At 52.0% G+C, this 142,648-nt stretch overlaps 2 protein-coding genes across 2 annotated transcripts; both read right to left on the reverse strand.

The window, feature by feature from the left end:
• Positions 1-7,084: 7,084 nt before the first annotated feature.
• On the reverse strand, positions 7,085-26,011 carry PMP22 (peripheral myelin protein 22). Its single transcript, XM_074160240.1, has 4 exons — positions 25,919-26,011; positions 24,619-24,709; positions 13,005-13,145; positions 7,085-8,358 (listed from the first exon to the last, which is right to left on the reverse strand). Exons 1-4 carry the CDS (start codon positions 25,994-25,996, stop codon positions 8,192-8,194), a joined length of 477 nt encoding a protein of 158 aa, XP_074016341.1. The 5' UTR covers positions 25,997-26,011; the 3' UTR covers positions 7,085-8,191.
• A 6,941-nt stretch (positions 26,012-32,952) lies between these two features.
• TEKT3 (tektin 3) lies at positions 32,953-120,745 on the reverse strand. The gene is made up of 9 exons (XM_074160183.1): positions 120,635-120,745; positions 42,814-42,896; positions 41,093-41,696; positions 40,455-40,538; positions 38,993-39,063; positions 38,592-38,735; positions 36,700-36,922; positions 34,876-35,030; positions 32,953-33,299 (listed from the first exon to the last, which is right to left on the reverse strand). The coding sequence occupies exons 3-9, from the start codon at positions 41,669-41,671 to the stop codon at positions 33,083-33,085; spliced, it is 1,473 nt and encodes a 490-aa protein (XP_074016284.1). The 5' UTR covers positions 41,672-41,696; positions 42,814-42,896; positions 120,635-120,745; the 3' UTR covers positions 32,953-33,082.
• Between the last annotated feature and the right edge of the window lie 21,903 nt (positions 120,746-142,648).

Here is a 142,648-nt window from a genome sequence, read left to right on the forward strand (position 1 = left end):
ACCCAGTGCCTGCAGAGGGGCAATAAAACCATCCTGCAAAGTGCTTGCTGAAGATTCCCCCAGGAAAGCATGCCCTTCAGGGAAAGTTAAAGATGTTGAATTATCCCCCAGGAAGTGGATAAACCAGGGACAACTTGATGCTTTTATCCTTTCATCAGCCTGGGAAGAAGTGGCTTGTTAATGCTGGAGGGCTTAGTGGGAATGTAAACCCAAGTGAACAGCCACAGGGCGGTGGGGCAGGGAGCAGGATGGCCCCTTGGCAGGTAAGGAGGAGGGTGGGAGGACTGAGTCCCCCGAGTCCCTCCTATGTTGTGGATGAGGTAGAGAGCAGAAACCAGGAGTTTTGTCACTCCCAGCCCAGCTCCAAGCATCTTTCTATAGCTTTGAGCAATCGCATCTGCCCTTTCTCCTCGTGGGAGGTGTCACTGCCAAGGGCAGGAGGGTTGGAACTAGATGACATCTAAGGTCCCTTCCAACCTAAACCATTTTACGATTCCATCCCACTCCAGGGAAGGGGCAGCACCTCCTTGCGTGGAGGCAATGCCAGTCACGGCGAGGGCGAAGGGGTGCGAAACCACACTGGGGACACCCCTGCAGGAGCATCCCACTTTCAGCCCCAGCGTAGGTCAGGCTGAAATCAGGGTTAGACTCACTAAACCCACTCTGGGTGTCTCCACAGCATCTCAGACACCTCCTGACTTCAAAGCAGGGGACGTCAGCGCTTGCTCACGCTGGCTCGGTGCTCAGCACTTGGGCTAAAGTGCCATCTCCTGACCACAGCCCCTGGTCGTCCCATCCCTGCAAGGGGAAAGGGGAGCTGCGGCCGAGGAAGCACTCCATAAATCACCGCACAAAGAGGTTGTGTTCAGGGAAGCATCAATAATCACGTTAAATAATTACGGGGGGAAAAGTTGACCAAGTGAGAATAGGAGGGCTGCGGGGTCAGTGCCGGAGGGCAGAGCCGGCAGGGAGAGGTTTGAGGGCAGGCTGGAGGGTGAGGGCGGCCGAGGGACGGGAGGGCTCAGGGGATGGGTAATGGGATGCAAAAAAAGAAGTGTTGCTAGACTCTGAAAGGAGGCTGAGACCACTCCAGGCAAGTCCTGAATGGATCTAAATATAATTCACTAATCACATCCCAGCTCCAACCCATTTGGGCACAATCCGGCCCTCAGCACCCCTGTGACTGGGCAAGTCTGGAGCGGCGGCTTTTATTCAAAGTCTGGTCGTGGTGGTGATGTTGCTATAACATTTATTTTAACTAACCTGATTATAAAGTAGCAATAAAACCTGCTCAAATCATGTGGGATTTGAGTCTCCTCTTCTGTTAGTTCTGAACAGGGCTGAAGTGGGCACCTTCCCGTCCGGGACAGGATATCTGACGTTCTTTGTGTCACATAAAAACAATGGGGAAAAATAATTACCATCTCAGCTCTCGCTGAATGGCAGCAATAAATGAGCGTGGATGTGGTTCATCGTATTTAGTTAATAAAAACAGACTAAGCAGCCAAGGTAGAAAAGAAAATGAAAGCAATGATTTGTATAAGGGCTGTTTGATTTACAGAGCCGGGGTCACTTGCCCATACTGCTTCCTCCATGCAAATCGAGTGAGATAATTAATTGCATGCTTCTAAGAAACTTTGCCACTTTGTTAATTGACTTGAGTTTTTCATGAGGCACATTTGGTGCTCTCTGCAAGGTGTTGGCCCTTGGCATGGACTTATAGTCAGAAATGCTGGATTTGCTTCAGGTGTCTTCCTTGTTCATTAACAAATTCTAGCTAAGAGGTAACGAGAAGGGACTGGAGCATCTTTACCTGACTTTGAGATGCCCCCGGGAGCCTGGGTCTCTGCAAAGAACCACACTCGCTCCCACTGGGTTCATCTTCATGTGTCTGATCACTCCCTGGTTGAGTTGCGGTTCATCTTCATGTGTCTACACCTGAGGACTCCCTGGTGGAGTCACTCTTGAGTGAACTGACTTGTTCATTTTCACAGAATCACAGAATTCACAGAATCAGAGAATCACCTAGGTTGGAAGGGACCCTTTAAGATCATCTAGTCCAACCAATGAAAAAAAAAAAAACAAAACAAAAAAATCCAAAAAAACCACACACACACAACACACAACCCACACACACACCACCACACCACCCAACACTAATCCATATCCCCGAGCACCATGTCAACTCCTCTCTTGAATACCTCCAGGGATGGTGCCTCAACCATCTCCCTGGGCAGCCCATTCTAATGCCTGATGACCCTTTCAGTAAAGAAATATTTCCTAATATCTAACCTGAACTTCCCCTGGCGTAACTTGAGGCCATTACCCCTTGTCCTATCATCTGTAACTTGGGAGAAGAGACTGACCCCCACCTCTCTACAGCCTCCTTTCAGGTAGTTGTAGAGAGCGAGAAGGTCTCCCCTCAGTCTCCTCTTCCCCAGACTGAACAACCCCAGCTCCCTCAGTCTCTCCTCACAAGACTTGTGCTCCAGACCCCTCACCAGCTTCGTTGCCCTTCTCTGGACCCGCTCCAGCACCTCAATGTCTTTTCTGTGGTAGGGGGCCCAAAACTGGACACAGTACTCAAGGTGGGGTCTCACCAGTGCCGAGTACAGGGGGACGATCACCTCTCGGATCCTACTCACCACACTGTTCTTGATACAGGCCAGGATGCTGTTGGCCTTTTTGGCCACCTGGGCACACTGCTGGCTCATGTTCAGCCGACAGTCGACCAACACCCCCAGGTCCTTTTCTGCCAGGCAGCTCCAGCCACTCTGCCCCAAGCCTGTAGCGCTGCCTGGGGTTGTTGTGACCCAAGTGCAGGACCTGGCACTTGGCCTTATTGAACCTCATCCCGTTGGTCTCAGCCCATCCAGCCAGCCTGTCGAGATCCCTCTGCAAAGCCTCTCTACCCTCCAGCAGATCAACACTCCCACCCAAATGTTAGTTTAGTTTGACAGACTAAAGCCTCTTGCTCCTTGTCAGCCACTAAGGTCTGATGGAAACCTTCCCATCATGAATTAATGCAACATTGACCAAAAAAGTCAAGCCAGAATTAACTAATTAGATGGCTCTTAACGATGGCCATAGCAGTTGGATTTCCCAGGTCAGCATGCTGGCACCTGCATTACTTATACGTGCAAAGACCATGTTGGTGCCAGAAGAAAGCAAGCTTCACCATGGCCAACGCGAAGGGAGTTTCTAAGAAGACCTGGCTGACTCTCCGGCCAAGGAGATCTGGTTGACACCATGGTCATTCCTACTTGAATCTGCAGCGTGGCCAAACCCAGACCAACCTCCCTCAGGTTGCTCAGGGCTGCGGGGAGACCCCTCCGCTGGGGGAAACGCGGCTCCGAGCTGCCACCGCCCGGCTGAGCGGGGAAAAGGGGGCTGCAAACAAAACAGCTGCTCCCAGGCACCGAGGGTTTTTTATTCTTACCATAATTTTTCAATTTACAAGGCAGTAAATGAAAGAGGAAGATGAGATTTGCTCAGCGCATTTTTTCAGAAGTATTTACTGCTGAGAGCACTAGAAAAGCCATTTAAACAATCGCTTTTATGATACAACACACGTTAAAGAAACTTCCCTAATATTTTTTTTTCACCCCTCTGCCGCTTCGTCCCGTGCTGCTGCTGCTCTCTGCAGCTGGCTGTTTTATGGGCTGCCTTGGTTTTAATTGGGCTCTAGCCCCAGGGTGCACTGAAATTTTTGAGTCTCGTTTAGCTCTGAGTGTGCTTACAGCTGATCAGGCAGAAAAGCCGGGTCCTCCCTTAATGTCTTCTGTCATCTCGTGAGCTGGAAGAGCCATGTGCGCGGGGAAGGGAGCACCCAACGTGGGTGATGAACCCTCAGCCTGGGTGCTGGTGGTCACCACATCCCTGGTGGAGATGGGTTCCTGGGCTGAGGTTTAGAGGTTGGTCATTTGAGGTAATGAGGGCCAAATTAAGGGCTGGTATTTAGGAAAGGCTTTTTCACTAGGAAGGGAGTGTCAGGGACTCTTCACACCTGCAGGTTTTCAAGGCTTGACTAAACAAAGCCCAGCCCAATCTAGGGTTGGTGATGGTCCCACCCCAAGCAGGAGACAGGAGTAGAGACCTTTGGAGCTCCTTGCATTTTTATTATTAATTATTTGCATTTTAACCCAGCCCTTCCCAGTAGGCAGTGAGTGATGCTGGGGATATGGAGGGTGGCAGCCCTCCATGCTGCTAGGGCAAGGGCTGGGACCTGCGTCCCATCGCCCACCAGCTGACCACGGGGATGGGTGACTCTCCCACCCCAGGGGACATCACTTCAGCCCTTGTCCCTATTGTCACCCAGTGGGACACCCTGACTGTGCGCCTTAAAAACCGCAGCGCCCCGCCAAGGGGAGAGCGGGTTGAGGCCCGGCTGTCAGGGTGCCCGGAATAGGGGGGGTCCCTGCTCCGTGTCCCGCCGTGTCCCGCCGTGTCCCGCCGTGTCCCGCCGTGCCGCCTGCAGCCACTGGGCGGCGGCCGCCGACCGCCATAGGGACCAGAGCCGCAGCCTGGGTGTCCCCCCCCCCCCCCGCTCCCCCCTCCGCCTCCCGGGTGACACCGGAGAGACCCAGGTTGATTGAATTAAGGCCAAAAAAGGTCAAAAGAGGCCAGCGCCGTGCTGAGCTCCTCAGTTCAAGAAAGACAAAGAACTACTGGAAAGAGTCCAGTGGAGGCTACGAAGATGATGAGGGACTGGAGCATCTCTATGAGGAAAGGCTGAGGGACCTGGGGCTGTTCAGCCTGGAGAAGACTAGAGGGGATCATCAGTGCTTATCAATATCTACAGGGCAAGCGGCAAGAGGATGGGGCCAGACTCTTCTCAGTGGTGCCCGGTGACAGGACAAGGGGCAACAGGCACAAACTGGAACATGGGAAATTCAGTCTCACTATGAGGAAAAACTTTCCTGTGGGGGTGGCAGAGCCCTGGGACAGACTGCCCAGAGAGGGTGTGGAGTCCCCTTCTCTGGAGACATTCAAAACCCACCTGGATGTGTTCCTGTCCAGCCTGCTCTGGGTGACCCTGCTCTGGCAGGGGGTTGAACTAAATGATCTCCAGAGGTCCCTTCCAACCCTGATCATCCTGTGATTCTGTGAAAGGGATCTTGGTGGAGTGACCAGGCACAGCTGCCAGGTCTTGCCCATCAGCTCCTGTCCCTACAGACCACTGAGGTGGGGACACATTTGCAACTATGGTTGAGAGCCAGGGTAACAGGATCTGGTGTTTTCCAACCCAAGGGAGTCATCCCAAATGAGGAAGTTGCAGGGGGACACACATGGATGTCGGCTTTAGTGCAAACTGGTCCCATTTCCCCTTTGGACCCTTTCCACTGGGTTTCAAACCTTCACATTGTTTCCACTTCGGAAGTCATACTTTCAAAAACGCATCCCTGAGACAAAGCAACTACGCAACACTGAGATGTTGATATGAAGTGATGCTGCTCAGTCTTTTACATCTTGGAACGGATGAGGAGCACTGTCCTGGGAGGCAAAAATGAAGCAGTGAGATTTTTTTCTGCCTTCTGAGATAGTGATCCAAAGTGAAAAAGAGCATCTTTAATTTTCCCATAGAAAAACCACCCGTGTTGCTACCTGCTCCTCAGAAAGGAAATTTGTGTCTGTGGTGCCAAGCCCAGCAGGACCCAGGATGACCATGTGGTCCAGTGCCACAGCTCATGGGGACATGAATGCTTCCTCAGCAAGAGAGATACCCTCCTGGGCTTAGTCAGAGCACAGCAAAATGAACACACAGGGAAACTCTCCCAGTGGGAAGACCACGACCAGGAGCCCCATTCGTCAAGCGAGATGCCGGGGTGGTCCCACTGTGCTGCCCAGGCTTTGCACTAGTCAGACAAGGAGGTGCGAGGCAGCTCCCACTACTTTCCTTTGGGATGTGGCTGGGCTGAGCGTTTGGGATCTGGCCTGATGTTAATAGCCGGCCTCAACACGCAGCCTCGCGAGAGCCATTGTGCTTCTGCCAGGACCAGTTGCTACATCAACTCGGATATTTAATTGCCAAATGAATGAGGGAATGGAAGTGTGACCACTTCCGTGCCAGCCATGAAGGCTGCCCATACTGCGCACAATGTGCTAATCCCCCCCCGGCCGTGATCGCACCCCCAGGCTCTGGGTGTTTCGGCACATGGGACTGAAAGGCTTCTGTGATTGGTGCCTGGTGGCAGAGCCGGATGGATCCCCCTGGGGCAGCTAGTGCTGACCTGAACCCTCCCTGCTCAGGAGACAGAGGGGATAAGTGTCCCGAGAAGCTGTGGCTGCCCTGTCCCTGGAGGTATTAAAGTCCAGGCTGGATGGGGCTTTGAGCAACCTGGTCTAGTGGAAGGTGACCCTGCCCATGGCAGGGGGGTTGAAATGAGATGATCTTTAAGGTCCCTTCTAATCCAAACCATTCTACGACTCTATAAAGATGATCCTGCCAGCTGCTGCCTGGCTGCTGTCTTTGGGGAGTTGGTGGTCACATCATAGGAGCATCTTGGGACGGAGGTGCAAAGGTCAGCACTATGGCACAGGTCCCTGGGCTCAGTTCCTGGCCCCAGCACAGGGGCCTACCCCTCCGGCACAGGTCCATCTCCCACACAGACAGCTCAGGGCCTCTCTCAGCGGCATAAATTACCCCACAAATCTGCTACACGGCATCATGGAAACCTTCCATGGGATGGGGTCCCATTCCATGGGATGGCCATGCAAGCAGACTGGTGGAGCACAGCCCACAAAAACACCAAAAAGCAGCAGCAACTGAGTTATTCTGACTTTTATTTCATTGCTTCTTAGTCCACACAGTCGGTATAAAATCAGAAAAGCAAAGCAAAAAAAAAAAAAAAAAAAGAACCAAAAAGAACCCCAAAATGAAACAAAAACAACAACAGCAAGGCAGTGTCTGGAGTCCTCAGAGGGCAGCCTGGGGTCTGCGCAGGCGCCCCTTCAATTCATGGCCAGACACGTCACGGACGCACAGACAGAGGACAGACATCTCGCTCCGGCAGCAAAGACCGACAGGGCTGCACCCAGAGCTGTTTCTGTTCCTCTTGACCACGGGGAGGGGGAAAAAAGGAACCTCGGTTATAAATGCTTTATTAAAAATAATAGTAAGAGCAAGTCTAAGTACAAAAGCAGTTATAGCTCATTTATATTACACAGAATTATTTCTCAATTCTAGCTTTGTTGTTTACCTCAAGATTGTTAACTGAATTTCCAGTGAATAAGGTTAAATGGCTAGCAATATAAGGAATGGTAAATAGATAGCACCATTTCATATATCTGATATTCGATTTCATAGATATACTGGGTTTGCTTCTTTCTCATCGGTAGTTTAGCTCCACGGCAAGGATAAAGCACGTTTCACGGTTGGGAGCATCAGTGCACGGCACGGCACAGCACGCACCCCAGCCCCGCCGGCACGGGGGCCGGGAGCACCCCCAGAGCCCACGTCGGATGGCAAGTCAACCTAAGTGATTTAAAAGCCCAAATTCCCAGCGGGTGTGGTGGCGAGGCAAGTGGGACTCAGGCATATAAGTCATTTAGGCACTTGGGGCAATCAAAGCCTTTGCTCCGAAATCCTTCAAACCTTTCGGAAGCGGCTCCCGTCAGATCTGGACATGCACTTCAGTCACCAGGATCACAGCATGTGGCAGGAGTGGGGACCAACCCTCCGGCTGGCGTAAAGGGGCGCAACTCCAGTTTACGCCAGCCTAAAACCAGTCAGAAGTGGGGTTTTCTGATGGTTCGATAAGGGCTGGGATGGGGAAGGAGAGTTCAGGTCAAAGAGGGTTTTGCATGAGAGAAAAAATCACCGCGCTCTTGTTACACTGTTAGGAGTAATAGTTCCTTAGGCACTTGCTTTAGGCTTTAAAACATAGCGCATGGTCAACAAAAGCAAACAATACTATGTACATATATGTAAAAAGTGTTATAAATAGGTTTTTTAAACCATAGATACTATATACATCTTCAATTAACAAGTAACCCTTTGAGTGTTTCCTTTTGGGGTCGGTTGGGTTTGGTTTTGGTGGGAGGGTTTTATTCCTTTTTTTTTTTTTTTCCTTTTTTTTTTTTCTTTGGTTAATTTTCTTTTCCGTTTTCTCGTCTATTTTCCCCCGCCTCCGTCTCCTCCGTGGACGTCATGAGTGCCCTTGTCACACCACGCCACCTCCCGCGGGCGGCATCACTCGCGCTTCCGTAGGATGACGTAGACGATGCCGCTGGCGAGGGCCAGGGGGAAGGCCAGCCACGCCAGGATATAGGCGAAGCCGTAGGAGGTGTTTTCCGAGGCTTGGTGCCAGTCCGTGTGCCTCACTGTGAAGATGGCCGCGCCGCTCATCACGCAGAGCCCTGCCGGGGAAGAGATCGGAAAGGGATTAGCGACGCCATGCGCGGAGCAGTTCCCTGCTGGAAACCCAGAGCTGGAGAGAATAATACCCAATGCCAGCACAGGAAACTGGTTTTATTATTGCCCCCTTGTATGCTGTCTCCTGGAAAACCACGGTGTAATTTTTTGAGGGGTATGATGCTGTGGGCTCTGCCCTGGCTGCAGGTGAGTGGGGATATCTTGGCCAGGCTCTGAGGAAGTGAAGCCAGAGCCCCTGGAGCAAGGAAAGCCAGAGCATTGCCTGGGCTAACCCATCACAGAATGGTTTAGATGGGAAGAGACCTTAAAGATCATCCAGTTCCACCCCCCTGCCCCAGACAGGGACACCTCCCACCAGAACAGGTTGCTCCAAGCCCCCTCCAACCTGGCCTTGAACCCCTCCAGGGATGGGGCAGCCACAGCTTCTCTGGGCAACCTGGGCCAGGGTCTCACCACCCTCACAGCAAAGAATTTCCTCCCGAGATTTCATCTCAATCTCCCCTCTAAACCCATCCCTGAGGCATCAGGCATCCCCCAGCTCTGGACCAGCCCCTCTCCCTTGGGTAGCTTATTTAAACCCCAGATTGTAGCTGGAACCACATAGCAAAGCTGCTGCAAGATCTCAGACACAAACCCTGCTTTTTTCTTTAAAGCACAACATTTTCTTTATCACCTGCCCCCAGGCAAGGACAGCCAGGGGACAAGGATGCTCTGGCCAGGCAGGTTTGTGCCCTACTATCTCCTGTCCTCCTGCAGGGCTGGGAGAGGAGCTCGACTGCAAACCCCACTCTCTGCAAACCCCACTGTGCCCGTGGCTTGTCCCTCATCCCTGGGCTCCCAGCATCAAATGCTTGCCAGCCACGGGCCAGGGCAGGTCCCCCAGGGCTGTCGGACCAGGCCCAGCTCCGGTAGTCAGCATTTTAGCTTTGTTGCAAAAAAAAACAAAAACCCACCCCATCAGCGTTGAGGACTGCCCAGAGCTAACACAAAGCCACCTCTATTTCTGCCCAAAAACAAGCTCTTTCAGTCAATCCCAGCAGTTCTATTATACAGTCGCAGGGCGGTTGTCGGAGCCGAGTTCCAAATCCCCTGCACGGACCTTGGGACCACCTACATTTAACCACCGTGATATTTGAGCTGTAATTCCTCTGGACACTGCTCCTTTGTTCTGGGAAAGTGCAGAAGTGGGAATAGGTCTCGTTAACGCGCCGCTGGTGCAGTTTCCATTCTCTAAGCACGAGAGCCAACTCCCACTGCCCCGGCCCATGCAAAGAGAGCACTGCCATTGTCTGCCGAGGCTGGTGGGACAGAGAACAGGCGAGCGGCCACGCCGGTCACCTACAGACAGCACAAAAAAACCCATACAGCGGCAATTGTCCGCGTGAGGAATTTGGCAAAACGGAGGCGATGGTTTCTGCAGCATCTGCACTGGTTTTGGCCCAGGGAACGCGCTCGGGAAGTGAAGGACAGCTGCATTCAGCTGCAAGCAATGATGCACCGCCACATTTGAGCTTGATTTTGAAGAGTTTTAGTCTTGCTTTGACAGGCCGGGAGGGCAAACACTACCTAAAGTCTGTTCCTGCAGGTCTGTGCATTCTGGCCCTGCAGACGAGCCAGGATGGGTGCTGGTGAGCGCTCGTTCTCGGCTCTTCTCTACAAAATGCTGTGGGATACCACAGAATCTGTGGAAGGCCCAGCCCTCGAGGCCGAGCCTGCCCTCCCACCCCGTGGGGACAGCAGCTCCAGGGTGGGAGGGATGAGAGAAAAGAGATAAAAGTGATGCTGAGGCTGGAGAAAGCGATGGAAAAGTTGGGTCAAACCCCAACAGGCCCAAACCAACGTCTCTCCCGTGCTGGGCTTACACAGCTAGGAGAAGTTACCATTCAAGTGGATGGGATGGACCCACCAAGGATGGAGGGGATCTGTCAAGGACCTTTTGATGCCTTTGTGATGGCTGAAATCCCTTCAGGGCAAATTCAGCTGGACTTTGGGGCATGTTTCCAAGCAGTGTGGAGAAGGTGCTGGGGATGCCTCCTGCCCTGCTACTGCACAACAGATTGACCTTGTGCATCTTCTCTTGCCCTTCCTTCCACTCCCCAGTTCTCCCAAGTCACAGCTAAAGTCGTAGCGGAGACCAGCCCCTGCCCTCCTCCCTGGCTTTCAGGGCACCACTGCCCAGGTCTGCCACCCAACAGCACCCACCAGGGTGTCCCTGGCATCTGCTGGTTCAGGTCCAGCATTGCTGTTGGTCAGGCTCCAAAGCTGGAGACCCTCAGCTTTGCCAAGCTGCATCACCCTGGGTGACAGAGGGCTTCAGGAAGGGCCTTCTCATCCCCCTCCAAGAAGGGGGAGGTCCTCTCCAGCTCTGCTGGAGCTGAGAACAAAGCACTCAAGCAGGTAAGACGACGTCCCTGGCAGACCTGCAGCAGGGCTTTGTGGTGCCAGGGCTCTGCAAGGCATGGATGAACACTTGCAAAGCCTGAAGGCCACAGGAATTTCCTCCGTTGGCTTTAGACAGTGGTGGCCTTCCACAGCAAGCTGCAAAGAGACTACATCAGGTTCATCTCCTTTGACCAGAGCCGCCCACTCCTCCAGGTGGGATCTCCTGCAGTGCTGGCACAGCCATGTCCTGTTTCCTACCAATAACCCTGAAATTTAGGGTCACACAGACCACAGATGCCCTGAGCCCCCTCCTCCAGCCCCGGCCAGGGAGAACAGCAAGAATGGTCACTAATGCCCACCTCCGCATGGTCCATCTGGGCTCAGACCTCTGCCTACGGGTCCCCCATGTCACACTTCTCTCCTTCATAGTTGCTGGGGACGGATTTGACCCATGCCTCAGGCCCAACAAGGATAGAGGCAGTAGTCTATGGCCTGACCCCGCATCCCTGTAGGACACCCAGCACAGCATGGACAGGAGGGTTGCAATCTGATTTTCTCTTCCTCTGAGAACGAGGATTTGCCAGCAACCACTCAGGAGAGAGAAGCCTTCTGCTTCCCAGACCTATTAGACAAGCTCTCAGGCAGGTAATTGCATTATTAATGCCCATTTCCTCTCCTTGTCCCTAATGGGTTTCTGCACATCTATCTTTCCAGAGATGGTGAACTGATATGAACTCACCACCTGCATTACAGCCAGATACACTTATAATAGATTTCATGCCACACTTGTTAATAAAGTTTAACTCTAAACTTTTCCAGGGTTTGCAAAGGCCATTTGCTTAGTGGGTGCTCAGAAACTCTTACCTAAAGTTCAGTGGAAATCAGAGTTTTTCCACTGATTTAGTGGCAGGACCCAGGGTGGCTTTTAGTTTAACTTCTAAAGCTCCAGAAAACAATTAGTTTCCGTCCCAGACAGTCTGCCATAATTTAGCCAGAATCTCGTTGCACAATCTAATTTTTCTAGTCTGAACACTTGAAAATCCTCTCCACCGGTTTCATACGTGGAGAAACAGAAGCGGAGCCAATGGCTTTACAGCATCTATATTTGGCGAACTGCAACGCAGGACACGAACCGCGGTTCATTTCCAGCGCCGAGTTTTTGAAGAGTTAAAAATAGTAGCTGACACTTCAGAGTCAGCTGGCTCAGCCCTCAGCTCTGCTCCAGCGGCCCTTTGCTGATGTGGAAAGCACCAGGCCCCCTTATGGCAAGCTTATAAATAATCATCGGATCCTCTTTGCCAAAAAGGGGATCGTCACTACTTCCCCCCACCCCGCCACCCATTGCGGAAACCTCGCCCACCCTGGCAGAGGTGGATCCCAGAGCCAGCGTGTCCACCCTGGACCCTCGGAGTCCCACCCTGAGCCGTGGGAAGAGTGGATGGAGCTGCAGGGCAACTCGCCCTCGGTCCAACAGCCCCCATGCCGTTTCTGCCCCACCACCCCATCACAGGCACAGCTCTGCCTCTGGCAGGTCTGGCACTGAAACCACCCTGCCTGGGCCAGTGACCTTCTTGAACCTTCCATGATACAAGGGCAGAAGAGCTTGGATGCACAATGTGCCCTCACAGCTGGACCCCATCCCATTCCATCCCTCCCACCTCAGTGTGCAAGACCTCAACAGACCCAAATTATTCAGCCCCCTTTCATAGAATCATAGAATGGTTTGAGTTGGAAGGGACCTTAAAAATCACTGAGTTCCAACCCCCTGCCCTGGGCAGGGACACCTCCCACCAGAACAGGTTGCTCACAGCCCCATCCAACCTGGCCTTGAACCCCTCCAGGGATGGGGCAGCCACAGCTTCCCTGGGCAACCTGGGCCAGGGTCTCACCACCCTCACAGCAAAGAAGTTCTTCCTGAGATCTCACCTATATCTCCCCTCTTTCAGTTTAAAACCGTTTCCCCTCGTCCTATGGCTCCCCTCCCTGATCAAGAGTCCCTTCCCATCTCTCCTGGAGCCCCTTTAGGGACTGGAAGTGGCTCTAAGGTCTTCCCGGAGCCTTCTCTGTCCTCACAGCAGAGGGGCTCCAGCCCTCACAGCATCTTCATCACCCTTTCCCTTCCCTGAGCCATGCAGGAGCCAGCTCGGTGGCCCTCCTGCTTCTGTACCCAAGACCGTGCTCGTTTCCACTTCTCCTCTGCTTGAAAGCCCTTTCCCCACCAGTGACAGTCCCATCAGCCTCCACTTACCGGCAAGGATCTGGAAGACTCCAGTAACGTAGAACCGCCCGCCCTTGGTGAGCGTGAACAGTTGGCAAAAGAACAGGAACAGGGACAAGACGCTGAAGATGATGGAGAGGATCATCATCGCTTGGACCGACTGCAGCCATTCTGGGGAAAGACAGATGGAGAGAAACCTCAGTGTGGGCACCACAGAGCGTGAGCCCTGACCACGGCATCATCCCCCATGGGCCATCCCACGTCCCCCGGCTACTCATTGGCCACATCCAACGCCTCTCCAGCTCCTCAGCACTGGCATGATGCTGCCTGGGCTTTAGGAGGACACCTGCATGGACCAACGTGCTGGGGTAAAATGAATCTCAGGGCCACACGCTTTCACAGGGAGCATTTATTACAAAATACGAGCAGAGATACCAGCCCCGATCCAAATCTTGCAGAAAATCAAGACAAAGCCTCTCCCCCAGCTTCACGTCAGGCCCCAGGAGTTCAGTGGGATTAGAAACACAAAAACCACGTGCAACACGCTGTGAGACACCGAGCCGGCCAAGCTCAGAGGTAAAATAAATAGCGAGTGAAAACACCCTCTTGCCCTTGTGGAGTCAAACCTTTCGGAAAGAGCCTTCCCCAGCTGCCAAGCGCAGCTGCCTCCCAGAGCAGACCAGTTAAACCAGCCCTGGTGTGAGTCACTGCCCAGCTATTTCAGGGCTTTGTGGGTGTGTAACTCCCAGCGTAAAAAAAAAAATAAAAAAAAATATATATATATATAAATAAATAAACAAGCAAAATGCTGCTCCATCCCCTGAGCTGCCGCGGCTTGACAGAGAGAGGCAGTGCCTCACAGCACCAGGACGGGGCTGTGCTCACAAATACCTCCGCCTTTCCCTTTCCTTATAAAGTTTGAGAGCAAAATGAGTATTCGCAGCTTTCCTGAAGGGGTCTTTAAGGATGCAGCATTGATTAATTCACCACAAAAGCCAGGCAGGACTCGGTATAGGTAAACTGAGGCACAAACCACCCAGGCAGAAAAATCATGCTTTGGGCTGGATCCTCAGACAGGGCAGGATTAGGCAGCACTGAAGTCTCGGTCCCAGCCCCATGTTCCTGCCACAGTTTTACTGCCACCAGCTTCGTTCCCCTGGCTGCAAGAAACGGGCTGAGGCAAATAGCTGAAACTGAGCAAAACTTCCAAATAAAGCTACGCTTCTGCTGAGAAACCTGCAGCAAATGAGGCCGTTTGGGAGTGCCCGGAGCAGCGTCTGCTCCCAGAAAAGCGATCGCTCTTCCTCGCCAAAGCCTCGCAAGGTGCATTCCTGGAGGTGAGAGCGGGATTTGAACAGCAAAGTGAGGTACAGCCCTCAGCCAGGATGGTGGTGATGATCCACGCCTGAGCCCTTCCGGGAATTCCATGCCTGCAGGGAATATCCTGTGGAATTCAGTAATATTTGGCGTGTTTGACTTTGGACCATCAATTCTACCTCGTAACTTTGCATCTTGCCTTGGGATGTTCATGCAATGGAGCCACTTCAGGCCCTGCTCACCAAAGCGGCCTGAAAGCACCCAGAGCGGCCTCTGCTCGTTGCAGACATAGAACCATAGAATCATCGGCTTTGGAAGGGACTTTTAAGATCACCAAGTCCAACCATCAACCCAACACTGACAAAACCACCACTAACCCACGTCCCTCAGCACCACGTCTGCCCGGCTTTTAAATCCCTCCAGGGATGGTGACTCCACCACTGCCCTGGGCAGCCTGTTCCAAGGCTTGACAACCCTTTCTGTGAAGAAATGTTTCCTATTTCCAATCTAAAACTCCCCTGGTGCAACTGGAGGCCATTTCCTTGGGAGAAGAGACCGACCCCCCCTGGCTACACCCTCCTTTCAGGGAGCTGGAGAGAGCGAGAAGGTCTCCCCTCAGCCTCCATTTCTCCAGGCTGAACACCCCCAGCTCCCTCAGCCGCTCCTCACAAGACTTGTGCTCCAGACCCCTCACCAGCTCCGTTGCCCATCTCTGGACACGCTCCAGCTCCTCAATGTCTTTCCTGGTGTGAGGGGCCCAAAACTGGACACAGAACTCCAGGTGGGGCCTCACCAGTGCCCAGTACAGGGGCATGATAGCTTTTTCCTTTCCCTCCTTTTCATGCTTCCAGTGCCAGACTCCTCCACAGCATTAACAAGCCCAGCCAAAGAGTTGCTGTACTTCACCCATTCCAGTGCCACCAGGTCTACATCCACATCCACCAGTTGCTGCCATTCCTTAGGGAGAAGTAGCTATCCCTGCTATCACTTCCAGGAAACCCCAGTCTGGCTTCCACACTGACCTCCACACAACATGTCCCATGTATTTCATCTATCATCTCAGCTGCCCAGGCAGGGAAACTCCCTGCCCCGACCACACTTGAACCCTTCAGCTCTGGCCACGCTAAACCAGTGGGCAACAGAGGGGATGAGGCAGCTCAAATGCTGTGAAAAATCAAGCCATAAATCATTGCTCATATGGGGACAGAGAAATATGGTTTGAAGACATCCAGCTGCTGAACTGAAATCTCCTTCCACCCTTTAGCACTTCCCATCCCAGCTCTGGGAATCTGAGCTCTCATCTCCCCCTCTCCCGAGCCCTAAAGCTGGGTCCAGCTCCATGCACCGGCTGAGCCAAAGCCTGCCCAGCCCCAAGCCCTGCCATTTGGTCCAGGACCTGGAAAACCAAGTCTTTTGTGATTTCAAAGGCCATGGGATCCGGCCCGGAGAGGAGCCCTTTCTGCTCGGAGGTGGATGCTCCAACTGCCGGTTATTTTAGGAGAAGGCTGTCTAGACGGAAAGCTGAGCCAAGCTGCCCTTTTAATTGCATCCGCCTCCCCGTGCCTCTTTTTTGGTTCTGAATGTGAATCATTTATATAGGTTTTTTCCAAATCCCATTGTAATAAAGAGCCATGTCAGAGGAATATAAAGGCAGGCACTGGGGGGGGGGGGGGGGGGGGGAAGAGCCCACCGTGGCCGGAGGGGTTTGGGCAGCCAGCCCTTCTGCAGCCAGGGAGCAGCAGTCACATGAGTTCACGAACAGGGAAATCAAGCAACACTCCCACAGACCAGAGCTGTGGGCCCGCTCACATCCAGCCCTTTGCTGGCTTTTATTGGCTTCCTTTGTAAAAACAAGGGGAAGAATCCCCAGCTCATGACTCACAGACCCACAGGCGCGAGCTCTACGCTCCCATTAAACCCAAGCCCAGCTGCCCACAGACTTCAGCTCTATTAGGCCGGCTAATTGCCTTTAATTCACTTGAAAACACCGCTCTAACTGCGGATAGGACTGCTACCTCCTCACCTCCATATGCTTTTACCTCCTTTGCTCTTAGCGCTGGATCCTGCCTACAGCCTTTTAAAAATAAAGCGAGTTTGCCACAGGGAGGTCCGGGCCCCGCGAGTGGAATGGGGGGGCTGTCAGCGCTGTTTACTCCAGGCTGTTATTTGTGGTTTCCCCTGGGCAGCGAGTCGGTTATTCCATTTTTCTGCTGCATCTCTTCAGCTCCGTGTTTATATCTTTGTTCTTCGGGAGGAGGAAGAAAAGGAAACCGAGTGGAAAGGACAGATAACACCCTGCCCGCCGCCTCCGGAGAGGACCCATCGGGAGCCTTGTTAGAGCCCTTCCAGGTCATCGGAAATGAAGTAAGAAGTTGGTTTTTTTTACAAGACAAATTTGAAAATTTCCCTGAGCTCTGCAAGCCCTGGTGTGCTCACACCACCAGTTATAACAGCAGGGAGAAGACCTCACCCCTGGGATTCTGAAGACCTCATTTCGTTGCCCTGAAGACTAACATGAATAAAAGAAACCCAGGGCAGAAACCGAAACTAGGAGCAGAAATTGAAACCTAGAGCAGAAATTGCAGCTGAACCACCCACCCCCCCCCCCCAAGAAAGACAGCAGCTACCCCAACTCCTTCCAGCCGAGCCTCAGCCCTGCTCGCAGGGAGGTTTTATACCTGGAAAAGGGGTGCAGCTGAGCAGGATGGATGGGGTTGGCAGAAACATGCCCTTGGCCAGGAGCAGAGGGCCTTAAAGGACAAGCAATGGCTCCCCAGGGTTTAATTCACTGCTCTGTCAGAGACACCCCAATCCTCTTTTGACCCAGCCAAGGAGAAAGAATAAAATGCAAACTGGAAAGAAACGTATCTGAGCAAATCGGCTTAAAGACTGGCTGTAAGACATCACTAAATTAGTGCCATGCATTACAAACACCGTTGTGCTGTGACCTGCAGATGATGGTAACACCTTGCACAACTAGTTTTCCCTTTGCAAACTGCATATGGACTGTACACTTTAAAAGCAACCACTTTTCGGGAAGAACAATTCCACTACGGAGGTAACTGTAGCGTATAGTACATACAAAAGCAGAGGGAGGGGAAATTCATGACCACATCTGCATGGTAAAACCTGCTCCTTCAGCGCCACACGCTAAATATCAGCAGGGGCAGAAACAGCTCATGCATCCACGGGCACAAACGTGCCAGCCCAGGTCTGCCAGGAAAAGATGTGTTTTCCAAGCAGAGTTTTTCCAAAGAGACTCTCAGGCTTCAAGGTCTGAGCAAGAACCTGGACCCAACTTGCATCCTCACCAAAGAAGAGGCCAGGTCACATCACAAGCGCTGGGGCTTGCAAAGGTTCAATATTCAAATACTGCTTAAGAGGGTTGAAAAAGGGTGAACTGAAGAAGCAGAAATCCTAGCTCAACTGCATCATTCTTCTGGGGCTGAACTTCAGACCGCTGCCCCATGGCAACTCGCTGTGGCAACCCCGAAAGGCAAAAAGGCTCCATACCTGAGCAGCACAGACACCCCCGTCACCCCCACAGCTCAAAGTCAACAGCTCTGCTGTTGAGGACAACAGCATCACGGCTCATCAACTGCATCCAGCGGAGCCGCTAAGCTCTCCCAGGGTAAAAGCAGCTCCATGACATTCCAACTTTCTTCTGCTTCGGCCTCAGACCTCCCACCAGCATGAGGTCAAACCTTCCCTGGCCACGTTCTGGGCTGCTGGACCCTCAAGCTGGGAAAAGCAGGTTTTTCACCCAACAGTTGGTCCTTTCCTGTCCTCCTATGTCCACTCCCTGGGGAGGACCACAGGGTGCTGGATGGAGGTATTACTGGAAATCCCACCAGAAAAAGGGGATTTTAAAGAGCTCCCGAGGTATTTGTAAAGGCCAGAGGGAAACACCAGGGCTGCAGGGAGGCAGTGAAGGAACACAGTGCTATAACTGCTGCCCAAGACTTCCTGGTCCTCTTCTGTAGCTCCCTTCAGAAGGAGATGAAGCCCTCAAATCCCTCTTTTCTCTTCTTGTCCTCTTTTCCTCTCAGCTGTCCTCCCTTTTGCCTTCTTCTCCAAGCTCCATCCAGGAAGCCCCTGAGGCCAGGAGGTCCATAGCTCTCCAGAGCTGCCACATTCAAACATGAGCAGTTTTTGGAGCATGGCCTGTCCTCTGTATCTCTGTGGTTCAGCCATGAGGTCACGGCAGCTGTCCCATTGACCATCCCGCAGAGGGAACCTTTGACGCTGCTGAGGCAGCAGAAAGCCGCTGGAACCTTCCAACACTTTCCAACAGCTCCACGATGCCCAAGCTGGCTCCTCTCCAAGATCCTCAGCATGGTGGCTCTGACCTCCTTCTGGCTTGTGTGTGAGAGCGAGCCGAGGTGGTAGATACATCATTTCAGGTCCTCCAAAGGTATCAACTCCCACGGATTTCCAGCCCAGGCAGCAGGAGCAGGGATGGGGAGCGGTGGTGCCCGGACCCACGCTGCTGGGGTGCACACTCAGCCTGTGGCTGCGGGGACACCCAAGAGTCTCGTCGAGGCAAAAAAAATGTTGGGTTTAGGGTTTTGCAGCATTGCACTCTACAGTGGACTCTTCCACCTATTCTTCTGGTTTTTGCTTGCCCACATGTTGCCTTCTTCCTCCCTTTTGCTCCTCTTCTGTGAGCCAAGGCCCCCACCCAGCAGGGAAGGTTGACGGCCCCCCTTTTACGCAGAAATAGCGGAGCCAAAGAGCTCTGGGGCAGCTGAGAAAAAAAAAAAACCAGCACTGGCTCCCTGCCTCTCCTTATCAGATCCTCTTTGTAAGGAGAACAAGCAACAATAAAAACCTGGTTTTAAACAGAGGAAATCCCTTTCATACAACAGGCAACATGGTTATGGCAGAAACTGTTCTGAAATACAAAATATTCTCCTGGAATACCCCACGGTTTAGTTTAGACAACTAAGGGGCAAGCTACAGTCACCCATGAGCTGGCAGAGAGGGGTTCAACCCTGCCCGCGCTAATGACAAAGCGGGTGCCCCCGACCCACAAACTGCTGAGGTTAAAAGCTGGCTCTTTGCTCCTCTGCTCCAAACTGCAAAGACCCCAAAGGACCAGAAATGTCCCCAAATCAAGGTATCCGAACATGTGGTCCATGAGCTGAATGGGGCCAGCTGATGGCTAGAACCTCAAGTACAAAGGCCATGGGCTATCACACAAACGAGCTACACTATTTACTACACGGCTTCATTAGAACAGATTCTGCATCCTTAAATATGGGTAATTTCTTGTGAGTTCGCAGCTGCCCAGCAGAAATAAAGCAAAAAGCTCGCAAAGCAAGACAGCACAGCCTAAGGGCAGAAGGTAACTTCAGCACTCAATAAAAAGCTGACGTCATGTTTTAAATCTTTGACTCTTTAAATCTTTGAACTTCTAATTGGCAGGGGTGACCGGACTGTCGCCTCCATCCCACCCTCCTGCTTCAGGAAGCGTCCCCTCACCAGTGACAAATCCTCCACGTCTTGATCCAGTTGGTGCGATCTGGGTCCTTCCAGTGGGCTGGAGGGGAATTTGCCCCCATCTCTTTTTGTTCAGATATTTTATATCACTATCAATAATGGAATTAGACATTGAGAAGTAATTTTCCTCGGTGCAAGGCTTCAATGAAGCCTTCTGACATCGTTTTCAGCCACAAAGAGGATTACAGCAGGTTAAATGGCACCTCCATCACTTCACACCTTTTCTACATGATGTGAGTCCAGCATTGCTGGAAAAAAAGAGTTTGAAAGAATAAGAGCAACAAAGCCACTCTGAGGGGCTGACAGCAAAAGCAATGGGTTCAGAGGTTTAGTTACACGTTTTAAAGTGGAGAAGCAGCAGCGTAATTCCTCCTGGGAACAGCTGATGGGTCAGGGCACAGATACCCCAGCTTTATGCCAGGGATGAAGATCTTTCCTGCCTCTTCCAGTGCAAAGAAAATGCATTTCAAGCACCAGCAGTGCTGCTCAGCGTCCTGTCTGCCAGAGCAAAGGGGCAGGAAGGTCAGGATGCAGAGGGGAGGTCAGGATGCAGAAGAGCTGGGCAATGCCCCAGTGCGTGGCAGCGCCTGCCCCATCGATGGGAGCTCCATCCCTGCCCACCCAGGTGGTCCAGGGCAGAGCTCTGCTCTGGGGGACCCACCCGGGCTCTGCTTGCGGCCATCACATCAGCAAATCATCAGCATCATACAGCTCACGGCACCTGGCAACCATGCAGATTGGCAGCCTGTGCATTTCCCAGGGTTTGGGGTTTTTTCATTTCCCTTTCAAAAAGCCAAAAAACACCAGCCGGTCTCTGAACAAGCCAGTCATACAAAAGCCACAGAGCAGTGACAGGAGGAACTGTAAGAAGACAACAGGAAAAAACCTCTCTTGTCATTACAGAATGATGTAGGGATCTCCACGGAGGTCCCCATTCCACTGGGCGTTCCCACCAAAATCAGAGGAAGAGCAGTAGAAAGCATCAGAAAGACAAAACAATCTTCTTGCCTGCTCAAAACAATTCAGTTGTGGAGAAAAAAAGGCCATTTTCGGAGGAAAAAAATAAATCACTATCTGGAAATTTGGGGTGGAATCTACTTAAGGGCACTCGAGCGGCCCAGGTCTGGCCGTGCGCCCCGTGACCGCACAGCTGGGGGCTGGCGGGCGGCTGTGCCGACGCACAATTCTGGGATTCAGAGCCGAATTCTTGAGATAAGTCTTTTCCAGGAATGTCTGACAGTGCAAACGAAGCGAAGATTGCAACATTTTTTCCATAGTTCTCGGCCTCTTGAAAAAAAAAAAGTCATTATCTAACAAGCAAACGCAGAAATCAAAGCAACAAGCAGGCAGTTGTAAAAGGCGAAGGAGTGGGCATCTGCCCCCGCCCCGGCGTTTCCTCCTCCCTCCCCGCGCTGGATCCCATCAGCACCACTCAGCCCTTGCACACGAAGGGGGTTCAAGCCCTGCCAAGAGGAATTTGGGAGGTGGGACCTCAGCTTCCATCCTGTGCTGATGCCCCGGGGAGCCACTGTCTGACAGTCCTGTGGTCAACCCTTGGGTTGTTTTGCTGTGTGTTCCATCCCTAGGGATAATCTGTAGGGTTAGGAGCACAGTCCCAAACCTGCCCCAGTGTTAAACGCAAGGAAATCATAGAATGGTTTGGGTTGGAAGGGATCTTTAAACAGTTCCAAACCCCTTGCCCCAGACATGGACACCTCCCACCAGAACAGGTCACTCAAAGCCCCATCCAACCTGGCCTTGAACCCCTCCAGGGATGGGGCAGCCACAGCTTCTCTGGGCAACCTGGGCCAGGGTCTCACCACCCTCACAGCAAAGAATTTCCTCCTAATCTTGCTGGCACCTGGTTTTAGCAAGCTCAGCTTCTCATTTGCACTCACATAACGGTCACCGGAACAAAAAGGTCCCTGTGTGGCCGGACAGCGCGTGAGAGGAGGCTCATCCACCCTCACCGTGCTGAGACCGAGGGGAGCATCACAGCACAACAAACCCCCCGAAGCCCCCACTCACGCTGAACACATGAGATCCTACCTAATTCCACATATTCCAAGCGCCGAGTACCACTCCTGTTCAAAAAGAGAGGAAGAACTAACTGCACTACAGCGGCCACTGCCAGGGCCAGAAGAAAAACTGCCTCTACATAAAGACCACATTCTGCCAAAAATTCCCGAGCGAGGATTTCTTGCTCTTAGCCCCAGAGCAGACCTTGGCACTCGGCGATTAACCGTTAAGTACCGTCCTTGGCACAGGCACAGAGAAACAAACTCTTACGGCTTTCTACAGCCCAGCGCGGCACGCACAGCCTGTGTTTGGAAAGAGATTTAAATGAGAACGGTTTGTGGTATTTGGTATAGGATCTTTCGTATTTTTGAAAGTAAGCATATTCCTTGCACAGGGAGTTCGAGGAGCGTTAACAAGGAGCAGGCAGGGGACGAGGGTGAGCCTCAGAGCTGGCCCTGCCACAGCATCCTTGCCCCGAGTCCCCGTTATCGCTCCGAATCGTGGCCGACCACGCATCCCCCAGCAGCGCAGGGGCTTGGAGATGGGAAGTGGGGAGGGAGGGTGCGGGATCCACTGGAAAGGATGTTGCGTGGTATTTTTATTCCATTTTTACTAACAGATTTTAAAAGTCTTGTGTAAACCCAGGAAACATCTTCTGATTTTGTGTTCTTACAGCACCAGAGAGCCCTGGATCCCACATCCAGGGTCCCACCAGATGAAGACTGGTCCTCAGCTGCACTGTTCTCGCAGCCCTGCTGCACTGTGGATGGGGCAGGAGCTTTTGCCCAAGCAAAACCTCCGTTTCCTGATGCCAGAGAGGAGCCTTCATACCAATAAGAGAGCCCTTCAAGACTCAAGCACAAGGCACCTCCACTCAAAGAGCTGCCACTGGGGCGCCTTATCAACCCAACTCAGCTGCTTGATGGCATTTTTAGCAGGGCCATCTTGTCCTTTAGGGCCATCTTGCCCCTTTAATGATAAAAATTCATCACTGAAAGAAGCCAGAGGAAGCCTCTCTTCGAGCAGCTTCTGGGAACAGGGCAATACAGACTCACAACACCCAGCAGGACAGTCAGATGTGGAGGAAACCATCCCAACCACAGTTTGGACAAGCCCCTCTCAACACTGACAACTCCCTGACAGGCAGCATCCTGCAAACATCCAGAAAAAAGCAATGCAGGTTTGAAAAGCAAAAGATTTGGGGAGGCTTTGTAGCTTTGGGACTCCGGGGGGGAAGGGGGGTGCAATCGCTGCCTTTTATTTGAAAGCGCAAGGTCAGCAGTTTTAGAGCACGCATGAATGGCTGTGAAGCAGCCTGCCTACGCTGCAGCCAGCCAACTGCTGATGAAGGCCATGGCTCCAGAAGGCTCCTGGGCTGGGCTGGGGTCCAGGCGCTTCCCGGCTGGCCTGGACACCACCAGGCGTCAGCAGAGACCCGCAGCGGTGGCTTCACTCCCAGAGAAACCAGAGCCTGGGCCCCTCAGGGCCAGGGGAAGAGAAGAGGGAGAGTGAGCATCAGCATCCACCTCCCCACGTGGGGAACCCAAGAGAGTTTTGCTCCCAGTGGGCTGGAGATGAGGGTAACCTGGATCTCCAGAAACCTCTGACAGTCTCCCATCACCACCCTTGGAAAGCATTCGGTGCTCTCCACCACAACTGTTCCTGCCTGCCCAAGACCATGTGGCATCGGTTTGCTCCTGCGCCAGGACCATGTTTCCAGCATAGCGTGACATCGGTACGATTCACAACTGGTTTCACTGGTGGTTCCACTGGGAAAAATCTATTTCCAGGGGAAAGCAAAACCCAGGCTATCTGAAAGCAAACACTGGACACAGCACCACTGGCATTAGCCCTGTCTTCTGGGGAAACTGAGGCACAGGCTCGCCTGACTCCCTGAGCACAGATCTTGTGTTCCTGGTACCACTCGGTGCCCTGGAAACTCGGCATCACAGCATCTCAGCAAGCGCTCCTCCCCTGCTGACCTCGGCAAACAGCTGGCTGGGTGACATCACCCAGCGTGACATCACCCAGCGTGTCATCACCCAGCGTGACGTCAGCCTTGCCCCAGCCCAGTCCAGAGGTGGCTGTTCAGCCACTCCAGATGTGCAGGTGCCACGGTGGCCACTTCAGCGGCGGGATGAGGCAGGGCCTGAGGGCTCCGCACATCCCACCCATGGTGCTCGGTGGGGAACCACAGGGTGAGGAATGTGCCCAAAAACTCAGCCTGTCACAGCAGCAAAAAGCAGGGAAACTTTCTAGATAGGGGGCAGGGTGTCCTCCAGAGACAGGCTGTCCCTGGTGCACCACGTGCATCTTTAAGACACTTTAAAACAGGCAAGAGGGAGGTGTGACAAAAAAAAAATAATAATCAATGGGTACCCAGTGAGCCCTTCTCCAAGGAGTCTCACATTCTTATAATCCAAGTGTAATCAAAACAGGCTAATAACAAGAGACTACCAAAAAGAACGCGAGCCGGCCACCTCTGCCGTGGCTGAGCATGCTGCCAGGAGCCACCCCACAGGTGGAGGGCAGAGGAATGGGCACTGGGTCTGGTACCCACGCTAAGCCCCATCACGGCTTCAGGGACTGGTAAGGCTGCGGGGGAGCCATCTCCCCACCAGGATCATGGTGGAACCCTGCCCCTCCAGAGACAGGAGGTGAGGGGAAGGGCTGGGAGGGAATAATTTCAGGGCGGGGGGTGAAAGGAAAAGCAAGAGGGAATCACAAATAACCCACACAGGCAAATCCCCCTTGATTTCATAAATCTGGGGAGTAGAATAAAAGCAATAGCCCTGCTGGGACTCACCGTTCGTGGACGATGTCAGGCAGTGGAAGACATTACCAGAGGTGCAGTTCTGCCAGAGGTCCGCCGTGTGCCCGCCGTTCACCAGCCATTGCTGCAAAGAGACACAGCCCCATAAGCAATGCCCTGGCAGGAGGGGGCAGGCAACCATGTGCCCCCCCCGGGCATCCAGCAGCCCCAGTGCACACCGGCACGCGTGTGCCCGGCCGGGTGCTCCCAGGCACGTGCTTTTTCTTTAGGAAAAAAAAAAAAAGGGGGGTTAGAAAGGAAATAGTGATATTTGCTTTTAGCCGCTTTCACCTCAACGGCAGAAAAACAGAAGCTCTTTATTCTCTTTAAACATGGACCGAGTCCCGCGGGGGACGCGCGCTTCCCTCCCCTCTACCGTCCTTGCCCAGCGCCTGGCCGGGCTATTTGAATGTTTCCACGTGATTTCTAACGACTCGGAAGAATTTTTTTTTAACATCATCTACTACTATTACCACCCAAAAAAAGGAGAAAAAAAAAAAAAAAAAAAAAAGGGAAAGAAGAACCTGGTGAAGCAAGCCTGGAACTCACCAGCTCCACAGAACCGCTGCCTTAAAACAAAGTCAAACCTCTCCCAAAGTAGCTGACGTGTTAACTGGGCTCCAGACCGAGAACGGTGCTGGGAACTCTCTGTGCAGCATCCAACCCTCAATCTTCCCACTGCCTGCAAAGCTTAAGCTTTGAAAATCGCCAGGAGGAGCCCATCTGGCCGAGGAGAGGGAGGCTGTGCGTAACTCACAGCCCCGAAAGAGCAGAGCTGGAGAGCAAAACTGGTGGTGCTGAGGAGCCAGTCCCCAAACCAGTCCCGTTTCAAGGGGTTTTGCTCAGACTGGCTGTACTGGTCCTGCGGGCTGAAGCCCGTTAGCAGGTGGAGCTCCTTTACGAAAGGGGAGTGCAGCTTCACCCCCACCGAAAGTAATTTGGGTACTCTGAGGCTGTTCCGTGATGTGACATGGGGACGATGAGGAGACCCCCTCCTCTGTGCCGATGGGGATGCCCTGAGCACCCGCTGCTGCACACAACAAAGTGACCCTCCCCACCTCCCCCCCCCCCCCCCCATTACACCTGACAGCACAAACACAGAACGACGCTCCAAAATTCCAGTGTTAGTAATAAGACCAGCAATCGGCAAGTAATATTTCCTGCCAAAATCCAGGCTGGAAAATAAACCAAAAATAAGAATAACACAGTCTGGTCTTGCCATACCATATACCCCCCCCGTTGGCCGCTCCCTGCCTCGCTGGTACCCCGGTGCCGGAGGAAAGTCCGTACTTACGCTAACGATGGTGGAGACGAAGAGGAGCACCAGCACGGTGACGTGGAGCACGATGATCCCCAGCAGCAAAAGCAGCATCTTGGCGGTTGGAGGGCAGAACTGGAGAGGCAGAGGGATGCTGCTGAGTGTGTATGATGTGTGTGTCTCTCTGTCTGTGTGTCCGTGTGAAGCCCGGCCCCGAGGGCAGCGGGGAGGGTTCCGAGGGATGCTCGGGCAGCGCCCAGGGAGGGAGGGGTCCAAGCCCTCTGCCCAGACCCACTCCCGGATACCCCCGGGGGGGGTCCTCCGAGCCCTTTCCCCAAGCCAGCCCACTGAGGGGGCTTCCTCGGACCCCTCCCCTGGGGACCGTCGAGGGGGGCTTCCCCGAGGGGCTCCCCCAGCCCCTCTCCTCCGAGGGGGGAGCTCCGATCCTCCTCCCCGAGGGCAGTGTGCTCCTCGGCACCCCCGGAAGGGGGGGAGTGTCTTTCATCTCACCCAAGGGGCTACCCTGGCCCTCCTCCGCCGGGATGGAGGGTCCCCTGCCCACCTACCCATGGGGCCACCGGGGGGGATTCTGTCGGCCCCTCTCACCAGGGGAGGCTTTTCCTGGCCCATCTTCCCTGGCGACCCCCGCGGAGGGCGGGGGGGCGTCTATCTCGGCACATCTTCCCCGACAGGGTAACCCCTGTCCTTCTTCTCCGGGGGTGTCACCTCGGCCCATTTCCCCCCCCCCTTTCCCTCCCGGCACCCCCAGCAGGGGCTCTCATTACCCTTTCCGCCACTGGGTGGGGGGGGAGCTTTCTCCAGCCCCTCTCCCCTGGGGACCCGCGGAGAAGCAGGGAGAGGTTGCCCTGACCCCTCTTCCTAGAAGACCCCCGAATGGGGGTTTCTCCTCGGACCATCTCCCCCCGGCACCCTCAGCAGGGGCTCTCATTGCCCCTCTCCCCCCGGGAAGGGGTGTGTGTGTGTGTGTGTGTGTGTGCTTTCCCCAGCCCATCTCCCCGCAGAGAAGCAGGGAGGGGCTGCCCTGACCCCTCTCCCTAGAGGACCCCCGAAGGAGGGGGGGGGGGGGACACACAGGGGTGCGCTCCCCCGCTCTCCCTCCCCTATGGACCCCCGGAGGGTCCCTCCAGCCCCTCTCTCCGTCGGGAGAGCCCTTCCCCTCCCCGGGGGAGCCGGCAACAGCCGCCCCCCCGCCGCCCCCCTCCCCAGCGGGGCCGGGGGAGCGGGCCGGGCCGGTCCGTACTCACGTCGCGGCGGAGCCGAGGGGCGCGGGGCGGCGGCAGCGGAGCGGAGCGGGCGGCGGCGCTGACAAGTTTCCCCTTTAACCGGGGCCACCGCCCCGCTGGCGTCTGCGGGACAGGGAGGGCCCTGCCACGGCGCCCGGCCGCTCCTCCTATAAATGCGGCAGCGCCCCGGCCCCGCCAGCCGCCCCCCCCCCCCTCCCCTTCTCCCCCCCGAGCCTCCGCCTGAGAGTCACTCCCGGCCCCATCCCCGCGAACGGCCGCGAGGAGATTTTTCGGGGGACACCCCACGGGATGGGCTGCCCTTCGTCCCCCCCCGCCCTTTGCTTCCCCACCGTGGACCCCCAGCGAGGACTGAGGCGGGGGGGGACGCTCTCCCGGGACTCGCCTCCGCCCCGCTCCGCTGGCCACGCGTGGGTGGGTGCCGGCGTGTGGCGGAGCCGGGGGCGGGGGGGGGGGGGACACACACGGCGAGGTGAGGGGCCGTAGGAAGCGGGGGGTGCCCGGGGCAGGATGCGGTCGGTGGCTGCAGCGCCGGCAGCTGCCTGTTTCGCTAAGCAGATAAGTGAGTTCTGGTGGGGGCTGGCGGGGGGCGTCCCCCTTCCAGGGATGCTCGGGGAGGGGGGGGGGCACGGTCAGCCAGGGGGTTACACGGAGAGGACAGAGCATGGGGTGGGCCCCCCCACGCCCCGGTGGAGGCAGTTTGTGTAGCCCCTGCCAGGGATCCGTGGGGCAGGATTTGGGGAACGAGCTGTGCTGAAGTCGGGGGGAATGTCCCCTCTGATTGACACGGTGTGGCTGTGGCCGGGGAAGTGACAGCTCTGCAGTTTGCTCCAGCGATGGCAACGGGATTGCGGCCCTAGGGCTGGAGTTTTTTAGTTCTTGAAAGCCAAATCCTGGGAGACCGAGCAACATTTCACTAAACGGAGGGTGAGATTTTTCCAAAACGCTGGAGGACTCAGGTGCTGGGAGTGGAAGGGGTGGGTGCACTCCGGTCCGGCAGCCTTCACTCGTTCCTCAACCTTCACTCGTTCCTCAACCGCAGCTCATCTGTTGAAATAAAGCTCACACACAGACCTCTCCCACAGCCCCCGCAGGAGACCTGCGCACCCCTGGGAGCCCTGAGCACTAGCACCTACCTCCCCATCACCTCTCCCCTCTTCACGCACCAGCTCCAAACTAGTCCTGCTTGCCGAGACGGGAGAGGTCGGCATCCAGCCACCAAAACTGTAAATCTTGGGAGAAAGAGGAGAGAAGCGTGCTTGGCTCCCTCCTCCTGGCAAGCACAGCCGTGTTCCCTGCAGCACGGGCTCTGGCTCCTCTGCACTCACGTAAGTGGTCCCGTCACACACGTTGGCCAGCAAGTGGGAGTTCAGAGCACTCTATGGCGATGGGGAGGAGGGAGAGGAGCCAGCGGCTAAAACAAGCCCCCCCTGGCCTCCCACTGTGCTCGAGCCCCTAGGTCGGTACATGCCTGCACGCCCTGCCACGATGCTGCCGAGCCAAGCTCTGCTCCAGCAGCACCGGTTCTGCCATGTCCAGGTTTGCCCAGCCCGCCTTCCAAGGATGCAGTTTGCCCTTCCCTCCGAAAAAATACCCACCCGTTTCTCTGCTTCTGCCACCTCCCTGCCCCCTGTGACGCTGAGCCAGTGCCATCCGTGACTGCAAGCCCCAGAGGACTGAAACATCTGGACCGCCATCAGTACATTCCTCGCTAATGAGGCTATTTCGGGCTGTCTTGCCTCTGTGGGTTGAGCGTCTGCTGCTCTCGGAGCAGAAGGAGCCACCGCACTTGGGGCTGCACAAACACAGAGTGAGAAGGGGCTTGTCCCCGAGGACTGTGATCCAACCTGCCTTAGAGACCGCCTTCTGAGTCAGGTTTGGAGGTCCGAGATCTCAGCGGCTGTGCCTCTGGGTAAATTATCTGACCCGTTCCCCAAAAGCAGAGTGGGGAGATGCACAGCGGGGAAAGGCAGCCGGGAGGTGTGGGGGTCACATACTGCACCCGAGTTCCTCCGTGAATGTGGGAGAGCAAAACCACCTTGGCTCCAGTTCTGAAAATGGTGCCAAAAGCAGCTTTTTAAGCCCGGGAGAAATACCTGAAACTCCAGTCAGGGAAAAGAATAGCCTGCGGGTAACACAGCCTGTTTTGGCTGAGAGTCATGGATTAGAAAGAGAGGAGGAAGCCCAGTGAGAAGAGCACATCAATCCCGTGCTCCTCAGACACTTCTCCTCTTGGAAAGGTGCATCGTCCAAACGGAGCAGGGCTTTGGAAAAACATGTGCTGAGCACGTGTGATCACGGCAGCTCCGGTGACAGGGACCGTGCTGCTCCAGGGAGTTCACGTGAAAGCGCCGGAGGCAAATCTAGAGGTGCCGGATGGCGAGCGTCCAGGCCGGAAGGAGAAGAGGTGAGAAAGGGAGGATGTTCACAGCAGAACCCTGGGGGTTTTGCTGGAGAGATGGCATCACCACCTGACCCGGCACAAGCCAGGGAATTGCATCGTGCTTCCCATCGAGGGGCTTGAGTTCTGCCCGACTTCCCCGGCTCAGGCTCCATCCGAGGGTGGCTAGCAGTGGTCACCGCCGAAATACAGGCAGGCGCCACAATAAATTTGAAAAATGTTTTGTGTACAAACAAGATTCGCCACAGGCTGTGCTGGGAATACTAGAAGATTGACGGGTTTTATAAACACTGAGTAAAAAAAATGTGGATTTCTCACTTTGAATCTCTTCCATGGGATCACTTAAAATTCTTACGATGCTTCAGCTTGAATTTCTAGAATAAAATAATGAGAGTTTAGGAGGGAAAGTGGTTTTTGTATCACTTCAAGGGGCTCAGATGCTAATCTGACAAGGCAGTGATGGACTTCGAGGACTTTGCTGAAAAGGATCAAAGTCTCATTTAACTGTGTCTGTGGCATCACCTGAACCAGCATATGATGGGCTCTGCCACCTTCGGTCCAGTGTACACGTACACCACCCCCTCCCCCAGGCCAGGTGATGAAACCACTCTTAAAACAAGCATTTTCAAATGACACAGTTTCAAATGACACAAAAGGACAAGTTTTTCTCTGTATTTCTTCTTGTGGATAAACTTCTTTAACCCCAAGACTTTGCTCTGTCATCACAATTTTAGGGACTTGCTTCCTGTTCCCTGCCCTGGTGACTGAGACCATTAGCAACAGAGGACTTGAAAAGAAAAGGGGAAGGGGCAGAAATATGGGAACGGGGAAAACAAACAGAAATCCTAGTTTCAAACTGTGCAACTAGAGAAATAAAGAGATCAATATACGGTTTGACTTGCATTTTATGGAGAACCTATAACGCTCCCCCAAACAACGCAGTTCCCATCCATCGCTGAGTCCAATCTATGACTTTCCCAGTGCCCGCGGGTGACATGATCGTCATCCTGGGAGCTTGATGCAGCTTTTATATATAGAATATATTTCATTATTTTTCTTTTTATTATTTTATTAATATTTCATTAAAGTAGTTTAGGCCCTTCTAAACTCTTAAGTCACTTTCTCTCTCTCCCTCTTCTCCTTGAGGTGGAGGAGATCATCTGTCGTTCCTCTCAGTGACCAGTCTGGCGCAAACTATGACAAAATGTATATAAAAATACACATAGAGAGAAATAACTCTCTAAATAAGTATTTCCAGCTGAAGAGCTTGGAGGAGGCTCTCCATGTCGAGAGCATGTCCCCAGCTGGCAGCGAGCATGGGGAGTGCCAGGATCTTGCCCTTTCCCCGGCTCCGGGAGCTGGGTGCCGGGGAAGAGGAGGGTGCCATGCCCCAGGAAGGATGCTGCTGTGGTTACCAAGCCCCACGGCTACCCCACGGCAGGGCTGTGAGAGGAACGGGCCTTTGCTCCAGTGTGAAACTCTGTTTGGGTCAAAACGCACCGAGGGAGAGTGGTTTTTTACCTTTTCTGATCAAACTGGTGGGATGGCGACCTGAAAAGGAGGAGAAAAACCAGAAGGGAAGACATTCAAATTCAGCAAACTTCTAAAAAAAGGGACCTAATACATCTTGGAGACATTTACTTACTTTCCCTGACATTTGTTTTCCACCAAACCAAGAAGAATTTATAAAGTATTTTAGTCCTGTCTGCGTTCATGCCCAAACCCCGACTTCATCCAACTTTTTCCTTTCAACTCCAAGCCAGTCGTCATCACTGATAGAGTCAGGCTGAAATCCCTGGAGAAAATCCCACTGGCTTCAATGAAACCAAAATTTACCCACCGATTCCAAAAGCCAAAAAAAAAACCCCGACCAAGGTTCCCAGCTGGGACATGACTCTGTGTCAGGACACACTCAGATATGTTCAGAAATTGGGGTTTGTGCTCTTCTCCTGCATGGTGACAGCCAATCCTCTGCGAGCTCCTGGGTTCAACCCACAGAGGATAAAGATCTAAACCAGCTTTGAGCTACCTTGTTGCCCAAACTCTTGAGTTCTAGCCTTTTGGTTTCAGCATTCCCAGGTCTAGCCCCTTTCTCAGTCTCCTTCAGGGTCCCAAGAGCAGCCGCTGGTGCTCTGAGGGTGACGATGCTCCGTCCCCTGCAGCTCCCTGCTGAGGGACACAGCGGATGCTGCAAGTCTGCACGGGCTCGAGGAACAACTGGAACGAGACCATGTGAACCAAATCCATCGGGGGATATTAAATTCAAGGACGGCCCTGTCAGCTCAGGAAGTCCTTGAGATACTAATTGCTGGAAGCTGGGAAAGTAGGCAGGGGAAGTATCACAGGGCGCTTGCCTTGCTCTGGTGCTTTTATCTAAGCATCTCCTGTTGGCTCTGTCAGAGCCTGACTCTGGGCCTTGCTGGACTTTGGTCTGAGCCAGCACAGCCATTCCTGTGATCCTACACTGCCCAAATTTTCCTTAGCATTTTGCCAAAGTTTTCTCTCTCTTTTTTTTTTTCTTCATAATAGCAATGAGTTTGGGGTTTTTTTCTGCCTGCTGATGCTGTTCTGGGAATTCTCTCTCCCTCGAGCCTATTAATCTGCCTTAGTTATGCAATATGCTGTGAACATACTTTGTGGCAAGCTTTGATTTCACCCAAATTCATATCAGACCCCTCCAGGACATTAGCTGATTTTTCTTAGGCAACAGAAAGAGGAACGGACCTCGGACTATTACCCATTACTGCTCTTCTGTGTGGGTGGTGATGAAGACGCAACGTGTAGTCCGAGGGTGATCTCAAGAGACTTCAGGACCTTGGGGCGGTCGATAAGGGCATCTGGGGCACAGGTTATTTTTTCCTCTCTTCTCCCAATTGCCAGCAGCGACATTGGAATAGACAGGCCCAGTCTATTAATACGTGGCTCTGTGGCTGGTGTCATCACCACAATTTGGGGTTTTTTGATAATGGGATGGCCTACACAGCACCAGACTTGTGGCATCAGATGGGGTTCGCCTTTCTCAAAGGGGGAAAAGGGAAACATTGCACCCATTTTTAAAAAGGGTGGAAAGGAGGGTACCAACCTGTCAGCCACCCCTCTGTGCCTGGGAAGATCATGGGCCAGATCCTCCTAAAAGCCACGCTAAGGCCCATGAAGGACAGGGAGGTGATTTGAGACAGCCAGCATGGCTTCACCCTGTGCTTTTCCCACATCAGGCACACTCAAAAGGAGGAAAACACCACAGTTTTTCTTCTAAAATCACAGACTGAAAGGGTAGGAATGAATCCCTGTGAGTGGATTTACTCTGAGCCACAGACAGGATATTTTCAGTCACTTTCTGGCACACTACAAAAAAGCGGTGGAAAGAGAAAAGCCAAAAGGAAAAAAAATAATCCTGGTAGACCATATGACACGCAAAGCGACAATTTAATTTCTACTCAGGCTTCCATTAGGAAGTGGAAGTCTAATCATGTATTTTTTAAAGCAAAACCAGGATTCCCTCCCAGAACAGATAACACAGGGTGGGCTGAGCCCAGCCTAAACGGGACCCAGCAGCCGCGTAGTGCTGGGAAAGGTCTTGCGCATCCCCATGCACTTCTCCTGGTCGATGAACAGGGAGTTGGCTTTGACAGCCAGGTCATGCTGCAGGACCGACTTGGCGTGAACCAGCATTTGCAGGGTGACCTCGCTGTCTCGTAGCTGCTGCTGAAGGGTCTGCACCGTCTCATTGATATCATGGACCTCATTGACAAGGCTGGAAAACAGCAAGAGTCCCTCGTTAACAGTCCCATCCTGGGGGTGGTTCTAGCATGGCATTGCTGGTGGGCCCCTTGGGCACAGGATTTCCCCCTTCAGCATGCTCAAACTGACTCAGACACACTATTTCTGGCAGATACATAGAATCATAGAACCATAGAATGGTTTGGGTTGGAAGGGACATTAAAGACTATCCAGTCCCACGCCCCTGCCCTGGGCAGGGACACCTCCCACCAGACCAGGTCACTCAAAGCCCCCTCCAATCTGATCTTGAACCCCTCCAGGGATGGGGCAGCCACAGCTTCTCTGGGCAACCTGAGCCAGGGTCTCACCACCCTCACAGCAAAGAAGTTCTTCCTAATACCTAGTCTAAATCTCCCCTCTTTCAGTGTAAAACCCTTCCCCCTCATCCTATGGCTCCCCTCCCTGATCAAGAGTCCCTCCCCATCTCTCCTGGAGCCCCTTTAGGGACTGGAAGGGGCTCTAAGGTCTCCCCGGAGCCTTCTCTTCTCCAGGCTGAACCCCCCCAACTCTCTTAGCCTGTCCTCACAGCAGAGGGGCTCCAGCCCTCAGAGCATGTTGGTGGCCTCCTCTGGACCCACTCCAACAGGTCCATGTCCTTCCTGTGTTGAGGACTCCAGAGCTGGAGGCAGTACTCCAGGTGGGGTCTCACCAGAGCGGAGCAGAGGGGTACACAGGAAAGCTGAGGGCAGAGCTCCTCTGGACCTTGGTGGGTCAGGCACGGTTTTGTCTGCTCGAAGGCTTTGGCAATGCCAGAGCAGCTCGTGCCACCGAGCAGAGGCAGCTGTGGCTTCCTCTTCCCATTTGGTTTTGCAGGTTTGTTGGTTCCCCCTCCTGGACTTCCCCATGCAGGGGTGCTCCCTGCACCCACGGGTGCACACACAGTGAAACAGTACGGGGAGAGGCTAAAAGCAAAGGTGAAACAAGTGGAGGATGGATAAAACAATGGCGTGTGAGATGCTAAACACTCTGGGGCTGGATGTAAATTGCTTTTAAAAGGCTTCAGATGGAGCTTCACCCAGTGGGCTCCCAGGAGGAGGTGTGAAGTTCGGGGTGCCTCATGGAGGGCAGCCTACTCCTCCATAGCCCCTCAGGGTGCAATCCCAAAGAGCTCACTCTGTCCTTGGAAGGATTTCCAGTGTCCCCAGGGGAGCTGAGGACAGCCCTTACTGCTTCTCCATGTGGTGCACCCTTTCTTGCAGTTACCCAAAAGGAAGGACCTTAAGAGCTCTCAACAGGAGCCTGTTGGAGAGCAAAGGGCTTGTCCTTCAAACCTGAGCCCATCCAGCTGCCGGAAAGCAGAGAGCTTTACCCAAGTGGGAAAAATCCAGCCCCTCATGGAGTGGCATCAGGCTGCACGCACCCATGGTGTACAGCCCCCTTTGTGGGCACAGAGCTCACCCAAAGGCTGGGACGCCCGCTCATTGCTTTTGATATATGGGTGCACTTATGGAAGGAGTATTTAGGAAAAAAAAAAATAACCCCATGATTAATTTCCTCATCCAATGATGCTCCTGAGAGCTACCACCTGTGTCTCCTCCCTCCTGCCTTACCGGAGCTGGGCAGTGTCCCGGCACAGCTCCATGTTTGGTCTCCGAGTGCGCTCGTCCAGCCGGGTCTGAGCCACTTTCAATGGAGGCCCTTGGTCCCTAATGGCCTTCTTGATGTCTTCTATATTCTTCTCGGTCTGGAATATTTCCTGCAGTGTCTGGCGTAAAAAAGAAACACATGCATAAATTAAAAAAATATGTTCTCAAGCAACAACGTAATTTCCCTTTTCTGCCATCCATCTTCAGACAAAAACCCAAGCTCAGTAAGCAGACCCTGGGCTCAGCCCACTGTCACTCTGCCATACATCGAGGCACAGATCCAGCAGCAACTTCTCTTCAGGGAAAAGCTTCTCTTTGCTGTTGCTGTCACATCAGAGGAGGTTTTGGAGCAGTGTTGGATCTATTGAATTACCAGCTCCTCCAAATTACTGCTTGCAGGAGCTGATCATCCATCAATAGCAACTAACAGAGGAAAGGTTTTTAGTGGACGCTCACTGAAGGACGTGGCATCAGCCCATGGTGCTGCAAGCCCAGTCTCCACTCGGTTAATCAATACTGTCCCAAGCACTTTCCAGGAAGCTTTCCATGAGACCCAGGGTTGGAGTCAGGTACCCATCGCTGATCTCCACTTGCTCTGCTTGGCAGAGCGAACACACGGATACCTGTGCAGCAATCATGGATCTCTGAGACTGAAAACATGTCCCTGGAGGAGAAGCAAGCCCGTGAACCCCCCAGCAGGCACCCCAGCAGAGGCCCAGCAAAGATTTTCTGCAGGGCAGCCAGCACCTCTGAAGTGACTACCAGAAGATGGGATGAGCATTGGCATTTTCTGCCAGAAATCCCTGTCCTAGCAGGCTGTCAACTGGGATGAGCAAAAGACAGTATCCCTTGAGATGAAACTGCACTCCCAGCTCATCTTGCTCCAAGAAGAAAGTCCCCACATCATAGAATCATAGAATGGTTTGGGTTGGAAGGGACCTTAAAGACCATCCAGTGCCACCAGGGACACCTCCCACCAGAACAGGTCACTCAAAGCCCCCTCCAACCTGGCCTTGAACCCCTCCAGGGATGGGGCAGCCACAGCTTCTCTGGGGAACCTGAGCCAGGGTCTCACCACCCTCACAGCAAAGAAGTTCTTCCTAATACCTAGTCTAAATCTCCCCTCTTTCAGTTTAAAACTCTTCCCCCTCGTCCTATGGCTCCCCTCCCTGATCAAGAGTCCCTCCCCATCTCTCCTGAAGCCCCTTTAGGGACTGGAAGGGGCTCTAAGGTCTCCCCAGAGCCTTCTCTTCTCCAGGCTGAACCCCCCCAACTCTCTCAGCCTGTCCTCACAGCAGAGGGGCTCCAGCCCTCAGAGCATGTTGGTGGCCTCCTCTGGACCCACTCCAACAGGTCCATGTCCTTCCTGTGTTGAGGACTCCAGAGCTGGAGGCAGTACTCCAGGTGGGGTCTCACCAGAGCGGAGCAGAGGGGCAGAATAATCCCCCCCCTCGCCCTGCTGGCCACGCTGCTGGGGATGCAGCCCAGGATGCGGGTGGTTTCTGGGCTGCCAGTGCACATCGCCGGCTCATGTTGAGCTTCTCATCCACCAACACCCCCAAGCCCTTCTCCTCAGGGCTGCTCTCAGTCCATCCTCCACCCAGCCTGGATTTGTGCTTGGGATTGCCCTGACCCAGGTGCAGGACCTTGCACTTAAATGATACCATAACCAGCTTCTTACGGCGACTGTTCCTCTGCTTGGCCCAAGGTCTGCATGGAGGGTCCCACTTGGGAGGTGTCACTGCAAAGTGGCAGTGTCATACCAAAAGGGAGGGGGGTTCGAGATACCTTGGTCAGGTGGGTCTGAATCTTTCTCTTGGCATCGGTTGTCTCAGCGATGCGGTTGGTGAAGGCGACGTTCACTGTGTTGAACTGCCGCCACATCTCGTTGGCCGTTGACACCAGCAGGTTCTCGATGTCGTCCCGCAGCTTGGCGGAGGCCGCCCGTTCGCTCTGGGAGAGGAGGATGTTGTCATTTGTGAACTTGGTCCATGACTCTGGCACAGAGATCCTGCCGGGGGGGGGGAAAGGAGAGGGCCCCAGTGAGTTGGATGTGGACAGGCACGGACCCTGCCAGGGAGCAGCATGGGTTAAATGAAACATAAGTCTAGTTTTAATTTGTCTGTATGTTATAGTTTAACACCAGCTGGCACCCAGGACCGTGCAGCCACTGTCTCAGTTCTCCCCCTTACCCCCAGAAGGGCAGGGAGAAGAGGGAGAAAAGGAGGGGAAAGGGAAAGGAAAGAACTCGTAGGTGGAGATAAGGACAGTTTAATAGAACAATTACAGAAAATAAAAATAATAATAATGACACAAGTCACTCTCACCACCCCAGTGAATTGGTACCTTCCCAGCCCTGATGGTGGATTCCCACCCCTGGCCAACCCCCATTTCTATACTGAGCATGACATCTATGGTATGAATATTCCATTGGCCTTTCCCTTGTTCTGTCTGTGCTCCTCTCACTTGTATAGGAAGTTGAAAAGAGTCCTTGGAAAGTATAAACATCGCCTAGCAACCACTATAACAATATCGATTGTTGACATTCCTTTCATTGCAATCACTAGAAAGAAAATTAACTCTTTCCCGGCTGAAACCAGGACACCATATAAAAGTGAAACATCTGGACACCATTTGTTCAAAGGATGACATGTTCACGAAAACAACTGTGGTACTTAGCAAAGCTCAGACAAACAAGAGATTCCCCCAGAAAAGCAGAGATTTTAATCAGACCTCATATTGAGATGCTCAAGGCATTTAAGGGCCAAGTGATTCACAGCCTCACGACAACGCGCAGATTGCAGCCAATTCGTTTTGCTCATAACTTGCCTCAGTTTCCTACTAAACTGAACGAGCATAGGATAATATGCAGTTCCCTGTCTGTGCACTCAGGATGAAGCTCACGCCTGTGCACTAGTCCAGAACAAGGTCAACAAAAGACTTAAATACCACATAAGCTCCATTTAAAACGTGCTGATCCTCGGCACATTTTACCCCCCTTTGAATTTTAGCATCAATCCGTTGCAATCCATTTGCCTGCCTAAATATGTCTGAGCTCTGCTGTGAATAATTATTCAAACATTAGAAAAATTGAATCAATCTATGTCCCTCCCTAAACTGCTTGCATCTGTGCGAGGAGCAGATTTATTCCCTCAGCTCTTTGCCACTCGGGGCATAACTCTGCGAGTGCTGGTTTAGGTCACCATTCATTCACTGCCGATCCAAAGATGAATTCCTGGCACCCCAGAGCAGCTGAACTCTCTCCCAGGACCGTGCTCTCTATTTCTCCGTCTTCTGTGTCGTTTCGGCTCCCTGCCAGGCCCTCTCCCTGCTGGGGTGAACCCCCCAGACTTTACGTCAATGAAGAGCACTCAGGCAAGCACTGACACATCTTAGAAAATATGCATAAAAGTGATGAGCTGTGCAGAGGTGCTCAACTGAGTTGTCAGGCTGACTTCTGAACCCTGGTAGAATGTTTAATTACGCGGGACTCGCTTTCACCCTCTGGATGTTCGGTATCCGACTGAAAAGCAGGGGGTCGTGCTCCCTTTGTGGGATGTGGAGAGAAATGGCCCCTGTGAGGTGGGTGTCTCCAGGGGCATGGATGTGCCTTTATGGTGGGCTGGGGACAACTTGTCCTAGGGATAGCTTGCTGCTGGGGACCCACAGCATGCACTCACGTGGCATCGATCTGCTCCACCCCTCGGTAGTAACCAATGCCCTGGGAGGTGTTCATCAGGTGGTGGCACTTGTCATCGATCTGGTGGGCCACCTGCTTGTTGGCCAAATCCTTCTCCAGCTTGTGCTGGGCTGCCCAGTTGGACCTTCAAGATGCAAACAAGAGCCATGAGTAGGGATGTATGGGTGGAATGGGCCCCCATTCCACTCCCCACACCCCCTGGGCAGCTCTGTCCTCCCATGAGCATCACTGCCTGCGCCCCATGGAGCCTCTGTGGACTTTACACCTGCAGGGTGTAAAGGTAAAGGGTGTAAAGGTAGAGGTCAGGGTCTGCTGGGGGTTCACATCACAACTGCAAATGCACATCAGCCCTACGGCATGAGAGAAGGAGCTCCTCCTTACTCGAGCTGGCCTCTTGCCTTCTCCAGGAACTGCTGCATCTTCTCCTGGCACGACCTGATGACATCAACTTCCTGGACAAAGGCAAAGCAGGACCCCATCAGTGTCCACACTCACTCATCCTGGTCACACTCGTCCCCTCCGACCTCTCCAACCCTGCACACAGCAAGAGCTCACCTGCTTGTCTTTCTCCCCAAAGCAAACAGGGGGGGAGTGGGGAAGGTGCCCCCAACCCCAGTGCAATCTCTTGTGCAACTGAGCCTGGCCCAGCGACCGGGAGGGGACAGAAGGGTGCTGTGGCCGCAGCCATGGCCTTTGCATTCACTTTCAGGGTGAGTCAATAAGTATTTTTTCATCTTGAGATCAGTGTCAAGTGGTGGTTAGTCCCACTGCAGGGACAGGGACAGATCCTGACCTGGCATGGACAGGCAGAGCGGTTCCCTGGACCAGCAGCGCTACACACCTCCATCCCCCAATCAGCAGCTACCCTTTTTGCTCCCCAAATGTTTTCCTCCCCAGGAGAAATCCCATCCATATGGCACAAGAGGAGATGGACTTGACTTTGGTGTAAATCCCCAGGCTGAATTTCTAAGACACATTCAGCTCCACTGGAGGAGGGCGTGTGTTGCTCCCAGCAAACTTGATTTCAGCACAAACCCATTACGTTTGTGAAGCCCCAGCTACTGGAGGCAGGTGATTAGAGCTCCAAATCCAGTAATTTTTCAGCGCTCCTCTCTGCAGGAGCCAACTGAAAAGCACGTCCCAAACACTTGCCATTGTGGAGATACCAGCTCTGATTGTTTTCCTAAAATCTCATGACCTTTAAACTAACCTTTTAATTTTCTAGGGCCTGACTCATAAGAAAAAATCTAATGGAGCAGTGGCTTCACAGTCCCAGGGGCTGCGATTTCCTTCCCAGTTTCACGATGCCTTTGCCGTGATTATGTGTCACTGTACCCTGTGTTAGGATCCCATCTCCTGTGCCAGTTCTTGTTGTGTTGGCTTTTTATTCGTAATTTAAAGCAGACTATATAAAGGCAGGCGGGAGTGCACGTTTTTATGATTTCTATAAAACACATTGCCTAAGAACACATCGCAGCAGCCCGACTGCGGCCACGCTGCTCTGAGCAAAGCAAAGCTGGGGGCAGATGTAATATCTTTTGTTAGATCTACTAATATAGTCGGGAAAAACAGAGAAGCTGTCAGGCACACACTGCCCTCTCCATATCTGTGTGTTGATGTGTGTGTGATATATATATATATTTATGTGTGTGATGTAGATGTGTGTGGGCACGCTGCTGCGTGGGTGGACACCCCGTCCCCTGCCCCAGCAGGTTTTGGGGGTTTGAAGGGTTTGGCACCTCACCAGCACTAAGGAACCAGTTAGGGAACGAGGCTGAGTAGCCTGTTCAGGGAAGTTTAGGTAAAAATAGCTTTAACACCTGATCCGAGTTGCCAAACTTACTGCGAAGAGCTGTTTCTCCACATCGTCATGGACCAGGTCGATGCCCATCCTCTTCTCCCGGTGAAGTAAGCACTCCTGTGCGACCTGTTGGGGACATGCCATCACTGCTGGCTGAAGGGGCAGGGTTCTCTATGGGGACGGTCCCCACCTCAAGTAATGTAAGAAAAGAAATTCTGGGTGGGCACAGAGATGAAAAGAGGGGAAAAAAGTGCCTAGGACACCTGGTTTAGCTGACAACGAGCAGCCGAGCTGCAACATCAGCATTAAATCAACATGAGGGAGCAGACGTGCCCCTGGTGCAGCCACAGCTGAAATCAGGGACCTATGTTAGCCTTGAGGCTGACCTCGCCAGGTCCTCGTAGTAACACGTGGGCTTTTGTCTCCCAAACCAGGATTTTAGATGTACCGCTTATAAAAATATTTGGTTAAGCAAATGCTGGTCTGATGTGCTCAGCACGTGCTGATAGGGGATGCAGCAGAAGGCAAAGGGTTTGTTTATTACTAACTTAACGAATGGTCTCTTAATAAAAACTTTCTAGACATTATGGAGCTGCAGTGAAACTTAATGAGACGTTTGAATGGCTGCAGATGTTTCAGCAGCAGGATGCAGCCTGCAGCCCCCTGGAACGGGTGCTCACCTGGAGAGGGGCCTCTGACTCGGCCAAGGCTCTCTCCAGCCTGCTCTTCACGTCTGTGAGTGCGTTGGTCTCCCCGATCATCTCGTCTAGCTCGTGGCAGAGCTCCGATTTCCAAAACGCAATGTCATTGGCACGCACTCCCAGGTTTTTGGTGCTTTCTACTTGTGTTTTCCTTGTCTGCTGGTATTTATCGTCAATCAGGAGGGAGGTGTCAACTGTCAGACGCTCTGCGTTCTTCTGGGAGGTCTCTGCCTCTTTGTAGTTGGTCTGGTTGGACTTGTACCAGTCTTCAGGGGTGTACTGGGTGAAGACGGTTGTTCTGTTGTAAATAGAAGGAAGCTTCTCGCTGGCGGTTATCCCCTGGGAACTTTTGGAAAAGGGAGCCAAAGTTGTTTTGAGGGCAGCTGTTTTATAGTAGGTGCTGGGCATCCAGGGGAGGCTGTAGCTCTGAGGCAAGGGGCGGTAAGGAAATCGATTCCTGTAGCTTGAAGCCATGGCGTGGACTGCAGGGAGAAACCTGGTAGGGAAGGACCTTGGATGGGCGAATTTTGCCGTTAAGGGAAAGCCGACAGACTCCATTCTTGAGCGCTGCTGTTCGTGTGTCCTGCACAGAGGAGGAGGCAGAAGACAACCTCACTCAGTAAGCTCCTGCACTGGCCTTACTCCTTACAGCAACACATGCAACTTATAACACAAACAGCGATGCACACAGCGCCCACGCAGCGCCTGTACAGGCCTAAAGCTCTTGAAAACAAATCCCTTCCGACAGCACCCCAAGCATTTGTATATAAAAGCATTTGACGCTGTTGTTAGTATCTAGCGTCAGGTCCTGAAATGCAGAGAAAAATCGAACCATGGCTGCTGAGGAGAATGACAGATACTACGTGCCTTCATTTTCCTTAAATCTGTCAATCCGGTGAAACCGGAGTTGCTGATTGTCTGCTGTTCATTTGTTTCTATCGGCTGGTGTATCTGCGGATCTTATAGCCCTCCAAACATCGTTTTCTCTTTGAAAGTTCCATTCCCAGCCCCGATAGCTGGGCCCTGTTGGACACACAGCTCCTACCAGCCCAGCACCTTTTGTGGGTGAGGGACTCCATCCTCACAGAATCACAAAATCATAGAATGGTTAGAGTTGGAAGGGACCTTAAAGATCATCGAGTTCCAACCCCCTGCCATGGGCAGGGACACCTCCACTAGAGCAGGTTGCTCAAAGCCCCATCCAGCCTGGCCTTAAACACTTCCAGGGATGGGGCATCCACAACTTCCCTGGGCAACCTGTTCCAGTGCTTCACCACCCTCACAGGAAAGAATTTCCTCCTAATATCTAATCTAAATCTCCCCTCTTCCAATTTAAAACCATTACCCCTTGTCCTGTCACTACACTTCCTGACAAAGGGTCCCTCTCCGGCTCTCCTGTGGGCTCCCTTCAGATATTGGAAGGCTGCTATGAGGTCTCCCCGGAGCCTTCTCTTCTCCAGGCTGAACAACCCCAGCTCTCTCAGCCTGTCTTCATAGGGGAGGTGCTCCATCCCTCTGATCATCTTCGTGGTCCCCCTCATCCCCTCTTATCTTCACTTAAATGGTGAATCAAGGAGTCTGCAGGTGGGCTGAACTTTGCAGGACTATATCCAAATTTGACCCACCACCACCACCTATTTCAGCCTCAAAAGAATGGCTGTCTCTTGCCTTGCAAAGGAAGAAAGATGTGGATGGCTCACCTGATGAAAGATCAATGTGCGTGGAATGGAGATATCCCAGTGTCTTTTCAGAGTGGCTTGTAAACACCAGCCTTGCAGTAGCCCTAGGAGGAATGGCCACATGTGAAGATTTTGCTACCGATAACTGCATACTGCCCTTTCCAGATTGAGGTTATCAATTGTTATCAGAAATATAATGCAGAGGGCCACCAAATGTACCTAATGCATCTCACCTGAGGACACCAAATGTACCTAATGCATCTCACCTGAGGACAAACACTCAGGAGGGTGTGTTGTGCTCAATACAAAGCTCTTGTAAGGTTACAAGTGTCACCCACTGGCAGGAATAAGTCCCTCTGGCTGTTGCAGCCAGCTGGACATGTCCTTCCCCTAATGCCATCCTGTCCCCGCTGCTCCCAGCCTGGCCCAGAGCCCTAGTGGATTAGGACACTGGTGTGCTACAGCAAGATCCCTGGGTGGGAGCAGGGTTTGACACAAAGCGTGTGCTAAATCCCATTTGTTACAGCATGAAATCCACTTTATTCCTTTAAAAAATGGGATGTTTGCATGGAACAAACTCTCTTTTATTCTAGAACAAAGCAGCCACACAAGCGACCACATGACTAGAGGTTTAATTGCTCCTCCTGGGCTACCCCCATCACTTTGCATGCGTAGGCGAGCTGAGAGAGGCTGGCTTATTTTTAAAATCATCAGACCCTGGGGAAAGAGGGTTTCTTTCAGTTTAGTCACCTCTGCAACAAGGCAGGCCTCTCTCTACACAAGGGCAGGACCAAGGAGTCACGGTTTCCTCCCGGAAAGCTTAAAAGGCGATAGACGGGAGGCTGCCTGGGAGCTGCTGGAACTGGACACCGGGAGGCAACCCTCTTTAATGCCAGATGCTCCCTTCCTTGGAGCCGTGCCCATTTACACCAGGTGATGAGCAGACAACACAACTCATTAAACAACACGGTTTCCAACATCCAGCTACGGGGAAAGGTGACTTTTTGCATCACCCCTGCCTGTAAGGGTTTGATGCTCTCAGGTGGGAAGCGCCTCCAAACACAGCTATTAAATGAACGAGCTGCAAACGCAGGAGAATAACAGGTCCTTTAGTTAGGGCAAAGCAGAAAAAAAATAGGGATGAGTCAGAGGGCAAAAGTGCACAGCCTGAAGCTGGGAAATCATGGAACTTTGGTATTTTCAAGCCTTGCCCAATTTTGGCCACGGGCTGCCCCGGTACCTGACTCGAGAGCAGCACAACCGCGGGCACCGAGTCTCGCCCCAGGACCCAGCCCGGCGGAAGGGGCTGTGGGACAGGCAGCGGGAAGCTCACACCCTCAAATTTAGCAAAGAAAGAAAAAACACTTTTGCAAACACGACCCTCTGAGCCAGTTTGGCAGAACCGAGGACGCAATGTCTGCGCTCAGGTCCAACAAAAACCACTGTGTGTGCCGGTTCCCACAAACCAGTCCCTTCAGCCCTTTTGTCCCGGCTCGGGATAGAATCACAGAATCTTCTTGGTTGGAAGGGACCTTTGAGATCATCGAGTCCAACCCAAAAAAAAAAAAAAACAAACCCAAAAAAAACCAAACAAAAAAAACCCCAAAAACCCCACGACTGCACTTTCCCTAGCTCCGTGTCACTTCTTTATACCTGAGAAACAGCGTTCAGAGGGTGGGAGACAGCTTCTTTGGCTCCCACCCCTGCAAATAAACTATCGCCTTTCAGATACCGACAGACACAGGTTTAGAAAAAGGAGAAAAATCCCTCGGGAATGGACCGGGGTTAGTTTTCCCTGCGTTTCCAACTGAAATAAATGCCCTTGCATCCCCCTCGGGATAACCCATCCCCGCGTGACGCTTTCTGCCATCCCTGAACACGGACACGTGACAGGAGCCCCCAACCACCTTGTTTGGGTACATCTGGAGGACAGAAGAGATATTGGGGGGGGGGGGATTAGGAGAAATACCTGCCTTTTGCCCCCGCAGAGGCCTGGGGGGTGTCCGGGGCGGGGGGTGGGGGGCTGCTACTCAGTGCTGTGCTGTCGGGGTGGGTGGCAGCACTGCCAGACACAGCAGCATCCCCAGTGCCCTCAGTGTCACAGGACCAGGGCAGCGTTGCCACGGGCGCAGGGTGCTCAGTAACCGGGTTCTGCGCGAGCAACTCCCTGCAGCCGCTGTGGCAAACTGAGGCAGCAGTTGGGCAACCCAGGGCTCCCCATGCGCAACCTGGGGTCACCCCTGGGCAAGAAAATACCCTCACATGGCATCCTAGATTCTGCCCTGGGCAACCTACCGCCCTCAATGGACAAATTTGTGCAGCCCCTGGCCAACCTGGTGCAGCTGTTGGGCAACTGCTGAGCAGCTGGACAATGCTCTTAGTCGTATTTGGGTTTAGGTAGTCCTGCAAGGAGCAGGGAGTTGGACTTAACGGTCCTTATGGGTCTCTTTCTCAACTTGAGATATTCTATGATCCTATGAACTCAGTGCCCTCAGTGGGCAACCCAGTGCCACCCCTGGGCAACTCAGTGCAGACTCTGTGCAACCTCGTGCCTTTGCTGGGCAACTCGATCCCATCCCTGGACAACCCCCAGTGCCATCAATGTGCAGCCCAATGTAGTCCTTAGGCAACCTAGTGCCATCCCTGGGCTACCAAGTGCCACCCGTGGGCAAAACAGTGCCCTTACTGGGCAACCTGGTGCCAGCACTGGTTCTGCTGGGCCAGCCGGTGGCCGAGTGAAGGGCTCGCTGGGGCAGGCAGGTAGACCAGGGTGGGGGTGCTGGCACCCCAGGTGAGGAGATGCACGGTGTCCCCAGGAGCCCCACCACAGCACAGCCTCTCGCGGCACCAGGGCATCATGCACCAGTGACACTGGGAAGGATTCCTGCGAGAGGGTCTTTCCCCAGTTATTTCAGGTTTTAGCCTGAGAAAAGGCACTGGAATGTGAGGAGTCTGGCGGTGGTTAGCACAGCTGCTCCGGCTGACTCAAGGGGGTTTCTCTACAACTTCTGAAAACACCCATCAGGCCTGCTGTAAGGACCTCTGTGTCCCGCTTTATCCAGAGGACACATTTTCATTTGCTTCATTTTACCGCTTCAGATTACCCGAGAGCTGTATGGGTGGTTCATCAAATGCTCAGGCTGATACATCTGCCTTCTCACAGCCTTTGTCAGTCACCTCTCATTTTCCCAGTGATTGCAACTGCGGACTGAGACTGTACCAAAATGTTTTACAGCTTCTCATGCAGTGACACCCAGCCCCACCACTCCTACCTTCTGCACACACACACATGGAGCTGGGCTCCACGGGAAAGCTGTGCCTCTGCTGCCAAAGATCTGACATAAAGGATAACTCAGACTGTTTCATGTATACAAAGGTTAGCACGCTTTGATTTCACTCTAAACACACGTCTTGCTTTAGCCGGGTGAAGGATCAACTTAATCAAACTGAAATAAGAAGTTCAGCACACACAAGCTGCTTTTCCATAGCTAAACCAGAGAAAATAATTTCAAAGAATCAAAGAATGATTTAGGTTGGAAGGGACCTTAAAGCCCATCCAGTGCCACCCCCTGCCCTGGGCAGGGACACCTCCCACCAGAACAGGTCAGTCAAAGCCCCATCCAACCTGGCCTTGAACCCCTCCAGGGATGGGGCAGCCACAGCTTCTCTGGGCAACCTGGGCCAGGCTCTCACCACCCTCACAGCAAAGTTCTTCCTGAGGTCTGAATCTCCCCTCTTCTGGTTTAAAACCATTTCCCCTCACCCTATGGCTCCCCACCCTGATCAAGAGTCTCTCCCAATCTCTCCTGGAGCCCCTTTAGGGACTGGAAGGGGTTCTAACGTCTCCCTGGAGCCTTCTCTTCTCCAGGCTGAACCCCCCCAACTCTCTCAGCCTGTCCTCACAGCAGAGGGTCTCCAGCCCGCCCAGCATCTCCATGGCCCTATTTCAATTCCCTAATCTCAATTAAAGCAAGCCAGCCTCTGCCCCTCAGCAGGATGTGCACACACCTTCCGACCAGCCCCGCTCTCTGGTCCTCACAACGCTCCCAGCCTCCATCTGTGCCCGCTCTCCCTCCCTGCCCGGAGCTGATTTTGCTCAGATGAATCGCTGCACGATGAGGGGCACCACTAATTGTTGTAGGCAACCACACCATTTTTGAAGTATTCGCTAAATTAAGCAATAATAATTAGACAATATTGCAAAGCACGCAGACCAGGACTTTCTGGGGAAGCACCCATGAGCCCCGCGATGCAGAGGGACAGCAGGGGACAACAAAATGGATAAAGCTTCGGTCCCACCGTAGCGTCTGGAATGGCTTTTCAAGTGAAGGGCTCATGACCTACCTAAAAGCTACAAAGAGGAGGAGAAGTGGCACGGGAAAAACAGTCAAATCCACAAGTGACTCTCATGCAAGTTATCAACCACACACAGTAAGTGGTCCCCAGATCCCTCACGCACTGGGTACCACACCGAATTAAGTCGACTATTCATATCATCTCCATTTATTCAAGTAATTAAACTCAGCTCCTTAATTGTGACTCCTACAGCAGCAAATTCACTAAAATTACAAAGCAACCACTCCCGGTTCTGGTGGGGCACGTCCAGTTCTGATGGACCTGTGAGAACACGGTTTGTCCCGAAGCCTTGACCATTTTAGCTCAGAATAAAAAAAAAACCACCACCCCCCCCCCCCAAAAAAAAAACACCCCAAAACAAACCAAAAATGCAAACAGGGTAAAAACAGAGGCTGAAGTCAAGCAGGGGTTCCAATTTTCAGCACGTCAGCCCAGGTTTTCCTAGTTGACTAAATTGGAATTTCAAGGGATACATTTAGATACCTAAGTACAAAATCTGCTGCCAAAAGCTGTCAATCTTTCTGTCGCAGCTCTACATTCTCACTGTCTATTAATATAGCATTACGCTGGATCATAAGCTGCCCTTCTGAAAATACCCAAATCCAGATCTTTTATAGCATCCGTCATGAGCCTACATGTACCCATAACACTGCCCGGTCCCAGTTTTATGCCACTTTTGTCTATTCCTCTCTCTCCTGTAAACACCGTACCTGCCTGAAAGGCATCAATTGTCTATTCAACAGAAGAATAATTTTCAAAAGTCACATAAATTGATGGAGGATGAAAAAAAAAATTAAACTGTGTGTGCTGTCACGCTGAAGAACAGGGATGCTCACAGGCAGAGCACGCTCCTGTCCAGCCCAGGGCTATTCAAACAGGCGTCAAGATTTTATCTCCTAATGAATCCAAGGCTGGCTCTTAGGGACAAGCCGCACACATACCTGCAGCCATGGACATGGTCCTGCAGCAGGATCCACCTGGCCAGGAAACACAGGAGATTTTCCAGGGTTTTACAGATTTTCCCTCATTCTGGTGACAATTATGAGTGGACTGTAAAACACGGATGGCCAAGGACACTCGAGGTGAGGCCTGGGCTGCTTTGATGTCTGCACGTGGCCAGTGGAAAAAGATGGTGATGGCCATGACTGAGACCCCTGCCTCCACGGCAGAGGCTGGGACAGGCATGAGGACTGGGAGGTTGGACACCGAAAATGGAGGAGAGGGAGAGAAGGCCGAGCAGGTTGACAAGGAGAAAAACCCAGCTTTGGACGTAGGCAGATCCACTGGAGATCATCTGGGGCTTTCCCTTCGTCTGCCAACAGCTCCCCAAACTGTCTTTTCTCCATGGCTGGAGAAGCCCAAGTGTTTGTGCCAGCTCTTCCACAGCTCCATGCAGGACCTGGAAGTGTCACCATCCTGCTGGTTGGACTTCTTAGAAAACCCAGCTCCCCACTCTGCTGGCAGACACCTCTCTGCACTCTGCAGGCAGACAGCAGAGCCCCAGCAGAGCAAGCATCCACATATAAATAATGGGCAACGCCAAATTTAAATCTGTGGTTAATTCCAACATTTGAGTCACTTCCTTGGTATCTTTCACTGGCTACAGAAATGTAGTCCATCAGCAGACTGCCCCAGCAGGACCTGACTCCTCTCCCTTGCTCTGGTTTAAGGTGGGATGACCTCTGTGATGTCCATGAGCCTGTTCTGCAGTAAATAGAGCATAAGGCAGGGAAGAACCAGACCATGGTTGATGCTGCAGCGCAGCCGGGACTGTCTGCACATGTTGGCCAAGGCTTGAGAAACCACTTTGCCTTGTCAGCACGTCAGGATGTGCAGTCCCACCCCACACCCAGTTCTGACACAGGGGCTATTCATAGGAAAACTGTTAAAAATGTGCGTTGTGAAACCTTTCCTTTCTCTGAGGTGGAAGCCTGTTGTATGTATCCTATTGCCCTGGAAGAGGCATGAGCAACAGCCCAAATATTTTGCACAAATCAGTGACAGTTCCCTAAAGTGAATCATTCCTTATCTGTGTGTTTCACGTGCATTTTTTTTTTAACATTCTTGAGGGGATTAGTGATTGTTTTCCCAGAACCTGCATTTTCTGCTGAAGTTCACATCTCCTTTTCCACCCTGGCTTTTCTATCAATAAACTCAGGGGATATGTTTGACCCAACTGCAAGTGGACAAGGGCAGGCTGCAGCGAGGGGAGGCAAAGCCAAACTCTGCCCTGTCCTGACAACCGCCCCCTCATTGCCCTGGTGCAAAGATGGGGGGGCTATTCCCATTCCTCTGGTACCCTCGTCCTGACGGGGTGAGCACGTCCCACCCCCAGCCCTGCTGAGGGATCAGCTATCACCTACAGGAAGACATTTCAACACATTTCTCCATGGCACTGAGGAAATGATGGAGTTAAACCAGTGAGACCTGCTGTGTGGAGACACAAATGCCATTTTACGCTGATAAACCTCACACAAAATTGCCCCGGAGCTCTGGATGCTCAGGAGCTACATGTGATATGTGATAGGAGCCCACTTGCCTCAGCCTGGCCCATGGGGGACACGCTGAACGGGAGTCACCTCACCTAAGTTTAGACATCCTAAATAGTTTTCCTTTACAGTCTGTAGGAAGAAAATTGGCCTCTCCAGAGGCCGTTATCTGCACTTAGATGCTTTTTTTTTTAGGATTAAGCAAATGGTGCAAGGGAAGGTGCACTTCTCTCCTATCCCATAAGAGATGCACAGAGTGACACCCAGACCCCAACATCTAACTGACCCAGGGCAGAGGAAGCCAGACTCTCTTGAAAACACCCTTAGTCCTTCAGGAAGACCAGGCCTACTGTAAAATCTAACCTCAAACTTTCGGTTTCCTAAAATATCAAGCATGGAATATTGCCTCCAGACCTGGGTGATCCTCACCTGCCAGCGTGAGGCTCTAAACGAAGAGAGAAACCGATATAGAGATCAGAAAGAGAACTGGTAGATGAATTATTCAGTCTAACCGTAGCAGCGTTTGATGGAGCTTTCCAAACAATAAATGGGGCATGAATAAATCATTACAAATCCCTCCTTGAGCTCTGGTGATGAGTCACAACCACCAAACCACAGGTGCTCAGGGCAGGCTGTGCTGCGCATCCACAAGGTTAAAACACAGATAACTCGTAATCACAGCAATCATGATCTCAGAAAATGTAAGAATTTACTGGTGCTCTTCTCAGCAGTGCTCAAGGAACTATGAGAAATTCAAAACAGTGATTTTGGGAAGAGTGTCCCTTTAGGGCCACAAAGATGATCAGAGGGATGGAGCACCTCCCCTATGAAGACAGGCTGAGAGAGCTGGGGTTGTTCAGCCTGGAGAAGAGAAGGCTCCGGGGAGACCTCATAGCAGCCTTCCAATATCTGAAGGGAGCCTACAGGAGAGCCGGAGAGGGACTCTTTGTCAGGAGATGTAGTGACAGGACAAGGGGTAATGGTTTTAAATTGGAAGAGGGGAGATTTAGATTAGATATTAGGAGGAAATTCTTTCCTGTGAGGGTGGTGAAGCACGGGAACAGGTTGCCCAGGGAAGTTGTGGATGCCCCATCCCTGGAAGTGTTTAAGGCCAGGCTGGATGGGGCTTTGAGCAACCTGCTCTAGTGGAGGTGTCCCTGCCCATGGCAGGGGGGTGTGGAACTAGATGATCTCCAAGGTCCCTTCCAACTCTAACCATTCTATGATTCTGTGATTCTGTGATTTAGCCACTTCAACACACCACAGGCTTGTGGGGGGATCTGGGGTTTGCTCTCTGCAAAATCCAAGGCTGTGGGAAAAGTGTGATTTAAATTGCATCCAACAAGCAAAGAGGTTGCTCACACCAGTGTGAAACTGTTATCAAATTCAGTCAACTGCACAAGCAAGTAGGAAACAGCCCTATGCACACTCGCTGATTCACAGTCGTATAAAAAGCCTAGACATGGGCGTGAGAAAAGATGAGCCCATGCCCAGAGCAGAGGATGCAGAGCATCACACCACGTCTCTACCCCCCTGGGACCTGCCAGGAGCCCGACAGGGAGTTTTGTTGTTCGAACCAAGTTCTCACAAGGTCACATTTTGGGGTCACCTCCTCAGCCAGCCTCGGCACACAGAAAAAGCCTTATGAAACCGTTCCCAGTCAGTTTTCCATTGTACATCCCATTCTGATGCGTAGCCCTTGATTTATCAAAGGCACAACCTTCCCACTGCTCTGCGAGATGACTTCTTTCCAAGAAGGAGGCCAGGCAAAACCTGCTTAGGAGCGACGGCGCTGTGATCCGATAACTGGTGGAGGGGGAAAAAGGGAAACGAAACCAGTTTCTCTATATTCGCCTTGAAATATCCCACCCGTGAAAGCATTTAACCATGTGCTGTTTATTAACATCACAACCAGCCCCGTTATTTCCATGCGATTTAAAGACAAACTTAAAGCTGAGCCCCAGCGCCTGAGATCTGCTGAGTAGAAGTAGATGGCTCGCGTGATTGATGCTGCGCACATGCTTTTGTGCTTAGCTGAAGTGAGTTATTGGTGGCCTCTCCATGCTCGTATGCACTCCTCAGTTCTGAGCCAGATGTGAAAGCAATTAGCACAATGGGGAGACTATCTTTAAGTCTGTGGGGCTTTTTATAGGTTAGTGTTTATTTTTGGACCTGCTTTCTTGAGGTGGATTTTGGCAGGCCGCTCAAGGACTGGTTTATGTCATGACTGGCTATTGTTTAAAGTTTTTTATTGCTTTGGCAAGGACTTGGGTTGGAAAGGGGAGGGGGGAGGTTTTGTATTTTTTTTCCCTCCGTCGTCGTATTCAGGCTACTATTTCACAGACAGCAAAAGGATCACAAAGTCTGCATAGCCGACAGGAACGACCTCAGCTTCTGCCTCCTCAGGAAATAGCGAGGGCTGAGCACAGTCCCATTGTGGAGGTGCCCAGAAAGCTTGTCTGGGGAAAAAAAGGTCTTCATGGAAATTGCTTTTAAAAAGAAAAAAAAAACCAAATCTCTTTTCTCACTTTTCAGCTCCCCTCGCAGCCCTGCCAGGGTGCTCTTTCCATGGTCATATGAGCTCTTCCCCGTAGCAGTAAACCTTTGCGAAGGAGGGATGTTCCCCTGCACCGTCCCGTGGCACAAGCCCTCGCTTGCTTTTTCCTGCTGTTCGGAAGGATGTGACCGGAGAGAAGCCTTTGCTCCCCATGCCCCTGGGTGCAAAAGCCCCTGGTTCCAGGGCTGTAGGGTTTGCCTACGTGGGGAAATAATATCAATAGTCCCAACAGACCAGCTACCCCTGGCCCTTCTGGAGTTCCAGGAGAGATGGGTCCACACAGTGCTGTGCAAAGGTGGGTATACGGTGACCTGACTCCCCACCAGGCCAGGGGGAGAAGCTGGGCAGTGCTCATCCCAGCCTTTGTCCTGTGTCCTCTCCCTTGTTGGACTTAGGATACAACCAGCTATTCAGGATTGAGTATGCAGATGAGAAGAAGATGAGATGCTCCCTCCCCATACATCTGCCCAGGGGACCTCAAAAGGCTGCAGCCAAAACACAGCAATTTGGACACCAGTTGCTCTACAAAGACATTGAGGGGCTGGAGCGGATCCAGAGAAGGGCAATGGAGCTGGTGAGGGGTCTGGAGCACAAGTCTTGTGAGGAGCGGCTGAGGGAGCTGGGGGTGTTCAGCCTGGAGAAAAGGAGGCTGAGGGGAGACCTTCTCACTCTCTACAACTCCCTGAAAGGAGGGTGTAGCCAGGGGGGGTTGGTCTCTTCTCCCAAGGAACAGGTGATAGGACGAGAGGAAACGGCCTCCAGTTGCACGAGGGGATGTTTAGGATGGATATTAGGAAAAATTTCTTCACCACAAGGGTTGTCAAGCCTTGGAACAGGCTGCCCAGGTCAGCGGTGGAGTCACCATCCTTGGAGGGATTTAAAAGCCGGGCAGACGTGGTGCTGAGGGACATGGGTTAGTGGTGGTTTTTGTCAGTGTTGGGTTGATGGTTGGACTCCATGATCTTAAAGGTCCCTTCCAAACTAAACGATTCTATGGTTCTATGCTTCTAAATACGGGTGGCCTTGGCTGATCTATCCCTAACATACAGACAAAACACGCTAACTGCTTCTGACTACAATTCATTTTAAAACACCACCCAGGCTGTGCTTGACTGATTTTAACACTTTTGCAAAGAGATCACCTACAGAGTTACTTCTGCTAAAAATGAAGCAATAATTACATATTTCAGTATCGCTTATAATTTGGGGTCACTCAAGGGATTGTCTAACTTCAGATGAAATTTCCTTTTATCAGATTTGGACAGCAAGAGCTCTGGTAAACATAAAGCATGTGTATTTAAGAGCCATTTCGATACGCAATATGAAAAACTCCAACTACATTTAGTTGCTGGATAAGGACAACAAAGCAGCCTACCTCACTTGGCCAAATATTAGGCTGGAACCGGAGAGCTACAAAGGTGATGGGAGGCCTAGAACATCTCTCTGATGAGGAAAGGCTGAGGGACTTGGGTCTTTTTAATCTGGAGAAAAGAAGACTGAGGGGGGATCTGATTAATAAATAAATAAATAATATAAATACTTCAAGGGTGGGAGTCAGGAGGATGGGGCCAGTCATTTTTCAGTGGTGCCCAGTGACAGGACAAGAGGTAACGGGCACAAACTTGAACATAAGAAGTTCCATCTAAACTTCTTGTGAGGGTGGCAGAGCCCTGGAACAGGCTGCCCAGAGAGGTGGTGGAGTATCCATCTCATTCAAACCCCACCTGGACACGTTCCTGTGCAACCTGCTCTGGGTGGACCTGCTTTGGCAGGGGGTTGGACTAGATGATCTCCAAAGGTCTCTTCCAACCCCATATCATTCTATGATTCTGTAAATCTGAATCACCTTGTCCTGTCAGAAAATTTGGCCATCTCACCACATTTGTGACTGGCCCTTAGAGCTGTCCCAGCCCAAGCCAGGATGCCAGAGATGGATCTGCCAGTGAAATATGGGATGAATTTGGATCCGTTCCCAGCTGCAGCCTGTGACGCTCAGGGCCCTCGGTGCTTTAGGTCAGCATCGCTCTCTGGTTTCCACACATCAGCAGCCGCTGGGCTTGGAGGATTACAGAGAACGTTTACTGCTTCAAAACAAAGGGAAACCATTCCCATCTAAAGCTGGCAAATAATTAGGACAGCTACGATCAGATGAGACCCCGTAAATTACTTAAATTTAAACATACCCATACTTAAACACCGCAGTCCACTTAGGCAGATGGAGCTTGCGGTGCCTGCTAAGGAAAATGGAAAAGCAGGGTGGAAATGATGGGTTTCTTCCCCTGCAAGTGGCAAATATTTTCAAGCAGTTTAAGCAAAAGGTGTTTTCTGATTGTATCCTGAGCAGCCTTCAGAAAAAGGTTAGTTCTGGCATGTTTTGGAGAGGTGAATGGTGGTAAGAGGGGGAAAGTCGTTGGGGTCTCTGCACACTGAACCCTCATAAAGGTTTGCTCCAAAAGGCACCTACGGGCCATTTTGGTTTCAGATTTGAGTCGACAGCTGGGATTTTTACCTGCATCTCCAGAAGTGATGTGCTGGCCTTTCAGTTTTCCTCTAAATCCCATGACTCTTCCCGAATCTTGCCTTACACAATTACAATATATGGCACAAACGCTTTGCATCAGTCCTGGGACTTGGAGGGGGGTGAAGAGCGGTCGGGGAATGAGGAGCCTCCCCAGAGACACATCCCAAGGGCTTCACACAGAGGTACCACCGACCCGAAGACAGGACACCTTGTTGCCACAAATTTCCCAAAGCCACCTCGCTGTTGGTCTGTGGGTGCACAGCAGGATTTGTTCAGGAGCCTGCAAAACCCATCCCCAGGGGTTTGCCCCAGAGTAAATCTCTTCCGACAACAGGCTGGTGCATGGAAAGGTCTACAATGACCCCAAAGCCCCTTCCTCCAGGTACCACCCCAAGGCGGACGGGCAAAGCCATACCAGGAGTCTGCACACCATGGGGGAATCATGAGGACATCCTCATGGAGACAGGCTCCAGTTCTGGTGCTGGACCCTCAGTGATGTACCTGCTGCATGGGTCCCTCAGTCCTCACTGCTCAGCTAAATAGAGATTTGCATCATCCTCTACCCAACACAGACAGGCTGTAGAGTAGATATCAACCATTCTATTCTTCAAACCATTTTTTTTTTCCTATTCTGTATTAAAAAACCTGTGCATAAGTGCTTTCTGCCTGATACCACACAGCACTAACAGAGATACAAGGCTCTCTGAGTACAGAGATAACTCATAACGCAGATAACTGAAGTTAAGAAGAGCATCCTGCAGCTTCTTGCTCGCTGTTTCACACCCACTCCACGGCAGCTTTTCCCGTGACCCCAGAGTCAGGCTGGGCTTTCCCAGTGTCACCAACAGTCCTCGGAAAGAAAGAGTTGTGACAGAGGTGTCCCACACCCAGAAACTCATCACACAAATGAAGCTGAGGGTGGCCAGGAGGGACCTGGGTGCTGGTGAGCCCGAGCCAGAACACGGTCTGCCTTCACCCATCAGCTGTATGAAGCAAAACAAAATACCCTGATTTCACCTGAGAACAATGAAGATAGGTAAAACCAGATAATGAAGAAAATAATAACCAGAAGAGATTTGCAATAAATCACGATCGCCAGAAAAGTACGCCAGGAAATTTGCATTTTCCCACCTTTTGTCGAGAAGCAATTTTGTGGTGTGCTTGCCCTGACCGCCTGCAATCACTAATGACTGTAGAAGCCGGAGCACCTACAGAGACCAGTAACATTGAGAAACCAGTAACAAAACTCAGGGCTTTCAGCGGGGCCACTGCTCCTCTGAGCGCAGCGAGACCTGCGGGAGGTTTCTCAGCGACGCCGGCTCAGCAGCGATTTCTGCCGGGGCTGGAGCTATGGGCAGCGACTCCTTAAACAGACATTTCCAGACTAGGGTGAAAAAAGTGTTTATCCTGAGCCAAGCAGCTATAAAAACCCAGCACAGGAGCGTGGGGCCACGTGCTTCGTGAAGTCCTTCGCACCCTATTTCGGGGACAAAATACAAGGAAGAGAGGCGCAAATACTGGGAAATGAGTAATTTCTCTATTGCTTTGCAGGCTACAGCTCTGCCTGCAGGTGGGCTTGTGCGAGGCTGGAGATGAGGAGCACCACGTTATCCCACCTGGGGGGCGAGGAGGGATGTTTTCAGGAGAGCACAGAGATTTCTGAGTACAACAGAGACACAGGTGAATAAAATCTGGGCTCAGAGCAGGGGAAAAATAAATGGTGGGTGGCCTGGTGACAGCGAGAGCTGGGCGTAAGTGCTGTGGCCACCCCGCTGCCATATGGCTCTGCTCCCTCTGACTGCGTGTGCTGGACCTGGGGGGGTTATTTTATCTTCTGGGTGATCTGCAAGGGAGACATATGGAGGTAAAACTGATTGATGTCCTGGAGATAATGCCAAAAAGCAGAAAAGAAGTGTGTGTGTGGGGGGGGAAATCAAAGGAGATAACTTGGCACTTTCATGTCCTTGTTTTCCCAAATGCACTTTGGCAGCAGGGTCTGAAAACAAGGGCAGGAGCATCGTGTGGACCAAAACCCTTTGGCTGCTTCAAGGAGATGGCTTACTCCTTTGGCACAGCAAACTCCGGCTGGTGTCACCCTCGCCACCAGCACCCTGAGCACAGATGCCCCAAAGGGGTGTGTATGTCACTAAAACAGGAGCTTTGCATGCCTGGGGAGCAGAGAACTCCACCGGTGAGGGTGGACCTCCCGCGTGATGGGCAGACAGAGGTGTGTTTGAAACCCCGGCTCGTTGGAAGTGTTTTTTCCTCTTATCTCTGTGGAGGGTTTATTTCTCGGTGTGTGCGAGCAGCAGGAAGGAGGCAGCTCTGGCTGGACCAGCCCTTCCCGCGGCGAAAATTTTGGCAGGAGCTTGGCTCCTTGGCTTGGTTTTTCGCAAACAAGCGCCGAAGGGTTTCAGGTTTGCAGCCTGGTGGAGCTCACATTTTTCCACCTTATTATTTTTCCCTCTTTCCGGAGCCTGAGAGTCAGCTCCTGGGGGCTTTTCAGGGGTTTGTGCAAGCTATCTTTCAGATTTGGGGTTTTTGTGGTTTCGTTACACCCACCTTGAGTTTTATTTGAGAAGGGCCCAAAATACAAAGCGAGTAATTGGCCAAACCCAGCGGGTTTTGCCTGGTTTTAGGCCAACATTTTTCAAACCCACCTGAATACATAAATCATCTCAGTTGTAAAGCTGGGCTATAAAAGCAGAGGCAGTTCGTTCCCTTCCTTATACATTTAATGCCATCACAGCAGGGAGTGATTCTGCCCCAAAATCGCCTCTTTCTCTCCACTGAGTGCCAAGGAAATCTGCACAACCAGCTCACACGGAGACACTCGCCCTGTAGACATGAACTAGGACAAATAACACCTTCCACCAGGCTCGTGACAGCCCTCAAAATACCGCTTTTCAGTGAAAGATGCAATTCTGTAAAGCTGATATCATGCCATTTAAGGTCTGACACATGCTCCTGAAAACTTTGGGATTATGTTATTTAGTGTTCGGTGTCACCTGAGCCCCGTTATTGGCTTCTGGGGATGAGCTCAATTCAAATGCAACACCAATGTCACATGGAGAAAAGCCTCAAAGAGAGCTCCTGGAGGGATGGACCAGAAACGGGTACGGTATCTAGGAACTGGGAAGGTGCAGCTTGCACCTCCAGGAGATGTTAAACTCTCAGCATCTGGGGGTGTTTATAACTTGTGAGATTGAAATTCCGCTGCCTGCATTGAAAGAAAGGAAACGAGGGCGGAAGGGCCTGCCTGTGCTGTCAGTTTTTATTGTTACGAGTACTACGAAAATTTGTACTTTTCTTAAAGCCACAATTCTTGCAGTTGTAAGGCTGTATCAGAAACTCATCTCTCACTCCAGGATTCCTTTCTAAGACTCATATTTGCATAGAAAATGTGACCCCGAAAGGAGAATATTAAAATCAAAACCGTTCAAATGACGCAAACCTATATTTTCTAGGGAAAAAGGGGTGGGACTAAAGACTCCATCCATCCAATCTCCTGTTGAACTTCACAGGACCTGGGTTACTTCAGCATTGCACTTTTTAAACCCAAAGAGATGGGAACAAGATCCCTGCCTACCCCAGACACACACAGCTGCGCACAAAAACCTTCCAGCTTGGTTGCACCTGATCACAGGATAACTCACGGTGGACGAGACTTCAGTAGGTGATGCCGCCCAACCTCATTCTTGCCATGGAATGCCTTCGCTTCTCTCTGCCAGGACACAGCAGGCACGGATTGGGCATCCTTTCCTCTCTCCAGGCTCCAGCCCTGCAGGATGACCCTTTCCACCACGCGGTGGGCACCTCGACAGCAGGGTGGAAGACATCAACACACGTCCACCGCAGGGCAGCCAGCAGGTCTCTAAGGAAGGGCTCCATCAACCCAAGTAACTGGTGAGCCCCTCTGGTCCCTGCTCCAAGGGGCCGTGGGCAGCTCCAAGCCACCTCAGTGGGGTTGGATGCTCCGGGGGGTGATCACCTGCAGCCAGGGTTGAAACCCATCACCTCGCAACTCCAGCTGGGCTATTTAGGGAAAGCATTTCTCGTTTCCCCCGACCCTTTTTCCTCCTGACGGCATCCTGCCCCGCGACTGGGAAGGGCTATTCTTAGAGATGTCTATTTTGGGTTGGAATGCTGGAATTAAGATCCTTCCTTCCTTTAAAGAAAACATGCCAAACGATAGTTAGAAAGCTTCGCCCCAGTTTGAAGACTATATTCTGACTGCTGAGCAAAGCAGTTTTATTTGTTAGTTTAACATTTACCTGGGGCCATGATGTGCCCTGCCCCACTGCCCCAGGACCAGGACCGCCCTGACCATCCTTCCGAGGCTCTGGAAAGGCGGGTGCTATTTCCTCTAATGTGCCTAGTAGCTGCCACAGGGCTTATTTGTTCCCTCTTTCTTGGCAATGCTTTGTATTGGCTTCAAAAAGATTTAATAAAATATTTTCCATTAAAACTTTTTTTTGATAGAAAATGGCTTTTGGACACAAAGTTTTGGAAACTTCTGTGGAGAAGAAAAGTTAAAATAAGACCTGCTTAGCTGATGTTGGAGACCTTTATTAGAAAATCAAAGTTGTTTTCCTTCTTGAAATGTTTTTGGGAAGGTACTGCTGATGCACAAGATGCTGTTTTTTTCAAGGTGAATACAAGTTTGTTGTGGAATTATCAGAAAGGTTCTCATGGAATCATCACTCCTGGACCAGGAATCGCTTGCGAGTGGGTGAATGTGACAGCAGCAGCTCCAGGTAGAGCTGGGAGTGGACCCTGAGGACATCTCTTGGCTTTAGGGCAGGGTTTGCTGCCCCAGCCCGGATCCCCTGCCCCCTGCAGAGATCAGGCAGGAGGCTATGGTTCCACCGACCCTTTTTGCCTCCAGGCTGGACTAGTGTGTCCCAGTCTTGGACACCACAGCCTCCAGGGCTCTCCCACCCCACCTGGGGCAGTAAGGCAGCTCTGTTCCTTCTACATAACAATGCTTGAAGCTTTAACCAAGGATGAAATGCACTTTTCCTCCCTAAGGCAGGTTTCCCCCAGGTCTAAAAGTTGCCACAGGGCTGCATGGTAGATGTTCAAAGGTGTCTCAAATGCCAAAATAAATGTGGCTTCTTACAGGTAACAATGCAGTAAGACTTCTGAAAAACTGTAAAAAAAAATAATAATGTATTCACCTTGCCTTTCAAAACTATTATCCCGAGGACCTGGAAAGGTCACTGGTTTTATACAGCAGCTGAGATGCTGACGTAGCCACAGGACTCCAAGATCTGGGGGCTTGAAAGGAACAAACCCAAACATCTCAGCGCTCACCATAAGATCAAATTAGCTGGTAGCGAAACCTTCCTTCGAAATGGCCGGATGAAATTACGTGGCAGGAACTTAGAGGTGGGAAGTTTTGGACCCAGGAAGCCACTCTGTTTGCCAGGGGACTGTACCAAACTGCCATGTTTCCCCCCTGACAAGCCTCCTCTGGTCCCTGCAACGTGACATCCAGGGATCGTCTGCCCCAGCAGAGCCCTCGCACCGGGCAGCACCCTGGGCTCCTGCTCCCACCCTCCTCCCCATTTCCCCTTTCCAACAGCAATACCAACGCAGCCATTTTTTTTCTGGAATCTTAGAAAATCAATTCTTGCCACAGCGTTTTTGTCACCGGGTGCTGGGGAGATGCGGGGCAGGAGGAGCACGCTGAGGCTGTGCTCCCCATCACGGGACAACCTTCAGCCAAGGTGAGCAACCACCACCCATGGCTTCCCTGGGGGTCCCCCCAAGCAAACCAGCATGGGCTGCTGCTCGTACGCACTCACATGCTCTAAGGATTTCAGTATTTTGCTAAACAAAGCACACGAGAGCCCATTCTGGCTCCTGGCAGCGGCAGCCCGATTATTGCTTTAGCAGCCACAGGCTGAGCCCCAGCAAGGCAGAGCCAAGAGCCACGAGGAGCTGTTGGGCTCTTAGAATCATAGAATCAAAGAACGGTTTAGGTTGGAAGGGACCTTAAAGACCATCCAGTGCCAACCCCTGCCCTGGGCAGGGACACCTCCCACCAGACCAGGTTGCTCCAAGCCCCATCCAACCTGGCCTTGAACCCCTCCAGGGATGGGGCAGCCACAGCTTCTCTGGGGAACCTGGGCCAGGCTCTCAGCACCCTCACAGCAAAGAAGTTCTTCCTAATACCTAGTCTAAATCTCCCCTCTTTCAGTTTAAAACTCTTCCCCCTCGTCCTATGGCTCCCCTCCCTGATCAAGAGTCCCTCCCCATCTCTCCTGGAGCCCCTTTAGGGACTGGAAGGGGCTCTAAGGTCTCCCCGGAGCCTTCTCTTCTCCAGGCTGAACCCCCCCAACTCTCTCAGCCTGTCCTCACAGCAGAGGGGCTCCAGCCCTCCCAGCATCTCTGTGGCTCATCTTCAGCCCACGTCAGGGTTTTGGAGCACTGAAACAGGGTCTCTGTGGACACCCACGGAGCAACGGCGTCCTCCAGCCCTGCAGGGCGGGGGGCACCCACCGCTCCCTCCACCAGCAGAGCAGGACTGTCCCTCGGAGGGGAGTCTGTCTGTCCCTGCCAGCCGGGCACCCTCCTCCGCTCCCTGTCCCCGAACAGCCTGGGGATGTGACGTGGCTTTTACAGCCACGCTGTGAGCCCAGGCTTCCTCTACGTTATCTCCTGTTATATCTGACTCTGATGAATAATTAACACAGACTTACATCCTGAGTGGAGCTGGCTGGGAGCTGCATTTTCCATTACTTGGGAAATCCTGATTAAGGGAGAGATTAATTCTGATTCTGCATAAAAAGCTAGAATTCTCCTGTTTGCCAAGAAACAACATTTCCTCCCAGCAATCAATTTAGGGCCATTACAGTGTTCCACTTCAGTGACTTTTCATTATTCCTTTCATCTCTATGTATTTCTTAAATTACGCACTACATGCGTGTGGAATTAGAAAATCTATAAAGGTAATCCAATGTTAAAATTTACGGCCTATGTTACATGAAATTAATTTAAGTGACAGAACAGAAACATTCTGCTTCTGCTGGAGCTTCGATACTGTCCAAACAAAATATTTCAACTTCATTTTTGCTGCTGGAAAATGTTGTTGGAATCAGCACATTTCTACTACGTGGCTCAAGTTCAATTAACCTGCTTTTTCATATGGAAAGTTCTACTGAGAATAATTTTTCAGTGGCTTTAATAACTGAGATACTCCTATCATGGTCACCCCCAAAACGCTCTCACCCATCTTTTATTTCTTTATGTTAAAATGCTGTGCCAACAGATAAGCAACGAAGACAGAAACTGAGATGGTGTTTTCCTAACCTCATACTCCGACCCTGAAAGTTGGCACAAAGAGGCTACTGAGAGGCTGAGAGCAATTTCATCCCTGTTCGCTTCTCCATGGGCTCCTCTGGATTAAATTATTAACTTCTGCCAGGTTTGGTGGGCAGATCTTCTACTTCTCTTGCCCAACAACACATGCAATAGGCCTTTTACGTGACTTGACTGTGCTGAATACAATGTGATGAGAAATATGTGTATATGTAGATATAGAGAGAGATATAAATGCCCACAAGGTCATTGGAACACTCTGATTTCAAAAGGAGATGTGGAAAACAAAGGGAGCGCAGAAAGAGCACGGTCAGTGAGGGGGATTTGCTGCCCGTTGAGATCCTGAGGATATAAAAGGTGATGAAAGCCACCTCTGAACAGAGAGAGACTGCAGAATAATTCATTGTAATGACTGAAAATGCCACTGTAAATTTTGTTTGCTCTGCAGCACCCCGTGCTTGGTGCTCCCTCTGCCCTCGGAGGGTTTTCAGTAGCAAACGCCGCTTTGTTGGAAACGGCCCACAGCCAAGGGAAGTGTAGATCTTTCGAGGGCACGAGGAGGTATCTCGGTGTCTCCTTTGGGGTTTGGGTGGGCCCCAAAAGTATCACAGCCCTTGGGGCTCATTTCTGCAGGGCAGCACAGGTCTTCCTGCCCCTGCTCTCCCCTGGAAGAGCCCAACCATCTCACACTGAGCTATGCATTACAGACCACTTTGCAACAACAAAAATGCTCTTTTCTTCCATCGGCTATCAATATTTGGCACTTTGAGAGAGCTACCTTTTTTCACTGCCTCCAAAACAAACAACCTTTCGATGGATTTTACCCCTGGCAGCCCATTGCCCGTGACCACAACGTGGGTCTCATCTGCCACGAGAACACCAGCTTCCCAGAAAAAGCAACAACCAAGTTTCCAGAAGCACCAGTACAGCAGCCGGTGTGCGGGATGGGGAAAGCCTCAGGGCAGCTCCACACCCTCCCCTGGGCTACACCAGGGGCCGTCAGGATTTTGCTGGAGGATGCTAGACCCTGGAGCTGAGATTCACCGACCCAGCCGGGTGCCGACGGTGCAGAGCTCAGCAGAGACGTTGCACTGGAACCTTCTCACCAGGTAACATCCTACGTGCTCTCGCCTGGGCTGGACGGCTCAACAGTGCTCTGTCCATCTGTCTGTCAGCCTCAGCCATTTGTAAAGCTCCCTAATAACAAGATCCAGACATAGCACTTAAAAAAAAAAAAAAAAAAAAAACAAAACAAAACAAAAAAGGAATTACATCAGGCAGCATTTATCAGGGTCAGGTTGAGTGAAGCCAGGCCAGGCTGGTGCCTTCCAGGAACAGCCCTGTCTTACAACTCATCCATCCACCCCACCGACATCTCTGCTCTGCCCCTTCCCTGGCCATGGGAGATCTTCCTTCTCAGCCTGTGGCTAAATCTCTATCTTTGGCAGGAACTCATCATGGGTTTGGTTTTCTACAGCTTATTCCAGCTGCTGACAGACATTCCTGTGTTAATCCTAGGGAAAGGAGAACCGGGAGCCCCTCTCCAAGGTTGGGTTGATTTGGGTGCAGCCCAAGCATGGCAGAGCTGTGCCAGCTTAGAGGGACATGTTGCCTGCATAGGTCACTTGGGGACCAGCCAGTCTGAAAATGGAGAAAAGGATGAAGAACAGGGCAAGGTCCTGTTTAGATGAGGAATTCTTTGCTGTGAGGGTGGTGAGAGCCTGGCCCAGGTTGCCCAGAGAAGCTGTGGCTGCCCCATCCCTGGAGGGGTTCAAGGCCAGGTTGGACGGGGCTTGGAGCAACCTGTTCTGGTGGGAGGTGTCCCTGCCCAGGGCAGGGGGTGGCACTGCATGGTCCTTAATGTCCCTTCCAACCCAAACCATTCTGTGACGTACGAGGGGCAGTGCCCCAGCCCTGCTCTTCCCAACAGCTAAACCCTTCCCTGGAAAGCTTCCAAAAAGAGAAAAGGGAGCTGACACACAGCACGAAAAAATGCAGAAGCTAATTGGCCACACTTCAGCAAGATTGTAATCAAATAAAAGCACGATGGACATTGTTAGGCAAACACAGAGACGTTGCTATGAGCCCCACCTGCAATAAAACCTAATCTCAGGGCTGGAGACAACTTCTTCTGAGGGCTCATAAAGTGCCAGCGTTTGTACATAACGCACCGTAAGAGCCTGGGAGCACTGCCAGAGCCAGTGTCACTTCTGCCTCTTGTGCAGAGAGGAGTTTTGCCCGGGCTGAGTGTCCTGCTCCTCTCTGCCCGCTCTTCAGGAATGACACGTAGACATCTCCAGCAGAGCCCTCCCCATGCCACGGCTGCCTGCACCCCACCATGGCTCAATTTTAAACATAGAAACATAGAACAAAAAAGTGAGTTATCCCGTCCCTCCCTACTCCCCGCCGCGAGGACACATGTCCTGGCAAAGGGGACTGCAGGGAGAAATTCATGTGGGACTCTTGTATCCAAACCTCAGCAGCCCATCTGTTCAAGAAGGTCAGAAACTGGAGAGGGTACATCAAAGGGCTACAAAGACAATGAGGGGACTAGAACATCTCTCTGATGAGGAAAGGCTGAGGGACTTGGGTCTTTTCAGTCTGGAGAAGAGCAGACTGAGGGGGGATCTGATCAACACCTATAAATACTGAAAGGGTGGGTGTCAGGAGGATGGGGCCAGTCTTTTTTCAGTGGTGCCCAGGGACAGGACAAGGGGTAACGGGCACAAACTAGAACATCGAAAGTTCCATCTAAACATAAGAAGGAACTTCTTTCCTGTGAGGGTGGCAGAGCCCTGGAACAGGCTGCCCAGAGAGGTGGTGGAGTCTCCATCTCTGGAGACATTCAAACCCCGCCTGGACACGTTCCTGTGGGACCTGCTCTGGGTGGACCTGCTCTGGCAGGGGGTTGGACTGGATGATCTCCAGAGGTCCCTTCTAACCACATATCATTCTGATTCTGTAATCTCTGCCCAAAAGGGCGGGTTTTAATAACTGAAGTAGCATCTGGGGGACTCTGGGAGGTGGCACTCATCCATATCAAGATGTTTTCTCCTGTTTAAGCTCAGCCACCTCCCTGGAGACCCCTCGGCACAACACGGCCACCCCTTGCCCAACCCTTAGCAGTAGCCCTGCAGGCATGGGCTCACCCAGCCGAGCCCCCAGCCCACAGACCCATGGGCCAGCTCTCTGGTTCCTGCACAAACTCGCTTTATTTCCATACATGTGGCTTTCTGCAACCAATGCCTTCTACTTGTTGAACCACAATGCAAAAAGCCGACTGTTTGGGAAGGGAGCCTCAGCCAACGTGCTTGGCACAAACTTCCCAGGGTGACTTAAAGTGTCCTTCTTGACACAACCCGCATACAGTTTTGCTCCTTTTCCCTGAGAAAAGCCACTAACTTCTCTTTGCATCCTTTAATTTTCAGAAAGCTGCCACTAAATTTCTCCCCGCAGCCCTGAGCGGTGGTGTTGGGGGATTAAAACCCCGGCTGCTGAAGCCCTCCGTAGCCCATAGCAAGAAGAAATCCCAGCAGGCAGCCATGGGATGCTAGTGCCATTAGACACGGCGCCTGCAGCCGTACCCACCACGTCTGGTCTCCACCGGGCCACGGAGCCGGGAGGAGAGGCAGAGCCGCCCGCCCCAGCGCGCCAGCACGGAGATAAGGGAAATAACGCTGCCTCAGCAAAACAGGTGAAAAAAAAATATATCAAAGAGCAAAGAGTGTTGCTGAATCACCAGATACCAGGGAGCCTGGCAAAGATGACAGCAATAAATAGACAGGGACCGTGGGGGTGCTTTTTCTTAGGAAAACTCCTTGAAATTTCAGGTGGCGTTTTTCAAGGTGGATTTGAGAGAACAGCTCTCTGTATTTGAATAGAAGAGGAGGAGGAGGAAATGCTTTTTCCAGGCGAGCTCTTGGCATGCCCCAAATATGCCTTTTAAGTAGAACAGCCCGAGAAAAGATAAAGCAAAGTCCTTTGCAAATACGCTGTGTGTCCGTGTGCGCAGAGCAGCCGGCAGGAACCGCTGGGAGGGCTCGAGCAGGGCCTGGGAAGGATCAGCTCAGCCCTGCATCCCAACACACAGAAGCAGCTTTTGTTCCAGCAGCAATTACCACATTCCTGCAGAGCCCCGGGGCCCGAGAAGAGGCATCCCTTGTCCCAGCCTCCAGCCCCACGCTCCCACCCAGACACCCAGGCCACTGGGGGGGGATGATGGACGGCATCCCGAAAGATTGGGATGCTGCCTCTGCCAACAAAACGACTCTGGGAATGCAAGGAGGACACGGCGGCAAAGCGTGGGGAGAATCCACAGCCGTGCTGGGAAGGGAGGGATGGCTCAGGACTCCTGCCCTTGGTGCGAGAGTGGGGCTCCTCTCCCCTGTCTTGGGCCACCTGCCGTGAAGCCTCATATGTCAGCTGGTGGCCCAGTCCCCAACCTCTCCCACCCTGGCACCGACCACCAGGAGACAGCTGGTAGGTGTCTAAGAAATGGATAGAGGTACCAGTCTCCTTCCAGTGGCTATGAATTGAGTCCAGAAGGGTAGCGTGGATGAGACATCCAGCTCTGATGTGCCTAAATCAGAAATAATTCTTCCATCTATGCATTTAATGTCATCATACACAGCAGCATCTTCCCACGAGCACAGTGTGCTGTTTCATCTGATGGGTGTATCCCAATCCCACATCTCAATCCCATGCGCTCAGCACATCCCTTTGACCACAAACACAGCGGGACTCCCCCTGTGCCCAGCAGAACCAGTCTCTGGTGTGAGGGCAGCAGAGATGAGATCAGGGGGAGGGCCGGGGGGGTTCTGGGCTTCTCCGAGATCATGTGCAGAGCAGTTAGGAATCCCCAGTGGAAAGCACGTAGAAATGCACTTCAGAGTGGAAAATATTATACAGACCAAACTCCCAACATAACTGAAGAGTCTCTTGTTAAAAAGACACATATTTGGCTTCTACTTATCTACAGTATTGCTGAAAAAAAAGGGGGTTTTCTTCCCCTGTGCTGATCTCTCCTCTGATGCACACACAGCAAGTGCCAGGCGCACATCCACCCCCTCGACCACCCGAAAAACACGGCCACTGGTGAACTCTGTGTCCCTCTTTGCCCGTGATTCCCGGCAGCATCCCTCGGACAGAGCAGCACCACGACTCCCGCTTTACACAGGGAGAGATCTCCAACTCTGGAGCAAAAGCAGACACAGTTTGCACTGAACCAGCTCCTCCAAGGCTCTCAGGTGTTCCATGTCAGGGTACAGGGCTCGCAGCTCCACCCCAGCATTGGGCACCCAATGTCACCTTGGCTTCCAGCCATGACCTTCTCTCTATGGATGACTTGTGATGCGTCACAGACAAAACAAGAGAAAGCTGGAGGGTGTCAGCAAGGGCAGGGACCTCAGGATTGCTCACGGAGACGCACCCTCGCTGTCCCTCCGTGATTCACATGTCCCTCCGGGGCATAGAGATAAGCTGAAAGGTCTCTGCCAGCCCAGGGTGGCACTGAGATCAACCTGAATATGTGAGGGCATCACCTGGGCTGTGCCAAGTGGTCCCCAACACTGGTCTGTCATAGGAAGAATGAAAGCAGCCCCTACCCAGCACACATCTGCCATGGGGAAAGCCTTCTCCTGCTTTCTCCTGCCAGCACAACTGCAGCCCTGAAACCTCACCCACATTTCGACCAGCTACGTGGGAGTATCACTTTAACACCATTGTCTCCAACCTGCCTTAAAAGCCTTTACTGCACCAAAGCTTAACAACCGTCATTGCCACCAGGAAGCTGAAGGTTATTTCAAAGGAGTTCGGACCTTCCCAGGCTTTGGGACCTTTGCAGGTCCTGTGAAGCCACTGCTGCCTTGGGTCGTGGCCATCACTCACAACTGAATCCTATGCATGACATAAGCAATACGTTAACCTCAACATGATTGTTAAGGAGGGAAGTTTGTCTAATACTGATGTATGGGAAGCAGAAGAACAATGCCATCCCCATAGGCATGTCTCAGGTGTGGGCACAGTGGGTGACACCTAAAGGTAAGGTTGGGGATCCACGCATGGAGCTATTCAGTCGTGTAACAACAGGATTTCCCTGTTTAGGAAAAAAAATAAACCACCCTTACAGGGAAGCGGTCTGTGATGGTCATAGTACACACTTATGCACCCCTTTTTACACTCTCATTTTTCAGGCAGGTCCTTGCGTGCTCACAAAAACGGGGCTCAGCACCCAAAGCACAGCCTCAGGATGCAGGCTGGCACCCAGAACTCTGTTCACGCAGATCGGATCTAATTGTGCCATCGATTTTATTTAATTAGCTTCTCGCTTTCCCTAATTCACTTACGCCCTACTCTGCCATCCCTCGCGGGGCTGCAGTTGCAGCAGGCAGCGCCCTGGCAGCAGGCTGCCTCCAATTAGTATCTGAATCGATGCTATTCGAAGCTGCCCGTGGGTGTTGCGCTGCCAGCAAGCGGATTTTTGTGCAAAGCCCTTTCCAGCTGACCGAAACGCAAACGGGGGCAGAGACAAGTCCAGAAGCAAGAGGAACCCAGTCCCCAAAGCTGCTGCAGACCGGGAAGCAGTTTGCTGAACTCTGCATATTTTGCACCAATGGTTTCTGTCAAAATTGTGTTTAGCTCCACGGGTGGCAGTGAGCACCAGCCTGGGTCTCTGAGAGGGGAAAAGGCTCTCGTAAGAATTGGCAGATTTGCTTTGGGGCCAACCTTGTACCATCAGAGTCAATAGAATCATAGAATCACCCAGGTTGGAAGGGACCTTTTCAGGTCATCAAGTCCAACCATCAACCCAACACTGACAAACCACCACTAATCCACGTCCCTCAGCACCACGACTGCCCGGCTTTTAAATCCCTCCAGCGATGGTGACTCCACCACTGCCCTGGGCAGCCTGTTCCAAATGATAACCCTTTGCCGTGCAGCAATTCTTCCTAATATCCACAGCACCAGGGCTTTCTACAGTGGCCTTTATGCAACACAGTGAAAACACCTTTAAAAAATCTTCACAGATAAACAAGCACGGAAAAAACACAGAAGAAAGAAATTGTGAGCTTCCTTCTGACTTAAACCTTACATCTATTCAGCCCAACCCTCAAATAATTTTTGATGAAAACATTTTTTAATGGAATAATGCTCACATGTAACTAGCTCTGAATTTTCTGTAGCTAATAATGTTATTTTGAATGGCTGAATCAAATTATTTTCATCTCTGTACAAAAGCAGCACAATAATAACACACATGCCATCTAAGGGATCAGCACCCCAAAACCAGCAGAAACCTCCCAGACAGAATGGTTTACATGGGGGAATAATTGCAATCTTATCTATTGACATCAGCCCTACAAAGTCATTTATGGGGCTAATCGGGGGCAGAGCCCAAGCATAAATCCCAGCCGCGCCTCTGTTCCCGGGACAGTGCAGCCAGCGGTGACGCTCCCGGCGCGACGAGGGAAGGGCATGGGTGGCATCAAAGGCGCTGGCACTCCCCAGGGACCTCTCCTGCATTCCAACCGGTGACACCAGCCTCACCGCTCCCAGCGAGGATCACCCCATGCACAGCCACCCCTTCCTTGGCCGGTCCCTCCAGGCACCCTGCCTGGGAGGGAAGCATCTAAATATTTTTACCTTTAGTTCATTAGCCCTAAAACATTGTCTTGAGGTGTGGGCAGCACTATGAACGTCTTAGTCACACAGCACCTCGGGGAGACTCCCAGCTCGTACTGACAATCCTCTGCTTCTTTAAAGAAGTGTGAGTTGTCCCTGATACTCCCCCATCCCTGGTGCTGCAGGTAGAAGCACGGGAGATACCACATCCACCCCACAAAGGGCTGCAAGAATATTAGGGGTGGGAAAGCTGAATGTCTTTAATAAAGTTCAGGTGTTTTAACTCTGCAGTGAGCAGGGCAGAGGAAGCCAGGGCAGGTGGGATCTCTCTGGAGGAGATTTCTGTTTTCTTAGAGTTGGAGAGATGAAATCATAGAATGGTTTGGGTTGGAAGGGACATTGAAGATCATCCAGTCCCACGCCCTGGCCTGGGCAGGGACACCTCCCACCAGACCAGGTTGCTCAAAGCCCCCTCCAGCCTGGCCTTGAACCCCTCCAGGGATGGGGCAGCCACAGCTTCTCTGGGCAACCTGGGCCAGGCTCTCACCACCCTCACAGCAAAGAAGTTCTGCCTGAGATCTCATCTAAATCTCCCCTCTTTCAGGTTAAAACCCTTCCTCCCCTCGCTCTATGGCTCCCCTCTCTGATCAAGAGTCCCTCCCCATCTCTCCTGGAGCCCCTTTAGGGACTGGAAGGGGCTCTAAGGTCTCCCCGGAGCCTTCTCTTCTCCAGGCTGAACCCCCCCAACTCTCTCAGCCTGTCCTCACAGCAGAGGGGCTCCAGCCCTCCCAGCATCTTTGTGGCCTCCTCTGGCCCCGCTCCAACAGGTCCATGTCCTTCTGATGTTGGTGGCCCCAGAGCTGGAGGCAGCACTCCAGGTGGGGTCTCCCCAGAGTGGAGCAGAGGGGCAGAATAATCCCCCCTCTCGCCCTGCTGGCCACGCTGCTGGAGATGCAGCCCAGGATACAGGGGGCTTTCTGGGCTGCTTTCCTCTTACAGCTCATTGTGCTTGAGCATCCCAAAGTCACAGGGCAGCCTCACACAATGACAGCGTTTGGGGAAAGGACCCCATTAAAGGTTTGTGCTGTCGGACACTGTGGTAACAAGGATTAGAGTAATAATGAAAACAACTGTCTACAGCAGGATTTGATCCTGTCCACACAGACATGACCCAGCTTTGTTATGAACTGGCAGTCATGAGAAACCATGGCATTTTCTGATTGCTACCAAGAAACTCTTAGCATGGCTTTGTAGCTATTGCAAAGTGATGCAGGAGCCCACGGGCAAAGGCTCCCACCTGAGGAGAGGCCAGACATCATGTCCTGGGTGTGGGGTCAGGCAGTGGTAGACCTCAAGGTGTGAGGAACCTCAACTTGGGAGACGAGGTCTCCCTTGGCGGAGGCAGCTTGGTGCTGGTCTCTGCGTTTCAGAGCTGGCAGAGCACGGCAAACACCAGGGAGCCGGTGCCTTTGCTTACTGCTATTTCAACCAGCTTTTTATTAAGGTTAAAGATCAAGGCCCTGCCGCCCCTCTGGGCTGAGCAGTTCACATCTGAGCACGCATTCAGGAAGGCTGGAGGGCCGGCACCCGCAGGCAACTGCCAAAACAAATGGTTGTATTATCCAACAGTTTCCTCCCCAGAGACCTGGTTTGTGAAAGAGAAAATCAAAGCCAAGAAGCCTTAGGTGTGGAGCAGCAGCCCTACAAAAAAACAAAGGGCCTATGAATTGGTCTGCAAGACATAACACCTCTGGTTGCTTTCCTCATCACGTGTGTGTGATTAAAACCGCATGCATGATGAAATGCGGGTTTCTGAAGGAAAATGAGTTTTACCAAGCGAAAGGAGAAATAACAAAAATATACCAGGGTGGAAGATTCCCCAAGGTGACTGCAGATTGAGTCCTGGTCCCCAGGGCTGCCCTCCCCACTCAGCCAAACGTGCTGTGGCCACCTCTCCCATTGCACCTACTTACAGAGGCTCCCCCCAGCATTGATGCTCCAGCCCAGTGCATCCCACAGCCATGTAGCCCCCATGGGAGCTCGTGGTCCATTTCCCACTGCCTGCACACTCAAGTGACTTCCTCACATAGAACCATAGAATCATTTAGGTTGGAAAAGACTCTTAAGATCATCAGGTCCAACCATCAACCTAACACTGACAAAACCCACCAGTAACCCATGTCCCTCAGCACCACGTCTGCCTGGCTTTTAAATACCTCCAGGGGCGGTGACTCCACCACTGCCCTGGGCAGCCTGTTCCAATGCTTGATAATCCCTTTCAGTGAAGAAATTTTCCCTAATATCCATTCTAGACTCCTCTGGTGCAACTTGAGGTTCTGTCCCTGTCCTTTAGCTCCTTTCTACCCATCTACACACCCCTTTCCCAGATCACCCAGGTCCTAAGCAAAAACAGAGCCTGAAAGTGATGGGATGGAAAGAAAAAGCACAGTTCAGAGAAGGCTGGATATCTCCAGCTCCGAGAATGGCCACAAAAGGACAACCCGCCCACTGGAAACCCCACAATGCTGGAGACAACAACTTCCTTACCTTCAGACTACTGAGAAGACAGACCCTTTCCAAAATTTAAATTACAATTGAAAAGCACTGATATTTAATTTTTAAAAAAGTGTCTTTCAGTTTCACCTGAGACTTTACCAAGGGCTGCGTCCACACAGATTTGCCCTTATGATCAAGAACCACACGTTTGCATTCACGTTACATCTTCCAGTCTCTCCACCCTCACCAAGACACAAGAGCTTTCATAGTGCTTGTTATTCACTCCTCCCCCCCCTTCTTTAGAAGTAGAAAAATCAAATGTGCAAACATAAGTGCGGGTACATGGTATTTTATAATAGCTGCAACACCGCCATTATTGCAAACCAGGGTCTCAGCTTGTGTGGAACCAGCCTTTGAAGCCTTTGGCTTCAAGAGCAGATCCAGCAGCAAGGGGCTACCTGCAGGCTGATGAGGGCACAGCCTGGACTGATTCAGGCCCTCAAAGAGAAAAGGAGTAGAAGGGTGGAGAGCGTCCACCCTGTTCCCTGCGTACATCTTGAAGAACCAGTATTTATTTCTGGTTCTATATATATATTTTTTATATATATATAAAAATATATATATTTTTATATATATATATATGTATATATTTCTGGTTCTGGCCTAAATAAATGATTGTATCCCATGTATTACGCAGGTTTTCCAGCTGGAAGCCCAGTCAGTCCTAAGCAGCGATGCTGCTGTGTGACCCAGCTATCCCAAGTGATACCCATATTTCTTGAACCACCTTTTCCGTTTGATTTTCACCTGAATTTTCCACATGCCTCTGGTTTAGGGACCAATTTTAGACCGATGGCCTCCAGCCTGTGGTGGGATTCGCTAACAGAGGAGACAGGCGTGAAGGCAGGTTCCCACGGGAGCAAGCAATGGCACTGCTGCTGGTGGTGCTCAGAGCATGTCACCAAGGCCACAGCTGGAGACAAATTACTGTCACAAGGTCTCTCCTGCAGACTTCTAGCGTTCTATGGGAAGGAGACCTGCGGCTTAGTAAGGCTGGGAATTATTTTTGAGTGAAAAGCCTGTCCAGAAACACACAAGAACCACAGAATTCTGCATTTGCCAGCAGACAACTTGCGCCATAATCTCTCCCCCCAGCTGGCCCCAGCCCCGTGCAGGGCACACAGATAAATCCTGCACTGCCAGACGTGAGGTTTGCCTCTTGTAACAGGAACGGAGAGGTCGGGAGCAGCAAGAGTTCCCAGAGGTGTCCAGGGGTTTGCAGCCAGAAGGCAGAGCACTCGCCGGAGCGTCAGCGGGGATGCCATTCCCCGCAGGGCACCGCTGCCCACCCACAAAGTCTCCTCAAAGGTCATGTCTCCCTGCGACGGATGGCGACAGCTCAATTCATTCCATGCAAGGGGCCGGGCGGTGATTCATGAAGCTGTGCCTCGGGCTGTGCTGGCAGGACACAGCTGGAACAACAGCTGCAGGCAAAGTACAGCATGCTCCAGGGAGAGGGTGAGCAGGGGGATACATGCCACCAGCAAGAGGTCACAGCTGGGCAAAGGAGGCAGCAAAGAGGGTCTGCAAAGGAGAAGCGAGAAGAATCTGCCACCACGGCACCTTCATGTCCTGCCAGTCCAGGGAGAAACAAGAGCTGAGATGATGAGAGGATGCTGCAGCATCCCTTGGGTCAAGGCACTACCCCTGAAGCATCCAGGCTGCTCCAGGAGACTCTTCTACTTGGGCAATCCCCATCTTTCCCCAGCACTGTGAGCCAGGGGGGTCTACAGTCCTTCCCTCCTGAGCCTGGTCAGCTGCTGGTGTTGTAGCTCTGACAGCTTGAGAAACAGTAACTTGTGGGAACAAAATGAGGTTCTCAGGCTTGGTTTTGTTCCAGGGCTTTAATGGTGAAATCTGCGACATCTTTCACCATTTTCAGGCTCTCTCACCATCCCTCCCAGGAACAGCTAAGGGCAATGTGGACATCTCATGAAGGTGGGAGACCTTGGCTCAAATGACACAGAACTGGGTACGCCTGAGCTCAGCTCCTGTCCCAGGACCAGTCTGACCAGTGGGTGTCCATCTTTCTCTCTCTGACAGTCTACTCTGAAACTCAGAAACCTTGTGGACAAAAACGTTTCCAGGTCAGAGAAATTTCCAGAAACTGATGTTTTCCAAAGGGGCAAAAAAAAATCCTAGTAAACTTTTTCAACAATTCAATTCAGGTTTCTTTGGCTTATTTCCAAGAGACACCACTAATTTAAATAAGATGGGAATTTATGGGACTCAGTAAGGCATCCCACCACTCTTTGGAAGACATGACGCGTATTCCTATATTCTCCATTACTATTTCCACCAGCAGACCTCATACTGCATCCTCCCTCTTCCTTACATGCTCTGCCTTATTAATAGCGTGCCTGCTGTCCCCGCTCCAGCTCACTGAAGCCACTTCGAGATGGCAGGGGGCTCTCACAGGCTGGGAAGCCCTGGGGGCTCTGCATCACCTTCCGGGAGCTGGTCCACAAGACGTGATGTGCATCTGCATGTACCTCTGCGATGGACAAACATCAGCAGAGGGGAAATGAAAGAGGGAAGCATCAAAAGCTACATAGAGGTTGTGACAAACCATCCCATGCAAACAGGGGTCCCTTCTGCCCATATATATCCTGCAGATGCAGTCAAATCTGGACCAGCAATGCCTCATACCCGGGGAATCACGGCTGGAGAACGTCCACCCAGAAGTAACCTCTAAGAGTCTCTGCTTATGTGACACTTGAAGTTTTGTCTTAAATGACTCAGTGGTCCGGATTTGTCTCACCTAACTTTAGGCTCTCTGCTCAGTAAGGAGTCGTGGTTCCCTGGGGAGCGGGTGATGAGAGTGGAGTCGTCAAACACGGGTGGACAGACACAGCCCCAACAGCCGTCGCTCCCTCTGGTGCGCCCACAGACCACTCACACCACCACCCACATCCCTTCTCCTCACTCTCCGCTCCCTTTATAAAGGGAAAAGAAACATCCCTCCCGCAAAGCCAGGAGCTGCGCTGCGGTTTTAATTTCATGACAGGCTTTTTATAGCATTCACTGAAAAAAAAAAAAAAAGGCCCCGTAACGCGAGAAGGTCGGGGTAACGGGACCAGCGTGTTCAGCGCTGCCGAGAGCGGCCGAGCAGAGAAACACCAACCTGCTGCCAGAAAAGCGGGCTGACACGGCCCCGAGCCACGCAGAGCCCATCGCCTCCAGGGGAAGGAGCTTCGTTTCTCACGCTCTCCCCTCCAGCGATTACCCGAGGAGCCCTGACGACCTGTTCTGACACCGGGCTGGGGCTCGGAGTAGCCTCGAGTAGCTGCTCACACGCATCGGGGCAGGAGGCAGGGTTTAGCCCTTCACTTCAACGCTGCAGAGCGCCCTGAAGGAGCTGTTGGCTCCGCAGGTCTTTAGGTTGGATTGCAGAGAGCATATTTGCGCTTAAGTCAATATGAAATTAATTGTTTGGGAAGGTGAGGAATTCAGACCCCAGATTCTGTTCCCGTTAATGCGAGGAAACTTTTTTTGGGTAAAAAAAAAAAAGCCTAGGAAAAAAAAATAGTAACGTATCCAAGTTGGTTGGAACTTGAAAGCAAAACTGCATGAGGTCAAAACCCAAGGTGAGAAACACACTGGACTGAAATTTAAGTTGTCTATATTTAATTTATCTTTTATTACCTCCCCCCCGCCCAAAAAAAAGATACTAATTTTATTTGATTCTCATTATTCAGATCCCAGATTCTGTTCCCATTAATGTGAGGAAACTTTTGGGGAAAAAAAAGCTTAGGGAAAAAAAAAAGTATCCAAGTTGGTTGGAATCTGAAAGAAAAACTGCATGAGCTCAAAGCCCAAAGTGAGAGACACACTGGACTGAAATTTAAGATGTCTATATTTAATTTATAATTATTTTTTATTACTTTTCCCCCCCAAAATGAAACTAATGGACGGACCTCCCCAGGCATTGGAAGAGCAGTTCGGGAGCGAGATGGGATGGGAACGGGGGGAGGCTGCAGGGCTGGCAGTGCTGTGGGGGCAGCTTGAGCCCTGCCCGCAGGACGTGTGCCCTCCCTGTTCCTTACCAAACCTCATTCCCCATTCCCCAGCCCGGAGCGCTTTGGGAAGTCTGGAAGGGTAACAGGAAAACCAGCGCCGGCCGTGCCGAGGCTCTGCGGCGGCCACGCACCGACAGCACCACCCACCCGCTTCCTCCCGCGCCCTCCTGGAGCTTTACGTAGAGCCGTGAAATCCTATATAACCCAACGGGGCTCCACCAGGCTCCAAAACGTTCCCGTCGTAACAGAGCCTCGATTCATCAAACGTGTCGCTAATGAATTTTCCACTGAGCAAACCCGGGGATGCTCTTGGGGAGGGCTCCTGAAACACGGCCTGTGTTTGCATCCAACCGCTGGCCAAAATTGGGTTCCTTATTTCAAATCAGATTTAAAAAACACCATCCAACTGAAACATTCATCCCCAGCTTCAACCCCTTCTGAAGACGAGTCATTTTTACCTTTCTCGGGGCAGAGGGACCTGCTCTCCCTCTCTGCAGGGCCACCCGAGACTTGCAGACAGCCAAAGGAAAGGAAGAGCAGTCACCCCACCAGTGACAGAAGAACCCCAGTCCCTCTTTCAAAAGGGATTTAGGCACTAAGGAGCCTGTTTTTGAGACGTAGACACACCTCTTTCTTTCAAATCAATACAGCGCGAGAGTCCAGAGTGTTTGGTGGAGAAATCCCTTCACCAAAGCAGGACCTCAGGGCAAGCCCAGAGGAGACACTTGGTAAGTCCGTACCATTTACCCCTGTTCCTCCGCTGCTCGTAGCCTGCTCCCCAGCCCGCTGCACAGATCAAACCCTGCCATTTCACAGCTCACGGCAGGAAAACCAATCCCCCCCCCCCCGCCGTCGCACAAACCCTGTTTCATAAGGAGATTGCATTTCAGAGAGAAAACCTCTGGCATTTGGCTCCGTGACCCTACGCTGAAGGCACGGTGAGGGCTGGGTGCTGGTAGAGCCCCGTCCAGCCCCGCAGAGAGGGACGGATCCAGGCGGGCAGCCCGGTGTCCCCCCCCGGGAAGGCAGCTCAGCGGGACTCGCAAATATTCTGTGTTCAAGAAGAGGGAGCGCTTGCCAGGAGTTCTCATGAGGGCTACGGCACGCTGGGACCCATTCCCAGTTCTCGGTCCAAAATATCCCTTAACATTAATGCTCAAGGCATGCCGCAAAAAAACAATTATCTGCTGGGACTTGCGGCAGGGACTGACTCCCTGGGAGCGCTTTCCTGCCCATTTTTAGGCTTTGTGTGATTAGAGCTATATCACTCTATAGATACTCTGCTTTACCCCGCCTCTTAATGCAATGCCCATCACATTTTTCAGGGGAAGCTGCACGTAGATATTTAACGACTGCTTTTTCTAAAGGCCTGGATGATGTCCTCACAAGCTTTCCTCAGCTGGGAGTCACCCTTTAGAACAACAGATGCAAAAAATATAAAAGCAAAGAGGAAAAAGTGAAAGAGAAGGGAGGAAAAGCAGAGAACTGGAGCCTGAAAAGCCCAGGAAACACCAACAGCCTTACAAACCAACCAGCCCTGGTCAAGTTTCTGCAAGTACATTGGTGTCATGCCTGGACAACAGCAGAGTGGGATACTGCAAATAGGAGGCAGAAAGCCTCCTGTGAAACACCTCCTTAATGGCCAGAGGTTACACATGGGGGAGAAATTCAGTCATCCTGGAGGGTCAGGAAAAAGCCCAGGGCAGGAGAGACTGGTCTTGATGATGTTGGGATACCCACGCCCTCACCACCATCAACAGGAAAGCTCTTGTTTGCCACAAAGGAAAGGAGCAGGTGGCATGACCCCCATCTAAGATGACCTCAGACAAAATATAAAAGAAGCTGCACTCAGTATGGCCCTACCTTGCCACCAGCCACAAGACCAGAGGTGCAACCCCACCAAGAGAAATGTTAGAAAACATGCAGTGGCTTTTGGTTGGGAGCTTGCAGAAGGTCCTTCTGCCCAGACTGAGGCACCCAAAGCCCCCAGGAGACCTCTGTCCCCAAGAAAAGCTGCATCAGCCCCAGGCAATGGTGCCACCATGCCACTGGATGGAGAGGGAAGGCGAGGTGGCTCGCCTGGAATTCAGGCAATGCAGCCATTCGTCTTGGAGGACTGTTCTGCTACAGGGAGGGGGAGGAAGAGTTTTCCAAGGCTAAAGTGCTTATTCATCACCAGAACTCATTTGGAAATTGTCCAAAACTCGGCTGTTTGAAGAAGTGAAACTTCTCCTCAGCACGCCCCTCTTCTGACATAACTTCGAAGAGAGTTTCCTCCTCCCCGCAGGAGGTGGGATCAGGGGCAGAAGTTCGCTGTGGGTCTGTCCCTCCCAGGCAGGGCTCCCTCTCTACTTCTTGGCTCTGCTTCTTCATCAGAAAACTTGTACCAGTCTCAGCCTGTCCTGCCGCAGGAAAAGAAACCGAGTCATCGGGAAATACAGTAGTTGGGAAAAATCTCTTCCTACGTAGCCCTAGTCCCTGTCCTAGGGTGCAGTGCCTAGGGAGCACAACACACGGGGCATCTTAGCATCAAAACTGTCACCGAGTTGCTCCCAGGGCTGCCACCACTAGAGCTGTGGGAGCAGGACACAGGGTTGGGCAAGCCTAAGGGTGATGGAATGGAAGGATCTGTATGAAAACAACAGAGAAAGAGTGAAAGACAGGCTGGGAGAGCAGCAGGGAACTGCAGGAGAGAAAAGGACTGAGGTATGTGTCCAGGCAGGAGAAGGACCATAGCACAGTGTTGGGGGCTGTCCTGGAGAGCCCCTTGTTCTAGTCCTGCCTGTAGCAACAGGGGCACATGTGGGGGAAACCGAGGTTCATAGGAGCAGCTGAACTGTTGTGATGAACGTAATACCAGCTTTATGTGTCACGAATCTTTAAAAGTGTTGCTCTGAAGTGATACCAGGTCTCATCCCCACATGGTCCTCACACTGGCATCGCGCTGTTGGCCAACAGAAGGAGCACACAGAGAGAGTGGGGACAGCCACCATGTTGCACCACCCAGGGCAGTCCCAGCAGTTTGGGAGCCCCATCCTGCAGGACATGGGCTTCTCTCCACACCTTGAGAAAAAAACCTCACAGCTACAAACATGGTGTAACTGCTGGCAGAAACGCGGCTGCTGTGACTGTCAGAAATGAGCATTTCCCATACGCATTAACTCGGTGCATCCTGGGGCACCAAAAGGAAACTTTGCAGAGCTCCTGCCAGGTGTCTGTTCGATAGCACAGCCTGCACGTCTTGACCTTTAAGACAGATCAAATAAAATCAGTTTCTTTTGGGAGTGGAAAAGTCATAAAAGATAATAATGAATTAAATATAGACATCTTAAATTCTACCTATTGCCTGGCCCCCTGTTGATCTCAGGTGCACAGGCAGAGGCTGACCACCGAGCTGGCCCAGGGCTTAGCCCCTCACCAACCTCCACCATATGGGTCACTGCCCAGATCGCTCCAGTACACGAGGCTGTGACAGCACCATGCTGTGAGTGCCTCCTCCAGTCCCCGTGTTTGAAAATCTCAGGCTCTGAAAAGCTGAGCTCCATGTGCCAGAGCTCACCCTCCTGCCCAGCCCTCGCCTGCTGCTGCTCTGAGCCCTGAGAGATGCTGCCAGCCTTGAGAAATTGAGGGATTTCGCTTGCAGAGACATTGTTTGTCTGTTCTTTCATCTTTTATTAGTTACCCCTCAGCCCCCGTTATCTCTTGGCTTTCTTTAACAATGTTAATTTGTGCCAGCCTAACACCAGGGAGAAACCAAGTTGCTTTCAGGAGCCAAATGCAGTCAAGGAAGGGTTAACACAGTTTTTCCTATTCTGTCCTGTCCTTAACCACAGTCTCTGCTTCTTCCTCCACCCACCTCTGGTCTTTTCTCAGTTTCATAAGGCTACACAGCTGTGTTTTAGCAACTCTATAGCCAACATTAACAGTATTGACCTGCAGCAACCTGGATGTCCCCAGCCTGGGACACCCCTAGTTCTCCACGTGAACCAACCAAGCAGAGCCCAGCCCAACCCGGGAGGCTGGGAGAGCTCAGCCCTAACATCAGCCTGGCTGCAAGGTCTGGCCCAAGGGGTTTGATACCAAAACAAACCCCTCAGCCACAGCCTCCTGGCTCCAGGTTGTTATAGCAGGATGTCTTTAATCCTGGAGGAAGTCCGTGGCACGGAGCGCATCAGTTGCAGTGCAAACCGAGAGGCTGGAACAAAACCAGGGGAGTGACCTTCAAAGGACCAAAACTCATAATTTTTCCTCTCTGTTTCAGAATAATCGATCTGCCTCATTTGCAGTGCTGGAAGCAAAGGAGCTGGCCACGTTTTGGAGTGAAACTCACTTCTGTGTGAAAACTCACTCACCATCTCCTACAAACCTCCCTCTCAGTCCCTGGCTGGAGAAGCTGCTGCCGTGCCTGTGCCGGTGGAGACAAAAAAAGCCAAACAGCCACACAGCCCCAGGCTGGCCCACCTGCAGACAGCAAAGCAAGAGGCTGGATGGGACGCTGGTGGGTCCTCAGCAGCTCAGTAAATGGAGCTGTTTAAGCTAAAAGTCAGCACAAAGGCAAGTGAGACCAAGAGCTGTTCTGCACGGCCAAGCTGAGCATGACCATACCAGGAATGTCACCAGAGGAGTAGTGGCCATTACTCCCACTGAGCTTTGGCTTTAATTAAAACTGCTTCGGTTTTCCCCTATAAAACAGTTACTTACGTCAAAAGTTGCATTTTCTTGGATGCTATGTTCTTGTACCAATACCACTCCGAATGCCCTAGAAACGAGGACAGGTTGGAACTGACACCCAGGGTGTCTCAGGTTTTGGTGGAACCCCATTGTTTCTCACCCAGCCCCAGACCGATGGCCATTCCCCCAGTTTGGGCCTGAACATTTCTCCAGGAGGCACCAAACCACGACTTTTGTTCATGTTCCAGCAGGGACAGGCCAAATCCCACCAACCTCCACGAAGCCAGAGTCCTCCTCAGCCCGGCTACGCTCACACCAGATGAAGGAACTGACCATGTTGCAGGGGTAGAATCAGACACGGGGTCCTCAACTGACTGCCTTCACCACAATCATGGAAACACTCATGGAAATCAGTTTTAAAAGACAGGGGAAAGCACAAATCTGCACCCGCCCTACTGCATCATTATGGGGAAAGGAGACTCCGCACAGCTGCAAGCACCAAGCTCCCCACAGAATCTCCCTGTCCCCTGACCAGAGGCTCTTCAGGGCTCCAGCCTGCCCAAGCAGGATGCATTTTTCCATACAGCCAAAGCGCTGTGCAAAAGGGAGCATCATACACTGCGTTCTGCAAGCTTTTCCCATCACAATCACAGCGAGCCATAACCTCCACTCCCGGGGGAGCAACGTGGCCTCTGCTCGCTTCCACGTGCCAAGTGACCGGCACTTTCCAGTCTCACCATTGTGTGGACAGGCCAAACACCACCAAAACTGTTGTGACCTGGTTTCAAAGTCACCATTACAGTAAGTCTCCCCCAACTCCTGCATCACCCAGGTTTTATCCAGGCTCTCCCTATCATTTCCGCAGCATTACCCTGTCAGAGCCTCCAGGGAGGACGGTTTCTAATGGAAGTAGGGAGGACTGTTTCTAATGGAAGTCCTGACATGCATCCACATAACCCCGCTGCAAACCCTCGGCTTTTCACACCAGCACCTTTCCCTACGCACCCTGCTTCGTCTAGACACCGGAGCACGGGCAGAGCATCCCTGTTTATCCCTTCGAGAGTGAATCAGCAAGTCTCGAGCCCTGCTCACGGCGGATTAGCTCTCCGTTGGAAAGGATAGCTCTCGTTATCGTCATTGTACTCTGCCATTAATCCGTCCGAAGGAGGCTGGCCAGCAGCCCAGACCAGCTTGGGCGGCCACAGAGAGGTTCTGTTCCCCGAGCACATTTCCATCTCCACCAGGCTGAGCTCCCCAAGGCCTCAGCGGAGCCGGCTTCCAGCTCAGAGAGATCAATGGTAATTTAATTGCTAGAGCATCTTCCAGGAAATGTGCTGCTGGATCCACGCACGATTAGACGGAAAACAGAGAGGAGTGGGAGGGTGAGCACCACAGCAGGGCTTGCCTCAGCTGTCACCTTGCTATAAAGCACCCCAAATTCAGATACAAGCCTTGCCCGTGGCTGCCAGCAGCGCAGACCCGTACGGTTCACTGCCTTGGTGTGGGGACGTAGAGAGATCCTGGTGCACACAGGGTCTGCTCAAAGCACACTGGCAGCTCCCCAGAAGAGTTTGTACCATGTTTTGATGCATTCACTGAGCTTCTGTAGGGTAAGGGTGTAGATTGAGCACAGCAAGACCTGTTCCCTCTAACCCCCCACCTTCAGGCAGCAACGTCTAAGGAGGGCCTGGGTGCCTGGCTACCTCTGCTGAATTTTGCAAGCAAGATCAGTAACGTTTTCTCTTTTTAAAGCATTTCGTAAACTTTCAGTCAAACAAGCAAGTCAAACAGAGTCAAACTCTCAGTCAAACAAGCAAGAAAGAGCAGTCTAAGGGGAAGACTACAAAAGGACAGAGCATCTGAAAGGAGGGTGTAGCCATGGGGAACCAGTCTCTTCTCCCAAGTAACAGGCCATAGAACAAGGCGAAATGGCCTCAAGTTGCGCCAGGGGAGGTCTAGGATGGATATTAGGAAAAATTTCTTCACAGAAGGGGTTATCAAGCATTGGAAGAGGCTGTCCTGGGAAGTGGTGGAGTCACCATCTGTGGAGGTATTTAAAAGCCGGACAGACATGGTGCTGAGGGACATGGGTTAGTGGTGGTTTGTCAGTTGGGTTTGTTTGTTGGGTTGATGGTTGGACTCGACCTGAAAGGTCCCTTCCATCCTGGATGATTCTATGATTTTATGATTCTGTCTTGCACAGACACAACATATGACGAGCTCTTTTCTGCTCTGCAGCAACAAGTGTAGGATGCCACGGCAGCAGGCACATGACCGATTTATAAACTCCCCAGTCTTCTGTCTGCCTTTAGCTGACACAATTTCTGTGGGTGGCTGGAATGCCATCTATCTCCTGAGGCTGCTAAAAGGGAGCCCAGGGTGCCAGCACCGAGGGGGAAAACCTTTTGACCACAGAGGAGCTGCAGCAAAGTGGTCTTCCGTACACCCTGCTAAGAGGGTGACAGGTCCTCACATGAGGTCTGGGCACAACCACCCCTTCCCGAAGCAGGAGTCCTGCAGGAATTGTCAACCCTGATTTGCAAATCAAAAGACTTTTCCCAGCTGCTGCCTCTTGTGCCATCCTCCATCACAGATCTGGCATCTCACTGGCATTTAGGGAGTTATGTTTGGAGAGCAGCAGGTCTGCTTCTGGCTACTGATGACTGTAAAGAGTGGCCTGTCATACAGGGAGAGGACCATGGGCTAAAATGGAACTGCCACCACTCTTCTTCCTGCATGTGCAGCCCTTGCTAGTCCCCAACATACAGTCAGTGCAGCCAGCAGAGAGCATCGAGGAGGATGGGGAGAGGTGGAACTGCGGTTCCCCATGGGGGCAGTTGGTCCCACCTCCGTAGACAAGGACTGAGTGATCTGCTGGCCTCCTCCCTCTTGCTGCTGGTGCTTTAAGCTCCAAACCCCATCAGCACTTAAAGCTCCAGCCTCCCTTCAGCAGCTCCCCACTTTTAAGTGGGGAGAAAGCGACTGGTACCTCCTCAGCTCATGGTACCTCAGCCCAAGGCAGTGCCATCAGCATAGCCCACCTCAGAAGATGCTCTGTACCAAATCAGTCTGTTCATCTGTAACTTTGCAACTATGGCAGAACTCACCTTCCCTGCTCAGCAAACACTTCAGCTGCTGCGAAAGAAAAGGTCCATGGGGTTGGCAGACCCTTCAGCTCTGCCCTGGACAGCCACACATGTGCTCCTCCAAACAAGGCTTGTCACAGGTCTTCAGTTGAACCTGCTCACACATTACCCTGATCATCAATAATTGGAAAAAAAAGCAATAGTCTTGGAGTGGAAGCTTTCCCCCAGGCAAGGTCTGCAGCCCTGGAACAGGCTCTCAGCCAGCACTCCTTCAGCTCAACGATCTGCATTTTTTAGAGGAGGCATTACTTATTTTCAATGCTATTCATCCTAAACAAATAATGCAGAATCTCATACCAGCACAGCTAAAGATCTAGGAGAAAGTCCAGCTCTCCTTCCCCAGGCTCATTGGGAAAAGATCTTTTATTTATCTATCTAAAAACTGAAAATCTGTGGTCAAAACCAAACCAAAATCAGTTTGTGGTTTTCAGATTTCTAACAAGAAACTGTAACACTTTTAAGAAAGCATCTACTGTGCATTAAGAAAACTTTTTAAAAGCATCTAACGGTTTCATTGAACTAGGAAGAAATTTCCATTATGAGAAACATGGAAAAATCCCTTATTCAACCCAAACTGCACACTCAAAATTCCCACTGCAGGACTAAGGCTGGACTTGAAGAAGCAGATGCCACCCACTAAAGACAGGGACTAAAGGCAGTTATCCTTGTGAGAATGAGGGGTAGGGATTCACCCTTACATTTGAGCCAGGGAAACATCATCCAGCCTTTAAACTCAACTCCTATCTTCCCTGTGCCAACAAGCAGCTCAGCTGAAAGATGGAAACAGGGAGGACAAGGAGAAAGAAGAAAGAGGAGAATGATCAGCCTGGAAAGACCAAAATTACAGCATTTGTAATTCTCCTCCATTTATAACTCTCCTTCCCATAATCCCCATCCATGATACGATATCCAGAGGTGCCCTGAACCCAAATAAAAGCAGGAACACAGCAAAATCCCTGTAAAAGTGTTGGTTTCACTGGAGTGGATGGGTTTTGGGGGTGGAATTGCGTTTCCGAGCTACCCACAGACTGCACACCACATCTGCGTCCTGCCCAGAGTGTTTTCCTGCACCCGGAGCTCAGGAAATCCTGACAGAGCTGGTATACTCAACCTTTCCAGACTCTGCATCTGCAGGGGAGGAATCCAAATGCCACTGCTGATGCAGGGGAGGCATGGGCTGCTCCAGCAGGGCAAGGATGCACGAGCCGACCTGGGAGCTCGCAGCAAACCTGCGGGCACTGTGTGGGAAACCTGATGAGCTGGCATGTCACTCCATGGGGATGGAGGTGATGGTTCCACCACAGCAGCTCAGAGAGCAGGCCAGAGATCAGACCGAGGTTTAGCGAAAAATAGTTTGAGGTGAGACGGAGATCTCTGGCAAGGTGTTGGAGGCACACCCTTGGAGCTGCGTGTCACAGCGAGCACGAGAGAGAATGCCAGGATTTCAGCCTGTAGCTCATCAGGGTTATTTTCCCTGCCTTTGAGGCTCTAAGGTGCAAAAGTTAAATTCTCCTGGATCCTAAGAGACTGGTCCTGTGAGGCACTGAATACCATCCCCCCGCAGAGACTCTCACAACTCTAGGTGTCTCAACCTAGGTGAGAAGGTTGTGACCTAGGTGTCACAACTAGGTGTCTCTCACCTAGACATTGTCAGCCCCACTTTTCTGCCCACGCATCTTTTTCATCTCACAAAGACCTGCAAGTCTTACTCCCACAGAAATCAGTGTTAACCCTCCACCAAGCTGCTCTTCAAAGCCTCACAACAGATCCACAAATACAAACATATAAGCCCAGCCACTCCGGGGAGCTTCACACCACAAAGCCCTTCAGGGCACCATCTCTCTGCAGCTCAGATCACAGAGTGCAATGGAGAGCGTTGCCACAAATAGCCAGCGCTTCTCCCCGAGTGGCAGCGGGATGGTCTTCTTGAAAAATACAGTTCACATAGTTTTTGAAGCGCCAGCACTGGCCTCTGAAAACCTCTTCACCTGCCACCCACATCTGACCTCCCATTCCTGCTGTGGAGAACACAGTAGGTAGAAAAGCTTTAACACCACACAATATTAACAGACCCAAAACTCCTTGCAAGCAGGGTCAGACCTGGAGAGGTGGTTCAGGTAGCATTGCTATGAAACACCCCCCCCTGAAAAAGCGTCAAATCACTTTAAGCACTGAAGGCTGTTATTCAAATTCCATACATGGGGAAATGGAGGTAAAGTGAAATGTAGTGATTTGGACCTTCAGCACCCAGCAAGGAGCGACCTGACAAAACCACCCTGACCACAGTCCTCATTATGCTTCAGAGTTAATAACGAAATTGAGGCTCAGACTCTGGTGTCCTGCATCCCTAGCCTGGAGCTGAGCCAGGACAACCCCTCAGCACCCCGAGATCTTTGTGAGTGCTTCACGCCTGGACTGGAAACCACTCCCAGCCCTGTGGTGTGGTACTGGGAGACAGAGGCTTCCACTGCAAGAAGGTCAAAGCCGCCTAGACCAGTCCTGAGGCCAAGAGCGTGAGGGTCCAAGGGGGCAATGTGCTGTGTTGCAATTGGTAGCGGATTCACAAAGAGAGCTTGTGTTTATGCACCGAGCTATAAATATTCCTTTCTGAAATGGCATAGTTGGAAAAATGTCTAAATGTCTATTTTTGCCTCCTCTGCTTCACCCACTCGAAAATTGACATCATACCAAGCTCCTACTGAGACAGACTCATCCCGGGACCCTGCGTGGCACCACTGTACCCAGCGTAAATGCTGGGGAAAGGAAAAAAAGCAGCTTTGTAGCCTGAGAGGACAGACAGAGCAGCACTCGGGGAGGGTGAATTCTTGCATGAAAATGGCAGGTTTTCCACTATTTAATTCTAATAAAAATGACGGAGCAAAGCCCAAGTTCAGGCTGTCACGGCTTGGTCCTAGGCTTGCCTGAAGTCTGATACTACTCTCCAAGAGGCTTCCAGCTAGCCAGGTTCAGTCTTATCCACCAAATAGCAAGTGGTTCTCTCCCACTTTCTCCTCAATTTCATATAACTCCACAGAACACATCCCAATCTGCCTCTAAGGAAAGAAATCATAGAATAGTTCGGGTTGGAAGGGACCTTAAAGATCATCCAGTCCCACCCCCTGCCCTGGGCAGGGACACATCCCCCCAGACCAGGTTGCTCCAAGCCCCCTCCAACCTGGCCTTGAACCCCTCCAGGGATGGGGCAGCCACAGCTTCTCTGGGCAACCTGGGCCAGGGTCTCACCACCCTCACAGCAAAAAAAATTATTCCTAATATCTAACCTAAATCTCCCCTTTTCGGTTTAAAACCATTTAAAACCCTCGGTCCTGTCACTCTGCTCCATGATAAAGAGTCCCTCCTCAATCCCCCAAATCCACATCTTGGTGAGAACAAGGCAGTTTGCAGGAGGCTGTGACCCCACAGAACTCACCACAGGCTTCATGAAGAGCTGCAAGATATCAGAGAAGAGCAGGCACTGGAAGCACCATCACCTCAGCCTCTGCAGCATCTCCCCTCTGCCTGCGCGGGACGGCAAGGACAGGTTGAACGCTGCTGGCAGTGTTTGGCACAAGCCAGGAATTACTAATTGCTGGCAGCAGCTCAGGTCCTCCAGGGCACAGACACAAACACTCACAGAGGTAACGACAGCGAGCTCTTCCCCGCCTGGAGCTGCCGCTGGCACAGGCAGCTGCATGATGACAGGTGAGTCAAGTGATGAATATAGACACAAAAGTGTTGAGAAATGCTATTTCGGAAACACCTGGGTGTTAGTCAGGCAACTCTTAGCGCTGTTCATGACCAACGCTAATTTCTACCTGGGGCGCCCATAGAATTGTCCAGGTTGGAAGGGACCTTTAAGTACAACCATCAACCCAACACTGACAAAACCACCACTAACCCATGTCCCTCAGCACCACGTCTGCCCGGCTTTTAAATCCCTCCAGGGATGGTGACTCCACCACTGCCCTGGGCAGCCTCTTCCAAGGCTTGACAACCCTTGTGGTGAAGAAATTTTCCCTAATTTCCATCCTAACCCTCCCCCGGTGCTACTTGAGGCCATTTCCCCTTGTCCTATCACCTGTTCCTTGGGAGAAGAGACCGACCCCCCCGGCTACACCCTCCTCTCAGGGAGTTGTAGAGAGCGAGAAGGTCTCCCCTCAGCCTCCTTTTCTCCAGGCTGAACACCCCCAGCTCCCTCAGCCGCTCCTCACCAGACTTGTGCTCCAGACCCCTCACCAGCTCCGTTGCCCTTCTCCAGACATGCTCCAGCACCTCAATATCTTTCTTGGAGTGAGGGGCCCAAAACTGGACCCAGAACTCGAGGTGGGGCCTCTGAGACGAAAGGTTCTCAGTGACAAATCCTTCAACAAAAAGCCTCCCCTTGGGAGGTTAAAATATTGGGCTGGAGGCACAGAGACGCCCCACAGACCTGATCTAGGGACTAGACCACAGGATCCTCTAGAACCAGCACCACGTTCTGCTGAGGGTTTGTCACCTTTGTGCCACACTGTCAGATCCATGTGCCTTTCAGCAGGGCAGGAGTCTCATCCAGAGACACTGTTCTAAACATACAGCAACACCTTGCTGACATTCTCAGAGTGTCTCAGAAGTGTAAAACCAACAAAATATGTCCCAAACATCAGGTTTAATGCTGTCACAAAATGGTAGAATGGTAAAATTTAACAGGGATATTACCCTGCAAACACATTGGCAGACATTAATATTTACAGGTTCAGGATGTTGGCTGGGAACTAACACTACACCACGTGTGCTAAATCAGGTTTTCTCCAGACCATAGAGACACACCACAAAGGCTCCAGCTTGAGTAAAAACTTGGTCTGGAGTTTACAAGCTTGGGACCCCTCCAGGGGATGGGGGTACCACCATGGGGATTGTGTGTGCCTCCTGACGTTGATGAGTAGCCACACAAATCTAAGCTTAGAATGGTAACTCAAAATGTGCAAACTACTCAGTAGTAGTAAAGGACACTCAATCCCAGGGAAGTTACTTCGGGTGACATCTCGACCCAAAGAGAAGGCTTCCGATCAGAGACCTGCTGCTCCAAGGAGAATCTCTCCAAGGGGGTATCTGGCAGGGGCCCTGTTTTATAGACTGGTCGGACGTGAACTGTGGCCACCTACTGGTCATGGTCATGTACCTTCCATTGGCCAAGGGGTCTCCAAGGTGGTCTGACTGGCTGAGGTGGTCTCTGGGGCATATGTCTGGGGGTTGTCTGCATAGGTTACCAGTAGCTCATGAGCCTCCCACCAAACAAGCCACCACACACCTGTTCCATGCCATTAGACCCACGAGGGGGGTGTTTCTGCCACACCAGGGAGCAGCTCTGGAGCACAGTAATTACCCCCAGACCCTCAGCAACTTTGCATCCATCAGCCAAGTCCCCTAGCAATACTAAAAGCCTCACCAGGGGTCCCCAAACCACAATGGCCACCATTCTCCCCAGCCTTCTCCCGCTCTTGGGTGCTGGCATATATATGACCACACTCACTCCTGCAGGAAATCAATTCCTATTTTGCTTAAATAAGGCAGTCAGCACCTGGCTTATATCTATTTAATGACCTGAGCATCTGGTTTCAATACAGCAGGCAAGGAACAACCACAGCATAATAAAAGCCATTTAGAGCTGCAATTAGCTCTGGGCCCCCAGTTGTGTATTATAATAATGAAGTAGGTGCTGCTACATCTGTTGACAGATGCAGGGGGGTCAATTCCACCCCACCCCCAAGAGACACCCTACATGTCCTCCCATCCTCAGGTCCCTGATGTTCCCCTTGTGCCACATCCAACATCACACTGCTGCCCTCCTCTAGCGCCTCGCAAGGATCCCTGCGCCTGCACCACACAAACTTCTTCCTACCCGGCTTTCCGGCACCAAGCTACAGACCAAGAGCAATTATTTTAAGTAACACCATTACTTTATGGGTTTCAGCCTCACCAGGTGCATGTCTGGAGATCACCAACATGATTGAGCCCACTTGGTATCCCCAGTGCCACCCACACCCTTCTCCATCACAGCCCTGAGCTCATTGACACCACACTTGGGGATCCAAAATTATAGCCATTGATTTCAACCGGAGCCAAACAGAGCTCTCGGCATATTTTATTAATGCCAGTGGGCAGAACAAGCTGAAACATAGAGTTACCATCCTGTGAATTTGCAGCTCTGGAGATATTCCTGTTATCCTTAGTGACAACAATGGAAAAGTCAAAAATTTCCCATAAAGCAAAGTTACTGAAAAAAATCATTTTAAGAATTACCAAAGCCAGGACATTTGAGTTTTGGTGGTTTTTTTTCTTTTGGCTTTTTTTTTTTCCTCCTCTGGAGACTAAGTATACGCTTTCCAGTATCACATAAGGCTACAGACTTGACAAGAAAAAAAAAAAAAAAAAAATCACATCTCCCCCAGCAATTTTGACCTCTGCATCTCTGCTATCCGCAAGAGTGAGAAAGGAGCAGCAGCTCATCTCCCAGCTGACTGCTCAGCTTTGCTGCTGCCCTGCTTCTCAGTTGACTTGTGTGCAAAGTGTCAATACATAGATATGTACATATACATACACAGAGTGTGGTAAACGCAACTTGAACAGACCTCACACCCTAAGGACAGACAGGCCAGGGGATAAAAATGGGGATAAAAGTACAAGCAAATGCCCATTGTAAACTCCTCCCTTCCAGACCATGCTCCTTCAGCAACATGTGGCTTCAAGGAGACGGGATGCTGACTCTTAGTCCATTTTTCCTTCAGTCCCTCAACATCTCAAACAGATGCAGAGGCACAGAGAGGCCCCAGAGGCCATCACGCTCAGCCAGATCCCTGCAATGGCCGCTGGCCCTCAGCACCGATGCCAGCGGGGTCACAAGATGCAGAGAAGTGGTCCCTGTGTGTGCTGGGATGCGTGGGCGTGCAGGCATCCGCATCCCCATGTCGTGCCTCCGCAGCGCACCCTGTGCAGGGCATTTCATGGAATCATAGAATGGTTTGGGTTGGAAGGGATCTAAAAGATCATCCAGTTCTAAATCCCTTCCAAGGACCCAAGCAGCAAACAGCTAGTGATGCACATAAAGTAAGTTCAATAGGAAGAGCTTATGGTTTTCTCCAGACCGGAGAGCAGACAAGCACTAAATGCAATACCATCCCCTTTTTATGCTTGTGTCCTTTCATTCAGCAGCAGCTTTTTAGAACAGAGTCAAAAAGTTAAATGCTGTTTGCAGTTGGAGTTTAATGCACTCTGGAAAATACCTGAGAGCATCTTTTCCTTTCTTTGTTGTGAGCTGTGGACAGATCATTTCTTGTCGCTGGAAGGTGCCAGGGAACTACATGGTAGGACACACAAGGGGGGCTTTCTTGCGAAAATAACCCTTTTGTAAACACTTGGTGATGGTAGACTGTTTTCAGCCTTAGATGTTCCTACAGAATCCTTCCCAGTCCTGGGGGTGCTGCTACCTCTGCTCAGCTTTGACAGCGCTTGGGTTTCCTCCTCAAAACCAGCTTCCGGAGGTTCTCTGTTTGGCTCTGTCTCTGCTGGGCGGTTGGATGCAGCCTTTCTCCGCTTGTCCTGCTCAATGAGCATCTTGACCACGGGGGCCGTGTAGGTGGTGTAGGCAGGCCATGAACCGCGGCTCTGGGTGAGGTGGCCGGGCAGAGCTGTGTTGGCCGAGGGCAGGGCGTCCTCTGGAAACCAAGAAACAGACACCATGAGAGTGCAGCCAGTTACCTCCTGGCTTCTTCCTCTCCAGGAAGGGTTAGAAAGGAGGATGCCTTTGGTGACACCAAGGATGCTCTTTGGAGCCAAAGATCAGGGCTAGGATCAGTGATGGTTTTGCTATGGTCATGAAGGGCCAGGCAGCACTAAGGGACAGCAGTGCCGTACCAGGTAGCTACTCTGCATCAAGATTCAAATAACCCATGCAAGAAATACAGATGATGTCCATCATTTCTAGCCTTTGTGCCTTTATTTCTATACTTGAGCACAGGATGCGATTGCACTGACCAAGGAGGAGCTGCAGACAGTCAATATTACACTGAGAAGAAGGGAAGAAAAGGAATGGGGGGAAAAAAAATTAAAAAAAAAATCAGCTGTTCTCATTTCTGCAGCACTGACCAGTGGCCAAGATAGCACACAGCAGGACAAGACCGCACTGAAGATCTTTCCAGTCTCAGCTTTCTGCCCAAAACCCATTAGTCACTCAAGACTTGCACCTCAAACACAAAGCCACAAGGTTGGTAGAAGCTGCTGGAGGGATTAGACTGAACCCGCTTGGGAAGATGTGTGTCCAAGGGAAACTTCAAAGCAGAAAATCCAAGAAAAAAAATATCATGCAGAAAAGGAAGATGCATTCAAATAAATCTTGGAAAAATCAGATCATCAGTATTCCTATTTTTAGGCACAAGGCTTTTCATAAAAACAGTTTGTTTTCAGTTAGATGTCATTAGTCCTTTAAGAGTTATAGAGCACAAAAGCAGAGCTTTCTGACTCAAATATTTTACTTTTCACTGACTCTGCCTAGTACAACAGTTAATGTAATTATGACCAGATAGAGTAGCAAAGTGCAACCTTGCCCAGCACCAGCAGCCAGGATAAGATGGTAGGAAAGTCCTGCTGATAAAGGCTCCCCTGAAGGTCCATCACTGTCAAAGGGACAAGATTTCACACTATGGCATGTTGAAAACCACAGCAAGCTCTGAACAGCAGCCTGCAGGCAAGAAGAGAAGGAAGAACAGAGAGATGGAGCAGTCATCCTTAAACGAGGCCTTTAAGATATCCATACTTAGGGTTTGAGAGTCCCCCACATATGATGGGGGACATCAGTCCAAAGGAGAGGAGGTAGGGTGATTCAGTTGCCCTCAAAACAGGTAAGGACAAGAAGCAGCTGCTTCTAGAGTATGGTCCTATTAAATAGCAAAGCTCTTTCGGTTTACAGAAGTGGAAAGCCTGATCCACAAAATGATGCTAAATCTTATTCCTTAGATGCTTTACAAACCATTTCACCCAAGACGTAGAGGCCAATAAGTACTTGTCACCTCCATAGATGTGTTCACCAGATGTCCCTGGAGGGCACAATGGCCACGGTTACCCTTCCCCAATCTCTACCAAGCCAGGAGCAGAGAGGAAGGAGGAGGCGAGCACTTCAGGTGGGACCTACAAACCTGCCCATACCACAGACACCTCCCTGTTCCTAAATCAGGCAGGTGTAGGTGGAAAGCCTGGTCCTCACCTCTCATGGTGCACTACTGTCTTTTCTTTTTCAAATTGGGAATACTTCTGCCTCTTTTCTCCTCCTCTGTCCTGCAGAGGCTCAGTTCTTTGTGGCCAAGCCATGAGGCATATCAGGGAAACGCCCAGAACAAAAACACACTGGGGTTTGTAAGGACTCTGACATTCAGCTGCAAAACGCGGGGTCCTCCTCGGAAAAGCATGCCAAGGTTGGGTGTTCAGAGACAGGGACGTGCAGGGACAGAGCTACATGTATTCCTTCCCCAACGTCCCACCATGAGCTCCATGTGGAAATTAAAACCAAAAAACTTGGAGTTAAGAGTTTTAGAGGAATGAGAGCATTTAAAGAAACATGCTGCTTCAGATTATTTCCAGCTAAAGCTGTAGGGACAGAAGGGGAGAGGAAAAGTGTATTTTCAGCAGCTTCTGCACTGAGCCACATCCCACAGGCTCTCAAGCCCAGGAACCCGCACCACGGCCACTGCTCCCGCAGCCTCTCTCCGTCCCACGGCTGGTGCCAGACGGACTCCGGGTGTGTAAAGCATCAGGAATTTGCTTTTACGTAGGCTGGGCTCCCGCTTGCGCTGCAGGAACGTGGCCAGCACCAAGCTCTGCCTTCCCTCTGCTCCCCCTGCCCGGCCCCTCCATGCTCCCAGCTCCAACCCGACATTCCTGCTAACGCCTGCTGACAAGAACCACGGTTCATCGCATCCCAGACGTGGGTGCCGGGACTTTTCTGGCTTCCCTTGCATGGGCCACGCTCTCCAGAAACAGCCAGCCCTCCTCCGTGAGAGGGAGACGTCCTCCCCAGGAGGACAACCCAGGATCCAGCTGGAACAACCCCATGGAGCACCAGCCGATGGCCCAGCAGCGTATGGGGACAATAGGCCAACAGGCAGCCCAGGCTCTTCCTGGTTTATAAATAGAAACAGCCTGACATGTTTTCAGGGAAAAAAAAAAAAAGTTTCCATACCAAAAACGTTTCATTGCAATCCTGTTGCTGTAAAGTTACACCGTTCCATACCTACACTATACACACTCTGCTTTACCATCAGGGAAAAGTCAAACCCAAAAAAGCCTTGTTTCAAATTATGAGCTTTCAGACAGTGGCACACTCTGTGCTTACACACAATGTTTATTTTGACAAGCTGAGATAGTCCATGTCTCTTCAAACGCCTGTTCTGACTCACTATTTGGAGCTTTTAACCCCTGTTACAGAACTGTTTTACAATTTAGCTCATCAGGCAAACGTGCAGCAAAAACCACTACAGGAGGGTTAAAAAAAAAAAAATTAGAGGACAATTTGACTATTCTTCAAGTGTTTCTGATGACGAGGGAATTCTGGCTCAGCCCATCCCTCTGTAGAGCCGGGGTGGGCAGCGGGGCACCCCCAGCCCTGGCAGAGGGAAGCCTCACACCCGGAGCTGCTCTGGGCAGCGACCGCAGGGGACACACGGGCAGGACGGCAAGAATGCCTGCTGGAGAGCTAAAGGATGGCAGCCCGGCGGATAAAACAGCAGGATCAGGCACCAAACAACATTAACGAGGCACAAAAAGAGCTGATCTGGAGCTCTTTTCCCCCCCCCACGTTTATAGGCTCAGGTCTTTGTGAAAGGAGTAAACACGCCGAGTGAAGCCGGGCACGCAGCCACCGCGGGGCTGGGCTGGAAACGTAATCCAGCCGTAACAAAGCCCGTGGAAAGAACGCCGTGTGTCCCGGAGCCACAGCAAAACTTCGCTGTCTGTTCCCCAGCCAGACCCAAACACGGTGACGGGGGGGTCGGGGAGGGTGACAGCGAGGCCACAGCCAAGCTCCTAACAAAAACACAAGTTTAACGTGGACGAGGACCATTCCATAAGGAGATGGTGAGCTGCTTCCGCAGATAGCCCCAAAACAAGGTGTGCTGCACGTTTTGCAGAGTAAACAAAAAAGACCCAGCGGAGTCCCTCACCCAAATGATCAATTGTGCAAGGAGAAAGCAAGAAGTGAGCACAACGAGGTGGTGGAAAGGAGAAGAACAAGGGTTATGGTGCTGAGATGTGGCTCCAGCCCTTGCATGCCTGGTGTTTTCCTTGAAACATCTACCTTTGCTGCACTAAGCCAGATGTTCCCAGCTCAAAGAGTTTCGGATGAGAAAAGGCTAAAACAAGCTCACGAGCTCAGGGCAGGAGGACACGTGCATGCATTAGGTGTGTCTCTTAATATTTCAGTGTTTGTACAGTATTATTTCGATCCTGGATAAATACTGCTGCTTATGTGATATTTGTGTGTGCTGAGGTTTCAAAAGGGCCTCAGGCTCAGCTGTGTTGTTAATTGATACAGCATCATCTCACAGGGCAATAAAATAAAAAGGGTTTTCAAATTTCCTAAATGGTGAGGGGAAAAAAAGCAAGCAGTGTGATGGACAGCAACCCCAGTTTGGGTATTTGATGAGGTGGGAACGTTTGGGGACAAGATGGAGTTTGGTTGCCCACCAGGTGAGTTTTCCTGTATAGCTGTGAGTGCTTGGGTGCAAAGAACCTCAGATAAGGCCACAAGATCTGCCTTCCAAGTTGCCCATGTTGGAGGACCGAGACAGAGGCTGATGCAAATCCCAGACATTCCTCCTCTGACCTTATCTCCAGCCCTTCCCAAACCAGCAATGACTAAAGAAGCCCCAGGGAGAGAAGACACAAACTTCACCCTGACCCCAGAGCCTGGATCCATCAGCTTTTCCTGCATTACGTCCCTGTGGAGGCCACCACAGAAGTGACTTCTTCACACCAACGACATGACAGGAGACAGCCAGATGCCACAACAGCACTGGGAGCTGAAGATGGGAATGCAAAGCACTGGAGAGAAGATGCCAAGGGAAAGCCCAGTGCTGACAACATCTCAGAGCAAAATGAGATGGGATCACCAGCCACCATTTGTTATTTACAGCTTGTGCTTGGCTACTGGCCTGGAAGTGATTTCAGAGCCCAGGGAGAATAGGCTCCACAATGTCCCTGGGAATCCTCTAAGCGCATCAGCTCCTGCTGGTGGGACCTGTCCCAGGATTGTCCTAGTGAAAGCTTTCCAGAGCAGAAGTGGGTCGACTTCCCTCCCACCACAGTGACAGTATGATTGCCTGCCGTTGCCTCTGCAAGCCCTGCCTGGGGTTTATCTGAAGCTGTCCACACCAAGATACCTGCTCGTGAACCGTTCCAATGGGAAGTGCTCCAACACACTCCTCTCCCATCCCAGTGCCAGCTCAGCATCTCACCGGCATGCCACAGGGAGCACCACAGTGGGATTTTCACATTCCCTCCAGACTGCGCCTTCCAGTGACAAACCTGACCCTAATACAGTGTACCCTGATAACAGAGACCAGCTCAGCATCAGGCCACGCACCACCCAACACAGCTGAGACAAGGGACACATCTTCCCAGCCCACTGTCAAAAGCCATCAGCCCATCTGCACAGCCAACTGCAGACTAACCACTGGAAAATGTGGCTCCTCACAGAAAGCACAATCACCAGCCTGGCTGCTCCCTACAGCCATGAGTACCAGGATTTTGCCCCATAAAACCACACATTCCCCTCCCATTTTTGCTTCTATGTTCTTCACCATCTGGCTCCTGCTGTCCATGCTGGGCAGAAGGTGCCCTATGAGAAGAAGAAATCAGGTTGAGCAAGACTCTCCATCCACATCCCATGGTTTTGTTGGGTCTCAAACTCAGTACATGCCTGAATTCACTTATTCCTTTCCCTGGGTTAAGCAGCCAATGCCTGGTATAATAATATGAAATATAAAGACAGAACCTGACTGAAGTAGCAAGATCAGACAATGGCTAAAACCAACAATTATGAGATCAAGGGCATCAGGGCACCTCATCTGCAACTATAAAGCCAGCTTAGCATTGCCTTTCCTTTGGGACAGTTGAGAAGACCCAAGCTGAGACTCAGGCCCCCACAGCACACAAACGTTTCTGAAAAGTTCCGTTTTGCAGTGTTGAACTTCGTATGCCTTGGCTGAAAGTGCCAGCCCTGGAATATAAGACCCAAAAAAAAAAAAAATCTCCCACCTGGAAGCTTTCCAAAGAGGGCCTCAAAGGATGTAATACCTAGAATGGGACTGTAAAAACACCCTGTGTTAGCTTAACTTTTTCCTCCCAAAATAAAACTCGTCCAACCCCAAAATTCCCCATCGACTTCAGTGGGAGGGAGCGTTTTTGAAAACCCTATCCACAAAAGCAGCATTGAACAAATTTGCTTATTTTTTTCTCTTCTCTTACTGTCATCAATGGAAGGGTATCCAGAAGGAATAGTTCAGGAGACTGACCTAACCCTCCTGAGCAGTGGGCAGCCTCCAGTAGTGCCCACCCAGCCTGGGAGGCAGCAGCCCATGTCCAGCCATGCCATGGTGGGGGGGTCTTTGTCCTACTTGTGGGGTAGACTGTGCCGAGCAGCTCCCTCTAGGACAGGGAGCAAGTAGCACCTTACTATTCCAGGTGAGTATACGCACCCCCTGTATCAGGTAAGGTTAACCTGTTGGGGCTTGTAGGGCACATGCAGTTTCAGATCGGACTCCCCAACTTCATACCTGGCCAAATTTTCATCTTCATCTCAAGTGGAGTTTATTTGAGGACAGCCTTAGGTTCAAGACACATGTATGTACAGCATGTGTTTTATGAGGATGCTGACTTTACACCTGTGACCATTCTTCCTGGAAATTTATTGCCTGGCAGAACTTCACAAGCCCCTCGGTGTTAAGCCCTCTCCAACCTGCTCTGGAGAGTCAGCCAGGCCACTTCACAGTGCCACTCTGGTCCTAATCTTTGGAAATCTCCTTACACTTTACCGGCATCTGGGATTTTAAGACCCAGAGATCTGTTTCCATTCTTTTCCCCAACACAAAGACCCAGTCCCTGGGTTTCCACATTCATAGAGCCACAGCTGGAGATATTCTTTATTATCCTTCGAGTCACTGCAGAGGAAATCACTGCATAGTTGACCTAGAGGGTCTGGAGGACACACATGTGAAAGCCAAGAGCTTACCTGGGCTCAGGTCTGGGTGGGAGCTCCCAATATCATGACATAGGATGGCAGGAGGACCATTCCTCATACTTCTCCCACAGCCACACAAGGGCTCACCACAAGCACCACGGAGAAGCAGCGTTTGAGATAGATCCTTGCATTTGCAAATACATTCAGCCCAAAAATCAAATTAAAAAAAAAGCCTCCTTCCTACACAAGAAGTTGCCACTTCTATCCAGCTTCGCTGGGTGAGCAGCAGCCAGAGAAGAGCCATGGACCCACTCAAGTCACTGCCTGCTGGTTTGACAGCGGGACCCTCCAGCCAGCTCAATCCAACCAGGCTACTAAATCAGAGTCAGGCTCTTTGGGTACCAGAGCAGCACGCTTCAGCTCTCTGCTTAAAAGATTCCTCAAACAATGACCCTTTTGAGCTGCTGAATGAAAATGGGCAACACCAGAACCACAACCTAGAATTCACCACCAACAACTAGGATTCCTGTGAGAATGGGGACACAAGTGGCCAGCTTTAAATCCAAATAAAATGCTTCTTGAGCATCAAGACATTCCCAGTTAAAGATCCAAATTTTTCTCTAACTGCATCCCAAAAAGCAGCACCAAAGCCAGGCGATTCCATGGGCAAAAAGGGAGATTGTGTTTGTGAATAGACAGAAGTAACATCACACAGTGAACACAACTTCTCTTTATTATCCAGAACATTAAAGCACAGGCCAGGCTTTGTTCAGGCTGTCAATTAAGACTTTCCCCACTTACTATCAATTCACTTAAAATTAGCAGGCTGTGCTGTATACCTGCTGTGTTTATGCTTCATTTTTCTCATTTTCTTTTTACACCTCTTCTGATTGGGAAGGAAACCTTAGACAAAGATCTGTTGCTAAAACCCTTGGTCAATAAACACATCCTTCGTGATCTACAACGTTCTACTGATAGTACACAAGGGACCTGGTAGCAGGGAAACAGTAAGGTTACAGCCACTGCTTGTTTTATTTTATTTTCTCCAACTACAGGTTGAAATATTCTGTGTAATAAAAGGAAAAAGTATCCCGAGAGAAAGGAGGGAGGGTTGCTTTTTATGAAAGACATTTAAGTCATAAAGCACCCAGCTCTTTGCTTCACGCTACAGCTCATGAGAGTTTTAATTCTAAGAGTTGCTGGCAGCGGGACAGTTTTCACACTCTTATATTTAGAGAGACTCGCCTGAAAAATAGCCAAAGCTGTCGCTTATAAATCAGGTTGTTCTGACAGCGCCCAGAGCAAGTAGTAAAAGCAAATGGGGGGAAATGAAATTACATGCTGCAAAGGGAGCTCTGTGAAATAATAAGCTTTTATTTTGTGTTTTTAAAAGCTCACAATAATTAGAACTATTTTTTCCCCTCTGTTCTTTCATTTGTTTTTAAGCCAGCCCCTGCTGACAGGCTCTGGGCCCCCAACTTCTAGTTCCCATTCATTTGGCTTTGGCCATGTGTTTCCCATATTCTTGGCTGGGGTACACTGGCCCGCAGGAGATGACATCTCCAAAGGCTGGGGTGGAGAAGGGAGAAGATGCAACACTCAGCTCATTGTGGACATGGGAACCCTGTACAGCACATCCCTTCCAAGCAGCTTGCAGGGTTTCTGCAGCACAGGGACAGTCCTCAGCACACCCAAGTCAGTGGAAAGGGTCTTGCCAGCACTGGACATGGGATAGAGACCATGGCATCTTCCACTGACATGGATTTTCCCGAGGAACTGGAGCATCTGGGCTTTTTTTGCAACCAAATAGAAGTATAGCCCTGAATACTGCTGACATAAGTAGGGAGGACACCAGCAGCTGGTGTCCCTTCCTCTTCCCCATATCCTGGGGATGACCACATCCATCCCTCCAAGAAAGCTGACAAACACCAATTAGGCATATCTCAATGCTGTATTTTACAGTCCTGGCTTAGCCTGCATTGCTGGGCGATCCTCAGGACAGGAATTCTATGCCTCCAAGGTTCCTGTCCAAAGGTTTTTCAACTCCTCAGTTTAAGGAACATGAAGAGAAATGAGTGCTACTCTGCCAGAAGTCAACTTCAGCCCTCACTAGTCCTACACAACTCAACAGCAGTTTTCTCCAGTCTTCAGCAGGATTTTAATTTGACCCTCAGCAAGCCAGATGGAACAGCAATTACAAAATGAACTGCTGGGAAGCAAATAAAGCTGATGAAAGGATAAGAGCCACAAAACTACCCTTTATTCATTCATTCATCTGATTTTACTGTTTGAAATTCTCCATGAACTGCTTCCAACCCAAACTCCTCCCCATACATGTGAATTGGGAAGCTGTGCCATAAAGATGGAAAGAGCTGATCACAGCAGCCCCTCTGAAAGGGCTGGAGGAGGAAGAGATCAACAGAAGAGGCAGAAAGGGGAACTTAGGAAGGAGAGAAACCCTCTGCCTGGGTCCTAGGAGAGGCTGCCCAGGGAAGTGGTGGAAACACTATCCCTGGAGGTCTTCAAAAGCCGGGCAGACATGATGCTGAGGGACATGGGTTAGTGGTGGTTTGACAGTGTTAGATTGATGGTTGGACTCGATCTTAAAGGTTCCTTCCAACCTGGATGATTCTATGAAAAGCCAATAGAAGAACAAATAGCTTGACAAGTGTTTCATTTCTGTTTATTCCCGGATGGGCCTGATCTTATATCAGATAGAGTTGTCAGGTGCCCATCCTTTGCCTCCAAGGGGCTTTGGATCCACTGGACATTGAACCATGGAGTAAGTTATGGTGGCTCAAGAGCAGTTCACCAATATCCTGTCCAGGCCAGCAGGTACCATCATATTGCCCCAAATACTTCCAAAGGGTGCCGAGATGAGGATGTGAACCCATGTAGATCACATCCTTCCACCACTTCACCTCTATCCAGAGAGCCACCCTAGCCAGCACTGCTGTAACCCCCAAGATCCACATTGGGTTACCAGGACCAGCTTCCCCCCACAACAGAAAACTGGCAGTGGCACATAAGAGAAACAAAAAAATTGCATTTCCACAGCAGCAGCAGCGGTTTGCAGGCACTACGTCCTCCGGCTTCCATGGGACGTGATTTACAATACACCCAGTGAAATATCAGGTTACCAGGCCAAGAACAGGGACACCGGGCAGCAGCACACGTGTGCGGCACAGCTGAATGAACAATAACCACGGGAACACAGCTGGCACTCACATTTTAGTCTAATTCATTTTTATTTTGCAGACACAACATTATAGTCTCTCTTTTTTCCCCTGCCCCACTTCTAAAGGGGAAGAGAATGACAGAAAAAAAATAAAAGAAGGTGGACTCCCACGACAGAAGCTTTCAGAGTTACACCCAAGACGCTCCAGTGTGTACATGCAAGCAGCAACTAAAATAGAAGGGGCGGTTTCTCAGCTGCTGCGATCCATGTAGCACTATTAATTTGACAGTCACTGAAACCAGGGGAACATCTGACCCCGAAGCAGGATGGGTGATGCCCTGGCGAGAGTCGAACGAGATACTGGCCCAGGCTGGTGTGAACAGAGACAGTTCACCGGCCACCCTGCGGTCGTGCTGGGATCTGTAAGCAGATCTACCAGACAAGCAGCAGTCCCTTCAGTTAAAAGCAGCTCGAACTCCCCATTTCTTTCCAAACTCGGCTTTAGTCACCTTTTTGGCTACTCTCTGGCCCACGTCCCCCCAGCCGGTCCCACATCTCTCCGTTGGCACAAGGTGGACGAGGGGGCCGGGTTGTCCATCCTGCAGGCACCACCGAGCAGGGGGAATACCAAGCCGGGGGAGCAGCCAGAGCACAGATATTCAGGAGAAAGTGCTTGTTTATATGAAAACACGAGGAGGCAAATAGTTGACATTAAGATTTTAGGGAGGTTGTGGGACTGGGCTGTTTCTTTCAGCCCTCACACAAAGGGACCTTTTTTTGTCTCACTCTAAAACAGAAACGATATTGAAGGATCTGTGGAATTTCTGGGCATTTTTCTCCCCTTGGAGACTCAATGGCCCGCGCTTCAAAGCAACAGATGAAGGAGGATGCAAAGGACAAGATGTTCATATGTGGTTCCGCACCCGCCTCCTGCCCCAAACCCTTCACCCCAAGAAGCTTTTACTGCCTGCAGCAGCCCAAGGGATAGAGCCCAGCGTGTCCCACCAAGGACCAGGGCTCACAAAGCTGCACAGATGCCCAGGGACACTGCAAATACCATTTGCTGAATGCAGCCCCTTTTCGAAGGGGTCTGCAGCTCTCACACCCACTCCATTGAGTATTTCCAGACTTGAGATGCATCTTCTTTCATCCAGCTGATACACCGTGTTCCAGGCCACAGCCTGGGAGCCAGGACAGGTTGCCTTGGGCTCATCATCACTTATGAGCCTCCAGCTATCAAGCCCACACCAGCCCCCAGAAGCCCAGCTCCCCCTCCATGCAGAGGCTCCTGTCCCAGCAAGGACCAGTTTACATGTGCTGCTGCTCCCAGCATGGCTGAGGACATCCCTCAGCGCTTTCTTTGTGGAAGCGTTACACAACACAGTTTTGCCCCAACCTGTTTCCTGCACCAGTGCCCACAGGGCTTGGATCAGCCCAGAAACAACATGAGCCACTGTGGACAGGACATCTATACAACACAACAGAACTGTTCATCTCATCTTGGCAAAAGCAGAGATTTATCCAAGCGCATAAAGGTGCACGTATGAACCTGACCCTCCATGAACCCCTGCCACCTCAAAGACTGTAAGAGTTTGGCACAGATCCCACCGCACTGCTCATCCTGAAGCTCCTCACACCTTCAGGGCACTTTCTACCCATGGATGGTAGGAAGAGCTTGTCCTCTGCAGGCAGCCAAGCAGCTGTAAGTGCTGCTGGAGAGCAATAAAGACAGAGAAGAAAACAGGTATCCATCTTCCTCAAGAGGTCAATGCCTCCGAGCAAGCAAAACACCAGATAAGACCAACCCTGACACAGCAGCCACCATTTATAGGATGAAAGTCCCATTAACACCAGGGCATGGTGCAACTCCTGCCATTTACAGGCATTTCCCCACCTCACCCACTCAGCAGCACGAGCAGAAACAGAGACCTTCCAAGCTCATTTGGAGATGCACCACACTTTCCCCTTCCTGAAAATATACAGCACAAGGCCAGGGCAGTAGGGTCATTTTAGGACAGCCCTAGTACAAAAGGCTGAAGACACACGGAAAATAAAGACCCTATTTTCCTGCAGCAAGTACTGAGTGTGACCCTGGTGCCAGCAGAAAGTGTGTGATCCCACCGAGCGTGGGGACAGATCGCAGGAATGGCCCATGGTGAGCAGCCCAGGACATGCAAGAACCTCCCATCAGGGGAACAGCAGAGGAGTTGGGAGAATGATATTTTCCCAGTTAACTGTGTGATTTTGAGGGAGGAAAGCAAAAACCCAGGGTGCATCTGCAGACGCATCCGATAGAGGCGTTTTATAGAGGCAACCAGTCCCAGCCATGCGTCAGCTTCTGTTTCGCTGATGCCTCAGCACCATCCAGCTGCCTGCTCCACAGTTTCACATCCTTTATTTCTCCTGGCTCACAGGCATTTTTTTCCATGGACATGCATTCACTTGTAACCTCTTGATCACCTGTGCAAAGAAGCCCAGATGTAAAGAAAAGCCACCTCCTCTGGGCAGAGAGAGGAGCCCTTTCTGGTCCCCAACATCTGGCCATAAGCCACCCTTCCAGCATGTTTTATGCCTCCTTGATCCCTTTGGGGCACCATGAATCCTCAGGGAGAACGTAACTTCCTTGTCCAGAGGGAACAAGATCCCGATCAGCCAGCGGCTTCTCCACGGGGTGCAGAAGAAGAAGCGGTGCCAGGAGGAACAATGGGCGCTTTGTCAGCCCGGGCGAGGGGAACACAACAGAGCAATAAAAGTTACATGCTAAGCTGGTGGGACCGTCCAGACAGATCAGCCTGTTCGTCCTTCACTTCCCGGAGGCCCTTGCAAGAAATTCTGGCATGGCCACTTCAAATCAGTGCTTAGCTCGGAGAAAACTCACTTCAGACCTCTGAGAAAGCTTTCCTACTGGTTGGAGCTCTCTTAATTCCCAGTTTGAGTTTCCTCTAATAAATCCCAGATTGCTCAACTTCCATAACTCTGGTCTATGAGCTCAGGCAGCTGTTAACCCTTTGCAGCCCCAAACAAGGAGTGAATAATCTCCTCTTTCTGTTATATTTGCCTTCAGTGCCCAGAGCCTGCAGGATCTTTCCCCATCCAAAATCCGATACTGCTGCAATAGACACAGCAATTTCTTGCTCATGCCAACAACTGCACAAAGCACCGGGCTGTGAGAAATGAGTATGAAGAATTCAGATTCCTCTTTTACATGCTGTATCGCCAGGCTACCATGCAGAAGAATCCAAAACTGATTAGATCAATGCACAACCCACCTAATTAACACAATACAAATGGATGAAATAATGAGCTTTACAAAGTTTCACGAATATGCACAGTGCCTACTTGGGAATGTTGCTACTGCACAGTAAACCTCGGTGACCGGACAGGAAAACCAGGCAATTTTTTTCTTCCATCCACAAAAACTTCCCAGAAATGGACTTTCAGAACAATTAGCAGTGTCATCACCACTTTCTGTACATATATATACATATATATATAAAAATACTCAGGAGCACATTTACAAATATGTTTTTATCAAACAAACATGTTTGTGCAATCAAGTCAAATTTTTTGCTTCCCAAAAGCATCTTTCAAAGAAAGCCTGTGACATTTGTTTTCACAGAATGATATGTGGTTGGAAGGGACCTCTGGAGATCATCCAGTCCAACCCTCCTGCCAAAGCAGGTCCACCCAGAGCAGGTCGCACAGGAACATCTCCAGAGATGGAGACTCCACCACCTCTCTGGGCAGCCTGTTCCAGGGCTCTGCCACCCTCACAGGAAAGAAGTTCCTCCTCATGTTTAGGTGGAACTTCCTCTGTTCAAGTTTGTGCCCACTTCCTCTTGTCCTGTCACTGGTCACCACTGAAAAAAGACTGGCCCCAGCCTCCTGACACCCACCCTTTAAGTATTTATAGGTGTTGATGAGATCCCCCCTCAGTCTCCTCTTCTCCAGACAAAAAAGACCCAAGTCCCTCAGCCTTTCCTCCTCAGAGAGATGTTCTAGTGCCCTCATCATCTTTGCAGCCCTCTGCTGTACCCTCTCCAGCAGTTCCCTGTCCTTGAACTGGGGAGCCCAGAATTAGCCCAGTGCTCCAGATTCATCAGGGCAGAGCAGAGGGGGAGGATGACCTCCCTTGACCTGCTGGTCACACTCTTCCTGATGCCCTCCAGGATGCCATTGGCCTTCTTGGCCACATGGGCACATTGCTGGCTCATGGTTTTCAAAGACACAAGTGGGATACAGATTTCCACTAAGAGGTAGAACAAGCCAGGAGCATACCAACAACACCCCCAGAACCCAGCATTAAGGCACACCTGTTTGTGGCAGGGAAGGGACATGTCCCCACATCTCTGACATCCTACTGCACCTCCCAGAGGAGCTTTTGGCTCAGGAAACATAACTGACCACTGCAAAGCAGAGAAAGCTACTGCTGAGATTGCAGCAAGCGCTGCTCCAGAGCTCTTAAAGTACCAATGGCCATAAGTGTCTTCAAAACCACTGAAGAAACAGAGGTTCCTCAATGTTTTCCTTTCCATCCAGGCTTCCCTCCAGTCACACATGCCTGTTCCACTGCTGGCTGGGCCAATGCAGAGGGCTTGACCTGGCAGGAGTCTTTGGCTGGTGGCTCAGCACCGAGGGGAACTGCCTGAAAGAAGGCTCCTTACCCAACTCTACCAGAGGGGCCACCACCACCCCTCACCCACCTGATTCCAACCCCAGCAGGCTGGGGGGCTGCTATCAATGTTCCCACTTATCCCAAGTTATGTTAAAAGCACCCCAGTGCTACCCTACACATAAAGTGGGATCCCATACATTCTGATGTTTGTAAACACCCTGGTAATAAAAATAAACCCCCTGGAGTAGAGTCATAGACCTTGATTAACAGCCAGACGAACACCCTCAGAAGCCCTATGGGATGCCCTACACCAAAAAACTGAGTAAAATCCAGGATCTCTCACATGTTTGTGAGTAAATACATTTCTAAAGACCGTACAATTTCAGTCACACTTTGTGACTCAGCAGCATTTTGCCTGGAAATGAGCTGGCCCAGGGAGTTATTTTAGCGTAGATTCTGCTTTAAATGACTCCTGCAAACCTCCCACAGCTCACACTAAGCAGTGAGCAACCTTGTTGTGAGCTGGATCTTCCAAAAAGCTTATTCACACATGTAATTTTATCCATATAAACCTTCCCAGAGAAGACAGAGTTCCCTGTGTACAGAACAACGTACATCAGAGTTGGAGCTTTCCTAGTTTTCCTGCACTGCTTTTCTCCACCAACATGTTATTACACAGGCACGGGATACTCCTATGGTAGAGTTTCCATAAAACCTACCACAAATCCTGGTGTTTGTGGCTTTCAAGTCACATGAGGTTATACTTTCTGATGTTGTCTCCAAATTAATGTCCAGGAAAGCTATGGCACCTTCCCTCTGGTAACCCAGAGGTGCCAGAGCAGGGAGAGCACCAGGGCACATGGTTGGCAAGGCACACGCTGGAGAGCAAAGCCACCCTGTGACCATTCTCAAGGGGTGCCTTATTTCTGACAGCCAAAGCCTATGTTTTGGAAAGCTTTCCAGAAAAAACTCCCCAACCCCAAATTTCAGGCTTGCTTAAGCAGCAACAAGCTGACAGAAGTCATTACAAGCTTTCTTGGTCCAGCATCACCCTGTTGTTTCTCCTTCAGGTGTCTGACAGTGAGGAATATCAGAGCTAAATAGTCTTAGTCCTACCAATGGGCAAGTAATGACCACATTTTTCCTAGTAATCATTTTCCTAAGACATCAGCCAATTTGTCCCTGAAAGGATGGTCATTTCTCACTGCAAGCTGGCCAGATCATGGCAATATTTTCCATCCAGATTCCTCCAGACAACACACCCTGTGCCTCCTGCAGGGTTTATGTGCACCTTGACAGTGATGCTCCAAGTCTTGTACCCAGAGTAGAGCACAAAGACATGGGTCCTGTCCCACCAAGGGTGCCTTCCCTAAGAACAGCTTGTGTAGGAGACCCCAGCAGCTCTGAGCCAGCAGTGTAGATGCCTTCAAACCTTCAGGTAATCAGGGCAATACTTAGGCAAACACTGAGCTTCCTGCTGTCCCAGCCACATCCCAGGATTCCTGTTGTAGAAATCCATGGAGTTAGTTTGCTTCAGGGAGGTTGCACCATGGAGTCACCTGCAACGCCCTCCCAGGCACCCTGCCACAGCTCCAACACCTCTGGTTCTTCAAACAAGCAGTAAAAAAATCCCCAGTGCTGGTGGTTCAAACACACTGTGGTTATTCTGCACACAACCAGGGCTGGCTTCGGGATCAGATGAAATCAGGAAAATGAAGGGAGAGAAACCAGGCTGGCAGCACAGGCAGGGAGGGAGAGCAGCTTAAGCATTAGTCAGAAAGAGTCAAAAGTTCACATTATTCCCACAGCAGGGAAGGGCTGCGAAGGCACTGCACACAGGTTAAGGACTTCATCTAACATCAGGGAAAGAGGATTTTCTCACAGCCAGGGCTTCCCCCTCACAACATGCCACTTGCTCCATCTCCAGCAGGGTGAAGCATTAGGTGAAACTTGACACAAGGCAAGCCAAAAACCCAAAATCCAGGTAGAGATCAGCACCTCCCAGGTAGCTCTCCAGGCTGGGATCACAGTTGCTGTGGCCAAAACGCTCTGCAGCAGCCCAGTTCATTTCATCATCCAACAGCAAGTGAATGGGGTCTTCCACCAAGCCCACCTTCCACCAAGCCCACCTTCCACCAAGCCCACCTTCCACCAAGCCCACCTTCCACCAAGCCCACCTTCCACCAAGCCATTGGCTGCCTCCAGAAAAGCTACACCAAGTCTACTACAGGTAGCTGGGCTGAGGTCCAAGAGGTGCCATGGGAATGGCACCCTCAGGGCTAACACTCTGAACCTGGAGGCTGAGCCTAAAGCTGGGATGGGGTCAGAGACTATGAGAGTGCTGTGTCCAACTTTGGTGTCCTCAGCACAGGAAGGACATGGACCTGTTGGAGCAAGGTCAGAGAGATGCTGTGAGGGCTGGAGCCCCTCTGCTGTGAGGACAGGCTGAGAGAGTTGGGGGGGGTCAGCCTGGAGAAGAGAAGGCTCCGGGGAGACCTTAGAGCCCCTTCCAGTCCCTAAAGGGGCTCCAGGAAAGCTGGGGAGGGACTCTTGATCAGGGAGGGGAGCCATAGGACAAGGGGGAATGGTTTTAAACTGAAAGAGGGAAGATTGAGCTGAGATCTGGGGAAGAAATTCTTTGCTGTGAGGGTGGTGAGAGCCTGGCCCAGGTTGCCCAGAGAAGCTGTGGCTGCCCCATCCCTGGAGGGGTTCAAGGCCAGGCTGGAGGGGGCTTTGAGCAACCTGGTCTGGTGGGAGGTGTCCCTGCCCAGGGCAGGGACTTGGGACTGGATGGTCTTTAAGGTCCCTTCCAAACCAACCTATTCTATGTTTCCCTGAAGTCCACTCTCATCCAGAGAAACAGCTCAGACCTGTGCTCAGAAGGATGTTTACAAAGCTCGGGCTTGCTCATGATGTTGTGAAGCCTGGCTCTGCCAAGGCTGAAGAGGTTGTCACCAAGCAGCCAGGCTGCAGGAGGGTCTCGGGCATAACTAGAGCTGACATCAGTGTGTGTTTATTGGGCAGCAAATAGGAGTGATGACATTGCTGCTGCAGAGGAGAGCAGAAAGCCCCAGGGCATGCACTGCTGCTGCCAGAGGTCCTTTCTACTTTCTTCCCTGGGACCTGCCCACCCAGACAATCTCTGCATCCATGTCCTATGTAACAACCCAGTATATTTTGGCTATGGTGAAAGCAGGCATTTTCTCTGTGCCAGTCATTTTCTCCCACATTTAACACAGACTGAGGTACAGGGAGATGCTGAAGCCCAACAAAAACTCAAATCCAGGTATAGATCTGGCCTCATTTACAGATAGGGCCATCTGTAACAGAAAAATATAAAAACATTGACCCACAGGAAGGAAAAGCAAGTATTTTCTCCCTCCTCACAGCCTCCTTACTCCTTGGTTGTCCTCAAACACCACCCCAGCAGATGCCTGAACAATACAGGTTATAACAGCACAGCAAGGAGACTTGGCGCAAGTCCTCACCCTGTAAATCAGCCCTGCATTAGCGGAGCCAGAGCTTTATGACAGCAGATCTGGCTCACACTCAGCCCACAAAATCATCTGCCATCAGACTAATGCAACACAAATTAAACACAAGGTTTTCCAATCAAGCCTCACATCAAAAATAGAGCTACGTGATTCAAGTTACAGGCACAGCTTCAAGATAGTATTTGTTTTACCTTAATTACTGTGCTATTAGCCTCTGCAGTAAGCTTAACTTGACAGGCAAGATCCCGGTGGCAGCCAACTTTAACTGCTGAGGAGTCATTTCTGCTGATGCTCACCTGGTTATCTAATGTCACAGCCACAGTTAGCTCTATCTGACCAATTCAATTCAGACCCCCTTTCCTGTGAAAAAACTCCTGGATGGGATCATGTGTATATTCCACACCTGTGGAACACCCCACAGAAGTACCAAGGGCTCCACCCAGCAGTTTAGAGGTGCCTTTTTGTCACTTGAAACAGCCATAACATTAACTTGAACATTGCTGGGCTTGTGACTGTTCCCGCACCCCACAGGAACAAGCAGGATGCCCTGGGTTCCTACTTTCTCCTCCCTGCACCTCCCTCCCTGTTTTGCTGTCTGTAGTCCCAACACTTTCGCAGACAGGAAGCAGGTTCCTCAGGGAAGCCACATATTTCCCTTTCACTGAGATGGACTATAACGTGACTCAACAAAACACAAGAATAAGAAACAGTGCATGTGCAGCAATCTAGAAAGGATGCTCCGACACTCCAAGGACAGCTTGGACCCATGATCCAAGTTCAGCTTGAGAACCCCAGTGGAGTTCCCTGTGCTGGCTGGAGCTCTCGAGGAGACCTCAAATCCTTCCCACTGAATGGTTCAGCAGCAGCTCAAACACCGCCCTGGCAGGTCCCCACTAACAGCTTGTGAGCAGCTGCTGGAGAATCACTCTCCCATATTCACTTGAACAGGCATCGCCATTTCTGGCTGTGAATGGTTTCTCACTTGCAGGCTGAACAGAGAAGATCAGATCAGGTGGTGACACAGAAGACATCTCCTCTCACCCAGCAGCCTGGTCTGAGAGCCAGGGTGATACCTGCTCACTCCCAGAGAGGCCACCTTTCCCTTAAGGGACCATATCCATCCCTGTCTGTCAGCAGCAGCCCTTCAGTGGTGGTGGCTGCTGTTATCCCACAGCCTGGAAATGGCACTGAAGGTGGCAGCATGAAGCTCTCTGTGGTCCTACACCAACAAGGCCTGTCTGGTACCCAGTCGACGGGCTGAGCTGCAGACAGCCTGCCTGCTGGTCACGGCATCAGGACAAACTCATCTCAAGGAGGAAGGAACCTCATGCAGCTGTGTAGCTTTCCAGCAGGTGAAGACCAAGGGATGGAGCTACTCTTCCATGGATATCCTGAAAGACTGAGGCAGCCACAAAAAACAGCTTCTCCACAACTCCACGGCAGGAGGCAAAGCTTTCAACCGGGCTTTCTCCTCACTTCCCTGCCTTCCCAGCCTGGAAGAAATTTGGAGCAAGGACTGCATTTAGCCAACAGAGCCCAACCTCTGCAGCACATCCGACCTTGCCACTTTCTCCAGGCTGTTTTAGAAGTACCATGAAGGAGCTGTGCTTATAAGCCACTATCTCCAGCAGCAGCCAGAAGGAATTTCACTGAGCAAGAGGTCAAGCCTCTGTGGTTTCCAATACTTCCCTTTCATGGGGCAGCCCCTAAGTCTTAAAGCACATTGCTTTATTTGCAGATATTCTGTGATTTTATATCACAGAACAGCTGAGGCTGGAGGCACCTCTGGAGATCACCTGCTGTGGCCTACTCACAGCAGGGTCAGCAGCAGCAGGTTGCTCAGCACTGTCCTGTCAGATTTTGGCTAACTCTGAGGATGGAGACTCTTCTGTTTTGTTTTTTTCTGCTTTAACTAACATCCCACTCTTTAACCATGGAAAAAAAGTCTTTTATACAGAGGTATTCAGATCAGGCAACATCCAATCTCAACAGCACTAACAAGCTGAAGTGGCTAGAAACTATTTTGCTTGAGTAAATCTGCTCTTCAGAGTTGTTGACTTTCTGACAAGATGAAAAAAAATCTCCAACTGGAAAATATCCACTTTGCATCAAAAACCTGATCAGGCAAGAGAACAGAAGACTTCACCTTTCAGTTAAAATGATCTCTCACACTGGAAAATTTGCACTGTTTGTTTTCATTTTGTCATGAAATTCTCCTTTAGCACAGGAAAACCTTTCCCAGCCAGCTCCCCCAGTTAGTGACTGGGCTGCTCTGCCAGGCTGAGGGGTGACACTGTGCCTGGAGCATGACATTGCTGCCACAGGGTGCTGTCTTGGCCCTTGCTGTCCCTGACATGCCTTCGCTCCTGGCTGGCCCCAGCCCATCTCCCACCCATCAGCACTCTGCTCCAGCTGGAGACCCACAGGATCTGTCATTGCCCAAATATCTCCATAACTCTAAGCCAGCAGGATTGCTTTGTATGCAAAAAAAAAAAAAATAATAAAAATCCTTGCTCCAGTGATGTCCAAACCCTGCTTTTGGCTTTGCAGGTTTGTAACCCTTCATGAGCAACCTGGCCCTTTGAAATGGAGCAGGAGTGGCTCATAGAATGTGTTGGGTGGGAAGGGACCTTTAAACGTCATCTGGTCCAACCCCCCTGCAGCATCCAACCCCCAACCTAGATCAGGTTGTTCAGAGCCTCATCAAGCCTGACCTTGAATGTCTCCAGGGATGGGGCTTCCACCATCTCTCTGGGCAACCTGTTCCAGTGTCTCACCACCCTTGGTGTAAAGAACTCCTTCCTAACATCTAATCTAAATCTAACCTGCCCTAGTTTAAGACCATTGCCCCTCATCCTATCACTACATGCCCTTGCAAACAGTCCCTCCCCAGCTTTCCTGGAGCCCCTTTAGGGACTGGAAGGGGCTCTAAGGTCTCCCCGGAGCCTTCTCTTCTCCAGGCTGAACCCCCCCCAACTCTCTCAGCCTGTCCTCATAGAGGGGCTCCAGCCCTCGGAGCAGTCTTATGGCCCTGGAGATGGGCCAACAATGGACAAGCTCATCTCACCACCCAACCACCTTAAATGTGGGTGCTGTGAAAGCCCAGGCACATCCCTGACGCACCCCACATTCCCCAGAGATGCCGTTCAGGAGGAGCAGGGTGTGTGAACACGCCTTTCTGTCCATGAGCTGCTCCGGGTGCAGCACCCGATGTGAGCCAGGGACTGAAATACCATCTGTTTTTAGCAGGAAGGTACTGCAAGGCTGCGACACCCGCCTGCCACGCTAAAAATGCAAGGCGGGAATGTTCAGTATCCAGCCAAATTAGCCCTGAGAACAGAAATACCAGGTGCGTACAATTAATCTTCCAAGGGAAGGGAACATCCCCCCGGCCCACCCTTAGAAAACCCAGGATGACCCAGTCCCTCACTCCTAAACAACAAACGAAAGCAGAACAAAGGCCAGGGCATAAAAGGAAACCCTGCTCGGACCCACCACCAAATATAACTCAGGAAGGGGCTGGTGCACACAAGCAGCAAAACCTCTCTTGCACATGGCTTGCTTAGTTTATCCACAGGGATTGTCACATTTATTTACTCAAATGACTTTCTGGAGTGGTTTAGCTTCAGCAGATTCTGGTTTCTCCCCAAACACCCCACCACAGCTCCCCCCCTGCCCCAGAGTCTGCGATGCTTCTCTCAGAGTCTCAGTCTGCACAGGAGGATGAAGGTTTTACAAGTCCAGGAAAAAAAAATCCCTCAAGGAATTGTGGTTGCTGAGTTATGGAGGGTTTTGTGTCTTTTTGGGAGCCTCCTGGAATGACCTGAGCCATTGAGATCACTTGAAGGAGCCTCTTGAGGATTTCATTTTCCTACAGCCTGAACAAAGCTGATGGATGCCACACACCACGGAACAATTTGTCTATCTTAAAATGCGAAATACCAATCCATATATCCATCAAGAATGTCACAGGAGGGTAGCAGAATTGCCCCAAGAGAACTGGCTTTTGCATTTGAGCTGCCCTTCTCTAACCAAACCTTTCCTTTGTAATCCAGGGCTGGGAAATCAGTTTTAACAGATGCAGCTGTGAACAGCTTTGACAACAGGGAAAGAGTCAGAGCACTCATGTCATCACTTGTGTGACCCCTTCCATATCTGCCATAACTTTGTCAACCCACAGTTTCACTTAGCACAGGAAATCCTCCCCATTTTTAGACCACATCTCATCAAGAGGGAAAGCAGCCCTCACCAAGTCCTACAAGCAAGCCAGAAAAAGCTAAACCAAAGGCTTCCTCAGGATGCAAGGTCTGCTTGTCCTTCTTGCCTTCAGCTTGGTAACTACACACACAAAGCTATAGAAATCTGACACCTGATTTCTATAAAACCCCTGTCTTTTCACAAATACAGGGTTTCTTGTTATCCATGGATCCCCTGGTCTACTACAGAAGCTGGCTTTGACTAAGATCCACTTGAAGTCCAGCTCTGAGGACCATCCTTCACAGCTTTGATCCCCATGAGCAAACCCAAAGGACACTTGGTGTTCTGTGAAGCCAGTGATGAATCCCCCAATCACTTTAACAACACATCATCAAGCTTTTATACAGTTGGTTACTAATTCAATGCCACCAGCATTGCTTTTAACCACAAACTGGAGATCAGGCACAAGTTTTTCTCAGAAGAACATATCTAATCCCAAAGGAGACCTCCACAGGCATCTGTGAACCAGGACACACTGACTCAAGTGCACTCCACCTCCACGGTTTTCTAGCTGTAGAACTGTTTTTGTGCCCTTTAGATGGCAGCAGCTTTCTGAAAGCTGTGGAAACACACGGATAAGGGAAAAAAGATTTAAGTCAGAAGGTCATGAGATGAATCTAGGTGAGAAGGAGGTCAGGGCTAGAGCTAAGTTTACTCACACACTCCCCAGACACACACACAGACATCGAGGATGCTAGAGCTGGCCAGAAGTACAGTATAAATATAAGGAGCACATCCGAAGTGATCTGAGGAGCTTGGTGGCGATTTCTAGAGCAACTGCCAGGGAAACTGTTAATCCTTTTCTGCAGGCGAGTTGCTGCTCCATCAGCAGGACTCAGCCCTGGACCCCTCTGGCCTGACCGAGGCCACCAGGCAGCTGCTCAGAGGGACAGAGGTCCCAGCAGGACACATGATCTCACACTGAAGCCTTCACATCAGTCATCCACAGCTGAAAAACTTCACTCTGCTTTTCTACAAGCATCCCCAAGGTATTTGCTTGCAAGTTTCCCGCATTCCTCACACATTCCTGCAAGGAAGCTTTTGATACAATTTCCAAGGGAAACCAACACCAGAAGAAGCCTGGACACCAGTAACACAAGTTTCTTCAGAAATACGAGTGCTTGTCACTGAATTAATCACTTAGAGCATTCTTTTTCCTAAGCTGTGATCAAGAAAATATCACTTTGAATTTCTGCATAGCTGTCCCTGGAGAACAGCTCAGCCCTCTGCGGGGCTCCTTTCAGCTTTACAAGGTCCTCCGCTTGCTTCTGCCATTATCTCCATTTCACAGAAAATGAAAGTGAGAATCAGAACACAACACACACATACACCCCCGAGCTGCAAAGTTAAGAGGGTAAGAGCCAAAAAACAAGAGCAAAGAGGTGCTATAGCAAGTGCCCCACAAGGATGCCCCTTCCCTGGGATGGTAGGAAAAGGATGTTTCAGATGAAACACTTCATAAAGCTGGTTGATTCCAAAAAAAAGAGAAGCACCCTCAAATGGAAGTACAGACCACTATTTCCAAAAACATGCACAGATTTGTGTTGCCAACCATGACACACCCTGGGTTGGAGCTTCCTTAGCAAAAGGTTAAGCCCCCTCTGAGATGCTGGGCTTCCAGAGTCCAGTCCCTTCTGAACCATCAGCCACATCCAGTCCATCACCTGTGGGACTCAACCCCAGACAAGGGGCATTTAGCTCCCCAGATCACCCATTGCACTTCAGATACTCCACAGTCAGAAGGGCCAAATCAGGCCATTTGGATCCAATTAGTTTTCCTAATCTGCCCTGACAGTCAGCCAGGGCTGAAGCTGTTCCATCTGCACATATGGCTTAGAGCAGGAAAGGCACAAGTCCCTCAAAACATCCTCTCCAGTGTGTATTTCACAATAGTGCTGTTCCTCACTCCAAAAGGAAAAATCACTCCAGTACTATGAAGTTCTCCTTCTCAGCAAAACCAATCATGCCTCCCCTGCAGCAATTTTTTTGTCTCCTCTCTCTAGCCATGCATTATCAAACCCCTTTAAGCTTAACTGTAAGCACAGCCTATGGGCAAGACAGAATATAATTAATTCCTTAGAGGTTTTTTTAAGAGCAAAGAAACCTCAGGCTGCAGAGAACCAGCAGCTCACACAGAAACCTTCCTATTCTGCAGCAAACCGTTTATTTGCCACGTCCAAGCTGCAGCCAGGAGCCAGGGCTGGAGGAATGTCACACCCCACCAGGGCAGACACAGGCACCAGTGTCCAGAGCCAGGGCTGGGACCCTCACCAACCAGCACCAACCCGGCTGAGCTGTAAACACCCCCGAGGTCCCAGCACACTTGGAATCGCTTTATATTTTGGGGAGGGAATAGTTTCTTTGCTCAGTTTCACCAGCTCCTCCTCCTGTTACATTCATACCCTGAAGTCAGCAAAAGGAAGGCAGACCAGACCCAGAAGCTATCCCCCTGCAGCAGCAGACCCAGGCTGGCACAACCTGGGGCCAGCATCCCTCATTTGCTCTGGGTCAGGGCAATCCCTAGCACAAATCCAGGTTGGGCAGAGAATGGATTTGAGAGCAGCCCTGAGAAGGACTTGGGGGTGATGGTGGATGAGAACCTCAACATGAACCAGCAACAAGTGCTGGCAGCCCAGAAACCACCTGCATCCTGGGCTGCATCCCCAGCAGTGTGGCCAGCAGGGCGAGGGGGGGGATTCTGCCCCTCTGCTCTGCTCTGGGGAGACCTCCCTGAAGTACTGGGACCACAAACATCAGGACATGGACCTGTTGGAGCGGGGCCAGAGGAGGCCAGAGAGATGCTGCGAGGGCTGGAGCCCCTCTGCTGTGAGGACAGGCTGAGAGAGTTGGGGGGGTTCAGCCTGGAGAAGAGAAGGCTCCAGGGAGACCTTAGAGCCCCTTCCAGTCCCTAAAGGGGCTCCAGGAGAGACGGGGAGGGACTCTTGATCAGGGAGGGGAATGGTTTTAAACTGAAAGAGGGGAGATTGAGATGAGATCTCGGGAAGAAATTCTTTGCTGCGAGGGTGGTGAGAGCCTGGCCCAGGTTGCCCAGAGAAGCTGTGGCTGCCCCATCCCTGGAGGGGTTCAAGGCCAGGTTGGATGGGGCTTGGAGCAACCTGGTCTGGTGGGAGGTGTCCCTGCCCAGGGCAGGGGGTGGGACTGGATGGTCTTTAAGGTCCCTTCCAACCCAAACCATTCTACTATTCATTTGCCCTGGCACAAGCACACCTGGGGTGCTCAGGGCAGCCAGAATGCAGACACTGCTGTCCTGCATGCAAAGCTGCTGTTACACACCACATACAGCCCCAGCAGCGCTGCCAGCACAACCAGGATATGCCCAGGCTGCTGCATGGCTCTGGGCAGAGTTTAATTAGGACCCTCTTCTATTGTCTGGAGCATGAGAACTGCTCAGTTATCACAGTCTAGTGAGCAAGGGTGAGGTGACACAGCAGAGGACAATAAAAAGGAAAAAAGGTCAGATATCTCCTGCTCCTTCACTAGTGGAAGTCAGTAAGTTTGTAAAGTCCAGCTAAGGATGGCACCCTCTTGCAACTTTCTTTGGGTCTGAAGTTCATATGGATCTGAAGATTCAGCCTAAACCCTCAGCTTCTGTTCATTTCTGTGGTAGATGGAGAAGGACCAGAGGCTGGCTCCCAAATCCAGTTAACCAACACTGGCCCCCCGTGGTGTCTAATGAGTGGGGATGGGCAGAGCAGGCTGTCAGCCCAACACCCCAGCTACCTCCAGCTGGCCCACAGGCACCCCAGGAGAGCTTATAGCAGCCTCCAGACTACTTTAAGAGCAGGAAAAAGGAGTCAGAGCACCTCAATTTCTTGACCACACTTCAATTCCTATTTAACATGACTTTTGGATCTGGTTTTCTGTTATACGAACTTCAAAATGGACAGACAGTCCCTTCAGCCGAACTAGCCAGGGCTTTGCTGAACTCACCCAAACCTCCGCAGTTACTAATTCCAGCTCCGTCCAAGCCAGACCACAGAGGCACAGGAGGAAGCACGGCCCCATGGCTTATCTAGCAGGTCACCGGTCCAACATCTGCTTTCCATGTTCCCCTGGGCAGGGCTCCAAGTCCATAACATATACATCTGCCTGTCTGTCTCCATACAGCACACGCCATTCGTCTCCTCCAACACGGCTGACCAGTCACCCCAAGAAAACTTGGGGGTCCAGAGCGAAAAGCAGCTCCCCAAGAAACACACCTCATCCCCTGGGACAAAGCAAGTCTGAAAAATAAAAGCCAGAAGCAGAGCAGCCGTGATCCCCACCCATAGAGCAGGGCTGAAAAAGCAGCTCAACAGCACCAAGTACAAACTAGCCGAGCCATAAAGAGCATCCTTCCCCCGCAGCAGCATTTCTCCATCCACAGCCCAAGCACAGCAGACACCATTGTTATAACCCTTCCACCTGGGTGGCAACGAACATCTGCATGGACAGGGCTGGAGGAACCGGGGTGGGAGCAGGATGGAGCAGGACTGCACCTCAGAAAGTCATTTGGTTTTGGGACAGCCTGAACCTCCCCGAGCCCCGGCCCAGGGGATCCCATGGGGTTGTGAAGTGCCACACTTGTACCAATGGAGAACGATTGAGCCCCATCAGGATGGCAAGTTTCCCACAGCCCCGGGGAACAAGGCAGGGACACCCAAGCCACTGGGCAGGGATCACTCAATCAGCTGATTGTGGTGGCCTCAGCATCTCTGGGGCTTCCTGCACCATCGCTGGTGGCCCAGACTGCTGCTAGGGGCATGCAGGGGATGGAAGGACCACAACAGTGTCCCTGAGATGACAGCCCTTGCTGGGGGGTGTCTCAGCACATCACACCACCCAGGGACACATCCCCTGCAGGCCACATAAGCCACCAACAGGTACCCAAGAGGGGACCTACTACTCCTTGAGCAGTTTGCCTTCAGTGTATCCCCACACACAATGCTCAGAGGCAGAAATACTGCTGCTCCCCCTTTACAGAGGTGACACAGAGGAGCTTGCTGTCCTGACCAAGACACACAGGTATCAAGCCAGCTCTCAGTCCCATGCCAAAGTGACAATTGTGGGCCATCTAAGCACCAATATCCAGCTAATTCATACTTTTCTGTTTGTTTGTATTCCATACTTTTTTTTTGGCTTTTGAAGCTTTATTTGAAACACCTATATAAAAAACAAAATCCCCTGGCTATTTGTGAATAAGAGAATACAGCTATATAGAGCTATCACACACCCATTAGCCTGCAGGCAGAGAAAATAGTACCTAGCTTTTTAATCTAAAATATCCTCTCCAACTGGAAATGTCCTTGTGCTGCAACCCCGTGCTTGGAAACAAAGCCCAGGACGGGGGTCCTGGTTACACTTGGCATGTGGGGGCTATGCACACTCAGTGGGAGATCACACACATGCACAGGATCCACTACCCAGAGACATCATAGAATGGTTTGGGTTGGAAGGGACCTTAAAGACCATCCAGTCCCACCCTCTGCTCTGGGCAGGGACACCTCCCACCAGACCAGGTTGCTCCAAGCCCCCTCCAACCTGGCCTTGAACCCCTCCAGGGATGGGGCAGCCACAGCTTCTCTGGGCAACCTGGGCCAGGCTCTCACCACCCTCCCAGGGAAGAATTTCTTCCTGACATCTCATCTAAATCTCCCTTTTTCAGTTTGAAAGAATGGCAGAAAACACTATAGGAAGGTGCTGAGAGCAGATCTGAGATCACAGGGCTGTGGCACAGCAAGGGCCACCTGCAGCATCAGGCACCCTCTCAGCAATAGGAGCATCTCTCCTCTACTTCCACATTAAACTCTCCAGCCCGGCTGCAGTCCCAGGCAGGTAAAAGCCACAAGAGCAGGGAGGGATGTATCGGGTACATCTAAACACACAACTGCAAGAAGGTAGAAAAAACCTAGGGAAACGCAAAACACCAAGAATTATCCTAGACTCCAACATCACTTAAATTGTTTGCTTCCTGCATGCAAGTGCGGACATTACACACCCCCAGGTATGTTCCTGTGCCCCTGCAGAGGCCGGTTAAAACAGGAAAAAAAAAAAATCAAGTTTAATGCTCGCTATGTTCACATTAATCATACCACACCAAGCAACACAGAAAATCATTTTTGTTACCTGCTGCAAATGCATACTCCCGGCCCCAACCACCAGCCTGAGGTCACACAGGCAGTGAAGCCTCAAACAGCCTGAAATGAGCCACTAATGGCTGTAATTAGCCGCTAATCACCCTCAATTGCTGGGGATCAGCGAGAAGGGAATTTACACCTGGGGAAGGAACTTGCCACGAGCAACTTAAGTGAGTCTTGTTGTTTTCTGCTGAGCTGCCCATAACAAAATCCTAGGATTTTCAGATATTTCAGGGAACGTAGCACACGTTCCTTTCCTAAGGAGGTAACTCCTGACTTCAGTGTCCGCTGCAAAACCCAGGGTGAAACGCAAGTTTCCCCCAAGTCCTGGAGGACACACACAGCGAGGGCTGAGCCCAGAGCACCCAGCAAAACAAACCAAATTCAAACATAACATTAAACACTCAAATTTAGCACGATATAGCCACAATTTCCCAGCACGTGGCCGTCTCAGCTCGGCCAGCCACAGACACCTAGGTGCAGCATCACCAGTATTTCCGTTTAAATTTCAACCCAGTGGATATTTCAGCTTATAAATAAGAAACGCCAGAGTTTTTGCAGGAAAGCAGCATGAGGGAAATGGCCATACTAGAGGCATCCTCCAGTTTTCTCCGCTTTAACCCTGCCCTGGCCAGCAGGACCAGCCCATCACCCTGGCACAGGGCACCCCCCCAGCCCAGCCCCGGGCACCCATTACCTGAGGTCGGGGTCCTGGTCGAAGGTGTTTCCATCCGTGTGAAGTGGTCAAACGTATCCTGCTCTGAAGGCTCCAGGATTGCCTTTAAAAAAGCATCCATTTTTCCTCACTGGATACACGGCGTGGGTACAAAACAAACAAACAAAATATTATCACATGATGCTAAATGGCCAAAACATTTTTTTTTTTTTCTCTTTTTTTTTTTCCCCCTCAGGGACGCCCAGTCCGGGAGCAGATTGCGGGAAGCTGTTCTGCTGCCAACAAACACTGTGTCACTATAGAGATGTTACGGTGCAACCACCCCATCTGCTCTGAAAGCCCCCTGTCAGTGCGAGACTGAATCAAAGGATTTGAATCTGGCTTTGGGCATTGGACTGGGAGCTCTCTGCTTTGAATAGCGCTGGCAGGTTGCAGAGTCATGCATTTTAAGGAAAACACCAGAACTGGAGTTGATGAGATAAATTTGAGCCCCAATCCTGCCAGTGTTGTGCACACACAGGGCAGCTGAGCTCCAGCTACGCTGGTGCACACTCTTTTCCACAACCTCCTCCTTCCCCAAGGCACTTGGTTCTGCTTCACAAAAAAAACCCCAAACAAACGTATAAAGCACAGGAATCCTTTGCAAATCCCAGTCTGACCGATCGCAAAAGCTGGGAGATGCACAGGGGAGAGAGGCAGGGTTTGCAACAGTCCTTGCTTCCCCCTTTTGGGGGTGGAAGAAGGTGATCTTTAAGGTCCCTTCCAACTCTAACCATCCTAGGATTCTATGAATACCTGTGCTGCCAGTACCCCCAGTCTCAGCTCACCATTGTCCAGGGCTCCTTCCCCATTTCCCTGCTCCTGCTTTCCCCTTCCAGTCCCAACCTCACCCCTTCCCATTTTCCCACCTCCCAGTCCCCGATACCTGGATGCAGCCTCCAAGCAAGGAGCAGCCACCCAGCCCCAGGACACAGTCAGGAGCAGATCTGGCTGGGATGCTTATTACAGCATAAAGCACCTCAAGCACCCATTGTAATGAGAGAGGAAAGCTCAGGCTAGCTGCTGGAAGTGCTTTTAACCCCCGAAGCCACCACCCCCTCAATCATTGCCACCAGCTGAGCCTTGCCTCACCCACCCCGTTGCCCACCCTGGGAGTGGGGCTTAATGTCACAGGGAATTTCTCCTTTTTGATCAGGGAGGGGAGCCATGGGACGAGGGGGGATGGTTTTAAACTGAAAGAGGGGAGATTGAGATGAGATCTCAGGAAGAAATTCTTTGCTGTGAGGGTGGTGAGAGCCTGGCCCAGGTTGCCCAGAGAAGCTGTGGCTGCCCCATCCCTGGAGGGGTTCAAGGCCAGGTTGGAGGGGGCTTTGAGCAACCTGGTCTGGTGGGAGGTGTCCCTGGCCCAGGGCAGGGGGTGGGACTGGATGGTCTTTAAGGTCCTTCCAACCCAAACCATTCTGTGATTCTATGATTCTATGAAGGCAGTTGATTTTCACCTGCAGCAGACGGGTGAGGACTCCCCGTGGGACGCCGGCTGTAATTCCTCACCCAATTGCTCATGGGAAAGGGATTCAGATGCTCATGGCATTTCTGGGTTGAGTAATACCTCTGGCAAGGAGCAGATGAGTTTGTGAAGTGTGTAATGGTGCATCTCGTGCCAGGAGAGCCTCAGAGGGCTGCCTGCCCGCGAAGGGCAGGGGTGGATTGCCCACCCGCGCAGGCAGAGCTGGGCAGGCATTGCCCGCACCCCCCTGCCTGCCTCAGGGGTCTCCCACGGGGCAGGAGCTGGTGGTGCTAGGGTGCATCCTGCACCCAAATGCATGGATCCTGCCTCCTCCCTGCCAGCCCCGTGGGGGTCACCCCTGCGCTCCCAGGGTGAGTGGTGTGGCCCCCTCTGTGTCCTCAGAATGAAGGGTGAAGGCTCAGCCGGCTTGGGAGGAGGGAGAGCACATCTTCATCTTATTTAGTGACAGATTTTAACAATCATAATCCTGAGGAGTGCTGTCAGACAGCAGGAGGGGAACGCCCGTGGCGGAGGCAGAGGGTGGGAGCTGAAAGGCACAGAATTAGGAGGTGGGGTGTGATGAGGAGGATGCATCCAACAGGACAGCAGGCAGAAACCAGCAATTTCAACCAAGTCCAGCAATTCCACCCAAAACAACCCCGAAACCCCAGGGATTGGGGCTGATCACCATCCCAGAGCAGTGTTTTGGGGCTACGTGAGCTGTCCCCATCCCCGGTGGCTGCACCTGGACATGTTCTGGCACCTCCACCCCTCTCCCTGGCCAGCAGCAGGGGACCCGAGCGCTCGTGCAGCCCACCCTCTTTGGTACAGACAATAACTGTTGTCACGGAGCATCGTAAATAAAGAGACATTTGGAGAACACACAAGAGGCAGAGCCCTGCCTGCAGAGCCAGGAGTTTCAGCACTGAGGTCACTTCTTCTGCCTCAATGTGTCCCAGCCCGGTGCTGGGAGGAGCGGGGACAGAGGGAAGGAGGGCTGGTGGGTGCACCCAGCTCCCCAGAAATGAGGGGAGAAAGGGAGAGGAGAGGAAAAGGGATCAGAGCTGAGGATGAAGTTATTCCAGCTGAAAAAGCCATGAGTCACCTCAACTGTGGATATGGGTCCCTCATCCCAGAGAGGGGGTAGCAGAGGGGTGGCTGATGGAAACAGCTCCCATTGGAGCAACCAAGGGAGATGTGATGGCAGACAAACCTGGGTCTCGGTCCTGCAAGGTTTTATTAATGAAAGTAGGAGGGTGGATGTTCAGAATAAACAAAAAAGGTAGTTTTTTCAGTGTGTAGTTAAGCTGCAACACACCTGGGCACAGGTACTGCGGCTGCTGAGAGTCTGTGTAGGTGTGAGGGGGAGCAGAGAGGTTCAGGGAAGAGGTGTCCATGCAGGTTGTTTATCTACAGTCCTGGAAATCATCCCTACGTCGAGCAGTCCCTGCACAAGCAGAGCCCATCCTTGTGGAGGAGGTGTCATGGAGCTCTGCAACTACCTCTGCCTCCGGCCACTTTTAGAGAGTGACGTTATCCCGGGTTATTCCAGGGATCAGCCCCGGCAGCCCCGGTGGCACCAGGCAGCGATGCAGAAGGGTTAGCCAGCCCCTTCGGACACAGGAGTCCCGGTACGGAGGAAACACATTGACATCAAGCACTAAGGAGGCTTCCAGGAGCTTTCTCTGGTTCAAATGTTCCTGGAAATGAATAATCGCTTCCTCTGGGAGTCCCCCCCCGTCCCCGCCTTGGGAAGAGGCACTCCAGCCCTGGTCTGAAAAAAGCAGCAGGACGACAATCCGACCCGTTAGGGCTCCGAGCTGGCCCCCAGCAGACCAGGAAGCTGAAGCCATCGCTGGTGTGACACAGATCCGGCCCCTCCTGCCCAAACTCCGTCGCATCACTTACGCCAGAGCCCTGTCCCCCAAAAGCCGGCTCCGTCACGCAGCCTGACCCTTCCTCACCTGGGCTGTGGCCCTGGCCAGATGCCTTTGCCATGTGCAAGGGAGGTCTAACAACTTCCAGGATTTATTGTTTATAGCCAGAGGTGCTAATTCTGTGCACGGCAAGAGGGATCCCGCCAGGAAATGCCTGCAGAGGCGCCTCCAAGTCATTCATTGCCCAGGCTGGGTCCCTGCTGGCTTCTTGGGCTCAGTATTGTGTCCGAGCGGCCTCGCTGGGCAAGGAAAATGGGTGTGCTGGGATCTGGTGTGATCCAGGCTTACTGAACAGAGGGAAAGCATGGTGGCAATGTGTACAGCATGGGAAAATACTCATGTGAGGTAGATAGACGGGTAGACCTCTCTGGGGATAATGAGTCAGGGAGCTGAGGCAGCCTAGATCCTCAGAAAGGGTCGATACTCAAGCCATGGTTAAAGCCTGGAGATCTTGTCTCATGATCAGAGAAAGCCTCAAGTCAAAGGAACCCGGAGGACGATATCCATAGTCCTAAAAATCCTTTCCCATCCAGCCATCACTCACCTTCCTCCTCCTCCAGCTGGTTAAAAGATCTCTCTGGGCTGGGTTGACAAAAAGAAGGTCTCAGGGAAGGGCTGGAGTCCTGCATTTGAAGCTGTCCCCAGTACAGATACACAGGAACGTGCACACAGGGCGTCAAAGTCACCGAAGCTGCCCCTGAACAGTGACACTGCCAGGTGAAGATGAAATTTTGTATGTGTTTGAGGTTTTTTTTTTCCTAAATGTGTGCATTTTGCTCATTTCTCACACACCTTGCCATGCCTGGATGGTGCTTGTCCCCAATGCACTGGGAGACAGCAGATGATTTCCTGATGCCCATGTGATGGTAAGAAACCGTCACCCCTTCCTGGGCAAGACCGCAGTGGTCAGTTAACAGGGAGATGGTGGTAGGGCTCCAGGTGGCAGGGAAAGCCACCAAGTGACAGCATGGAGAGCCCAAATGTCAGGCTGGTCACATTACAGGGAGGAGAGAAAAGAATTGGCCATGGATTAAAAAAAGAGCTGTGAAGCAGAATGCAAAATTCTGGCAATTGCCACAGACCCTGACGTACGGTGAGGCCACCTACAACCTGGGCTCTCCTGTCAGCCCAGGGCCTGCTGTCCTCTCTGTATTCATTTAATAACACAGAGCAAACCTGCCATCCAAGAAAACAAGAAAATAACGAGGCTAATAATATGATGATAATGGTCTTGGGTATCTCCTTTGATGAATTGAGAGCAAGGAGGCTGTGGGAAGGAGTGTGGCTTTCACCGTGTGGTTTCACCTTCATCTCGGACCTCCAGCATCGTCTCCTGTGCCCAAAAGGAGACACTGCAGCCGTGCAGACAGGGAAGAGCAGTGTGGTTTAAGGGAAAGCAGGAGAAAGACTTCTCAGCTCAGCGTGGCCGAATCCTCAGCCCACAGGGAGGTGCAGATCCCCCTCCAGCCCATCCAGAAGCACTGGGGACACGAGAGCATCTTGGGGTTCGGGGAGGAGGGCAGTTGTGTTACCTGGGGAAGGAAGCAGAGGTGGGGATATCCTGTTTGTGATCCCGGCTTTCCCAGGGCTCCAGCAAACCCCCCCTTTGATTTCCACAGTGTGATGGACACTTTTTTCCCAGGCAGGAGGAGGCATCAGAAGCCATTTCTGCCCTCCAGGCTGCGAATGGAAGACTTGGAAGGAAAATCCACCTTTTACAGGCCTGTAAAGGCCAGGAAACCTCCAGCAGCCTGTGAAAGGGCAGAGGGCAGCCTTTCCAGGGGCTGCTATTTCACCCTCACCGCCGAGCGAGCCCTGGGCAGGACGAGATAAGAGCATCTCCAGGAAATCTGAGTCACTCCCGGCTGTTCGGTGGGATGGGAGCGATGGAAATGCGCGTCTCTCAATGAGCGCTTCAGACAGGCCCCAGCGCCTCTCCCCACACATCAAAACAACCTCCCGGTGTACCATGGGACAGGGGAAGTCAAGGGACATTTTTTCCTGTCTCAGACCAGTGTGAGCTGCAGTAAACAAGCCGCCTCTCCAAGGTGATTTCCTCCCTCCTTTGCACTGCCTCATTTATTCCCCATAGGAAATGTCCCAGCACGAGGCTGGCCCAGACTCACCTCCCCTCTCCCGATTCATAGACTCACAGAATGGTTTGAATTGGAAGTCACCCTGAAGACCATCCATTTCCAAACCCCTGCTCTGGGCAGGGACACCTCCCACCAGACCAGGTTGCTCGAAACCCCATCCAGTCTGGTCTTGAACCTCCAGGATGGGGATTCCACAGCTTCTCTGGGCAACCTGGGCCAGGGTCTTACCACCCTCACAGCAAAGAATTTCTTCCTGAGATCTCATCTCAATCTCCCCTCTTGTCATGGCTTGGACTTTTTATTTGAGGGAGATAAGTGCCAGTCTAGGATTTGCCACCCCATCTTGGCAGTACCATCTCTAAAGGATGGTTCAGGAGAAGATTTGGGAGGTTTAAATAAGGACCCCAGCACCCATCAGCACGGACGAGGAGTTTTGTCACTCATGATGATTGGCAGGGTCTTACTGCTTCCACCCATGGTCGTATCAACTTCGTGTCTTCTGTCTTGTACATCAAGGTAAAGTCTGTCCTTTCACCCCATATTTGGGCAGCACCAGGATAAAAGGCTCCAGCTCAGTGTCTTTGGCGCTCATCCAACACAAGAAGCCCATGATGACCTTCAGCACAAGAAATCCATGATGAACTTCCTCATCATGGAAGGTCACACATCCAGCCAGATCTTCCCCCAAAAAGACCACCACAGGGAGCAGAGGCAGGACCTTTCTTGGAAAGTTGGGATGTACCCTGGTTTATTGGCACATACTTGGGGTGTGCTTGTGTTGGTGGGAAGGAGATGGGCAGGGAGGAGATGCACAGCTCCATCTTGAGCAATTAAATTCTATTCTATTCTATTCTATTCTATTCTATTCTATTCTATTCTATTCTATTCTAATCGGGGAGAAACAGGTTCTCTGTGAGGCAATTTGTCTTGCCCCGAGTTGGACATCTCAAACCTGGCTGATCCTGGGGTGCTGTGACTCCTCAGGTCTCCCCCGTGGGTGGGTGTCTTGAGAGATGCCCATGGGCGGTCCATAAGGCCAAAATTAGGTGGGCTTGACTTCACATGCAATGGGTTGTTTCAAATCAAATTATTAAATTTTAAATCAGCCAATTTAAACCAGCGACTCCAGTTGCTAATGACTGATACTGTTCAACTCCCAGCGAGTATACATCATGAACTGCAATAAATTGCACATCCCACTGCAGTTAAGTGTCCAGCCAGTGCTTCTGTAGTTTTGTTTCCATGTCCTGCGTTTTAATTTCTCTCCAGACACTGAGGTCGTTACTATTTCCCCTGGAAGCTGCTGTGTCCTACAGACTTGCAAGGTTTCACCCCTTCAGTTGTGCTCATTTGCTTTTGCCCTTTCCTTGAAGGACTGTGACACGTCCCCCAGCCGTGTGTTTGCAGGACCCGGTGGCCGGGTGCTGGACATGCTTTCGCGTTGCTAAATCGTGTTTAAAGAAAATAGCTCGCCGCGTCCTGACACACGTACTCAGCGTCTCACAGGGCTGCGAGCAGCAGCCAACATTTTGCTTTTTATTCTGAATGACACAGGAAAAACGGAATGTCTCCCCTCCGACCCCGGGAAGGGTCACACAGATGGCTTCCAGGCTCAGCAAAGTTTTAGGACATGGGATAATTCCCATGCACATGAGCTCTGCTGCTTCCTCTTGTATAACTCCAAGATATTTGCAGCTGTAAAGTCAGAGGTCCTGCGTGCTCAAACCACAAGAGCAGAGCCCGAGAGCTTTGCCAGGAGGGGTCTGAGCTGGAATTTCCTTAGAAGACGTATTTAGACTAGGAGAGACCCAAGTCGTGGAGTTCACATCAGGGTCTGAGGGTGCTCCTAGGCTGGGAGGAGGATGCTGGGGGGGGCAGAGGTGGGCTGTGCCCACCCCAGCTGGGGTTTATAAGAACCAGGTGCCTCCACACCTTTGGGTATCACTGAGCCAAAGTTAAGCAGTTGCCGAAGTTCAAAAATCCATGAAATCTGTACCAAATCCATGAGAGCTGCACAGGGCATGGCCACAGAACCTCTCTCGCTTGGAAGGTCATTTGGAGCTGAAAAACTGCTTGATGAGAACAGCAGCAACATCTGTCCCAGCTTTCAGGGCTGGCAAAAGGTGGAGGCTCAGTGGGCTGGGCTGGTGCTGAGCTCATCCCCTGCAGCTGGAGCTGCTCGACCTCCCTGAGGACCTGCCGACAGCCCGGACCCCAGACCTTGCCTTGGGCTCAAAAATTCACAGCAGCCACAGCCTAGAGAAAAAATAACTCTGGAGAACACACACATGTGTGTGTGTGCGCACATGTGTGTGTATGTTCACACGTGTGAGCACACCCCGACACAGGGAGGGTGTGTTGGATGGGGGTGCACACCCTGTACCCTGGCAGGGATCTGTGCTATGATGATTTTTAGTGCCCGGCTGTGCCTCTGAGCATCCATCCCTGTGTGCCCAACAGCAGGTGTCTGGGCAGTGGGACGCTTGTGCCATAGAATCATAGAATTGTCCAGGTTGGAAGGGACCTTTCAGATCATCGAGTCCAACCATCAACCAAACACTGCCCAAACCACCACTAACCCATGTCCCTCAGCATCACATCTGCCCGGCTTTTAAATCCTTCCAGGGATGGTGACTCCACTGGTGACCTGGGCAGTCTGTTCCAATTCTTAATAACCCTTTCAGTGTAAAAATTTTTCCTAATATCCATCCTAAACCTCCCCTGGGCAACTTGAAGCTGTTTCCTCTTGTCCCATCTCCTGGCCATCTGCCTGGGGTCCCCTGACCTGCTGTGTGCAGGGCTGTTGCTGTGTCCTTGCATGCCTGAAGGTGCCAGGGATTACAGTTGCCACAAAAGCCAGGAGGAGATGAATAAAGTGTTTTTTATCAACTACTGCAAAGGTCTGCCCACCACTGGGAAGCTATGGCTGGGGGGGACAGTAGCACCAGAGCCCTGCTCTGTGGGGTGCCCTTCTCCAAACCCCAAATGGGCACATGTCCCCAGACGATGTGAACTCCACCTTCCAAACTTCAGCATCCAAGACAGAGACATGGACCTGTTCCCAACTCTTCTTTCCCTGGCAGCAATTATCTTCGGAGCAAGCTCTGGGCGGGTGGGAGCGGGCGCAGGAAGGGGAGGGAGCACGGGGATGGAGGGGGACAGCCGGTCACCACGTCCCAGTTTGGCACGGGACACCCATGGGACACCAGCAAATCACCCTCAGCCACCAGTGGGTTTACCCAAACTCTGCCCGCAAAGCTTCTGAGCCAGCAAATCTCCACCTGGACTGGGTGCTTGTTGTGGTTTGAGGAACCCACAACAATTTATTGTTGTTTAGACAATTATTCTCTCACCCAATGACCCCTGCCCATCCAGGAATCGGATAAAACAAGGAAACCCGAGAGTTGAAATATAAACAGATTTAATAGAATAAAACTAGATAATTAACACTCATAGCACTAAAGAACCAGTATTGATCCTGATACCAGTATAAAATAACAAGGACTATCCCCAGCCCATTCCATCCCAGGGAGCCGTGCACTCCCAGCAGGGACAGCCAATGTGGGACCCTGCGAACGCTGCGGCTTCGGGAGGAAGGGAAGGGCTCAGGGCTCTGGCACCGGGGCAAGGAGTTCTCTGGACCATGGCCATCAAGGGAGAGAGAGAGAGAACTCCTCAGCAAACTCTCTAATTTATATCAAATATGACGTTCATGGTATAAAATAATCCTGTTGGCAGCTTGGGTCAAGTGCCCAGGACTCGCTCCTCCTAATCCCGGCACCTGGGGAGCTCAAAAACACAGAGACCTTGAAACCTGCATCCCAGAGCTGGCTGTAAAGTAAATATTTTCACAATTTCAGACACTAGAGGCTTCTAAAAGTGCAGTTTTCCCAAGCATTAGAAGAGAAATTAGTCCTGTGTCACTCAAACCAGGGCAGTGCCTGTCCCTCCCGTGCACCGATACACCAAGGGCTTTGCACCCCCCAGGATACCCACAGGTGAGTTGCACGGCTCTGCCATGAAATATCTCTCTCCTGCTCTCACAGAGGAACACGGTCGGATGCTCCTGCTCCTGCCTGCCCTGTGGGTGCCAACTCCCCTGTCCCCAAGCCCCCCATCCCCCCAAATCCCAGCCCCTGAACACCTTCCTGCAGAAAAAGCAGAGAAGAAAGGTGATTTTTTCCTGCTCGCTGCTGCCAAAGTGTCCCGGGCACGGCCAGTGTTTTATAAGGACTTTCTCAGCAGGAAAAAAACCAGGCAGACTTGGTGTTTTAGAGGGAGAGGACACCCTCTCTTTGCAATCCCACTGACCGTCGCAGTCCCCAGCCCATCACAAGCCCTTGGAGTCGAAGCCCTGCCTGGTGGCTGCGTGCTTTCCTCTCCAAGGTCTTTGCGTGGCAAAGAGCCATCGGAAAGCAGGAAAATGTTCATTTCCAAAGAAACTTGCCTTCACCCACCCGAATTTGCATAGGTCAAGGTGGAGCCAGACAGCTACAGCCAAGCTCCGAGCAGGCTCCTTGCCCGTGGCTCAGCCCTGGTCTGGCCCGTTCCCATTAGTCATTCCCTGCCGGGGCTTTTTTATATTTGCAGAAATATTTGGAGGATGACAGCTCTTCCTACAAATGCCCGTATTTGCTTGCAAACTTGGATGCGGATGTAAAAATCCTCCCTTAGTCATGTGGACGCACATTTTTAATGGGCTTTTTGACCTGAGTATGTTCATTTTAAGATGTCCTTAACCCAAAATGATTAAGTGAGAAGGAGGTGATTCGTAGGGGTGCGAGTGGGGTTTGTCTGAAAGCAGAGGCTTGATTTATGGTTCAGCCAGGTGAGTTTTATGCTCGAGGTGTTTTTAATTTCAAGCCTCAGTAACATGCTGTGTTTGGCTCTGGTACGGGGCTCTGATTTTCCTGTATGAAAAGATCTCACTCGGTTGAGGGTAAAAAGCAGGATAACTAGCCACTGGATTATTCCCTTCCCAGGGGGAATCAGGGTGGGAGGAGAGCATGCCTGCTGCTGCTGTGTGTTTTGGAGGAGACAGTCAGGTGGGACATCCCTGAGCTCCCTGGTCATCATTTATTCCAGAGAAATAGCCCCCCCGATCCTTGTTAAACCATGAAGTCACCTATTTCCAAGAAGAACAACAACCCTGGGGAAAAAGAGACTGAATTTTTAATGGGGATGCAAACCAAGATTGCAGGAAGAAAGTCCTGTGAACCGCAGGAGTCCTTGCAGCGCTCCTTCCTCCTGTTCAAGTAACCAAGAGTCACCTTCTGCTCCAGCCACAAGCCATCTTTACTGTCAGTGTTTGTGGGATGGTAGACAATACCACAGTGCCAATAAGCACTGAAAATTTGGGGAGAGCTCAACCTTCTGTCAGTTAATTTTCTTTTTTTGCCAGTGTTGTCCTATAGCCCTGTAGGATGTGTCCACTGAGCTCCAGGTCTCAGCCTCCTCTGCAGTTCCCACATCCTAAACCAGCTGTAAGGTGGGGGCTGCCCCTGGTGGTCAAGGTGCTGGAGAACAGTTGACAGCAGGGATCCCAGCACATGGGGATTTCAGACGGAGAAGGTCCCGGGCTCCTCTCCAGCCACCTTAGATCTATACCAGCAAGTGCATCAGCCCAGCCCGGAGGTTGCCACTCCTTCCCTGCTCACCCATCGTGTCTCCTGGGTGGCTCCAGTCCCTGACCCAGCAACCTGCCTGTGATGCTGACACAAATTGGATGGAAAGCTTGCAAAGTCCTCTGTGGCTAATGTAGTGTCACGCCTGCTAAAAAAATAGGACCTCAAACTTGGGGCTGAAGACCAAAAATTCAGATAACGAGGGAGGGTTCAACCCCAGTGGCTGCAGTGGTGGGAGGAGGGCAAGGTACCGCAGTTTTCATCAGTGCTGGTGTCCACAGCCACCATGTGCGGTGATGGCAACAGGTCACAGGGGAGAGGAAATAATTTCTTGCTACTTTTAAAGAAAAATATAAACCCCAAACCCTATCGAGCCCAACACCTGTGTTACACACACACATCGATGGAGAGAGAGACCCGAGAAGCAGCCACGAGACACGTGTGGGTCATGGTGTTTGCCACACTCATGGAGGTTGAGGATGAGCTGGGACTCTGCATGGATGGGGATGTCAGCCAGGCCAGGCAAACTGCAGTCCCGCCTCATAAAAATGAAATCCAAGGCTTGGATAACAAGTTGGTTGTTTTGTGGATATCCTAAAATCGTGTAGGAGCCCTTCAAGGTCCTGCGGGAGCGAGGGTCGGGGAAAGCAGCTAAACGTAATGACAAGTCCCGTTGATAGATCTGAAGCCAGAAACTTTGCTGTTGCCAAAAATTACATGGGGGATGTTTGTACTTGACATGTCTCGGTGAGACCACCCAAGTAGAGGGGCTGAACCGTTTGCCTGGAGCAAGAGGGATGAGGAGTGACTGCAAAACCCAGGTCATGATGGATTTGGGAGATCATGGGTAGGAACCGGCTGTGGCAGGGGGACACCCAGACCTGACGAGGGGTGGTTTTGCCCTGAAATGTCACTAAGCAGGTGACAGCTATTCCTCACCCACCACCAAAACCAGCCAGACCCAGTGCTGCGCGGAGGCGGGAGGGGAGCGGGGGGGGACTTGGGAAGGACCTGGGGGAGCTTCCCAAGGGCTCCGGGGACCTGGGCTCAGGGTTGTGCTGAGAAAAAGCACCACAAAACCACAGTTGTCAGCTGAGGAAAGCCATCTAGCTGGGATGGAGGTGCCAGGGAGCAGTGTTGCGGTCGAGGGCTGGAATAGGGGTGGGCTGTGAGGGGTGGGAGGTGCTGCCCTTGGCTTCTCACTACCCCTCACGGATCATGGGATCACCTTCCCCATCCCTGGCCATGCAAAGTGAAGCTGAATCTACCAGAAAATATGACAGGGGTTGATCTGGTTTGCTTTGTACTAGACCAGTTTAAGTTCTCCATGCAATGCTGCTGCCCCTTCCTGGTCCGGGGGTTGTGACCTGGAAGCCACTGGTGCCAGGTTGTCCTGTCTCCTGTGTCCTGTCATCCCAAAATTTCACCATTTGAATGGCAGGGAAAGGATTTATCTGTTACTTCAAAGCATCTATGACGTGGTTGAGCCTGGAAGCCGTAGACATGATTTTTATAGTGGTGTCCAACAATTAAACCTGGCAGCTCCCACTAAAGCTGCTGGTAAAATGTCCATCCCTATGCTCCAAACTGCTGTGCTGCTCCATGGAACACCCAGCCCATAGACCAGGAGGAATGCTGGACCCATGGGGGTGTGATGTGCCCCCCAACATACTGGCATGGGGCTGGATCGCATCCTAGGAACCACATACTTAAATCAGTGTTTACTCCCCAAAACCGGGAGGGTCCCGAGGTCTGTTTGAGGAGACAACTCAGCCGGCCGGTCCCACACACCCACCCAGCTGGGAATAAATTTGCTTTTTTACCTACTTTTTCCAACTCAAGTGGTTGGTTTCTCACCCCCCACCCTCTCCACCCCCCTCCCTGTAACATCAGGGCAGTGAAATCATGCTCCCATTATATCCTCGCTCGGCCCCAGCAGGCTCAGAGGGAGCACCAACGGAAGGAGAGGTGGTTTCAGTTATTGTTTTCTTCTTTGTCACCCCTCTGCGAGGGGCGGGAGGACGGATGGCCGTGACCAGGGGTGACGCCCGGGGAGGTGACACCCTTCCCAGTGCAGTCCCACGCTTGCACTGGATGCGCCGGGCTGGCAGGTTGCTCCTGGAGCTTCTCGCATCACAGGATTGATCCTCAGAGGCGTTTCCAACCAGCCCTTCCAGAAAACTTTCCTTGCTCCATTTGAAAAAAATAAAAAAAAATAAAAAATTAAAAAAATAAAAGCATAAGAGCTCCCTCTGCCGCTGTACAGGTTCAGATGGGAGAGGGATGGACTGGAGAGCCCCAGCTCCAGTGGCTGCTCCAGATGTTTCCTGATGTTGCCCTTAGACGCAAGGACCATGGGGGGATTATGAGGTTTTGCCCAGGGGGTCACTGGCCGGGTGCTAATGACAAGGCTGGTTTAATGTCCCCTGAGGGCTGCCCTGGCACCCCCAGAGGATGCTGCACGCCCCACCCCACCACAAACAGAGAGAAAAAGCCCACAGAGATGTTACAGACCCTGCATTTTCCTCTCATCCAGGGAGATTTCAGGGGAGGTTTTGGGTCAGGACCTCTGCCCGCAGGAGGGATCTGGGGTGCTGGGAAGCGGGTGTGGAAGTTCCTGAAACCAGAGGCAGCTTTGGTGGGTGATTCAAATTTCTTCTGAACCAACACCCCAACATGGGCAGAGACACCCTGACGTATCCAGAGCTGGTTCCTGGGAACAGTTGGTCTTTCGCCCTGCCAGAGCCATCTCCCTGGACCACCCCTGCCCCTCTCTGCAGCCCCATCCCCTTTCCTTGTTTTACTCCCCGGGATGGGGTAAAACATGATAGAATCACAGAATGGTTTGGGTTGGAAGCGGCCTTAAAGATCATCTCATTCCAACCCCCTGCCCTGGGCAGGAACACCTCCCACTAGACCGGGTTGCTCAAAGCATCGTCCATCATCCCTCCAGCACTTGTTTCTTCAGCCACCCTGAAATTCAGCTGCAAAATCCCGTTGCAAGGAACTGATTTGTCTCTGCTTCCCCCTTCCTCTGGCATCTCCAAGGCTGATGGCCAGTGCACTGCTTCCTGCATGGCCAGAGCAAGGCTGTTATGCCTTAAATCAACCCTCTCGTCCACCCTCTGGCTTCATGAGGCTGCAAAGTCATTAATTACTCCTTGCTCATGAGCGCAAAATGGCCTGGGATGAGTGGTGCTCCCTAACGGGCTGCTTGCCCCCCAGCACAGCAACAGGGACAGTTTAATTACAGCTGTAACTTTGTGCCCAAGCTGGCACTGAAGGCAGGGGCTCTGCTGCCCTCTTGGCTAGAAGTCTAGGTGGCCATAGGACAAATCAGGGCAGAAAAAGTCATGGAAGAAATTTGAATTTAGCATCCTGCAGGACTGAGCCTGCTTCAGCCTTGGACAAACCCGCCGGGTGTTCCTCTGTCTCTTTGAGCCAGACCTGGGCCCCCTTCCCACAAGCACAGTCCCTCTCTTCTCCAGCTGCTCCATCACTTGCTTCAGGGGACTTCAGGGGACAATAGCCCCCAGGGAGGGTGACAACAATGCTATGCCGGGAGTGGTTCTGTATGAGCATGGGAGGGCCCCGTCTCCTCCCCGCAGCCCCCAGCCCCAGGCAGCCTCCCTCCCCCAAACCTGGGGACATCCTGACTTGTCCTCAAGGACTTCTACAGCCTCTTTCTGCCTGGGGAACCATCCATCCCACCGTACTTTCAGGGAAACAATTCCTTGTTTTCCATGCTGCGAAGGTGAGGAGAATTGATGGAAGTTTTAAAGCAGCCCCTGACACAAGGGGGCTTATGGCCCATGGGCCAAACCCACCGCTGTGAGAGCAGGGACGTGGCAGAGGGATGCAGGGACAGGCATCTCCCTGGTTCAAGCAAGAGGCTTCGCTCTGCACCAGTTTTCTTTCCAGCACTTGCTGGATGGACAAGAAAGTCTTGCCCATGGCGAAATGCTGGCCGAGGAGCTGCAGGAGACTAGGAGCGATGGATGGCAGCGGCCAGAGGGAAAGGAGAGAAACAGCACAGCCAAGTAAAGCAGCACTTCTGCATCAACAGGATTTTCTTTGTGCTTGGCTGGGGTAAGATAGCAAGACCAGTCCCCACAGTGAGCTCAGGTCCTGGCATCACTGGGTGGGCTTGGGAACCAGAAAGCAAATTTCTTGGCCAAAACAGCATCAGAAATGCTGAGGATTCCCTGCCAGGCCCATTTTATTCGCAGCACAGCAGTAGCTCAGGACACTTTGGTGATGCTCAGGGAGCCACCCCAGCAGGGCATTTCAAAGCTTCATTTGCAAAGATGAACCTCAGCTACTTCTGTGTCCACTGGTAACACACACTGAGCAGGACCAATGAGTGGGAGCAGGAGAGGAGCCCCACAGTGCTCCAACCGGTAAACACCCCCTGCACAAGGCAGCTTTGTCACAGAGGGGGAAACCGAGGCACAGCACGGACCAACCTGACTACTGGATACTGCTGCCAGCGTGACCAGCAGCAACCAGCTGTCCTCAGCCCAAATTGCCCTGAGAACAGGAGTGGTTTGCTATCTGTCACTATATTTAAGCAGCCCAAGCTGCAGGAGGACCACCAGCATCGGACAGCAGGATGGTGCCGATGCAGTCTCCAGCACAGAGATGGCTGGTGGGAGTACAGGGAAGGCACCTGAGACCCCTCTCCCCGAACACTGACTTAGTCATAGAATGGTTTGGGTTGGAAGGAACCTTAAAGACCATCCAGTTCCAAGCCCCCTGCCCTGGGCAGGGACACCTCCCACCACACCAGGTTGCTCAAAGCCCCATCCAACCTGGCCTTGAACCCCTCCAGGGATGGGGCAGCCACAGCTTCTCTGGGCAACCTGGGCCAGGGTCTCACCACCCTCAACAGAAAAGAATTTTACTCAGGGCTAAAGAATTTCTTCCTGAGATCTCATCTCAATCTCCCCTCTTTCAGTTCAAAACTGTTACCACTCATCTATGGCTCCCCTCCCTGACCAAGAGTCCCTCCACAGCTTTTCGGGGGTTTCCAGCTTTTCCCCTTGAGGGACTGGAAGGGGCTCTAAGGTCTCCCCGGAGCCTTCTCTTCTCCAGGCTGAACCCCCACAACTCTCTCAGCCTGTCCTCACAGCAGAGGGGCTCCAGCTCTCTCAGCATCTCCATGGCCTCCTCTGGCCCAGCTCCAACAGGTCCATGTCCTTCCTGTGCTGAGGACTCCAAAGCTGGACACATTACTCCAGAGAAGGTCTCCCCAGAGCAGAGCAGAGGGGCAGAATCCCCCACCTCGTCCTGCTGGCCACGCTGCTGGGGATGCAGCCCAGGATGCGGGTGCTTTCTGGGCTGCCAGTGCACGTTGCCGGCTCATGCCACCAACACCCCCAAGTCCTTCTCCTTAGGGCTGCCCTCAATCCATTCTACACCCAACATGGATTTGTTCCTTAAGCGAGTGCCTGGGGCTGAACTGCTCTTCCTCACCCCAAGACTGGGACGGAATGGGAAAGCCACGGCCCCCGCCCCGCACACAATCAAGTGCTGCGCAGAGCAGGTGTAATTATAACGTGGGGGTGAAAGGGATGACGCAGCTGGGATCCCCAGGAACCCTCTTGCTGTGTGTCCCTGGAGACGTGGGCCACCTCAGGCCAAAGGAGACTGAACGGGACCCTGGGAAGCCACAGCCAAGGCCTGCCTGGCTGGCTTGAAGCACCGATGCCGAGCACAGGACAGAAGATGTGGGGCATGGAGCGGGCAGTGACGTTGCCGTAAGCCCCAAGGCATGTGCCGGGGCTGCAGGGCTGCTGGGGAGAGGATGGCCCATGGTGACATCCCCCAGCAATGCATTGCCCATGGTGACATCCCCCAGCCACGCACTGTGACATCATGGCCCTCACTGCTCATATTGGGGCACCCAGCCTCTCCCGGCAGGCTCGTGCCTGAGTGCTCCAGCTGAGCGTTTTGGCGAGGCTTGGAGTGCGGAGCAAGCCTTTGGCTCGGTGCTGGGCTTGTGCCTGGGAGCTGGTGGCTGCAGCTCTCAGTGCCCATCCCCGCAACCACTGCAGGTTTTTCCCCGGCCCTGCCTGGCTCAGGCAGCCCGGGCAGCCCGGAGACGCGCTCGCCGCAGCAGAGGTGAGCTGTGCGGGGAGCCTTCACCCTGGGGAGATGGGTGGGTTTCCCTCTGGAGGGAGCTGGGCTTCTCTCCCACCCCTCCCCGGGCCAGGCAATGACCGTGGCCTCCCCTCCTCTTCTAGTGGGACACCCACCGCTGCAGCGTCACAGAGAAGGAGGTGTCCATCCCCACCAGCTCTCCACAGACCACTGCAGCGTGTGCTGAACATGGCCACGACCTCGGAGGACCTCTGCCCCCTCTGCCTTTACAACTGGCACAACGTAGCCCGTCCCGCGCGGTGTGAGCACCGATTCTGTTTCGACTGCATCGGGCAGGGGGCAGAGAACAAGCCTGAGTGCCGCGACTGCAGGAGGAGGGCGAGGATCATCCAGCACTTGCTGTGGGGGCACCCATTTGAAGAGGACGCCGCCGTAAGACCGCCTGCGGCACCCTTGGGCAAGGCACCAGACGAGGTGCCTTATGAATCAAGAGAAGCATCCCAGGAACACCAGGAATGGAACTGGGATGCAGAGAACGTGGGCGGCCTTCACGCCATGGACTGGGGGAGGCTTTTCCAGAAGCACCCACATCTGCTGCAGCTCCTGCGGCCCTGGCTGCAGGAGGAGCTGGGCCGCATCTTCGAGGAAGAGCCTCCTCTGGCCCTCACGCTGGAGGAGATGATCCTGGGAGCCCTGCCCGTCTACGGCCTGCATGAAGGCCACCTGGTCGAGGTGCTGCGGCCCAACATGGGAATCTGCACGATTGTCTTCGTGCAAGGACTCATTAAATTCACGGCGGAGCAGTTGAGGAGGCCAGCCCACCAGCTCCTGCTCCAGGACGAGTGCCGCGCTGCCAGCAGGACGGAGGACAGCCCCGGGGACGTCAGCAGATCCGCTGTCTTCAGCTGGCGGCGGGACCACAGCCCTGAGGCCACCACGAGCTGGGCCACCCACCAGGAGAGTCAGGAGGGCAACGACGTGGCCAGAAGCACCTCCGCTGGCTTCTACAGGAGAGGCGAGGTCTGCCTCGTCAGCACCACGGGCTGGGCTGCCATTCAAGGGGGATGGGAGTCCAGCCTCAGGGCCAGCACCAGCTCTGCTGCCTTCCGAGGGGGACGGGAGCACAGCCCCAGGGCCAGCCCCAGCCCCACGGCCTCCCAAGGTGGGACTCCTGCCCCCCAACCAGCCCCCTCCAGCAGCGCGGCCGCAGCGGAGGCCGAGGAACCGCAGCGGGAGCCGGGGCAGGCTGAGGCCGGTGCCTCTGCTCCCGGCCGGGGCAGGGGCCGCTCAGCTCGGAGGCCCCGGCGCCCTCTCAAGAGAAAGGCCGGCAGCTCCCAGGACTCTGCCGTGCCCACCAAGAAGCCACCACGCCGGGGGTGCTAGAAGATGCTAGAAGCCTGGCAGCTGGTGAAAGGAGGGCTGGGCCAGCAGCAGGGCCACGGGCCCACCCCCACGGCCACCCGAAGGCTCTGCTCAGGACTCAAAAGCTCAGCTCTAACAGTAAATAAAACCATCAAAATCCCCACCCAGGATGCTTTCTCCCCTGAAGACCGATGGGGTCAGTCTATTGGGACATGCGTTGGGGTGACAGACGCGATCTATTGCCTTGGACCATGAGCTGGATGGGGTCTGTAGCACCTCCTCAGGCCTACAGGGTCCATCTCGTGGGAGAGGGGCTGGAAAGGACCATGAAGATCATCCAGTTCCAACCCCCCTGCCCTGGGCAGGGACACCTCCCACCAGACCAGGTTGCTCAAAGCCCCGTCCAACCTGGCCTTGAACCCTTCCAGGGATGGGGCAGCCACAGCTTCTCTGGGCAACCTGGGCCAGGGTCTCACCACCCTCACAGCAAAGAATTTCTTCCTGAGATCTCACCTCAATCTCCCCTCTTTCAGATCAAAACTGTTACCACTCATCTATGGCTCCCCTCCCTGATCAAGAGTCCCTCCACAGCTTTTTGGGGGTTTCCAGCTTTTCCCCTTTAGGGACTGGAAGGGGCTCTAAGGTCTCCCCGGAGCCTTCTCTTCTCCAGGCTGAACCCCCGCAACTCTCTCAGCCTGTCCTCACAGCAGAGGGGCTCCAGCTCTCTCAGCATCTCCATGGCCTCCTCTGGCCCAGCTCCAACAGGTCCATGTCCTTCCTGTGCTGAGGACTCCAAAGCTGGACACATTACTCCAGAGAAGGTCTCCCCAGAGCAGAGCAGAGGGGCAGAATCCCCCACCTCGTCCTGCTGGCCACGCTGCTGGGGATGCAGCCCAGGATGCGGGTGCTTTCTGGGCTGCCAGTGCACGTTGCCGGCTCATGCCACCAACACCCCCAAGTCCTTCTCCTTAGGGCTGCCCTCAATCCATTCTACACCCAACATGGATTTGTGCTTTAAGCGAGTGCCTGGGGCTGAACTGCTCTTCCTCACCCCAAGACTGGGACGGAATGGAAAGCCACGGCCCCCGCCCCGCACACAATCAAGTGCTGCGCAGAGCAGGTGTAATTATAACGTGGGGGTGAAAGGGATGACGCAGCTGGGATCCCCAGGAACCCTCTTGCTGTGTGTCCCTGGAGACGTGGGCCACCTCAGGCCAAAGGAGACTGAACGGGACCCTGGGAAGCCACAGCCAAGGCCTGCCTGGCTGGCTTGAAGCACCGATGCCGAGCACAGGACAGAAGATGTGGGGCATGGAGCGGGCAGTGACGTTGCCGTAAGCCCCAAGGCATGTGCCGGGGCTGCAGGGCTGCTGGGGAGAGGATGGCCCATGGTGACATCCCCCAGCAATGCATTGCCCATGGTGACATCCCCCAGCCACGCACTGTGACATCATGGCCCTCACTGCTCATATTGGGGCACCCAGCCTCTCCCGGCAGGCTCGTGCCTGAGTGCTCCAGCTGAGCGTTTTGGCGAGGCTTGGAGTGCGGAGCAAGCCTTTGGCTCGGTGCTGGGCTTGTGCCTGGGAGCTGGTGGCTGCAGCTCTCAGTGCCCATCCCCGCAACCACTGCAGGTTTTTCCCCGGCCCTGCCTGGCTCAGGCAGCCCGGGCAGCCCGGAGACGCGCTCGCCGCAGCAGAGGTGAGCTGTGCGGGGAGCCTTCACCCTGGGGAGATGGGTGGGTTTCCTTCTGGAGGGAGCTGGGCTTCTCTCCCACCCCTCCCCAGGCCAGGCAATGACCGTGGCCTCCCCTCCTCTTCTAGTGGGACACCCACCGCTGCAGCGTCACAGAGAAGGAGGTGTCCATCCCCACCAGCTCTCCACAGACCACTGCAGCGTGTGCTGAACATGGCCACGACCTCGGAGGACCTCTGCCCCCTCTGCCTTTACAACTGGCACAACGTAGCCCGTCCCGCGCGGTGTGAGCACCGATTCTGTTTCGACTGCATCGGGCAGGGGGCAGAGAACAAGCCTGAGTGCCGCGACTGCAGGAGGAGGGCGAGGATCATCCAGCACTTGCTGTGGGGGCACCCATTTGAAGAGGACGCCGCCGTAAGACCGCCTGCGGCACCCTTGGGCAAGGCACCAGACGAGGTGCCTTATGAATCAAGAGAAGCATCCCAGGAACACCAGGAATGGAACTGGGATGCAGAGAACGTGGGCGGCCTTCACGCCATGGACTGGGGGAGGCTTTTCCAGAAGCACCCACATCTGCTGCAGCTCCTGCGGCCCTGGCTGCAGGAGGAGCTGGGCCGCATCTTCGAGGAAGAGCCTCCTCTGGCCCTCACGCTGGAGGAGATGATCCTGGGAGCCCTGCCCGTCTACGGCCTGCATGAAGGCCACCTGGTCGAGGTGCTGCGGCCCAACATGGGAATCTGCACGATTGTCTTCGTGCAAGGACTCATTAAATTCACGGCGGAGCAGTTGAGGAGGCCAGCCCACCAGCTCCTGCTCCAGGACGAGTGCCGCGCTGCCAGCAGGACGGAGGACAGCCCCGGGGACGTCAGCAGATCCGCTGTCTTCAGCTGGCGGCGGGACCACAGCCCTGAGGCCACCACGAGCTGGGCCGCCCACCAGGAGAGTCAGGAGGGCAACGACGTGGCCAGAAGCACCTCCGCTGGCTTCTACAGGAGAGGCGAGGTCTGCCTCGTCAGCACCACGGGCTGGGCTGCCATTCAAGGGGGATGGGAGTCCAGCCTCAGGGCCAGCACCAGCTCTGCTGCCTTCCGAGGGGGACGGGAGCACAGCCCCAGGGCCAGCCCCAGCCCCACGGCCTCCCAAGGTGGGACTCCTGCCCCCCAACCAGCCCCCTCCAGCAGCGCGGCCGCAGCGGAGGCCGAGGAACCGCAGCGGGAGCCGGGGCAGGCTGAGGCCGGTGCCTCTGCTCCCGGCCGGGGCAGGGGCCGCTCAGCTCGGAGGCCCCGGCGCCCTCTCAAGAGAAAGGCCGGCAGCTCCCAGGACTCTGCCGTGCCCACCAAGAAGCCACCACGCCGGGGGTGCTAGAAGATGCTAGAAGCCTGGCAGCTGGTGAAAGGAGGGCTGGGCCAGCAGCAGGGCCACGGGCCCACCCCCACGGCCACCCGAAGGCTCTGCTCAGGACTCAAAAGCTCAGCTCTAACAGTAAATAAAACCATCAAAATCCCCACCCAGGATCTTTCTCCCCTGAAGACTGATGGGGTCAGTCTATTGGGACATGCGTTGGGGTGACAGACGTGATCTATTGCCTTGGACCGTGAGCTGGATGAGGTCTGTAGCACCTCCTCAGGCCCACAGGGTCCATCTCGTGGGAGAGGGGCTGGAAAGGACCATGAAGATCATCGAGTTCCAACCCCCCTGCCCCTGGGCAGGGA

This window comes from Numenius arquata, chromosome 17, assembly GCF_964106895.1.
Source record: "Numenius arquata chromosome 17, bNumArq3.hap1.1, whole genome shotgun sequence".
In the NCBI taxonomy this organism is placed as follows: Eukaryota; Metazoa; Chordata; class Aves; order Charadriiformes; family Scolopacidae; genus Numenius; species Numenius arquata.

Coding starts and splice junctions, on each gene's coding strand:
- TEKT3 (XM_074160183.1), bottom strand. CDS start 41,671: ATGGAGTCTGTCGGCTTTCCCTTAACGGCAAAATTCGCCCATCCAAGG. Junction 36,923..38,591: donor GTGGAGCAGATCGATGCCAC/GTGAGTGCATGC, acceptor CCCCCCCGGCAG/GATCTCTGTGCCAGAGTCAT. Junction 33,300..34,875: donor CGGGACACTGCCCAGCTCCG/GTAAGGCAGGAG, acceptor GCTGTTTTCCAG/CCTTGTCAATGAGGTCCATG.
- PMP22 (XM_074160240.1), bottom strand. CDS start 25,996: ATGCTGCTTTTGCTGCTGGGGATCATCGTGCTCCACGTCACCGTGCTG. Junction 13,146..24,618: donor CCTGACATCGTCCACGAACG/GTGAGTCCCAGC, acceptor GTCTTTCCCCAG/AATGGCTGCAGTCGGTCCAA. Junction 8,359..13,004: donor AGTCTTCCAGATCCTTGCCG/GTAAGTGGAGGC, acceptor CTTCCCCGGCAG/GGCTCTGCGTGATGAGCGGC.